Source organism: Panthera tigris, chromosome B2 (genome assembly GCF_018350195.1).
Source record: "Panthera tigris isolate Pti1 chromosome B2, P.tigris_Pti1_mat1.1, whole genome shotgun sequence".
NCBI lineage: Eukaryota > Metazoa > Chordata > Mammalia > Carnivora > Felidae > Panthera > Panthera tigris.
In genome coordinates this window covers 81,270,726-81,414,904 of record NC_056664.1, presented here as the reverse complement: position 1 = coordinate 81,414,904, position 144,179 = coordinate 81,270,726, and positions in this window count along the sequence as shown.

The following is a 144,179-nucleotide window of genomic DNA, read 5'->3' as shown; positions in this document are numbered from 1 at the left end:
ACTCCTAAGACATTGCCTCCTTGTCAGCTCTACTTCAATGTTCCGTATCAGTAGTATGAAACCTGAAGTTGGATTAATTTCCTCCATCACTTATGTGAATAATTGACTTAAAATCAGACATCCTACAAGGACCATGGAAAGACTTTTCACCCCCAGTGGACTAGAGTTTTTGATAACATTTGCCATAAATACGTTTCATCCTGAAGTCATCTTGTCTCTGCAATGAAGCACTGAACACAGAGGTTCAGCCCAAATACGCTTTGAAACGCTTTACAAAATAAAACACTCTTTTTCCTGAAAAAGATTGGCACCACTTTTAGGTAACCCTATTCCTACAACTGAAGATGAATCGAGTTGACCTTCTGTCTAGGCAAGAATATAAGTTTCTCTCTTAAACTTTCTCAATTCAGTAACCACTTTTCCTTCTTAACTATAAGTTTTTAACTTTAGCACACAACACAGACTACCTGCACTGCAGGAACCTCTGAGAATTCAGTCATGAGTTAACTGTCACCCAATGCAGACCAAAGGCTCTCATAAGATATATGATGTTGGAGGCAGTATAATAGGCATGTTAACTATCCCTTCTCCTAGTCTCGAGGTGCTATCCTCACTATCAAGTTTAATCATCAGAAAGTGGAATACCTTAGCCATTTCCTCTTATCCCCTGCAGAAAGGCTTTCACTGAGTACAATTTAATGTTATGTTTTCAGCCTGTAAAGTGAATCAATACCAAAACTGTCCATTTGAACAGTATTTTTGTTTCTTGCAGACATTGTCTATTATGTTATTCAGCACCTCTTACACAAGGAACAACATGATAAATTTCTCCTAAAATTTAGTCCCAGGAAAAAGTTCGTTTCTACAGACAAATGTTTATTTTCTTCTGTCAGACAAGAAAAAGAAAATGTGTAAACCAATGTGTTTATCTTCTTGCCTTTCCTGCTAGAAAACTTATAGTCATTTTGAGGGTCTAACTATAGTAATTCACTTATGCGAACGGCCTCTTGACATCTATTCAGTTTTCTTCCTCCTTTTGGAAAATTTCTGGTCATCTTACATTTTTATTTGCATTAATTTTTTAGAATTAAAAATTATTTTAAAGAGTAAATCACAAAGGATGCGTAATGAAAAAAAAATGAAGATAAAATTATTTAAAACATCTCCCAAGACTTAATAATTTCTCACCTCAGTATTTCGTAAATTTTCTCTCAATAAACGTTGCAGCAACAGGATTTTCTGATTAGTTCTAGAATGCAGGTTTTGGAAACCCAGAAAGTCTTTTTTATTGAAAATTACCCCTTTCATCTCTTATCAACACATTAGGGAAATCATGTCATTGTCAAGTGTTGCTGTCAATCACTTGTCAGTTGCCAAGATGATGGTAAATAGTGTAGTCATGTCACATCTAGACCACTTTTAACCTCTTTATTTCTGTTACCCAGATCACTGTGGCTTTAAATTAAAGATTATACCTCTCTCCAAATGTCTACAAAAGGATTCTGAGTAACACTGTATGAATAGTGTCTAAACCTAGATCTCCATAATGTATTGAGGCAGGACCAGTACTGCTTTACAGATTGTTAACCTAAACAAACACAAATTTTAGTGAGAAGAGGAGCATGGAATTTAGTGGGTAAAGTGGAAACCAGAAAATATGAAAAATTACACTGAAATTTATCTTCTGTATGCTAAAACTACAAATGAATCTGTTCCTATTCTCTCCAAATTTGTGACAGTATTATTCTAATTAATACTTTGGCTGCTTGGTCAGAAATTTCTTTTGTAACCAATCATTTTAACTTATCAGGTCCCTTAAATATTACAAATGTTTAGAAAGGTTGTGATTTTCTCAACTGGGTCACTTGAAAGTACTTTTCTGGTCAAATATGTCTTATAAACATTTTCATATAATTTGCTGGAATTAAACATAATAAAGGATTGTTTGTCTTGTTTTTAGATTGGAAAGTCAAAAGAAAGGAAAATCTTTATGGAAAAGTTTTCAGCTTCACGAATTCATTGACTTTACAGGATCAAAAGCTCTAATTTTCAGAGTATATGACTCACCCCCACCTCCTCCACACAAACATACACACAAACATACATATTTTCAGAGAGAATTCTCCCTCTGATTACGGTGCTGAAATGAAAATTTGGTCCATCTCCCACAAATCTGGATATGAACACTGTGGGGAACCAGACTGTGACTTATAAATAAAGACCTTCCCTGGCCTTCTGAGATTCTTTGTAAGGAAAGGTGAACTCTTTACCTGATGCTTACAATTGCTTAACCAAGTGTCACAAAGAAACACTTTTAATAAACAGCCCTGAAATAAATACACACAATACAGATATACACATGCATAGAGTGTATATGGTTTATACTTTTTAAATAAAATATCTCCAGGAGCAGTGTTTGGCCATGGAGCATCTTTGTTTTCTTCTTACCTCCAGAAATATCAGGTGCATTACTTACAGTTGGATGAGGGGCTGTACCTGAATATCAGACAGTTATTACCAATCACAGAATCAAGAACGCTATTTAGTCACAAATTCTCATTAACTGAAAATTCAGGTTGGTAAAAGTGGTGTTTAACATACATTATAATTTCCTTCCTAGTTGCATGCCACTTTCATGCAAACATAAAGAATAAATGACTTGGTGGAAGTTTATTTAAAATTAACCAGTCATTCTCCAAAAAGATGATCAGAGTTCTAAGGTGCTCATTAGACTCCACAAAAATGTTTGATTAACACAGGTAAATAAATAGTGTTATTAATGCTCTGGTTACAAGGCCAACACCACACCGAAAATTCCTTTTTGTAAGAAATTAGACTACACAAAGCCTAACCTAGCATTACTTGTTTACAAAAATGAAAATCTGTATTAAGGGACACTAGAGATATGTTGTAGGGATTTCATGGTAGTAATATTTTATTACAAACACAATAATTTTAAAAAGTTTGGGACATCTGGGTGGCTCCGTCAGTTAAGCGTCTGACTTCAGCTCAGGTCATAATCTCACATTTTGAGGGTTCAATCCCCCCATGCCCAGCTCTGTGCTGACAGCTCAGAGCCTGGAGCCTGCTTTGGATTCTGTTTCCCTTTCTCTCCTCTCACCCACTCATGTTCTGTCTCTCACTCTCTCTCAAAAATAAATAAACATTAAAAATTTTTTAAAAATAATAATTTTTAAAAGTTTTACAAAGTTTATTTTTAAAGTTTATTTTTTAATTTCTTTCTTATTTTATGATGAAAATAAAATGGAGTCAACTTATTTTCATTGTTGAAAACTTAAAAAAATGAACTACCAGAATATATGGGAAGCCTATATCATTTTAAAAAATGTATACCCTTTTCAATTTTACAGCATGTCCTAAGCTACAGACAGTAATGTATCTCTGTTTCATTTCATTCTGGGAAGCAAAATAAATCATGTACATGTTCCTCTTACATGTTCCAGATCAAGTTTTCAGCATCTACCTTCTTATTTTTCACCCCATTCACTGTGATGCTGATGACAGTTGTAAAAATACTTTATACTCATCTCTCTTTAGTTATTAATTGGCTAAGTAGTAGTTTAGGTAGAGTAAATCTTAAATTTAATGAGATAGATTTCTTTTCAAGTGTCTAATTCATGTAGATCCACTCACAGAACTGCCCTGGGGAATACTCCTAACATTTAGAAACTTGCACAATCACTATCTAGCAAAACATGACTTCTGCTCAGGAAGCCTCCGAAATGTAAGGAGAAGTATAAACAAATCCAGGGCAAATATGATGGAATGTATAATGGGAAAAAGGGAGATTTCCTGAATCAAAGTTTAATGGTTAGAATCAAAAGCATAAAATAATTTTTTTCTAGAAATATAAAGCCAGAAAATATAACTATCAATAGACTTCTTAAAGAGAATTTCCCTTAGGTATTAAAACTGGACTGTAAATTAGAAATGACAAAACATTATAAAAATTAGAGATATTAGGAGTAGGAAGAGATCTTAGAAGTCTCTGACAGTAAGGGTTAACAGTGAATGAACACTCATCATGGGCTTGTCATGATGAAAGTGTTTTACACAGATATCTCTTTTAATACTCCTCGGAAGCATGTGAGAAAAATGTTATTATTCCTTTTTTATGAATGATCAAAAGTAAGGCTTAGAGAGGTTAAGAAACTTGCCTAGGGTCACACAGCCCCCATGAGAAGTGCTTGTGCAATAGAGGTAGAGATTCTTAGGCCTCTGTAGTGGAGGCCTTCTCAGAACAAAGGAAGGTGGCCCACTCAACTCCTATACCTGTATGGATAGCTCTAACAGGACTCTGTAATTTGGACTGTGTCCAATCAGACTATATGTGTCACCATATATGGGAGACAAAAAGGTAGAAATTGCATAAAATGCTTCACCCCACTGTGCTCGGGGCTCAGCCTTTTGGGCCTTAGCCCGCTGAGCCCGTGCTAGCACGAATAAAGCTGCTTCCTAGAAAGAAAGGCCTCAGTGTCCCATCCCTCTGTGCAAGAATCCTGCTACACTTGGAATGGCATCCAGAGAACCAAGCTCCAGAGTCCATGTCTTGTCACTCTTCTTGACAGACTCTCTTAGTTAACCCCTTATTTTCTCACTGCAGCAGAGTGAGAAAATAACATATCCCAAGCCACTTTAGCCATTTTGGGGGTACAACCAGAACTAAAATCAAGGTCAGTAAAATTACTTCTTAAAGAAGGAGCAAGGACAGATGTCATTCCTTTTGTGGCACAGAAGTAGAAGTGCCCTGAAGCAGGAGCTTGTGGTTTCAGTGTGCCATGTGGAGCTGCCTGGTCCCCCTACTCTCCATTCTCTCCCCATCCATTTTCCCAGTATCAGTCTTCATAAAATACTCCTGGGTGGATTATGCAGTCCAGCAGGCCAGGCACACCACTGTAAGGTTGGCCTGGTGTGTGTAAATTGCCTCTCAGTGGGTGGCTATTATATTTATATTGGTTTAAACTGTTTCCATTGCCAATCCATTATGCTGGAATTCCCCCTTGCTGAGGGCAGCTGTGTTATTCTTTTCTTTGACTGAAGCCCAAGAACTATCTCTCCAACTCCTTGGGAACCAACCCTTTAAGAGTAAACATCTTGAGTCTAATGGGGCCCCTTCTTATCCCACTGCCACTTGCTAAGTTGGAAGCATTCCCCTCTGGCCCCAACCAGTTCATATTGCTCATTTTTCAAAGAGATGGGAATTGGAGTGGAGTGAGAAAAAGACGCGGTGCACATTTATGCAGAAAGCCAAAGGAATGCAGTGGGAGTAACACTGTACAAGTATCTCTTGCTTCCTTATAAGGCAAAGGATTCGAACATCACCATGAAAGATGGTCCAGAATGCCCCAGTTGCATCCACATGAGCACCCTTCCAAGTAAAATGTCACGTTTGTGAGTGCCCTTTTCTGAACAGAATCTCCTGGCAAATATTTATGGCTTTCTCAGTACTGAACACACATTCTTAAAATGGAAGTTCCATGGTCCAGTTTTGAGTTCGAAACCAGTGACTAAGGGTCGAGAACCAGTGGAACATCAGTAATGTTCATTTCCCCATATAACTGAACATCAATAATATGTATTTCTATTGCTATGACACGATAGAATAAAGAAGCAAGTCTATAAATTTAATTGTTCCCTTGAGTGCCAGGTTTATCACTACAAAGTGTTGACTATTGATAACCCCAGCCACTTGTCCTACAAATATAGACCATTGGTCTTAAGGGAAATCAGGGAAAAAAACTTGGAAATAGCAAACTTAATGATACATGTGCAAAAGCAGTCCAAAAAAGCCTTTATCTGATGATGTACCCGTTTCATCACTCTTAATTAAGAATTCACACTTAGGGGCGATAGTTACTGCAAGGACAAATACAAACTAAAAATAAAACATCTCCCTGTTAAAAAAAAAGGGCAAAGAGATTGCTCTTTCCTCCCTTTTTTGTAGAGCATTTACTTTAGAAAACTTAAAATTGTATTTTCTCCTCTCTTTAAAATTCTTTTTGAAAACTAGATAGGCCCTTTAAGACCATGAATGCCTTCCTCTAGAGGAGGAAGGATCTCTTTGAAAGGTAAACATCAAGGGATATAGCACCCTTATTTGAGTGTGTGGGAGGGAGGAGCCTAACTTCAGTAGGCACCTGGCTCAAGTTGTGAAAACTACCTCCTGACATAAAAATATGAGAAGTTTGTTTTTTCTTTGGGTAAAACCCATTAGCTGATACAGATACTATGTCAATTACCCAGTAAAATTAGGATGAACTATGTGTGTCAAGTCCTCTTACCTCAGAACTAGTTAACTGTTTATCTTGAAAACATATATAGAATAGGTTGTATCTGTTGGGCTGTAGAAGAGGATGCGATTTTTTCTGTCCTTGCAATTTCTTCGTGATTGCCTATGATTTGCATCACATTCTGACTTAATGATTATTCACTGAGAGTGAATTTAAAATACAATCATTAAAATAATAATTAAAAATAAATTTTTAATGAAAATTTTTTGTAATTTTGTAATTTTTGTCTACTACTTTTGTAAAGACAATCTCAAGGTTGAAGGAAGATACTGTTTTCAATAGTATTTCCCCAACATTGCCAAGTTTTGAAGAAAGAAAGGATTTATATGGACTTTGGATGCTATGTGTAATGGAGCAAATTTGTCTTGATTCAAAAGACCTGAGTCTTCCCATCTAATTAATATATCAAGGTTCACTGTGCAAACCAACCTCTATTCAGTCAAGTCTATAGTCAGACACGAAGTGTTTGTTTTGATTCTGTTTGTATGTGTAACCTACTCTAGGTTCATTAAATTGATATTACCTTGTTAAAGTCTGTAAAGCAGAAAGAAAAAAAGTTTTCCAAATATTCATGAGAAAAGCAGATAAATGTAAAGTTGAAAATCATGTCAAAGAAATTTCAAGGAGACAAAAATATTTTTTATGTATGTGAAATTCACATGTATAACAAATTACAATAAAGTATTTGATATCTGAGTAGGATGATTTATTGGAACTGAATTTTAGTTCTTGTATTTAAAGTATATGCCAGTAGTTCTCAAAATTTAATAAGCCTTAGGGTCACCTGGGAAGATTATTTTATTGTAGGTTCTCACCTCTGAGGTCTTGGTTCAATAGATAAGGAGTGTGTCCCTGAAATCTCCATTTTTTCAGAGCACCCCAACTGATTCTGATGCAGGTGGTTCAGAAACTCTAAATTAAAGAAACACTGGTAAATACAATAAATGTATGACATCCCAAATTCCAGGCTAACCTGGAACTAGAACAAATCTAGCCTCACTTTTAAATAAATGAAAAAAATTACATTGTAAATTATTATTCTTTTATTCACAGACTTTTTTGCACTATTTTTATATGCCTAGTCAGAAAAGAAAGATACTTACGATCATGGGAGACAACATAAAATAAAAATGGTTACATTGATGTGCTTCAACATAGCTAAAATAAAGGAAACCTCAAGTTATACTGGAAAGCATTATATTCATTTGCAATACCAGAAACCAGAAAATGAAGTAGGCAAAATTACATTACAATAAAAATGAAAAGAAAATAATAATTTGGTCTTAAAAATCCATGCCAGAAGTCTTATAAAACAATAGAAACTTTATTTAATTAACCCTGTTGGAACAGAGAATTTGGCATCTGAAATGTCAAACGGATGTCAATGAATGGAGAGAGTTTCAGTCGCTGCTGAAGAGGCATGTGTGGTACCTGGATAGCACACAAAGTAAGGATTTCTGGGAGGCAAGTTCAATGGGAATTACTTTGGAAATTTTTCCTTAGGGGCACAAAATTTAAACTTACACCACTATGGAAAGATTAGCACTGTTGAAATTGAACTCCCTGGGCGAGAGTGGTGGCAGAACAGTATCTCCTGTTAAATCTGCTGTCGGAATCCAGCTAACTCCATCTCAATTTCTTTGCTTTTTAAAGCCCCCCGAAGCTTTGTAAAATGCCGCTGATATACTTTCTCTTATGACACAGATCAGTACCGTCATATAGGAAAGTATTCCTTACTCTGTCTCCACAGTATTTCCAATATCAGCATTGCCTGCTTAGAATATTTCAAATTAGTGGAGCCTTTAGTTCTAGAAATCATGTCCTGCACTATTCGACCTTACAAAGTGATAGGTCATCTGACAAAACAAAACAGGAATGAAATCCAGCATAAACCCAGTGTGTTGTACAACTGGATGTCTTTTTTTTTTTTTTTTTTTTCATTCCTTTCCTTCTCTGGAGGTATTTTTACATCATTGTCCCTCATCTGCCTTATTTTTTCTGTGTTAATCTTTTATTCATTCTAATTCATCTTTGTGAAACTATTCTTTTATCCCACTCACTGAACACACTGACATATTTTATTATTTCTTTGTTGACCTCTTTTTCTTCACTTTGTTTCCTATATAATATATTCTAATTATGCAGAATTTCTTTTATACGTTAAGGTCTATACCCCAGCCTTCTTCCCTCCTTAATTCCATTTACCTTTACTCACTTTTACATTTTACCTATGTCCTCTTTTTTTCTCTATTCCAGACTGAGTTGTGTTCCCTCAATATTCGTATGTTGAAGCCCTATACCCTGGTAACTCGGAACATGACTATATTTAGAGATAGGACCTGTAAGAAGTAATTAAAGTAAAGTGAGGGTATATGAGTGGCACTAATCCAATATGATGGGTGTCCTATCCAAACAGGGGATTAGTACACAGACCATACAGACTGAAGGATGCCCAGGTGAAGACACAACTAGAAAGTGGCCATCTATAAGCCAAAGAGAGAGGCATCAAAGACACCAAACGTACCAATGCCCTGATCTCAGACTTCAGCCTCCAGAACTATAAGAAAATAAACGTCTGTTATTTAAGCTACCCAGTCTCTGGTATTTTGTGATGGCAGCTCTGGAAACTAATTCTCTGTTTCTATCCTTTGTCTCATTTATGTTCTATTAGAGCTCATCCTTACTTTTTGAATGCCCTGGATCCTCTTCACTTTTCTTCCTCCTGTTTATTCACATATCTTCCTCTCTATTGATCAACGCATGAAATATTAAAAATATTCAAAATTTCTATTTTGCTCAAAACATTGTTCTGTGAGGGTTTCAACTTCTCTGTATTGTAGTTTCATCATCTATAAAACGGGGATAGTAAAAGTATTAATCTCATATAGGACCATTGCAAAGATTTAATTTATTAACCCAGATAATGCCTAGAACAGTGTGTGGCAAAGAATAAGTCAAAGTAAATATTGAGTGGTTCTATTATTATTACCGCTTTTTCATCCAAAGAGTATCTACTGAGTTTTCATCCTGTGCCAGGAACTATATTCAGAAAGCTCATGGTCAAGTGGGAAAAACAAGACCACATACAAACTCACCAATAAATAAATACTATCAGATTTTGTTACACACTATGCAATCAATTTAAAGGGTGATATGATACATAATGATGCAGCCACTATTTCAAATTGTTTGGTGTTTGTGGAAGTCATTCTAATTCTGACAAGAGAGAAAGAAAGAAAGATGGAGAGAAGGAGGGAGGGAGGGAGGGAGGGAGGGAAGAAGGAAGGAAGGAAAGAAGGAAATCCATCCATGCAAGGCTCAGGTGGCAACGGAAAAAGAAGCAATGAGAATGGTTGGTGCAAAGCCCCTATGGTGGACATGAGTTGGTGATTTGGGGGAACTGATGTCAGCACTGCATGTCATTTTGTAAAAAGAGGATGAGGAGGTAGACTCAAGAGTGCTTGGGACCCAGGGCTCAAAGCTATCAGGAATCAATTTCTCTTCTCTTCTCTCTCTCTCTGTCTCTTGCTGTCTCCCCATAACTTGTTTCAGCATTGCTCTGCATCCTATCTTCATCCTCTTCCTCCAGCCTATTGTGCTCTGAGAGGGACATTTCAAGGAGAATTCTACTTGACCCAGCTTGGGTCTCAAGTCCATTGCTGACACCATCACCACTATGAGTCACACACTATGAGTCCCTGTATCCAGGGGAATGACAGTTCCAACTAGGATCACAAGGTTTGAAGGAGTTTCCCAGAAGAAAGAAGGTGCCAGGATGAAGCAATAAATTTCCTCTATAGTCTAAAAGGAAGCTCCTACTGGGAAGAAAATGTCTAAGAATATGGGCTTGGTGTGGCTCTTGGGATGCAAAAAGAGCTCAGTGGGGGAAGACTGGGAACAATGGAACTGTCTAGCTCTGGGAGAACATTGGTTGCCCAGACTCATTCTTTTGTCTCAGTCTGAGCAGGTATAATACAACTTTGTAATAAGGTATCATAAGTAATCTTTATCCTTATACCCAGAACTTCGTTGTGAATAGATATTATTATTTCATCAGGAGTTCAGAAACCTGGAGCTTTCTCAGACACAAATACTGCATTCTCTGGCTGGTCTTCTCACCCTTAAGACACAGGACATGAGTGTTGGGAAGGTGGCTGGAGCTGATGTATTGCTGAGTGCACACTGCCAAGAGACTGGGGATCCCCCGGAGGGGCAGTGTTCGTCCTCATGTGCTTTACAAAAGCTCCTGTGAGCTTAAAGGCACATCTCTGATTGCAAACAGGTACCAAAATGTAGAACGTGCATTCTCTTTTATTCTAGTCCTAAGAATTTACCATGAGACACTTGACAGGTAGGTCAAAATATATATACAAGGATATTGCTTATAGTAAAAAATAATTTGGAAAAAAAAGAAAGGGACATTTTGGGTATGGAATCTGTTTAATGTATTGTCTGCCATGGAAGGAAGGTCCACTCATGCTTTCAGTAAGCATTTATTTCTTACCTCTAGAGGAGACAGCTACTGGGATGTCTTCTCTCAGCACAAAAAATCCCCCTACTTTTAAGATCCACCTCTGCCGCCCCTAACCCCCCCAATCATACAGATAGGCTGGTAACAGCTATTCAGTCATTCATTCAACAAAGATTTATAGGTTGTCTTTGACTGTTGTAGAAGATAGAGATCCCAAGAAATCACAATCCTAGTTCCTTACTATTTAGTACAGTGCATCTGTGAACATTTTAGGATATGCCTTTGGTTGAACATATGTCAGCACTATTGCATATATATCAAGGAGTGACTGCTGGGCATAAGATATGCCTATGTTCAACTTTAGTATATACTAGAGCAGTGCTACTGGAAAGAAATATGAGGCAAACCTCGAATATAATTTAAAAATTTTAGTAGTTACATTTTAACAAGTAACCTGTTTTAACCAGCTGAAACTGGCAAGCTACTAAGAACTTTGAATGGCCCAGAAATGCCAATCCTTCGGTGGACCAAAATGAAGACTTTTCCTAACCAGTGACCATGCTTCCAGACCTACATATGGTTCAATATGAGTACAAGGTAACACAGGTATAATTGCATGGTACAAGGCAATGCTACATACACAAGCTAGATTTTACAGGATTTTATAAACATTGAGGATGTCATCATTTACATAAGTAATTCTTAAATGTTTCAAGTGCATATGAATCACCTGGGAATCTTGTAAACGCAAATTCCAAATTGTAGATTATACACCATTAACAATTACTGTGATGTAGGAGGCCCAAAGCTCACATTTAGAGACATACTGTTATATTTTGAGGAAACCGAAGAAAACTTTTAAAAGGTGAAGGATTTTATTTATTTATTTATTTATTTATTTACAGCTCTCTTATAGAAACACTTAGCATGGCTTTCACAGGGTGTGACTGGAAGTAGGTTAGAACCAATACAAAGCTGCTTCAATTGTTCAGATAGGAAATTATAAGAGCCTGAAATCAGGCACTTTGGGCTGGAGATAAGAGAGGGTGAATTTATGAGACATTAGGACTGTTTGAACCTAGTGTGATGTAAAAAATGAAGTCAGGAGAGAGGCACGGAGTCTGACTGCAGACTAGATGGACCATTGTGCTATTATTCATCAAGATAAGAACTACTAAGAGGAAGTGGAAAATGAGTATTTGTCCATTCCAATGCAGAACATGAGCATGCTATTTGAATAAACTATATTGTCAGTTTCTCTCAACCCATCTGCCATTGTTGGCTAGCAATGGTCATAATGTGAGCCATTGTAGTATTAGAAATGGAAGGATTAAACAGAAATAGCAAAAGCTATTATTGCCTCGGAGATGTTTAATGCTCTGACCCCTGAAATAGTCTGAAAATCCATGTTTAACTCTCGTTACAAGTTAGAATAGATTTTTCTAATCAAAATGACTATATAACTCTTCCTTTCCTCAAAGTTTCTAAAGAACCAAAAGATATCTGATTCTTCTGACAGAGCATGGCTAATGGAGAGACTTCAAAGAATATTCAAGTTAAGAGTATTCAAGTTAAGTACACAGAATTGCAACATTATATCCCTCCTGGGTTTGACAAGAAAAGCTTTAGACTTATCAGAGATTAATAATAAGGACACCAAAGCCAGAAACAAACCTTGCAGGGTCTCTCAGAGCCCTCAATATCATGGAATGAGGCCTTAGTCTTATTGTAGTCCTCTTTAGGAAGTTCTCAAGGAAAGAACATTTGAGGTTTTGTTAGTTAGTCCACACTTGGATGTATCCTACTGACCTACTTTTTTTTTTTTTTTAATTTTTTAATGTTTGTTTTGTTCTGTTTTGTTTTGACAAAGAGAGAGACAGAACATGCAATGGAGGGGCAGAGAGAAATATGGAGATACAGAATCTGAAGCAGGCTCCAGGCTCTAAGCTGTCAGCACAGAGCCCGATGTGGGGCTCAAAATTGTGAACCAGGAGATCATGACCTGAGCCGAAGTTGCCGCTTAACTGACTGAGCCACCCAGGTGCCCCACCTACTGAACTATTAAGATCCAAGTTCTGACATCCAGAATGAGGAGAATTAGAGAGGGAGTCCTTCTTTAACAAATTATATGTGTGTGCACTGAACATTAGCATGGGATGGATTTCAATAATCAGTTACAAAAATGCAGTAGGCTTTTGTTGAACTAAATTGTTTCCTTTTCTCAACACCTCAAAAGGTACATAACAGAGGCTTCCCTTACACTTAAAGAGAGTAACTGGAAAGGGTATGAACACTGTACTGCCTCCCTCTGTGAGCTTTCTATTTCTTGCTAGGATGGAATCTGAAACCAAACTTCTATAGTGCTATAGCTCAGATTTTTCCATGATTGCAAGAGCTGCCTCCCAGTGTTAAAAAAATTGCTTTAGAATTTGTCTGGTATTTCTGCTTGAATCTAAGCTGTGTTCACTATAGGATTCAGAACCGAAATGTATTTGAAATATATGCATTCAGTTCAAGGACAATGAGCTAGGATATCCATTTACTCTGACTGGCTTCCAGATAGCTGCTCAAATCCTTTCTTAAGGAATCTCCAATAAGCAACATTAAAACCAAAGAGAGGTTTTCCTAATGCCTGCTGGGCATCAAAGAGCTGAAGCTTCCATAGCTTGGTGCCAGCACAGAACTGGCAAGAACAGTGGCAGCAACATCAGCCTTGGAAGTGCCCCAGTCCTTCCTGCGCTAACAGTGATGCCTTTGAAATTTTGGCAATGAGTTACCGTTTTGGGATCAGCAGTGATAGGACACATTGTTCAGTGAGATAGAGCTCAAGAGAAAGAAAATGGTGGAACCCCTCTGGCCACCCCTTCTCAGTCTTCTCCAGCTGTCCTCTGCTTTCTAACCTCTACACAGTAATGTGCAAAGAGGGCTTTTAGTCTCCAAGAACTCCTCTCTTATCTATCCATATTCATTCCATAAGTTATAACGTTTGGTTCATGGCCATACACCAATGATTATCACATTTGTACATCCAGCCTAGATTTCTCCCTAGATCTCTTGATTTGTACATCAAAACAGCTGTTGTGGGTTCCATCTGGATATCTAGTAGGTATTTCAAACTTACCATAACCAAAATTTGATTTTGATTTTCCCTCTAAATTCCCCTCCTTCCATACTTTTTTCCTTCTCCAAATGCCAAATTTGTTCTTCAAATTGTCCACACCAAAAATTTTAATCCCCTTAGATTCCTTTCCTTGTCACACCCCACGTTCAGTCCTCCAGCAAATTCCCAGAGTTTTTATCCTCAAAATATATCCCATTCCATGTCTACTGTTGCTACTTGGCCCAAGGCTCCATTGTGTCTGACCTGGACTATACATATTAGCTTCCTCACTGGTCCTCTGGATTCTAATTTTGCCATCTTAAAAATGTCTCTCAATAAAACAGCCAGAGCAATACATCTAAAGAATGTATCATACTCTGTTGAAAAGCTTGCAGTGGCTCCCCGTATAATCAGGATGGCCAAGTCTAAATATTCATTGTGTCCTACATGCTGGGGACCTTGAACCCCTCAAGCCCCAACTCCCTCCTCTTTCCTGCTCACACTGTCCTTTCCAGGTTGACATGCTTACTCCCAATTCAATAGCCATTGGCCTAGCTGTTCCTTTTATTTGGAACACCCTTCTGAAAAATATCCACATGGCTTTCTTCCCCCATTTTCCTCAATCTCTGCTTGAATGTCACATGATGGAAGTGGCCTTCCTTGAGCAGACTGTGTAAAAAAGCAGCCCTGATCCCACACTTACTTTATCTTGCTTCTCTTCATATCTGTCACCAGCTGATTTGCTATATACACATTTACTTGTTTACTTGTCTATTTTCTGTTTCCCTAATGGAATGGAAGCTCCAAGAGCTCAGAACTTTTGTTTGTTTGGATTTTTTCATTGCTTATCTCCAGGGCCTAGAATAGTGCTTAGACTATAGAGGGCTGGAAATAAATATTGAAAGAATGATCTGTGGAAATAGAATGGGGGTTCACAGGTCAGGTTGACATCAATTGATGTGGGGACATTAATGGCATACATATTTGTGGACTCTGGTAATTCAAATCTTCTGGGAGTGGTGCCTTAAAATCTGATATTTAGATAGCTTGCAGGAGATTATGATAATCACTGAGACTTAAGAACCATGAAACCTAAACAGTAGTTCTCTGAGCTCCTGGAAAACAACCGCTGAGAGCTCCTGAAACTCCTTGGGAAGTATCTGAAAGGGCTAGAATTCCCAATTATGGGTCAGGCCAGAGTCAGACAGAATGGTTTTATGACTGGCATAATGGCCCTGTTCTATCTGCAGATGGCTCCAGAACAGGAAGAAATATGGATTACAATGGAAGGTGAACAACTCAGACATTTTACTTAAAAAATCTCTGTCTAGCCCCTTCTGTCTTCCTGGAGAGACACCAAGACTATTCACAGCCAAAGAGGAAATGTAGAACTGCTCCCAATTTGTACATGCATGGAGGCAGAGGGTGAAGGGGAGCCTTGGCTTCACAGCACTAAAGACAAAAATCTATGCATTGTGCTCCATATGGACTGAGGGTAGGAATAAGACTTATTACTGGGTATGTAATGGACAGAACCCTGGAATGGAAGTCACAACATCCAGGGTCTGGTCAGAGATCTGTCTCTAATTGGATGTGTGACTTCAAGTGCACTATGGAATAACTCAACTCTCTCTTTTGTAAACTGAAGTTCTTCCTTACTCCAAGGGCCTGCTGGGTCCATGGCATGATCTCAGCCCTCCCGTAATGTAAAAGAAATATCCTTGATGTACTATTCTATCCTGAAAATTATAAGAAGCCTGTCAGAGTACTGGAAGAGTAGATGAGGGCAAGAACTAAGGAACAAGAGCTACTTACAGATATTCTAAGTCAACTGATATGGAATGGGATTAAGAATCTAGGAAAAGAAATAAATGCTCACTCATTTATAGTCAATCTTTCTCATCCCAAGAAACAGACAGAGGGGGAAAGGCCCAGGTCCATTAAATGCTTCGTTGTCACTTTGCCATGAATTGGTTAGACCAATTGCATTAGGAGAGGACCTGTCAAGTCTGATGATGTCCTTATCTACAGCAGGAAGAGTAAAAATGATGTTCAGTTTGAGGGTGTCTTAAGTACTGTAATTGTAACACTAGTTTACTTTAATCTTGAAAATATCCGTTCTCCTCCTGAACTCAGACAGCACTGAAAATGACTTGCTTTTCTTTTCCCTGAGCAGGCCAGATGAAGAGAAGTGCATTTTCACAGTGCTCCTCTGGGGTGGTAATGTGGACAAATGTATGCAGCAAGGTTTTTGCAAGTAGATTAAGTGAAAGGAAAAGTTTAACACAGAGGCTCAGCAGTTCTGCTAGGATCTCACTTGCAAACAGCCATGAAAAAAATTACGCAGGAGGGAATGGGTTGATGCTTGCTGTCTGCTGCAGGGCATCTCAGAAGCAGCAAAGGAAACCACAGACCTGGCCAAGGATTGTTGTGTCTTAACTAGCTTCCCTGGGGAACATGGCGCCCGATATTATCTGGGAACTAGATGGAAAATGACAAGCACATAACACTCCTTCACAGCTATATAGTGCTTTTCATATTCAAAGCTCTTTAATGCTTCCCTCAGGAATCTTGTGAGATAAGAGAGGAAGTGATTATATCCCCAGTTTGTGAAAGGGAGAATCAAAGCTGAAGGGTCAAACAATTTGCACAGAAAATAATTGGAGTCAGTGTCCAAGCAACATCAGGCCTCAGGGGTTCCTGGTGTTGAAGCCAGAGCTCAGAAAAATGAGGCCCAGAGCCTGGATCTGGAAAGCTTATATCAAAGGAAAGAAGTACCCAAGGAAGGTCTCATAATTAAAAGTGATTGGACAAAACTCAGTCATGGTGCAGAATAACGCAGGCAGATCCATAACTGAAATGACAAATAAGTGGCACTTTGCTGAAAATTGAATTAATTTCCTAGAGCTTATTTCTGTAGGCATATTGCCATTTGATGGACATCAGCTATGCATTGATAAGAAAGCAGAGATTGGAATCAAGAAAACTCTGGATGCTTGAATTCATCTCTAAAGAATAGTTGCAATATTTCAAAAGGAGCTTAAAGTTAACTTGAATTAACAAAAGCTTAAATATAAACCTCCCTTCCTCTATATCTAGCCCTTTTGTTTCTTTCTTCCATTCAACTCTTTTTTTCTTCAGTGCTATTGGCCAAAAGAAGGAATTACCAGAAGAAAAAAAATAAGTTAGATCATCTTTCACTCAAAGACTACAAGAACTCCTATTTGTAGCTCTGATACAACCTTATCCATAAATAGAGATATCTTCATTCAGACGTCTTTAATGCTTGGTTGAGAAGAACATGCTCTGGTGAGTACTCCTGAATCACACCTGAAGGTCTATATAAACCACGGATACTACTAAACCCTATGTATCCTGTTTTCTTTTTTCTTTCCTATTTGCACATATATGATAAACTTTAGTTTATAAATTAGGCACCGTAAGAGATTAACAATAGCCAATAATAAAATAGGACAATTATAATAATATACTGTAGTAAAAGGTATATGACTGTGATCTCTCTCTCTCTCCCTCTCTCCTCTGTCTGTCTCTTTGTCAAAATATCTTATTGTACAATACTCACCCTTCTTCTTGTGATTATGTGAGATGACACAATGTCTACATGATGAGATGAAATGAGGAGAATGACACAGGCATTGTGGTAGTGTTAGGCTAGTATTGACCTTCTGACAATTTGTCAGAAAGAGGATCATTTGCTTCTGTAACATGGTTGACAGCCAGGTAACTGAAAACACGGATAAGGGGGGAATACTGTATTCATAGCTATTATATGGAGACATCGCTTCAAAAAGTTTGTTGTTTCATTGTTTCCCTGAAAATCACATGAAATAATACATATATAAAAATCTACGTAGTAACTGATGGAAAGGAAATATTGAACAAAAGTTAGCTTTAAAATAGAGCATTTTAGCTTGTACCATCTAGCCAATTACACAAACTTAGTGACTTAAAACAATACAAATTTACTACCTAACAGTTCGACAGGTCTCTCTGGGCTAAAATCAAGGTATCCACAAGGCTGAACTCTTTTCTGGAGGCTGTAAGAGAATCCATTATAATGTTCCATCTCTCTGCCTTTCTTTTATAGTCACATCTCCTCTGACTCTCTCCTGCCTTCCTTTTTCATTTTAAAGTACCTTTGGGATTACATTGGGCCCTCCTGAATAATTCACAATACTGTCTCCATCTCAACTCATCCTACCTCACAGTAATCACCTATGGTGGGCTGAATAATGTCCCCTAAAAGAGATCCATGTCCTAATCCTTGGAACCCATAAATGTTACCTTCTAGGGCAAAAAATAAAATTAAAAAAAGACTTTACAGACATGATTCAATGATGTGTCATGAAATGGGGAGATTGTCCTAGATTATCAGAGTAGCCTTTAAAAGCCATCACAAGTGTCTTTATATAAAGGAGGCAGAAGGAGATGATATGCACAGAAGAGAAGACAACGTGACCACAGAGACAGAGATCTGAGTGATGTAGCCACAAGCCAAGGAATACTAACAGCCACCAGAAGCTGGAAGAGGCAAGGAGAAGATTCTCCCCTAAAGCTTGGAGGGAATTTCAAGACTATCCTCATCTGGATTTCGGCCCAGTGAGGCTGATTTTAGAGTTCTGGCCTTCAGATGTGTGAGATCATCGATTTCTGTTTTCTGAAGCCGCCAAGTATATGGCAACTTACTATAGCAGCCATAAGAAACTAATATAGCAAACATAACTCCACCGCGACCTTAATTCTCCTTTGTCATGTAATATAACATGGTCCCAGGTTTTGAAGATTAGGACATAGACAACACAGAGGGACCATTATTCTGCCCATTACACTCCTTTAGCCCATTAGCTCCATAAGTGTATCCCTATAGCTCCCTCCATTCACTACTACATAACACATTGCACCGTGGCTCCTCTTTTTTCAATTCTGTAGCTTAGTGGTTGAGAGTGTTGGTTCTGGAATATAACCTCTTCAACACTTACTAGCTGTGCGATCCAGGAAAGTTGTTTGATTTAGTTTTCTCACCAATAAAGTGGGAGATAATAGGGGTGCCTGGGTGGCTCAGTCGGTTGAGCGTCCGACTTCAGCTCAGGTCATGGTCTTGCAGTTGGGGAGTTCGAGCCCCGTGTCGGGCTCTGTGCTAACAAACAGCTCAGAGCCTAGAGCCTGCTTTGGATTCTGTGTCTCTCGCTCTCTCTCCCTCCCTTGCTCATGCTCTGCCTCTCTCTGTCTCTCAAAAATAAATGTTTAAATTTTTTTTAAATAAAAAAAAGTGGGAGATAATGTAGTACCACTCATAGGATGGTTAACCTATTAAATGATATAATGCATGTGAAATTCTTAGTGTTGTTTGCACACATAATCTTTCAACAATGTCACATAATATTATGGATATCCTTTTCATCACCGCCATCCTCATCAACATCTAGGTAGTAGAAGGAGCATGAGTATATCAGTTTTCTATTATGTAGTAATCGAAATAATGGCTTCAAACAATCATTTATTACTTTATAATCATATGGGTCATAAATTTTGGCTGAGCTCATATGGGCAATTCTTCTGCTTGTCTTACTTTTGCTCACTCATGTGGCAGCATGCAGCCTACTAGGCTTCATAGTCCAGGTCTAAGACAGGCTCGGTCCCGTGGATGGTTGTTGATACTGATGAGCACAAGCTGTTGCACCCTAATGGAAACTATCTCAGGCTCCTTTCCATGGAAGTCTGAGGAGGAGACCTTTGTCTTGACACCTAGGCTCAAAACTCCCAATTGTTTCTCTGCTACTTTCTGTTGGTCAAAGCAAGTCCCAGGGACAGCCTCAATTCAGAAGAGTGGCAAGAGCACTATTATAACCAGCTTTGGGAAGATAGCTGTGGATCTGAAAATTTGCAAATGCATGACCTTGGGCAAATCTCATAACCTCCAGTATGATAACAGCATTTATTTTTCTTTAAATGTTTATTTTTGAGAGAAAGACAGAGCACAACCCTATGCATGAGCAGGGGGGCAGAGATAGAGGGAGGCAGAGGATCCCAAGTGGGCTCCCCGCTGACAGCAGAGAGTCTGATGCAGGGTACGAACTCACAAACTGCAAGATCATGACCCGAGACAAAGTCGGACACTTAACCAGCCGAGCCACCCAGATGCCCCACAATAGCAACATTTAAAGGGTCATTGTATGCCAAACACTGTGATAAAATCCAGACATACTAAGACAGACTGAGACGTGTTCCCTCCTCTAAAGAAAATATTTATAAAACCAGTGTAATATTTATTGTAAAGGATTAGTGTGAGGACTAAATAGATAATATATATGAAATGTCTAGTATAGTGACTGGTAGTAACTGACATGTAGTAGGCACTCAATAATTAAGAGCAATCATTATTACTGAATTTTCATATGAATGCCCAGATTTCACTTGTAAATGGATTTGAAAGCGATGTCACCTGTATTAGTCTCCTGAGGCTGCCCTAAGAAAATACAATAGACTGGGTGCCTTAACAACAGAAATTTATTTTTCATAGGTGTGGAGGCTGATAAGTACATCAAGGTGTCAGCAAGGCAGGTTTCATTTTGAGGCCTCTTTTCCTGGCTTGTAGAAAGATGCCATCGCACTGTGTGATCACATGACCTCTTCTTTATGTATGGGTGTGAAAAGAAAGAGGCAAGCTTCCTGCTCTCTCTTCTTATAAGGACACTAATCCCATCATGAGGGCCACACCCTCACAAACTCATCTAACCCTAACTACCTGCCAAAGGCATTATATCTCCAAATACAATCACAATAGAGGCTAGGACTTCAATATATATGAATTGGGGTGGAAGCAGGAGGCTGTGCACAAACATTCAGTCCTTAACACCATCCAAAGCTTTTCATCTTTCAGGCCCAGAGGATAAAAAGCCTAGATGTGAGGTCTTTAGTGGACTGGAATTGATTCCACAGCATTGAATTGGAGCCATCTTTTAAGTAAACATTTATAATCAAAACTAAAAGCTTGCATTCAACCTCAGATTTGTTCTATAAAGACAATCATATGCATAGGGTGCAATTATCAGAGCCATAAACACATAATGCACTAATTCACTCTTCAACAAGGACAGGTGTTTAAATGCTTTTCACTGTCCAGGGAGTGGCAAAGCCTGGGTAATAACTTCAGTTTCAGACACAGCTTATTTTTTTGTTCAAAGGCTTATCGCAAATCCTGGGTGTCAGAACGAGGCAGGATGAAAAGAGAACAGAACTGGGCATCGGACCACCTGGTATACAGACCCAGCATTAGCACTAACAAGCTCTGTGACCTAAAGGAAGCTATATAACCTCTCAGAGCCTCGGTCTCTTAATGCACAATAAGTGCAGAAATTGGCTTAGTGTTTTTGTGCTGTGTGCCATGGTGCCCTGGGGTAACATAGACCTGCAGCAGGAATAGGAGGCATGGACAGCTTGAGAGCCTCAACATCTATACCAGCCCAGCTCCCCTCCCTTGTCTAAGCCTCACTTGAATCACTTGAAGAAAGGATCCAGTGGAGGAAATAATGTAAGTGATTGGAGGTCAGTGGGCTATATCAGAGAGTTCAAGCTTTAACGTGCTTACAAAGCAGCTGAGGATCTTGTTGAACTTCAGATTCAGATGCAATAGGTCTGGATTCTTTTTTTAATGTTTATTTATTTATTTTTGAAAGACAAGCAAGAGATCAAGAGCAGGGGAAGGGCAGAGAGAGAGAGAGAGAGAGAGAGAGAGAGAATCCCAAGTAGGCTCCGTACTGTCAGCACAGAGTGGATGGGGTATTTCCAAGAAGCTCCTATGTGATGCTGATACTGCCTGTCCCCTGATCATGCTCTGTATAGTAAGGGACTAGATTACAATTGAATCTTTAAGTCCACATTTTCCTTTACTAAAGAAAAATATTTCTAGTGTGGGAGTATGGGTATCAAATGACAAGAGACCAAAGAAGCTTTGTAATCTTAGGGATATTCCAACCGATCTCATATCCAAAAATCTTTCCTCCAGAAAAAAAGAGGTCTGAAAATACGTTTGGAAGGACAAGTACACCTGAACTGACTTAGCTGAAGTTTGTAGGTGCCTCAACCTTCGTGTGGAATTCAAAGCAAATCTCTTCGAGGGTTCAGTGCAATTCTATTACCTTTCCCATTGTTCTTTTCATTTTCTCACTCCTCTGCCCTGCCTGTTTCCAGGTGAGATGGGAAATAGAAGGGCCAAAATACCAATAATAAGAAAGGATTTTCTCACAGTATTTGCAGTCCAGCTGGAATTGGGAAGTAACAAAAAATCTCACAAGCAAAGCAAATCTTGAGGCCATCCAATTTGGTAGAGCCCTGAGCGACTGACTAAGAATCTAATGGGGAGGCTCCCTAAAGTTTTAGGCCTCTAAAGCCTACCCATTATTCATTTCAATACCAGAAATTTCCATGCTCTGGTTCTCCAACAAGGTGGGTGATTAGCTTCCTATCTGCCTGGTCAGGGAACTAGTCTTAACACTATTATGTTCAGATGCATAAACCTCCCTGATGAACCATATTACTAAGGTTGCAAAGATAATCCAGAGACAAATAGTGTGCAAAAGCACATGAAAACTGCAAAGATGAATTAAATTACATTCCAGAGACTAAAGAATAAATTGGAAATGAGGCAATTTTTTATTCAAGAAGACTTTCTCCCAGTTCTCTCCAAATGTAAACATGCGGCTCTCTGCAGAGGATGGGGTCACCCACTGCCTGGGGAAAGCAGCTTGAATTTTATTACCTTGGTGATCCCTGGCAGCATATGCACTTCAGGAGGCACAAACCCTGCTCCCCTTTACTTTGTCTCATGTGCTGGTTTCCAGCTCTCATAACATTTTAATTAAATTTGGGCTTGTCTTTCTCTCTCACCTTACTCTGCATCAAAGGAGAGGCTTTTCACATGCAGCCTGGCTGGGGTCCCTGAAATTCTTCCATTCCGAGAGCAGGCTGCTTTACCATACAAGGAGAGCGGCAATTAAATCAAAGCAGAGGTAACCTACAGCTTCTTGAAGAGATAGCTGCGCAAAACTTCAATGTGACTTATATATGAAGGTAATGAATTCTATAATGCAAATTTATATACAGGTCAAATAAGAAATGGCTTTGCATTTGATAGTACACTGGGTATTAGGTAGTTGTCACACAATAAATAATTCATCTTGTGTAGTCACTTGCTATGTAAATGATAGTCTATGTATATTAACGCATTTAGCACTTAGAATAAAATGGACAGCTGGGGCCAGATGAATCTCTCTCTGGACATATTACCATTACTGCTCCCCAGTGAGTTTAACTCTTCACTTCTGAGGATGGTAATGAGGATATTAATTGAATAGGGCATGGATTCATTTTGATGAAGTCAGGGTTACACAAAAACAAGTGAATAATTTTAATACATCTTGATGACATTGACTTTGGCACAGTTTGGGTTAACAGTAATGACCCACAAATCAATCTGGTTGGGATTCAATGGAATTCAGGAAAATAACAAAGGTTAGCTATTTTCAAATGACAGACTCTATTTACATTCATTTTCCTTAAATTCCATTTGGCCACAGGAAAAATACACTTAACTCTCTAACCATTCTACCAGGTTTCTTGGTTTCTTCCAAAGCAGCCATTCATGGAACCTCTGTATTACCATTTCCTATCCATTTGGATACCAAATCCATGGAAAACAGAAATCATGTTCTCACTTTGCTTCATAATCGAATCATAAAAAAGAAAATTTCCTGTGATGTCTGAATGTTCAAATCTTTGCGAAATTCCAACCAAAACATGTTTGATACTGGTAGTGTTAGGCAACATCTCCCCACCATATGTCTATTTATGTTGGACTGAGGTGTGTTTTGAGAAGTCTCCTGAACACTGTTCAGCACCAGCATTTAGATGATGGTTTTGTAGGAGTTTGTATCAATCACAGTTCATCCAGAGCAAAAGCAGAAACAGTAGGATGCATATGAATTTATGCAAGAGATGAGCAATTTGGGACTGGCTAATCCAAGACTAAAGTATACAGAATAGCGATTAGGAAAGAATGATCTCAGGCAGTCAGAAACCTGAGGAACACAAGCTGACGCTTGTCAACCATACGTGTCCCTTAGGAAGAAAGATCCAAGGGGAAAGAAGACCCATTACAGATTCAAATGTTATTTGGAGTCTCTGGGCTCAGGGAAGGACTTCCAACTAATTAAAATAGACCCACCAAGGAAAATCTCCCTTTTGATTTGCTGATGACTGATGCATGACAATAACCAGATTCACAGCAGCACCTTCACAGCAGCACCTAGCTTGACTGAATAACAAAGGGATGTGTTATGCCACAAAATGGATATTGTCTCCCTCTGACTATAGCCCATCCTACCCAGAAACATTCTAGGAATGGAGTTCTGGGGACTGTAGTTCAGCTTAGCCAAGTTGCCAACATCTAAAATCCATCACAGAGCTAATATAAAAATGTGTCTAGATCCATCAACCCTGTAAATGTGTGTCTTTTCCTGGGGAGAATTTAGTAATTATATAAATGGAAGAGTTATATAGCCAAATGCTATAGCACTTTGGAACTCAAACAGCTTAGTAGTGGAAATCTCTCTTGGACTTACTTTGTTGAGCATTTCCATAAGAGGGATGTTTCCTTCTAACATTGCAAGACTAATGCCAAGAGATAGAGCCACATGGCTCCAGTTCTGCTGCCACTAACTAGATTCCAGCTCAGACACAAATGATCGTAGCAACAGCAGAAGCAGCAGCAATAGGGAATGATTTGCTTTGGAATGGTTCCTCTGTCCAACTGATGAGATTGAAGAACTCAGCCTCAGGGACAAGGATAATGATGGATTCATGAGTATATGTTAACATACCTGGGATATAAAGGAGACACTTGACAGAGTGGGGGTTCTAAAAGGCTAGACATTCTGGAATCAGTTATGTGGGGAATTAAAACCATTGGAATTTGAATAGTGATACATATGGAACTATAGTTGTCCTCTCCAGCTACTGACACCTCAGGTACTGATATGGCAGCTGCATATTCATTTTTATATGGCATGTGGACATGCAATGTTCTGTGACACTGAGTCACTATTATAGAGTGATGCTAAGGCAGGGCTTAGACTAAGGTCTAGAAGACTTCTAAGACCTCTAGAAGAGCCGATGGACAAGCAGTCAGAATAACAACAAGCAGCTGTCAGGGTGGGGTTGAAAGTAGAATCTGAATCTCAGGAAAGGTAGACAAAGGAAACAAAATGCATGACAGCAACATGGTAATACTATAAAACCAAACTCAGAAATAAATACATAGGAATACAGAAACCTCTCCACAGCCAACAAACTAGTCCCTGAAGGTCACAGAAACCTTGCTATCTCTAGGAATATATCCATTTTTCCATCCAGTTTGGCTACAAAGTAAAACCTGGCTTTCAGGTCCACCTGATTCCCTTGTGGAATTCTTTTCTTTTTTTCTTATAGAGTTCTAATCAACAGCTTACCACTAACCCCACGTGTTCCTCAGGTAAGAAAGAGGTAGAAATATATCCATTTTTCCATCTGAGTTTGGCTACAAAGTAAAACCTGGCTTTCAGGCCCACCTGATTCCCTTGTGGAATTCTTTTCTTCTTTTTCTTATAGAGTTCTAACCAAAAGCTCACCATTAACCCCGGGTCTTCCTTAGATAAGAGGGAAGCAAGCATTCTTAGTGGAAATCTCAGAGACAAACAAGGGATACTATAATAATCCCAATAAGGAAGCAATTAACTCTAACTTGTCATCAATTTAAAAAAATATATCATTTGGCTAAGTTAGTATATTTGAAAACTTAAAAATCAGTATAATGCTGCCCTTCACGCTTCCCATGGGGAAAGTTACAACATGGTAAAACACGAACAATATAAACATACATTAAAGAACAATTTATTACTACATTATGAAAATGGGATGAGAAATTCAGAATCCCTTGAATTTCTTGGAGGAGAGTAGACAGGAGAGATGGAAAACAAAATATATGAAAACATATAAAAGAGGTTTTTATTAAAATGGAGGTCATCAAAATTCCGCCCAGAGTTCAAGAAATTTGTATATGTGGCCTTGGCAGTGAATATACCTATTTCATATCTTTATATATAAATATAGAATATGTATCTTTAACATGGATTTGGTTTTCTTCTGGGGTCGCACAGCTAGAACTGTCAATAGAATGGGAGACAAAGATGTGGCAGGTGTCATCAAAAGATGGAGATAAAGAGAGATGAGGTGGGAGAGAAGAGAAACAGAAGCAGTGAGTAAACGGAGAAGATTGGGACAAAGAAAGAGAATGAGAAGGCAAAACAAAAAGAGGAATCCTGTAGAGGAAGGGTGAAAAAGAGGGCAATAAAGAGATGGAAGAGGAAAATGAAGACAGAAGAGGCAGAACACAGTTTAAAAAATTTCCAGAGAGCTCTCCACTGTATGAATGCATTTTTCTGTATGCCTGAAGCACAAACCATAGTCTAACAGAGAAGAAAGCAAAGATGAATAAGGAAGAGAGAAATAAAATGTATGATGAAGGTTAAAATGCCCTACAATAAGTCTTAATATTAAAGACAAAAAGAATGGGCTTCTCACTGACCTCCTTAGATCTTTAATATAATTAGACAAAAAGCCAGAGAAAGATTTTTAAGCAGCACTGAATAGAGAAAAGGGGATGCACTTTGGAATTAAAAGTTGTACTCCTGCAATCTTTCTTCCCCTTCCTTCTGGTGGCAGAGGAATCACCACATCTAACCTCCAGGAAGGCCTTTCCATTCCTTTTCAGACTTCTCAGTCCACCATGTGTTGCCCATTTCGTGAACCTTCAACCTCCCCTTGACTACCAGATCCCTCCCTTCAAAAGCCAAAACCCAGTGTATCATATTCCATTCCCCATGTCCCCACATCCCCTCTAGCTATTGCCATGCCTATCTACTCTTCAGGAAGAGGCGATCAAAGAGTTCTTTAAAAAGTACATCCCATCATGTTTCTCTTTCAAAACCCTTCCAAGGCTTCCTGTTGTATTCTCAACATCTTTAGCATTTGATCTACAAAGCGGTGCCTGCTCCAGCCCCTACCTACTCTCAGTCACCTACTATGTTGTCGCCACATGGACCTTCTTTACATTCCTGGAACACACCTGGTGCCCAGTTCAGTTCTGCCTGCACCTGTTCTTCCCTCTGCCCGAAAGTTTTGCCTGGACTTTCAAATGCTATCCTTTAACTTAAATGTTACATCCTCAAAGAGGCCATCCTTTTGAATAGAAAATAAATGATGCTACATCACACCCTCTACTTCTATTATGACTCTTTTAGAATGTATATTTTTGTGTGTGGATAGCTCTGGAATGTCTGCCTCTCCCACCAAAGTGTAAGAACAGACACTACATTTTGCTTCAGTATCTACAAAAATAAACTCACTAGTCAGCCTAGGAGCAGATCTTCTGAGTAGAGGAGTAGGTGCTTCTGCCTTTTGTCCAAGGGTTTTTATATTGTGAACCTTAGCAATACCTGGAGAATTCATCATCTAAGTCAAACATTTCCTGTAAAGGGCCAGATAGTAAATATTTGAGGTTTTGCAGGCTATGGATCCTCTGTTGCAACTACTCAGCTCTGCCTGTAGGGTGAGAGCAGTCATAGCTAATACGTAAGCAAATAAGCATAGCTGTTTTCCAACAAAACATTATTTAAGAACGCTGAAATTTGGATTTCACATTATTTTCACATCATGAAATATTATTCTTCTTGGATTCTTTTTCAAATTTAAAAATGTAAAAATTATTCTTAGTTTGGGAGCCATCCAAAAACAGGCAGAAGGCTGGATTTGGCTTGCGGGATATAGTTTGTCAACCCTGATCTATGTTATAACCACTTGTCATCTGGTACTCTACTTCCCCTTTCCAACCTTTACTTCGTTGTAAAAAAACAACAACAAAATGACAATATCAACAATAACAAATACTGCTTCTTAGAGAAAATAATCTGATCACAGGGCATACACACATACTCTGTATATGTTCTTTCTGGAGCTTTCCATTTCTCTTAGACTCATGTCAACCTTCTTTCACGGGCCGTAGAAACCTCCTGGAGGAGTTGGATGAGCCCACACCTGGTCTGTGCACTGGCCATGTTGGATATCTTTTCCATCCTTGCCCTACTCACCCTTGCTCAGTTCTCAGCCTCCACTGGAGGTTGCCCTCATGTTTCTCTGAACCCTCCCCTCCCCTTCAGAAGCTAATGGTCACTACTTTTTTAGGAGAACTTCCTTCCTTCTTTGAAGCTAGTTGACTGTTCTGTGTTTCTGGACACCTGTTCTTACCCCATTTGGCAGACACTCTAGGTTGCTTACCCAGTAGCCATTTAGTCCATAGTGTTGAAAGACACTATGTGTAAGAAAAAAGTTTTAAAAATGTATCTCTGAAACATTCAGATTTGGAGAAATAAGTTATAGTAAGTTAGGGAACCCAAAGAAATTTTTTTTGCATTTAAGAAGGACTTGGCTGATAAGCTAATGAATTTAAAATCAATTGGAAAACTAAAGTTTAGTCTTTGTCTTAATGCAGATATTACTGTGTGGTTGTATGTGAGTTAACATACATGTGAAGGGATGTTACATAGATGCTGGGATACAAAGGCCTAGCCCTCTGTCTAAAATCAAGACAATTTTTAAGGTCATCCAAGCTCCAGAGTTTCCTCTGGAATATTGTCTGAGTCTCAATTGCAGTCACATTGTAGAATGGGGCAGTTCTACCTTCCTCACTCACTTAAAAGAGTATCTCCAGAGAGTACTCTCCAGTAAGCCTTTGGTGTGCAATTCTCCCTCTCAGTGTTTTCCCAGGAAAACCAATCTAAGACAAAGGTGAGTTCTGAAAAAAGTAGAGCATGTATATTTACTTTTTATCTACTTGGTTGAAAATTTTATTTCTCAGGAGATGAATAAAACAATATGAGGGAATTGCTAAACTTAGCTTATTTCTGAATAAATTTTAAAAGAGATAACTTCTTGCTGAAGTAGAAGATATGAAAACAAGGAAAAATACAGTCTTCTATCAGATATTTTAAATAGAATTTTTTGATACAGGAAAAACATAAATGTATTCTTTTTTACTGAAAGCCCAGAATAATAACAATCCCAATTAAGAATAAAATATATTAAATGAAGACAGAAACAAAGTAGGGTCACAAAGAACTGTGATGAAATTATTTTTAAAAAAACATACATTGCATTAGGACAAGAGGAGGATCACACAATAAAGAGACATAAAACTAAACCAGAAAAGGTTAAGCCTAAGATTAGCTAAAACATGCAAAAGAACGATAAAGGAAACTAAATTTTTTTTATGGTTTTAATTTTCCCTCCTAAGCGTTTAAACTTGGAAATAAGCTACAGATCATTCCAGTGTTTCCTTTACCAGCTCCTTCTCCTTCTATATGAATACAGTTCTTGAAACTAATAGGTGCTTAATAAAATAGAGGAAAAAGCAAAGATAGGAAGGAAGGAAGGAAGGAAGGAAGGAAGGAAGGAAGGAAGAAAGAGGGAAAGAAAGAAAAGGAGTAAATACTGTAATTTAAAAAGGCAACAACAACAACAAAATACAACAAAGAGAGAACAATGTTGCTTGATCCTATTATGTTTCTGTATTTTTAATTTAGGAAAATAATAGTTGACATGATAAAATAAATAGTGTTAAAGAGAAATTGGAGTCCAAAAGAGGCAGCATAATGGAAAAAATAATAATGCTTTATTTTTTGAGTCTTTCAGAACTGGGTTCAAATCATAGCTTTATGACTTTGAACAAGTTGTATACAAATATTTCATAAATCTTTTTTAATGACCTGATGATTATAAAAATTATAAAGTACAAAATGGTTGACATTAATGAAGATATTGCTAACTAGATATTTAGCTAGCTATCATCTATCATCTGTTCATCATCCACCCATCCTATTCATTGCTTGAACTATCCTGTCTGGAGTGTACCCTTCCTGGGCCCGCTTTACAATCTGTTGAAATTATGTTTATCCATCAAGACAAACCTTGCCTTTGCTCATGTCTGCTCTGGAATATGTCTTTCTACTTTTACTTGAATTTTCATGTATACCCAGTTTAGAGTATCAATAATTTACTTTGTACCTTAACCCCCAAATCTGCATCTTCTTCTTTTGACACCATCAGATCATCTAGGATATGTTCATATACATACTAGTGTCCCAATAAATATATATTCGTTATATAAACAAGAAAAAATGTAATAAGTATGCCAAGTATACATTCAAAGAGTTAAATTCGTCAAAATTTGTACAAGGAACTCAGCACAGATTGTGATATAATTTATGGACAAGCTAAGGCTTATCTAAAACAAACAAAAAGCAAAAAACAAAAAAAAATTTTAAATATTCTTAAAATAATAATTCCTAAAATTTTTATAGAGCCTGCAAGTAAGAAAGAAATACATTCTTCCTTTGAGAAACACATCAGGTAGCGGTATACCTGAAGGTCAAACTAGGGTTACTGAATATCTATCATACGGGAAGAATAATTGATTATTCTTATTTTTGTTTACACTGGTACTATAAAGTTCTATTTTTTGTTTTATTAAGACTACAAATTGTAATTGGCATTTAAAAGTGTAAGGGGAGGCATTTGCTTTTATTCTATAAGATACGACTTTGAAATTCAAGCAACCTACGAAATGCAAACACATATCAGCTGATCTATGGGCTTTTTATTCAATGATCAACTTTGGAATTAAAAGAAATAACACATTAATAGAATAATTGTTTATTGTTGAGACATCATTAGCCAGTTAGGTCTCTAGTAGACATTTAGGCTTAAAGGTCAAGGCACAGCTTTTAGTCCACTAGAAAAAAAACGATGTTCTAAATGATATCTTGACCTATAAGAGTTCATGCATTTCCTAAGCAAGCACTTTAGACCACTGCTAGTGGTAGAAAAAACCCTAATAATGTATAGCTAGCAGAGCACAAAAATTATAAAGATATGTGTTTTACTTGAAGCACTAAAGGTTAATTCAGTGAATATGTATTTGAACTAGGAGAAGGAAGCTTTCCTTTAAAAACAATATTAAGCACTGAATTGCTAGCATATGATTTCTAAACAATGCCAACACATGACAGAGACCCCAAAACAACTTCCCACTGAAATACCCAGCCTGGAAGAGCACTTCTCAGGCAGTTATGATTCTTTATAACACGATTTATGAGCTAGGGTTAGGTTGAATTATACTCACCAACAACTAGAGCAGACTTCAGGATAATCTAAAGGCAAAGACCCGGGTGTAATAATTACTCTGAACTTTCAAATGTACGGAATCCAAATAAAAAGCATAGAAATGTACATCGTGTAAAGGTAACTGATGCTAGCTAACAAAACCATGCAGTGCAGAATCAGTGAAGCCCAAGTGTGGGAAACTTGACATCATGAAAAGTTACACCATTGTAAAACTTCCGAAGACCAAGGACCTAGTCCATTATGTAGCTAAGCCAATATTTCAGTCCCCTAGCTATTGAATTTAGGTTTGCTCTGTGCTATTAATATGTTTTCCCCATTCATTTCTTGCTTTGCTTGCAATGTGTGACTTTAATTTATGTATTCCTTTTATCTATTTAAGTCCTGGGCTTTAGATAGGTTGTTGTGTGTTTTTTTCTTTTCTTTCTTTCTTTCTTTTTTTTTTCATTTACTGTTTTTTATTAGTTTGGGCAAAATTTTATCTCTACTTTTATGACTCCTGTTTTTATTTTATTATTTCTAGGGTTTGCATTCTCTACCTCAATAGCCCACTCTTCTGAGATCTTCTAAAGGCAATTCTTATCAACATAGTCTCACTGAAGTCTAGTGATAATGTTTTATTAAATGTTACATTGAGGCTGAAATTCCCCACAGCAGGTAGCCTGGAATCATTACCAGTCTGAATATTTTCTGTACCAAGATGATAATGATAAACACAAAGCCTCAGTTGGAGGCTTACCACTTATTACTTAATCTACAAACCCCCTGTGGGTATATTTTGGTGTCTTCAAATGCCCACCCAAGGGCTGTACAAAAAGCCTAAATCTAAAATACATAAATAGTTTTTAAAAGGTCTTATTATGCAACATAAGCTTTTGCTTTAGAGATATTGTTATCTTACTAACAACAAGAAGCTCAAAGTAACCCAAGTATTAGGGGGAAAAAAAATGTGCACACCACTAAGTACCCCTTGTAAGTATTTTGAAAACTCTTCCTAAAATATTTTTCTTATTTCGACTGAGAACCAAGGAAAATACTTCAAACTGTCATTTAATGAAATGTTTAGATAAGGACAACGAAAGAGTTTTAAAAGAACTATCTCCAGACATCATAAATTCTACAAGTCCAGCTGAGCACTCTTCAAGTCATAATGAGGACTGCATGCCAGGCACAAAGGGCCAAAGGGCTTGAACATCACCCTAAGCAAAACAATGGTGAGAACACAAATGTATATGCGAGCAGGGCATTTATATTCTTAGCAGCACTTGGTGTCTCTAAACTGCAAAGTAACGTAAAATCCTTTTCTCATAATATCATGCAGACTTGCCAGACCTGCTTTTGTTAAAGAAAAATATATATCGGATAGGCAGATAGGTTTTAAGATCAAAACAAAGAGGTGAGAGAGTCTAACCCAGATGCTGCAAGGCCCCCGTTCCTCCTCATTGATGCCAAGGAGGGTTTAAGATAGCAATCTCAAAGTGGAAAATTTAATCAACTGAGAGTTGAAAAACAAATGCTCTCTCCATTTAAATTCCATTTTCAGATGACAACAGGAAGGAGGTTTCAAAAACCACCTTTTTACAAGACAAGGCTTTTTAATTTCCAAGTAAAATATTTATGCTGTTTGAGATATGGCTCGCTTTATAATGATAGCTAAGCCACTGCCCTGCTTCTCCACAGGGAGTCACAGGGAGTCCTGGGTGAAGCACTTGATACAAATTGGAGGTGACCTGGGCAAGGATCTGATTGTACACATTCAGTCCTGTGGGACTTGCATTCAAAAGCACCATGATGTGGCTGGACTGTGCTAAAAGTCATACATATCATAAAGAAAAATAAAATGTAGTGCCTATCCCCAAGGAATAGCAATGAGCTAGAAGAATTTCTTGAAAAAAGAAAAAATTAGTGTATAACCATGGTATAAAACAAAAGAAACAAGAGTTTGAAGAGTCATCTCCTTTGACTGGAGAGACCAAGAAAAGCCTAACAAATGGAAGAAATGGCATTTGATCTGGATGGAAAGCATGAGTTTAAGAGGGTTTTGTTTGCTTATTTGTGTGTATGTGTGTATGTGTGTTTTGTTTTGTTTTTAGTTTCTCATAACAACAACAACAACAACAACAACAACAACAACAACAACAAAATACACACTCATGGCAGGAACTTTAAAGAATATAAATAGGCAAAAAAAGAAACAAAACTCTAACATTCAAATATAGCCAGTGTTGACGTTTTGGTGTATGTGCTCAGAATAACTTAGTTACACATTAAAATTTAGTTAACACGGGGAGCCTGGGTGGCTGAGTCGGATAAGTGTCTGACTTTGGCTCAGGTCATGATCTCACGGTTCATGGGTTTGAGCCTGGCGTAGAGCTCTGTGCTGACAGTTCAGAGCCCAGAGCCAGCTTAGGATTCTGTATCTCCCTCTTTCCCTCTGCCCCTCTCGTGCTCTTTCTCTTTCTCTCTCTTGCTCTCAAAAATAAATACACAATTAAAAAAAATATATATATATATATAGTTTAACACATGTAGTTTAAAACATTATACCATTAGAACTGATAGAATGGTTGTTATTGACATGGAAATGTGTTCATGACCTACTGTTAAGTGAACATACATTACTCAATTGGTTATTTATACATATATGCATGTAAACACATAAAACAAATCATGCATGCTGTGGTAGAATAAGATTTGTGATGTATTTTAAAATTAACTACATTTTTCCTCTCTCTCTCTCTGTAGGAGGAGGGCTTTAAAATGCATTTCTAAGTTAATCAAATACTTGACAGTTTTTATGCCCTGGTTGGTTAAATAAAAATCAATAAGATAATATCTGCTTAATTACCACAAAGTTGGTAAGCAAATTCAACCACTTAGGACAAACGTGGTTTACAACTTCAAGTGAAAAGAAGCCTTCTACAACAAACATTCTTACAACTGTGGTTTCATAGAACAAACATATGTTGTCTCAAGGTTATAAGCCAACAATTCTTGAGGAAAAAAAAAAAACTATTAAAGCAGAACTATGAATTTTACACAAAGCCCTTTGTCCTTTTTAGTAAACAGAAAGAAACTCAACTTTATGATGACAAGATACAAGAAAAGTATAGATTTAACTTAATATTTATGGTAATGGAATGCAAATATTCTTTAACCTTCTTCCTTATCTTTCTAAACAAAGGGTAATAGCCAAGTCACTGCTTTGCATTCTCAGAGACTCACAATGTAAACAGATTATTAAAGCCAAAATTTTCCACTAAGCACCATTTGAAAATTACGGCATATGGTTTCAACTTTAATTTTAATCAAGACTGAATCAAGGTATTTGTGCCTTTATAATTTTCTATTTCTATAATGCACACTGTTTTATATATGTGTTTTATTTAACAATATAGCAAACACATCTATTCCTATCAGGGATTAATATAATATTATTTTAATGGCTGCATTATAGTCCATTCTAGTAATAAATCATACTTTAATTAACAATTATCTTATTGTTAAACATTCTAAATGTTTCCGATTTTTCATTAATATTAATAATGTGATTATCCTGTCCATGAAATACTTTCTATATGAAAACATATATATTTTTGCATTTTCTCATAGTTGTTTTAGATAATTACTGAGAAGGGGAAACTTTGGCCCAATGGGTATGTCCACTTTAAAGGCTATTCTTCAGTATTTGCCAAATGCCTTCCTGAAAATTATATCAATTTATTCATGATAAATCTCCCAGAAGGACGCTGCAGTGCCTATTTTGCCACAACATTTTAAATACTGAGTATTACCATTTTTCAAAATTATTTCCCAAATTTTGGGTGAAAAGTGTCATTTAATATTGTCCTTAACTGCATTTTATTTCTAATTAGCCTTTGCTACTTTCCAAGGTATATTTGGATCATATTTTGGGTCATTTTTGGGTCACTGAAGGTCATTTTAATTTGCATGTTTGGGGTCATTTGCATTTACATGTGATTTGCCCATATTAGGAGGTTGGATTTCAGTTTTCCCATATTCAGTGTCAGGTCCTTCTGCCCTGGAGGAGGAAGCACCCCGCCACTGTGAAGTCAGGTATGGCTACACAAATTGCTCTGCCAAAGAAATTGAAGAGAAAGCAACATGCCTCTTCACTGAAATTTTAAGAGTTAGCTCTTCATTTACATGTTTTTCTTCTGCCATGAGATAGATCTTGAAGAACAGCTGTGCCTGGGGAGAGGAGCTGGAGGGGTTGGGGGGAAGCTCTTCCTGAGAACAACAACCATTGTCACACAATGGTCACATAATGTGAGTGAGAACTAAATTTTTATTGCTGTGAGTCAGTGATAGTTTGGGGTGACTTTTTTTCTTCTTTTTTCTTTTTTAATTTTTTAATGTTCATTTTTGAGAGAGAAACAGAATGTGAGCAGAGGAGGGGCAGAGAGAGAGGTCTCAGAATCCAAAGCAGGCTCCAGGCCCTGAGCTGTCAGCACAGAGCCCAACTTGGGGCTCTAGCTCACAAACCCCAAGATTATGACCTGAGCAGTGTTGGATGCTTAACCAACTGAGCCACCCAGGTGCCCCAGGGTGACTTGTTTTCTTAACAGAGTCTAGGCTTTTGTGAATGTCTTTGTAAATTTTTTTTAATGTTTACTTATTTATTGTGAGTCACAGAGAGAGAGAGAGAGAGAGAGCAAGTTGGGGAGGAGCAGGGAGAAAGGGAGAGAGCAGGCTCTGAGCTGTCAGGGCAGAACTTGAGGCAGGGCTCTATCTTACAAACCATGAGATCTTGACCTGAACCAAATCAAGAGTCAGATGCTTAACAGACTGAGCCACCTAGGCACCCCTGTGAATAATTTAAATGCTTAAACCAAAAGTGAGTAGTAATAACAAATAAACAAAAACCAAAATGGCATTCAATTCAGGGCTGACGTGTGATTAGCAAATAAATTATCAGAGCCCAGTGGATGGTGATTTATGTCATGAGTGGTGAAATATTCCTAACTTGGAAGTCAGATTTTGAACCAAAGAAGTGTGTTACTTGGTGAAGAGCCTGGGAAACAAAATGTTAATAGCATACCTTGGTTACTATTTGGTTCATTTAGCAAGATACTTTAAAAAGGAAATGAATTTTTAAAAGAATTTACCTGCTTGCCACAGAGAAAAGACAGTCTAGAAATACTGATATGACAGTGTTGGAAGATGCAACTAATTTTCATCACCAACTAGGGAAAGGCAAAACTGAAAAAGCCTTTGAGTGACAAAGGATAGTTAAAACTCAGCCTCACCGAAAGGTACCAATCAAGAATGTTGAAACTAAACCGGTTGTTAGCACCCAGCAAATTCAGGTAAAAGAAACCAGAAGGGTGTTTTTCCCAAATCCCAACCTGATGAATTCCAGTTGAATTCAAGTGTAGAGTCAAGTCAAAAACACTGTGAATATGGGTCCTGATGATGTTAATGATCATGTGAGCACATAATGTTAATTGAAAACAAATAAGTGAGAAGCTAAATATGTTTTTGAATTGAATGATCAAAATTGCCAATGACTTGGCCTCAATGAGACTATGACTATTTGAAAATTAAATTAACCCTAGTGCAAGATAATAAAATAAAGGAAAATAAAATAAAATAAAATAACCCTAGTGCACCTAATATTTGAGAAAGCTTAAAGAAAATAGGTACTGTACAGAAAAGGAATCAATCAACAGAATGAAAAGAACCCACAGAATTGGAGAAAATATTTGTAAACCATGTATTTGATAAGGGGTTAATCTCTAAAATATGTAAGGAACTCATACAATTCAACAACAACAACAAACTAATAAACCAGTTAGGATTATTAGTACTTGAATAGACATTTCTCCAAAGATGACATGCAAATGGGCAATAAGCATCTGAAAAAATGTACATTGTCACTAACCATCGGGAAAATTCAAACCATAACTACAGTAAGATATCACCTCATACTTATCCAGATAGATAATAGTAAAAAAAAAAGAAAAGAAAAGAAAAAAGAAAACTAGGCAAAAAACAACAACAACAAAAAAACTCCACTAAAGACAAGTATTGCGAGGTGTGGAGAAATTGGAACCCTTTCACACTGTTGGTGGAAATGCAAAATAGCGTAGCTACTATGGAAAACAGTGTGGAGTTTCGTTAACAAATTAAAAATAGAGCCACCATATGATCCAGAAATCCCACTTCTGGATATAAAAGAACTGAAATCAGGATCTCAAAGAGATATCTGCACCCCACATTCTTTGCAGCACTGTTTACAATACCGAAGAAGTGGAAACAAATGTCCATCAACAGATGAATGGATAAGAAAAATGTGATCTAGGGGCACCTGGGTGGTTTAGTCAGTCAAGGGACTGACTCTTGATTTCAGCTTAGGTCATGATCCCAAAGTCATGGGATCAAGCCCCTTGTCGGGCTCTGCCCCAAGCGTGAAACATGCTTGGGATTCTTTGTCCGTCTCCCTCTGCTCCTCTCCCTTGCTTGCGCTCTCTCTCTCTCTACCTCTCCCTCTCAAAAAAAAATGTGATGTATACATACAAGGAAATACTATTCAGCCTTAAAAAAGAGTGGAGGAAGTTATCACATCTACAAATGTGACAACCTGGATTGATCTTAGGGTCATGATGAGTATAATAAACCAGAGACAGAAAGACAAGCACTACATCATTCCACTTAAATTAGATATCTAAAATAGTCAAATAAATAAAATCCAAGACTGGAATTATGGTTACCAGGCCTTTAGGTGGAAGAGAGGGAAATCAGGAATTATTAATCAACTAAACAGGCAAAAGTTTTCAATTAAATAAGATGAACAAGCACTAGAGATCTGCTGTACAGTATAGTATCCATAATCAACAATAATATATTGTACACTTAAATTTTGCTAGGATGATGGGTCTCATGTTAAGAGTTCTTACCACAATAAAACAATAATCATAATACAAAAAAAAAAGGGTTCTCTGTAACCTCTGCTGTCATTTCAGAAATAGTTGAAGAGGAAAAGGGAAAAGGAAGAAATTTGTAGAGAAAAGAGACAAGGGCCACAGAGAAGAATGACCTGGGTAGCTGTTCCCAGGGAAGATAATGAAGGTTTATACAAGGAACATTCCTCATCCACAGAATAGGGGAAATTACAACATCTGTCTTATAGGTTTTCAGCTCTATAGACCAGAGACTGCTGTGTCCTTTTTGTCTCATTTCTCAATGAGAATTGTACTGTGGGGTGATCCATTCCTGCTCCAACAATGTGGGGCATAGATGGTAGGACATTGGGGCACATAATTTGTATTTAGTTTACATGTTTTCAGTTTAAAAGGAACCTTATTCAAACCTGACATAGAGATATTGTGTCAGCTTTCTGAGATCTGACGTTTAAGCTCATTGCTCCAATGAGTTTTGGGTTTTCTTCCTCGATGGGAGTGGCAGATTAAATTACTATTCACTCGTATTTGTACTCCTCCATGCTGTACCCCTCTGCACAGGCAGATTATAAACTCCCAACCTCTGAAATTTAGGGATGGCCGTATGGCTTAGTCTGATCAATGAAATATGAGTGTAAATAATACATGTCACTTCTAAATGGCAATTTTAACTGAGATTATGGTTTAGAATCTCTTTTCCTTGGCCACAACAGCAACAAGATTCCAGAAAAAGATTGCTCCATTAGCATGGATCCCATCAGGAAGATAATGTGGAGAAGGGCTGTAGCTACCTCATGATGGGCATGAAGCATAACTGGGAAATAAGCCTTTATGGTTGTAAGCCAACCAGGTTATGTGATGTTTGTTATTTCAATGTGACCTAGCCTATGTTGATTAATACACATGTAGTACCTTTACTCAATTTATTATATGTTTTTGTTAACTGACATATATATGTATTTTTTTTTAATTTTTTTAACGTTTATTTATTATTGAGAGACAGAGAGAGACACAGAGCATGAGCAGGGGAGGGGCAGAGAGAAGAGGAGACAGAATCCAAAGCAGGCTCCAGGCTCCGAGCTGTCAGCACAGAGCCCAATGCGGGGCTCGAAATCACAAACTGAGAGATCATGACCTGAGCCAAAGTCGGTCGCTCAACCAACTGAGCCACCTAGACGCCCCTATATATGTATTTATATATGAACATATATGTAATGGTTTTCTATGACAAATATTGGTACCATTTTGTTGTCAAATTTTTTATAGATATTGTAGCCTAGAACAATGTTTTATTTTTAGGTCATTCAGTCTCTCCAGTTTTTCCACTCCGTGTGTGTGTGTGTGTGTGTGTGTGAGAGAGAGAGAGAGAGAGAGAGAGAATAGATAAATTTTACCTCACTGCCCAAGTTTAAACAAAAGTTATACATATTACCCTAAAATTTTATAGTCATTTTAAAAAGTGTATTTGTCTTCAACTCTTCTAGGAAATAGTCTAGTGAAAAAATAGAATGTTAATACAGTTATTCAGTTATCAAATTTTAGAATTTTTTCTCCTCCCCACTGATTTGAAAGGCTACCATTATCATATGCTACATCTAGACTTCAGTTCATTTCTAGATTTACTGTTCTATTCCACTTAATCTGTCTTTCAGATACACATTTTAGTAACTATAAAATATATATACATTTTCATATCTTGTAAAGCCAGATCTTTTCAACATGAATATCATTACTCTGGTGTTTCATTATTATAGTGGCCATTCTTATCCATTCACTCTTACAAATTAACTTAATATTAGTTTTGGCAAGTTCTCTCCAAAATTCATTGAGATTCTTGTCAAGCTAGATGGATGTCACTTTACTAACTCAGGTCATCTTTTATTTTCTTCTTTGGTAGAGTTGTCTTTTTTCATGACCATGGAAAGTTATAAAATGTTATAAAGTTATAAAAAGTCATCACATGTTACTACATATGAGATAATTTTGCCCATTTTAAATTATATTTTAATAGCCAGCTTACTAAGATTTTCTATGTTTTAAAATTTTTTCAACTAAATCTTTTTTCAATTAGGTGATATAATAATTATATATATAATTATAATAATAATAATAATTATATATATAATTATATATGGTAATTATATGTAATTATAATATTAATATAATATATATTTATATAATATATAAAATAATTATACATATATACAATATATAATTATATATATAATATAATATATATATAATATAATGATATTATACATTAATATCTAAAACTGATATATTATTTTTCTTCTTTATTTTTTTCAATATATGAAATTTATTGTCAAATTGGTTTCCATACAACACCCAGTGCTCATCCCAAAAGGTGCTCTCCTCAATACCCATCACCCACCCTCCCCTCCCTCCCACCCCCCATCAACCCTCAGTTTGTTCTCAGCTTTTAAGAGTCTCTTATGCTTTGGCTCTCTCCCACTCTAACCTCTTTTTTTTTTCCTTCCCCTCCCCCATGGGTTCCTGTTAAGTTTCTCAGGAGCCACATAAGAGTGAAAACATATGGTATCTGTCTTTCTCTGTATGGCTTATTTCACTTAGCATTACACTCTCCAGTTCCATCCACATGACTACAAAGGGCCATATTTCATTCTTTCTCATTGCCACGTAGTACTCCATTGTGTATATAAACCACAATTTCTTTATCCATTCATCAGTTGATGGACATTTAAGCTCTTTCCATAATTTGGCTATTGTTGAGAGTGCTGCTATAAACATTGGGGTACAAGTGCCCCTATGCATCAGTACTCCTGTATCCCTTGGGTAAATTCCCAGCAGTGCTATTGCTGGGTCATAGGGTAGGTCTATTTTTAATGTTTGAGGAACCTCCACACTGTTTTCCAGAGTGGCTGCACCAGTTTGCATTCCCACCAATAGCGCAAGAGGGTTTCTATTTCTCCGCATCCTCTCCAGCATCTATATAGTCTCCTGCTTTGTTCATTTTGGCTACTTGGACTGGCGTGAGGGAATATCTGAGTGTAGCTTTGATTTGTATTTCCCTGTTGAGGAGCGACGTTGAGCATCTTTTCATTTGCCTGTTGGCCATCCGGATGTCTTCTTTAGAGAAGTGTTTATTCATGTTTTCTGCCCATTTCTTCACTGGGTTATTTGTTTTTCAGGTGTGGAGTTTGGTGAGCTCTTTATAGATTTTGGATACTAGCCTTTTGTCCGATATGTCATTTGCAAATATCTTTTCCCATTCCATTGGTTGCCTTTTAGTTTTGTTGATTGTTTCCTTTGCTGTGCAGAAGCTTTTTATCTTCATAAGGTCCCAGTAGTTCATTTTTGCTTTTAATTCCCTTGCCTTTGGGGATGTGTCAAGTAAGAAAGTGCTGCGGCTGAGGTCAGAGAGGTCTTTTCCTGCTTTCTCTTCTAGGGTTTTGATGGTTTCCTGTCTCACATTCAGATCCTTTATCCATTTTGAGTTTATTTTTGTGAATGGTGTGAGAAAGTGGTCTAGTTTCATTCTTCTGCATGTTGCTGTCCAGTTCTCCCAGCAGCATTTGTTAAAGAGACTGTCTTTTTTCCATTGGATGTTCTTTCCTGCTTTGTCAAAGATTAGTGGGCCATACGTTTGTGGGTCTAGTTCTAGGGTTTCTATTCTTTTCCATTGGTCTATGTGTCTGTTTTTGTGCCAATACCATGCTGTCTTGATGATTACAGCTTTGTAGTAGAGGGTAAAGTCTGGGATTGTGATGCCTCCTGCTTTGGTCTTCTTCTTCACAATCACTTTGGCTATTCGGGGCCTTTTGTGGTCCCATATGAATTTTAGGATTGCTTGTTCTAGTTTCAAGAAGAATGCTGGTGCAATTTTGATTGGGATTGCATTGAATGTGTAGATAGCTTTGGGTGGTATTGACATTTTGACAATATTTGTTCTTCCAACCCATGAGCAGGGAATGTTTTTCCATTTCTTTATATCTTCTTCAGTTTCCTTCATAAGCTTTCTATAGTTTTCAGCATACAGATCTTTTACATCTTTGGTTAGATTTATCCCTAGGTGTTTTATGCTTCTTGGTGCAATTGTGAATGGGATCAGTTTCTTCATTTGTCTTTCTGTTGCTTCATTGTTAGTGTATAAGAATGCAACTGATTTCTATACATCGATTTTGTATCCTGCAACTTTGCTGAATTCATGTATGAGTTCTAGCAGACGTTTGGTGGAGTCTATCGGATTTTCCATGTATAATATCATGTCATCTGCAAAAAGTGAAAGCTTAAATTCATCTTTGCCAATTTTGATGCCTTTGATTTCCTTTTGTTGTCTGATTGCTGATGCTAGAACTTCCAACACTATGTTAAACAACAGTAGTAAGAATGGACTTCCCTGTCGTGTTCCTGATCTCAGGGAAAAAGCTCTCAGTTTTTCCCCATTGAGGAGGATGTTAGCTGTGGGCTTTTCATAAATGGCTTTTATGATCTTTAAGTATGTTCCTTCTATCCCGACTTTCTCGAGGGTTTTTATTAAGAAAGGTTGCTGAATTTTGTCAAATGCCTTTTCTGCATCGATTGACAGGATCATAGAGTTCTTATCTTTTCTTTTATTAATGTAATGTATCACGTTGATTGATTTGCGAATCTTGAATCAGCCCTGCATCCCAGGAATGAATCCCACTTGATCATGGTGAATAATTCTTTTTATATGCTGTTGAATTCGATTTGCTAGTATCTTATTGAGAATTTTTGCATCCATATTCATCAGGGATATTGGCCTGTAGTTCTCTTTTTTTACTGGGTCCCTGTCTGGTTTGGGAATCAAAGTAATACTGGCTTCATAGCATGAGTCTGGAAGTTTTTCCTCCCTTTCTATTTTTTGGAATAGCTTGAGAAGGATAGGTATTATCTCTGCTTTAAATGTCTGGTAGAACTCCCCAGGGAAGCCATCTGGTCCTGGACTCTTATTTGTTGGGAGATTTTTGACGACTGATTCAATTTCTTCACTGTTTACGGGTCTGTTCAAGCTTTCTATTTTCTCCTGATTGAGTTTTGGAAGCGTGTGGGTGTTTAGGAATTTGTCCATTTCTTCCAGGTTGTCCAGTTTGTTGGCATATAATTTTTCATAGTATTCCCTGATAATTGCTTGTATCTCTGAGGGATTGGTTGTAATAATTCCATTTTCATTCATGATTTTATCTATTTGGGTCATCTCCCTTTTCTTTTTGAGAAGCCTGGCTAGAGGTTTATGAATTTTGTTTATTTTTTTCAAAAAACCAACTCTTGGTTTCGTTGATCTGCTCTACAGTTTTTTGAGATTCTCTATTGTTTTTTTCTGCTCTGATCTTTATTATTTCTCTTCTTCTGCTGGGTTTAGGCTGCCTTTGCTGTTCTGCTTCTATTTCCTTTAGGTGTGCTGTTAGATTTTGTATTTGGGATTTTTCTTGTTTCTTGAGATAGGCCTGGATTGCAATGTATTTTCCTCTCAGGACTGCATTCACTGCAGCCCAAAGCATTTGGATTGTTGTATTTTCATTTTCATTTGTTTCCATATATTTTTAAATTTCTTCTCTAATTGCCTGGTTGACCCATTCATTCTTTAGTAGGGTGTTCTTTAACCTCTATGCTTTTGGAGGTTTTCCAGACTTTTTCCTGTGGTTGATTTCAAGCTTCATAGCATTGTGGTCTGAAAGTATGCATGGTATGATTTCAATTCTTGTATACTTCTGAAAGGCTGTTTTGTGACCAAGTATGTGATCTATCTTGGAGAATGTTCCATGTGCACTCAAGAAGAAAATATATTCTGTTGCTTTGGGATGCAGAGTTCTAAATATATCTGTCAAGTCCGTCTGATCCAATGTATCATTCAGGGCCCTTGTTTCTTTATTGACCGTGTGTCTAGATGATCTATCCATTTCTGTAAGTGGAGTGTTAAAGTCCTCTGCAATTACCACATTCTTATCAATAAGGTTGCTTATGTTTGTGAGTAATTGTTTTATATATTTGGGGGCTCCTGTATTCGGCGCATAGACATTTATAATTGTTAGCTCTTCCTGATGGATAGACCCTGTGATTATTATATAATGCCCTTAATTTCTTGTTACAGCCTTTAATTTAAAGTCTAGTTTGTCTGATATAAATATGGCTACTCCAGCTTTCTTTTGATTTCCAGTGGCATGATAAATAGTTCTCCATCCCCTCACTCTCAATCTGAAGGTGTCATCAGGTCTAAAATGAGTCTCTTGTAGACAGCAAATAAATGGGTCCTGTGGTTTTATCCATTCTGATACCCTATGTCTTTTGGTTGGCACATTTAGTCCATTTACATTCAGTGTTATTATAGAAAGATATGGGTTTAGAGTCATTGTGATGTCCGTAGGTTTCATGCTTGTAGCGATGTCTCTGGTACTTTGTCGGGATCACCCTTAGGATCTCTCATAGGGCTGGTTTAGTGGTGACGAATTCCTTCAGTTTTTGTTTGTTTGGGAAGACCTTTATCTCTTCTTCTATTCTAAATGACAGACTTGCTGGATAAAGGATTCTCGGCTGCATATTTTTTTCTGTTCATCACATTGAAGATCTCCTGCCATTCCTTTCTGGCCTGCCAAGTTTCAGTAGAGAGATCGGTCACGAGTCTTATAGGTCTCCCTTTATATGTTAGAGCACGTTTATCCCTAGCTGCTTTCAGAATTTTCTCTTTATCCTTGTATTTTGCAAGTTTCACTATGATATGTCGTGCAGAAGATCGATTCAAGTTACGTCTGAAGGGAGTTCTCTGTGCCTCTTGGATTTCAATGCCTTTTTCCTTCCCCAGATCCAGGAAGTTCTCAGCTATTATTTCTTCAAGTACACCTTCAGCACCTTTCCCTCTCTCTTCCTCCTCTGGAATACCAATTATGCGTAGATTATTTCTCTTTAGTGCATCACTTAGTTCTCTAATTTTCCCCTCATACTCCAGGATTTTTTTATCTCTCTTTTTCTCAGCTTCTTCTTTTTCCATAATTTTATCTTCTAGTTCACCTATTCTCTCCTCTGCCTCTTCAATCTGAGCCGTGGTCATCTCCATTTTATTTTGCAGCTCATTAATAGCATTTTTTAGCTCCTCCTGGCTGTTCCTTAGTCCCTTGATCTCTGTAGCAATAGATTCTCTGCTGTCCTTTATACTGTCTTCAAGCCCAGTGATTAATTTTACGACTATTATCTAAATTCACTTTCTGTTATATTGTTTAAATCGTTTTTGATCAGTACGTTAGCTGTTGTTATTTCCTGGAGGTTTTTTTGAGGGGAATTCTTCCATTTTGTCATTTTGGATAGTTTCTGGAGTGGTGTGGAACTGCAGGGCACTTCCCCTGTGCTGTCTTGAATAACTTGCTTTGGTGGGCGGGGCCGCAGTCAGACTGGTGTGTGCCTTCTCTTTCCCTCTCCTAGGGGCGTGATTCACTGTGGGGTGGCGTGGCCCATCTGAGCTATTTGCACACTGCCAGGCTTGTGGTGCTGATCTGGCGTATTAGCTGGGGTGGATCAGCAAGGTGCACAGGGGTGGGAAGGGCAGGCTCTGCTCGCTTTTCCTTTGGAGATCCGCTTCGGGAGGGGCCCTGCGGCACCGGGAGGGAGTCAGACCCGCTGGAGGGATGGATCCACAGAAGCACAGCATTGGGTGTTTGTGCAGTGCATGCAAGTTCCCTGGCAGGAACTGGTTCCCTTTGGGATTTTGGCTGGGGAATGGGCGAGGTAGATGGTGCTGGCGAGTGCCTTTGTTCCCCGCCAAGCTGCGCTCTGTCATCCAGGGCTCAACAACTGTCCCTCCCGTTGTCTTCCAGCCCTCCCTTCTCTGAGCAGAGCTGTTAGCTTATAACCTTCCAGATGTCCAGTCCCTCTTGCTGTCAGAACGCACTCTGTCCAGCCCCTCCGCTTTTGCAAGCCAGACTCAGGGGCTCTGCTTGGCTGGCAGGCTGCCCCTCTGCCCCGGCTCCCTCCCGCCAGTCCGTGTAGCCTCGCTGCCCCTCCTACCCTCTTCCGTGGGCCTCTCGTCTGCGCTTGGCTCCAGAGACTCCGTTCTGCTAGTCTTCTGGTGGTTTTCTGGGTTATTTAGGCAGGTGTAGGTGGAATCTAAGTGATCAGCAGGACGCGGTGAGCCCAGCGTCCTCCTACGTCACCATCTTCCCCAGGTCCTTATTTTTCTTCTTTAAGTGCATGACTAGAATTTCCTAAACAATGTTGAATAGCATATAGCAGATATCCTTATTGTGTTATTTCACAGGTAATACTTTTTATATTTCAGTTCTTTAAATGACAGAAACTGTTGCTTTCTTAATGAATCTCATTTTGTGTTAAATAACTATCAAGTCTTAGTATACTCTGAATTTGCCTCAGACATATGTATTAAAAGTCTCATCATTTGAAAAGATTATAATATTATCATATTATCAACCATATCAACATTATTCTTTTAATGTCATTAAGGTATAACCTAATATCTTTACATTTCAGGAATATATCCAATTGTCTATAATGTTTTATTTGTTTAATCCCCTGCTGTCTTCAATTTGCTATATTTTTGTGGGGACTTTTTTTCATTTTGTTAGCATATAAGTCCTATGAGGACTAAAATCTTCTATTGTGTCTCTACCACCAATTACTGTAACTTGTAACATTAAATAATAAATTATTATTAATGAATAGATGCTTATATATCTTTAAATAAGATTGCCTTTTCATTGTTTGCTCCCATTGGCAAATGACCTCATTCCAATGTAGGGATTATGAACCTGAATATGGCAGGTGAAACTGACATTGGTGATCCCTCTCCCCTACTCTCTGCTATAAATATTTTTAAAATGATAAATAAAACAGAATTTAAAAAATACCATTTCATTAAAAAAAACCAAAAAACAAAGAACAGGGGTGCCTGGGTGGCTCAGTCGGTTAAGTGTCCAACTTCAGCTCAGGTCATGATCTCATGGTTTGTGAGTTCAAGCTCCACGTCCAACTCTGTGCTGACAGCTCAGAGCCTGGAGTCTGCTTCGAATTGTGTGTCTCCTTCTCTCTCTCTGCCACTCACTCACTCACTCACTCATGTTGTCTCTCTCTCTCAAGAATAAATAAACATTAAGAAAATTTAAAAACAAACAAAGAACAAAGGAAGGAACATCTCTGGTTCTATGATTAAGAAAAGGCAAAGTCCATGTAGTAAACCTGAGAACAGATTACCTGGCCACTTCAGGTCTTTGAATTACAGATAGATATCCAAGAGCCTGGAGATTGGGTCTTATTGACCCATGGAATTAGGATATGTGGCCTCAGTCCAATGCCAGGACAGACAGGAATCCAAAACCAATCCATCTGTATAGGCCAGGAATGTTCAAGAGGTTCCCTTCTGTTCAGAAGTAAGGAAGGGATGAGGAGGTTTGCCTGTATCTACAGCCTTGGGTGAAATGAAAAAAAGTCAAAACCTCAGTCTCACCCAGCTCATCTGTGAGGTCTCAATGTACAACAATTTTGTAATTTGGCTGCAGGTAAAGAAATTAAGATTTTTAAACTGGTCCAGGGCCGCCACATCCTCCTGGAGCAGGCCCAGGCTCAGCACTGCTCTCAAGCACCCTTTCACACCTCAGGACCCACAAGAAAAGCAAATCAACAACATCAAAGTAAAGATCTAAAGATCATGAGCTCACAGAAAAATGCTACAGAGTATATTAGAAACAAATTATAAGGTAAAATCAGCAGATACCACAAACAGAATAATTAGCATAGGGCAAACTTCAGATTACAAAAAAGTCAGAGGAGATTAAAAATAATTACGATAAAATTAGAAAAACAAAAGAATTGAAACTATTAGGAAAAACAGGACACTGTTAAAATAAAAGTGGATTTGTAAATAGCCATATACAGGGGTGCCTGGGTGGCTCAGTCAGCTAAGCAGCCGACTTCAGCTCAGGCCATGATCTCACAGTTTGTGAGTTCAAGCCCCACATCAGGCTCTGTGCTGACAGCTCAGAGCCTGGAGCCTGCTTCAGATTCTCTCTCTCTCTCTCTCTCTCTCTCTCTCTCTGCCCTCTCCCTAATCATGCTCTGTCTCTCTTTCTCTCTCTCTCTAAAAAATAAACATTAAAAAAAAAATAGCCGTGTGTAGTTTCTACAAATGGAAAAGATAGTTATTGACTCTAAAAGCTCAGTGCACTGGTTAAATACCAAAATAGGCATTTCTAAAGAGAAAAAATAAGATATAAATTAATATATTTTAAGATATAAATAATTTGTAAATATATATGTAGCTATTTCCTTATAATTATATTTTTCTCATTATATTTGATTTCTAGATATTCTGTAATTTTTACATTTATTTTATCTTTGACATGTTAATTAATAAACATAGCACAGCATAGCAAGTACTTAGATAATATATGGAAAGTGCCTAACACTTCAACTGTGCTTTATTAATGTTTGCTATCATTATTTACATGATTTACCTAATTGGGTCCTTACAGCAATCTTATAAAATAGGAATTAATATTATTTCCTTTTTACTTGAAGGAAAAAGGTATCTGGAGGCTAAGTAACTTGCCCAAGTTCACACAGCTAGTAAGAAATAGAATCAGATTTTCACCCAGACCCCTTATAGAATAATAACACTTTGATTAGATTCACACTCTACCACTTTGTAGTTACCAAGTAGTTCATGTTTTGTTATCAGTTGCTACTCTGGGGAAATTTTTGATTGTTTAGGAAAAATTCATTTATGTGATTTCTAATTATAGGTTGTACATTCTGATATTCATCTATTTGATTCCATAGGTAATTTTTCAGGAAAAGTTCATGAGTGGTATGACAAATAATTTTTTGTGTATCTAAAAACATGTGTGTGTTTGTGTCAAATGAATGTTAATTGGGCAGGAACTAGAATTACGGGAAATCGGTCTTTCATTGTGCCGCCTGTCACTGACAGAGCTGTGTTTTATCAAAACCCACTTTGGTTCCTCCTGGGCATTGTTTTACAAGCTTTCTGGGAAGTTAACCATGGCTATGTGGGTAATGGAACATTAGGTGGAAGCAATGGATGTCACCTTTATGTTTGTCCCATAAAAACGTCACAAGCTTCCCCACTGTCTCTCTTTCCCCATCTACTGCCTTTAAAGGAGAGGTCTCTGAATGGAGCCCCAAAGAGGAACTCAAGTCTCTAAATGAATCCAAGGAAAGCCACTTGCTCAGAAACACCAGCTGTGTTTTACATAAGCAAGAAGTAATTTCACTGTATTAAGCCACTGAGATATGGGATCTTGAAACAGTATCTTGTGTTATTCACCATAACCAATCTAAGACAGTTTTCTGGATCATAGTGTTTCACAGGTTTTATGCTAATGTTATTCTTTCCTTTTCTGATAACCATCTTTTAAAATCCGATGCTTGTTAAATTTTCTCTTTGTCCCTGTAATTTACATTACATGTAGGTATGAATGTCTTTTTATTAATTCTGCCCTGCACTCAGTGAACTCTTTCCTTATGGATGCACAGGTTGTGGTTGGCAGAATAATGGCCCTCTCAAAATGTTCGCCTCCTAATTCCTGAAACCTGTGAATATGATACCTATTACAGCAAAAGGGACTCTGCATCTGGGACTAAATTAAGAACCTTGAGATGGGGGATTTTCCGAGGGGGTCTAACCTAATCACAAGGGGCCTTTGATAGTGAGGAAATTTTCCCAGCTGTGGTCAGAAGAAATATCACCAAGAGAAGCCTGGCCAGAGAGATGTGAAGTTGCTACCTTTGAAGGCGAAGGAAGGAGCCATAAGCCAAGGAATATGGGTGGCCTCTAGAAGTGGGAGAGTGTAAGGAAACAGATTCTCCCCTAGAGTCTCTAGAAAAAAAATGCAACACTGCTAACACTTTGATTAATCCCAAGGACATCTGTATCAGATTTCTAACATACTGAGCTGTAAGATAATGAATTTGTGTTGTTTTAAGCCACTAAGTTTGTGGTATTTTCTTTTAGCAGCAATAGAAAACTAATACACAGGACTTTGGTCAGCTCAGAAAGTTTGTTGTGTTATTTATTTTATTACTGCTTTTCTTCTGCAAATTCCATTGTCTCCTCTCAAAATTCAAACTTAAACATGTATTGGGTCATACAGATATATCCTTTATTATTCATATTTCTTTCATTCCATTCCATCATTATTTGTCTTCATCTGAGTTCCAGTCTTCGAATGTACTCATTTTGTTTGACTGATACTGAAAATGCTCTTCTTAGGAATAATTAAATTTTTTAGTTCAGCAATTATTTACATTTCCAAAATTGTACCACTATATCAACATCTTTTGTGACTGCAAAATTTCCTTGAGCCCCATTTAGAATCACCATTAGCTCTAAAAAATTATCCCTAACTTCCTGTAATAATTGTGATACTCTGGCAAACATATGTTTTGAATGCTCAAATGGTTTCCCTCTTTTGAACAGGTAATTTTTTAATATACCTGGTTATTTTTCTCTGCTTGATTATCCTTATGAAAGTAGATATAATGATTATTTTGGCATCTAAAATAAATTCTTAAAAAGGAGAAAAATATTTAAGTTATATTGGATTTTTCCTTGCCTGGATAGTAACTGATATTTCCTACATGATAAAGATGGAGTTATTAGCAGTAGGAGGTGTCCGAAGGTTTGGAGTTTCATCCTTGTTTAAAACCAGTTTATTCCTTTATCTCTCTTAGCAGAGTAGAGCCAGCTGCACGTGGAATATCTCCCTAGACGCAATATGACAGGACCTAACCAGGTCTGTCCCTCCTGTTCAATTCCCACACACAGACCACTCTCGTCTCTTTAGTTTTGAAAACCATGAGTGGTACTGGGTGAAATTGCTACCATTTTGATTTGCAGGCACTGGGGAGAGGGCGCTTTAGGTATGGAGAATAGCATTCTTTGCAGTAAGGAGCAGGCAACATATGGAAGGAACAGAAGGGACCCCAGGTTTGATTAATATCAAGGTTTTGTATCACCACTTTGTACCACAATGGACTATTTAAAGAGTCATGAGTTTTCCTTTGGATTTCAGAATGTAATAATCTATGTTGGTTAAAGAGGAAATAACACCAGTTAGTAGTAATGGCATTTTAAGCAATACTTATTTTTCATAATCTAATTATATTATTTGAGACCTGGACATTTCTGGATGGAAGGATAATCACACTTAATGAACAGTACTGTGATAAATGCTTTTACAAACATTATCTTATTCATTCATGTTTAATTCTTTAAAAAAATCTATTGAATAAACTTTGTAATCTATGTATTACAGAGAAGTCAACTGAAATTCAGAGGATTAAGTGTTGTCCAAGGGAAAAAAAAAATACATAGCTATAAATTAGCAGAACCAGGCTCAGGATTTAAACACAGACTGGCCATCTCTAGATTCCATTCTGAAATTGAAGTGCAAATCTATTTAGTGGTAAACAATTCCAGGATGACAGGTGATGTCTGTATATAAAGGAAACTGTATGTCTCAACTGAGACATCAGTGGTAGAAACAGCATCCATGGTCTTGGCTGTCCCAGAACTCTATCAGAGCGTAGTGTGAGGTTACCTGTATCACAGAAGTAATGTGATTGATCAAGAATCTTTTGCACTTTTAATATAAATTACATTTCTGTGATTTTTCACAATGTAATTGCTTCTGTGTGTAGTTCTTTTTCATGCTAAATTTCACATTTCCTTGATGTGGTCAGTTCCTACGAATTCAAATCAGTGGAATTCAAACAGGATTACATTTCTTTCATCTAAATAATTTATCTTAAAAAAATGGGTGTGAAGAGAGTAGCTTAGAAATAGAAAGCATTAGATACACAGAATCTGCTCTTGGCTTCCAGGAGTATGAAGGAAATTGCACAATAAATCAATTTTTATGGATGCTATTGACTTGCAACATTTGCTGCTTTTAAAAATTAATAGCTGAAATAATGAACATTCAAAAAACTCTCTCCACCGTCAGTTTGATTAATTCCTTGATATGAAGTACAGATGACAGATGCAATATTTGAAACTAGATTTTCCCGCAGTCCAATCAGAGGAAATCCAGATAGGGCCCATGATGGCCAATACGGTCTTTTAATTTTTTTTCAGTTAATTTGTGCAAAAGATCCCCTTGTATAGACATGCCCTAGCCAATAAAATGAAAGTTTAATTATTTGTATAAATATTATTGTAAATGCACAATAGTGCCTCCACAGTCCAAGTGTCATCATTTTATATGAATATTGCATTACAGTAAAACCGGTAATAAAGTGCTGCACTGAAGACACTGTGCATGGATTTTTAACATGGTGCTCAGCCAGTAGACGAGTTTATTAAAGTTACTGAATTATGTAGTGGAAAAAATGGAGTTACTAAAACCCTACCCAGGGAAACTGCCACGAAATTGAGACAATGAAATGGTTACAAGAAATTAGAAGCCAAACTTTGTGCTTGTTTGCACCGATGTTAAATCCACGAATAGCTTCAGCTTTCTACAAGCCATACGCATCCAAACAAATTCGTTTCCAGTAAATTCACGCAAGATCATGAAAACAAGTGATAACATAAGGCAGAAAGATACATACTAGAACAGGAAACCCAACTATGACTGTAGAAATAAAATTCCTCCCGGAGTCTTCCTTGAGGATCTTAGAGTCTCACATGCAGAGGAAAAAGACAAAAAAGGATGCAGTTCTCATTTCGATCTTATCAAAAGGGCACTTATTTATCTCCTATTATATAAACTTAATTAGCTAACATACTATTTCTTAAACCCCTGAACTTTCCCTGAAGTTGTTATTTTATGTTGGAAAGTGTTCTTAGATCATCCAGGTGAATGTGTACCTTATTAAAGTTAGGTTAGCATATCATTTGGCCCATGTGAGTATAAAACACGGCGATTGAGAGCATTGCTTTGGAATCAGTCTAGCCTCAGTTTGCTTTGCAACCCTGCCATTTGCTGTGTGAGTCTGCACAAGTTAATTAACTTCTATGAGCTTCTTCCATTCTTAGAGGGCTGATGCAAAACAATAAACAAGGCATTCCCCATAAAGTATTTGGCAGAAGGCCTGGCTTAAGATGTACACAATGAATATTAGTTATTGTCACAATGTTTTAAGTTCTATCTATATAACAAACTGCTGTAAACAGCTTGTATTAATGTGCCAAAGGTCTCCAAGACCACCTTCAGGTTTGGTGAGTTGGTAGAAGTACTCACAGAACTGAGAAAAAACTGTGAGACTCATGGTTATGGTTTATTACAGAGAAAGGATACGGATAAATCAGCAGAGAAAAAAACATGCAGAGTTTGGAGCCCAGGAGAAACCAAGCATGAGCTTCCAGTCACTCCACGTGGACAGCTTTTAATTCTCCCCGCAACAAGGTGGGACATGTGCCAGTTATTATCAATGAGGGAAGTTCGCCTAAACATTGTGTCCAGAGTTTTTATTGCAGGTTAGTTATGCAGGCACAGACTGCCCTTGGCTACTCAGGCTCTAGCCCCTCCAAATATCAAGCTGATAGAGCATGGCCCAGGATCCCAGGTAAACAGAAACAGGCATTCACCGTAAACCACATTCTGAGTATGAACTGTCTCATAAGGCTAAAGTCCCTAGGCAAACAAATACACTCTTCTCAGGCAGGATATTCCAAAGACTTAAAGGTTTCTCCCAGAAGCTGGTTTGTGAAATAAGGGTGCTAGCCACAAAGCGGGGCCATCCCAAGACATATGAAATCTGAAGAAGCCCTGAAATCAGAGGGGAGCACTGCCTTCTCCCTGATTCCCTATGATGAGAAAGTGGTAGCTGTATAGGAATGAAACCCTTCTCAAACTTCTTAGAAACTGGCCCAGAGATAAGCTCTCAAGAATAATCAGAGTTAAGTCAGGATCAGCGTCAAGTTTGAGCGGGATTCTTTTGCTTGAAAACTGACCCCGTTACAGTGGTCATAGCCCCAGATATATGTGAGGCATCCAATATTGTGTTTCATTAAGGCAAGTAGTGCCTTAAGGCCATAAGGCAGCAGTTTGAGATAGTTTGGTGAATTAGGTGCTTAGGAGAGAATTAGCGTTCGATAAAGAATTTGTTAAAACTCTGACTTTGCACCTCTTCCTCTTCTGTCTTTCTCTTTCTTCTTCTTTTTTAAATTTGCTGAAGAAATTTCCATGTTTATTTGGAGTAGGCAGAATAATGGACACATAAAGATATCAGATCCTAATCCTGAAAACTGTGGATGTTACCTTATTTGAAAAGAAAAGGATATTTACAGATGTGATTAAGGATCTTTTTAAGTTTATTTATTTATTTATTTTGAGAGAGAGAGAGAGAGAGAGAGAGACTGCACGTACGAGATGGGGAGGAGCAAAGAGAAGGAGAGAGACAGAATCCCAAGCAGGGTCTGCATGATCAGCTCAGAGCCCGATGTGGGTCTTGAACTCACAAACCACGAAATCATGACCTGAGCTAAAATCAACAGTCAGATACTTAATGGACTGAGCCACCCAGGCACCCCATGGATCTTAAGATGAGTAGTGTTAGGGGTTGAATTGTGTCCCATCACAATTCATGTGTTGAAGTGTGAACCAATATGGCAGAATGTGATCTTATTTGGAAACGTTGTTGCAGATGTTATTAGTTAAGAAGAGATCATACTGGTGTAGGGTAAGCCCCTAGTCTAACTGGTGTCCTTATAAAAGGGCAAAGTTCGAGACAGACACACACAAAAGGGAAACATGAGAAGATAAAGGCAGAGATCAGGGTGATGGGACCACAAGGCAGTGAATGCCAGAGACTGCCAGCAAACTGCCAGAAGCTGGGAGACAGGCATGGGATGGCTTTTCCCAGACAGCACTCGGAATGAACAAACCCTGCTGGACCTTAATCTCAGACTCTGAACCTCTAGAACCGAGAGACAATAAACTTCTGTTTTTGAAATCACCCAGATTGTGGTATTTTGTTCCTGCAACCCTAGGAACAAACCCTAGGATTATTCTCCCTAGAGCATCTGGAAGAGGCACAGCTCTGCTAACATCTTGGTTTTGCCTCAATAATATTCATTTTAGATTTGGGACTCTAGGACTGTGAGACAGTAAATATCTTTTGTCTTAAGCCACCATGTTTGTGGTAATTTGTTACCGTAGTCATGGAAAATTAATACATTTTATATTCATTTAACATAATATGTATTAATCCCTGTGATGTTAAGAATAGAACATTTGACTATAGTTGTGGCAAAGGCCATTCCAGAGTGCTGAAACATTCATCTACCCTGCCAAGTTTATACTTACATATTTAAGACACTTTATCAAACATATGAAGCAAATTAGAGCAGCTATGAGGTTTAAGAGTTTAAGGATATTTGATCCTATGATACTAGTATATTTTGAATGACCTTAGTGTATTTGGTTACTATAAAGATGCAAACTTTTAGACAAAAAAATAATTATCACTGAAAAACAACATGGGTTGATTAATCAAAAGTTACATCGGACCAAATGTGTTTATTTTCTTCGCCAGTCTTAGTAGACAATAAGTTTTCAGATATATGATGGTTGTAGTATGTCTAGATGAAGACCTTTGAACAAAGGTAGAAAAAGACAGGTTGGATGTAAAATAGTAATATGGTCTATCTATCTATCAATCTATCTATCTATTTATATATCATATATCTATTTATCTATCTGTCAATGTCAGGGTGAAAGGAGGTTTCAGGTAATGTGGGCAAGCATTTATGGAGCACTGTCTATGGGCCAAGCACTAGTCTGAACCCTCCTGGTTTTAGACATTATTTGTTCTCTCCACTTTCTCAGAACTCCTCCTTGGCCAACACTTTCCTTCTGTCATTCTCACTATTTCTCCTTCCCCTTGCTCTTTTCCACTTTCTCTGTAATGCAATATTTCTACTCATTTCTTGGGCAGATTTAAAGATAATTAACTCCAGTTCTGTGCTGTTTTAATATAATAGCTACTGAGCTCTGGAAATGTGGCTAGTTCAAGTTGAGATTGCTGTACAAAATACATACTAAATTTTGAAGACTTAGTATTAAAAAATGTAAAAGACCTCATAAACAATTTTTTACATTGGCTACATGTTGAAATAATAGCATTTTGATATTATTCTGTAAAATAAAATATATTCTTAAGATAATTTTACCCAATTAACATGGCTACTAAAAATTTTAAAAAACAAATGTAGCTCACTTGTGGCTTACATTATAATTCTGTAAGACAGTATTGCTCTAGATTAAGGCTGAGGACCTTGCCTTTGCATCGTAAGCAAGAAATTTTGTTAATTGTTAATTGTTAATTGTTTTTGCTAAACATTTCTGGGGTAGGTAATCTACCTCAGGAAAATTTTTTTGCCACTTTTTTAGAGCCAAAAGTGAACACAAGCAGTTGTAGTTTGAAATGCCAATTATTTTTTCTTTAACCAATGACAAAAGCTACTTCATCAGTTTATTGAACTTGTTGGACACAATTGCATGATTGTTGAGAGTAGCCATCCTCCTCCCTCCCATGTCCTTCCAATAGTGGTTTTTGGAATTGATCTTTCCCACCCCTGATGAAATCTCAAGTGGTTCCCAAAGCTTTTCTGGTCCCTTTCGGAAGGAATAGCAATCTCATTTCAAAAATTTAAAAATCTCATCAAATCTAACATTACAGTTTAATCTATTATACAATTTAAATTATCTTTCCCCAGCTGGGGCCCATCACAGCTGTGCATCCTGCAAAGAGCAAGGAACGTACACTTGGTGTCTAAATTCTTCAGCCTTCCCCTTCCCATTGCTGCTTGTCCCTTCCAAAGTGGTGAAGAGGGGAAGTGTCAGAGAGAAAAAGTCTTAAATGCCGCCTGACTTGTATAGTTAGCACATGGCCACAGGGTTCTAGGGGCAGCAGATAAGCAACTGCTTTTTCTCTCTGGGCCTTTGGTTGGATGCCTTTGAGATCCTCCTGCTATGGACCTCTAACCTCAGATCTTGTGAGGCAGGAGACATGGCATCTAGCTGACCACTGTCTCAGGAGACTGTGTGGTTCCAGCAGTCTATCCAGTGCTGGATCTATCCACCCCTTCATCCCTTTTTGGTATGATTCCCTATCAAGATGGCTGCAGGCTTGCTCCCTTTGGTGGAGTGCACATTTGCTTCTGGAAAAGATGACACATTTCTTTTTCCTCTCTCCCACCCTCTTTCCTCTGTCACAATCTAGTCTGCCCTAGGTTTTAGAGAATTATTAGTGTCTTTATGTGACCATATTCCAGGGAACATAAAGCAAGTGTTTCAAATGATTTGTTTCATACAGCCCCTATTTTTGGCTTGGGATGGTGTACCTTCCCCTAGCTTCATGAGTGGCTGGAAAGGGGAAATGCTGTAGTACCACAGCAACTCTATACAAGAGAATTTAGACTCTCTGTATTAGTTAGGCTGGTCTAGAAAATGACAACAAATGGAACACCATATTTCAACAGCTTAAAAAAGAAGTTTACCTAGCTCTCCCATAATAGTCCTGTGGTGGGGGGATGGGGGGCTGTTAAGTAAGTGGCTAACTCTCTTCAGATGATCATTTGGGGACTTTTTCCATCTTCAGCTACATGAGTTCTTACAGCCTCATCAACATCTGCGCCCAGACTGAGAAAGAAGGGGAACATAGAGTGACACATCCACTCTGTTGAAAGCCCTGTCCTAGCAGTGGCACACATCTCTTCTGCTCACATCCCATTGGCCATACCAACTTGCCTGAGAAACACACTGCAACCATCAGCCATGTGCCCAGCAACAACTCTCTCTCTATGGAAGGAAAGAACAGACTTTGCTCTACAGTTGATGATATTTTCCACAATCTACAAGAACTCTAGGCTCCCCATGAATCTTTTGCCTCCTCCTTATATACCCTGGAAGAAAAACAGTGATTAAGATTGGGAGAAATCATTTCATAGTGCCTTATAGCATGCCCTGAAGAGGGGCTGTGTTCCTCATGTTATTGTACCCATGTTGTTGTTTTTCTCAGCATTGTGAGTCTCAGTAGAAACTGAGACAAAGTGTATCCTTACAACTTTCTATCACCCAATCATTTAATAAGTACCCATTCTGCACCCTGCAGTTTATAGTTGTCATCTCATTTATTCTTGCAATAGTTCTTTGACATAGGTATTAGGCTCAGAAAAGTTATGTGGTTTATTTTAACTTAATTAAAACAGTACAAAGAGAAGCTGAAATCAAAACTCAAGTTTTCAGGCTCTTATGATAAACTGCCTGTTGGCTACCCCCTTTAAATATTTACTTTTTTCTCTTTTAGCCACTTTTAATTTGCCTTTTAAAATGTGACATCAATGACACAAATAAATGCATTGTATATATATGTACGGTATTTATTTCCAATATATGTAGTACATGTGCATATTTATATACTGATTAAATTTGAAGGAATACAGAAACAATCACTGTGAAAAGTAAATAAGAGGATTTTTTTGATAAGGACAATTGTTTCTTCAAATTATTTGCTGTCTTTGGAATATACCTTAAAATTTATTATTGAAAGACAAACATGCAAAATGGAAAGCATTATTCAGAACATAATAATTTGACAAAGTAAAGCCAACCACATCTGTATAAAAAAAAGCTTGACTATACAATTTCTAATATATTTAATCATTTACAAAGTCTTTAGGGGCTAAGGTATTCTAGCATGATTTTTGGCTTTCAATGGAGTATTAGTCAGGGTTCAATGACAAACTAATTGGAAATGTTAGGGGGCCAGATTCTATACTGGGCTTCAGGAAACAACTCCTAAAACACAGAAGAACTGTTGCCTCTGCCATGATTCCGACACAGAGGGGCTCATGAGAATCCACCACAGCCCAGATCACATCCCTCTGGGTGCTCAGAGCCAGGCAAGTGATTGCCAGAGTCCTCACCACCTGACACCCCTGGATTTAGAGGGTGGGCATTTCAGACCTCCCCTGAGACTGGTACCAAAAACCTCCACAGAGACACTTTGTGAGCAGAAGCAGCAGAAGTGTGGCCTCTGTCTCATGACATGGATATCTCCCTCTCGCGTGTCATCACGGCTCCTCTGTTGAGTGAAAGCTCGATTGTATTCGGAAGAGTCTTGCTTTATTTAGCCTTTGGCCTGCACAGAATCATGCTGCAAGGGGTGGGGACGAGGCTGGTGAATCAATCCACTGCATCCATCACAGGTGGGAGGGCAAGTAAGGGAAACAATTAGGTTGTAAAAATAAAAATTGGTTTGAGTATCTTTTTCACGTGCAAAAAGGAAAAATTCATGCTAGATCATTTGCAAGCAGGCACCGGTTTTCTGATTGTGTGTTTTAAATGTGCAGCCATTCTCCAGATGGAAATATTACTCCTATTTGGAAAAGTCTTGACATGACAAATAAGGAGCTATCCGATGACTTCAATTACAGCTGTTTTTACAAGGACCCTTGAATGGGTCATGCTACGACTCATTATTTTTTCCATTTCAAACAAAATAATTAATTGTATTCATTTGGGAATAGTTTTGTCTGGATGAAGAATATAATTTTATTCAGAAAGTCTATTCGCCTTCGTTTAAATATGTATCAGCATGAGCTATCTTTTGATCCTTACAACAACTTTTAAAGGTAGGAAAGATTAGCCCTATTTTATAGGTAGGAAATTGAATCTCAGAAAGGTTAAGTAATTTGTCTAGAGTCATATCACTAGGAAAAAGGTCCAAGGTAGGATGTGACCCTGGTTCAACTGACTCCTCCTTAGTATTGGGAGATGGCCATACAGTTGGTGCTATCCCATGTGTTTAATAACTGCTCACACATTTTCTTTAGGCCTGTGTACTCTGCCAGACTTCCACATTAGAGGTTGTATGTCATCTTCATGGCATGACATCCTGGCTGCCTCTGCTAGCTATCGAGAAAGAAAGGCAGGGCTCTGCCATTTCATTAAGATGACAGTTAGAGAGGATGGTGACAGTGAAGTAGCTGAGAGGGAGTATGCCTAATGGCAGTATAATCACATAGACAGCTGGGATCCAGGAAAACCAAAGCTGCCTATATAAGAGGTGGGAGAGGGGTGAAGGAGGAGTGGAAGAGAAGCCAATTCCCACGGAGCTGCTACAGTTGACATCAAAAAAATTCTGCCACTGTGGCTAAGAAAGGAAGAATTGAAATGGAGTGAGGAGGAAGAGCCACTGTGTAGATGAGGGCTGCCATTCATACCTAAGTAGATGCATAAGCCAGTCATATGGGTCATTTTGGTTATGGTGAACTTGTCAACCAGTAAAGAAAGTCAAGAGTGGAAAATATTAAATTATAAGTTTTGAATCCTTAGAGACTAATAATAATTAGCAACCAAAATCTATAATCATGTCTCAAGTAGCACATATAATTATAATTTTAATAAAACTATGTGTTTATGTAAATTCATGGAGAAATCACTTTGTATTAAGATAGAGTGAATGATCATGCCCTAAATGAAGTATAATTCAGCTGACTTTTAAGCTTCTTGGATAGAATTCAGAGCAAAAGTAATAAATGTCATTAAACACAGATATTTTAAAGCATTTTGTAATCATGATATAAAATATAGACATAATTTTGGTGAAATTATGGGTATAATATTTCCATGTTGACATCTTGGCACTGTGACAATTATGGGTAATATAAACAAGGGGAACTCTTTACCCAGTATGGTCAATATATTTGAATTAACATCCAGTGTTTTTTTTTTCCTGGTTATCTTGCTCACTTATTCAAAGAATGTTTATTGAGCATATTCCTATGTGAAACAATTTCCAGGAACTCTTAATTTTGCAATACACTCAGTATCTATATGTAATAATAATTTTTAAAAAAGCAGACGTGAATTTTATACCAGTGTAACAGTATAAACTTTTCTATCCATAGGGGAGTCTCTTCACATTCACCACTCCAAATGCTCTCCCCAAGTAGGGAGATTCTTGTGCTTGCATTTTTATTCAGTATTATTAACATAAATAAAATTATATTACCACAACTAAACCATTCTACCTACCTTTAAAGCTCAAGAATACTACCTTAGGCTATATTCACTTACAAATAGTGAAATATCCTAGTGGAGGTTAACTCTTGACCTAGTGCACTGTGAATTCGTTTTTTAAAAATTGAAGGGCTGTCCATTTTTATCATGAACCAATAAATCATTTAAAAGTTTTTTTTAGGGGCGCCTGGGTGGCTCAGTCGGTTGAGCGTCCGACTTCGGCTCAGGTCACGATCTCGCGGTCCGTGAGTTCGAGCCCCGTGTCGGGCTCTGGGCTGATGGCCCAGAGCCTGGAGCCTGCTTCCGATTCTGTGTCTCCCTCTCTCTCTGCCCCTCCTCCGTTCATGCTTTGTCTCTCTCTGTCTCAAAAATAAATAAACGTTAAAAAAAATAAAAAAAAAAAATAAAAGTTTTTTTTATGGCACTGATCAGGCATTTTTCAGAACAGTTGAAAAAACCTTTCTATTTAAAATATTTTTTTTAATTTTAAGTAATTTATAATCACAAGTAATAATCATTTTTTTCAAAAGTATTTCAAATTTAGCATCACCTCTGATATCAAGATAATAAAATTTATTTTCTGATGACATCTTTCTTAGGAAGTGCCTAACTTTATTGGTTTACAACTATTTGATAACTTTAGTCACCTATTCTAAGAGGAAAATAGTGAGTCCAAATAGCTATATATCTACACAGGAGTTTCTGGTTATGAACTGAAAACTAACCAAGACATAAACTGAGAAATTATGGATAGTGAATCTATCTGCAGGGTGTTATTACTGCATCCCTAAAGGTCTCATCTGTATGAATGCAAACATCTTCCCGAACCATAATGAGACTCAGTGTAAATCTCTTCGGGGTCATGTTTAACAGTCTATGCCTATGGAAATCATAAGATTATCTGCAACACTGCTCAGTTTCTTTCTGTTTCTAGCTGAATTAATTCTGCTCTATTGCACAGTTGAGCATCTGAGTGATTTCTAAAACAATAAATAACAGGCTCCAAGAGGCTGACTTTAACTTTCCTGAAACTTCGAAAAATAGTGTATATTAATCATAAGGGTAAAAATTCACTAGATATTTATTGAAAAAAACCCAGCTTAACATCTTTACAAATCCTACTGTCTAGTCTGCTGACTCAGGGCCTGGGCCATCAACATTCGATAAATATGAAGACAAAAAAGCTACCCATCTACAAAGCTTTCCTGGGCCTTTGCTCTTAGGTATTATAATGCTAATAAATGAGAATGTGGAAACTATGTTTATACCAATAATGAGGTAGTGAAAGGAAGTAAATAAGAGAGGAAAGAGTTATACTTTCTTCTGGATATAAAATACAAACAGATGTGAAGATAGAGAAATATTGAAACAAGAAAGCTCTAAGTCTGCTTTTTTTACTTATTACAAGAAACATTCAGGCAGCCATAGTGGATAGTATGTAGAGGGAACCAAATATTTTTCATTAAAAGTGATTAAGCAATAGAACATGCATCAGGAAATATATATATACACACACACACACACACACACACACACACACGTGTGTGTGTGTGTGTGTGTGTGTGTTTTCACACAGAGAGACTATATCTGTTTTAATAGTTAAATGTAATTCCATGCTGTATCAGTTTTTGAATGAGTAAAACTATTAATGGGACTACCATAGAATAAGAAATATATGTTAGAATAAGTTTTATAGTCATGGATAAAATACTTAAATGAAAAATTACAAATAAGAAAAATAACTTTCATGACAAGTGAGAAGAATTTGATTAGTATTTCATGTCACTTAATTGGATATATTATTCATGAAAGACCCCAGATGGACAGAAGTGAAGACTGAAGTAATTTACCCAGAAATAAGGTACATTTTATGAGGTAACACATTCTCATGGCCTGTGACTCAGGTTATACTCTGGCTTCTTCATGCAATGTATACTTTCCTAATATCTATTTCCTCACCACGAGATTCAAAGTAATACTGCCAGCCTTATCCCAGCAGATGATCTAAGCTTGAACAGATGAAAAGTTCTCTAAATAACTTCTTAAGAGGTTGAACCTACAGTAATGTAATTGTCCTATATAAGCTCACAGCTACAGTCAAATTAGAAAAAACTAGTAGTGTTATTTATGGATTTAGTATTCACTTTTAACATAAGGTCTAAGTTCTTGCAGAAAACTATTTCAAAATGTTTTAACTTTGCATTGATCACTTATCCCATTTTTTACTCCAACCTAATAATATTTCTGGGCATGCTGAGCTTACAGGGACAGTTTTAGTGATTAATGACCTCGATTTGAAAGGTCAGAGAAATACAGAGGAAGAGGACTGGATTCAGAGCCCTCATTTCACAGTCACACTCTGACATCATTTGTATTATTATAAGCAAGTTTTAAAAACTGTCACAGTCTTCTTGTCTATAAAATGGGAGTGACAATAGCTAGTTCATACAGTTGCCAGGAAGGAACTAGTCCAAGTCTCCAAAAATCTCTTGCTGCATCCTATAGAGTCGTTGAATTTGACAATGAGCCAGCATAGTTATGGTATTAGCCACTGTCAGTGAACACAGTCAGGGGTTTGAATTTTCTGTCCTAAAGGGTACTGTGTTAATAGTTTGTGAGCAGCTTGAAAAACATTTCTCCGGGCTCATCCTCCCTTCTCTATTGAATCTGTGATAAGATTTTAATTTAAAAAGTCTATAATAGGGGCACCTGGGTGGCTCAGTCGGTTAAGCGTCTGACTTCAGCTCAGGTCATGATCTCACAGTCTGTGAGTTTGAGCCCCGCGTCGGGCTCTGTGCTGACAGCTCAGAGCCTGGAGCCCGTTTCGGATTCTGTGTCTCCCTCTCTCTCTGCCCCTCCCCTGTTCTTACTCTGTCTCTCTCTGTCTCAAAAATAAATAAATGTTAAAAAAAAGTCTATGATAAATATAGTAAATACAAACAAAAATGTAAATACATGTTAACTATTGTTTCAGAGATGGCTTCACATTTATATTAGACTCACATCTGGCAAAGAATCTAGTTTAGATAGCTATGTGGTCCAGTAGCTTTCATGTTTGCTTATCAAAGAGTTTATTCAGAATTGAATCACTTTTCATCAGCATGAACTCTGGTCAGTCCTAGTCTCAAGCTAATTTGTAAACATTTTAATTTGTATTGAAATGTTGTCACTATGAAAATTGATATAAAATTATTAATTTTATGTGCAAAGTGTGAAACTCTTGGCATGGATTGTATCTTGTGTGTGTAAGTGTACGAATATTTTACCCCCACTCCTTTTCCATGACAAAACAAGTAGGAAGATATAGATCCATTTATTTTTTATTTTTTGGGGGGGAGGTCAATAAGTGAAGAATGACAGATAATGTCTCAAAAGGAAATCTTCTGCACCAAACCCACATTCTTTTACCTGGACCATAAGAGCCTCTCAAGTAATGTGTTTACTTCCTATCTCCATGGAGAGTCCACCCCACTCCCAGTATCTGCCACCTCCTATACACACACACACACACATACACACACACACACACACACACTGATTTCAGGAAATCATTCAAACTCATCCACAGAGCAAAACGCCCTCTGTAGCCACCACTTGGGCTGTGAGCCTGCCAAGGCAAAGGCAAGGGCTTTTTAGTCATTGTTTGTCTTATTATTCTAATGTTGACTGAAGGTACACTCAAATTTAAGTCATCCCTAAATGTGCCACGTGTCCACATGCTCCTTGCTGTTCTCTCAGCCTGAAATAACTTTAATTTCTTTTCCAACTGACAAATTCTTACATGCCTCTTAAGGCCAATTACTATACCTTCTCTTTCATGAAACTTTCTCAAAACACTTGTACACTTAATGGCAGACTCGACCCCTACTCCCTTCTTTGGGGACACATTGCACTTTCTACTTATCCCCTTTACTGTTTCTCCTTGTGTATGTAATAATATTTCAAATTATTTCAGCACTTCTCATGAACCAGTCACTGTGCTATGTACAATTGGTGAGACATGAAAAAGAATCACCCAACCAGACAATAAGTGGGCTACAAAGGCTACTTTATGTTAACAGACTTTTGAAATCAGAGTGAAAACAAAATTCACCTTAAACTATACATTTGTCTCTCTTCTCTATTTGTATATAAATATAAATATATGTATATTTATACATACACATGTTTTTGTCTGCTTGGATGGGCCTGAACAGGGCCTTCTAGAAACTGAAACCCCTTCTTTTGTGATTTACGTTGTGTTAAATTATTAGAGCAGGCAAAGCTCACTTTTCCTAGATAGCAGTCTAATTTATTGATGTTAAACATTAGGGAGGATACATGGCTCCAGTAAATGTCTTTGATGCCAAGATACCAGGAGATGCGATTGAAGACTCTCCCAGGGGAACGGCTAAGTACTCTGTGATATACCAAAATACATCAAGAGTGCATACAAAGGCAAGATCACCAGATTAGGCCTTCAAACTAAATGCAAGTTTTCTACTTTTAGGCTCACTTCTATTTCCAACCATAACATTCTAGTTTTATGATGGACTGTGGGTTGCCATGGTAGTAGAAGATTGATATGGAAATGTATCTGGGAAAATGGGTCATTGGAGAAGTGTTTTAACCCATAAAATTATTTCTCACAATTACTCATTTGGACTTTGCCTGAGACATCATATTGCTTAGCCCTATGTTGCTGGCAAATATCCTACAGAATCTAAAACATTCTAAGGTTATCTAAACCAAAGACAACTCCAGGGGACAGAGTTCTAAAGGGTGCTCATCTTTACAATCATTCCGTTAAGTGTGTATAATATTATCTCCATTTTATAGATGGAACAGTCTGAGATGATCAGAGATTTGTATGGATTACTCAATTCATTTAGTAATAGAACCAAAATTTCAACTCGCGTCTGTTCAGCTCAAAGCCTATCTTTTCCAGTTTTTGATCACTCACTCAACAAATGTATACTGGGTTCTGCCATGTGTTAAACATGGGTAGACTCTGAGAATGCAATGGGGAACACGCATTCACAGTTCCTACCCTTATAAAAAGTTTATAATCTAGTGTGAGAAATATATAATAAACAGGTAAAAAATGTCAATTAAAAACTGTGCTGTGAAGGGAAAATTTAAAACCAATTGCTAAGGTAGGAAATCACTGTGCAGATCCTAATTCACATGAACTATACAGGGAAAGACTCTATAAGGTGTTATTTAAACGGAGACTCAAAGGATAGAAAGGACCTGGGCATGCGCAGGGCAGGGGAAACATAGCAGGCAGAGGAAACTATAGGCCTTGAGCAAGGGAAGAACTTGACAGGCTGTAGGGCCAGAGAAATATCGGTAAGACTGGGCACAGCTACTGCCATGAGAAGCCACAAGAAAGAATCCCAGAGAAGAGAGGAGACAGATCACAGGTGACCTTGTAGGCTGCAAATAACAGACTCCTCTAGAACCCCAGCTAACACCCTTCGGGCCAGCGCTTCTCAAACTTTTATATGCATATTAAATCACCTGGAGATCTTGTTAAATTTGTTTTAAGTTTATTTATTTATTTTGAGATAGAGAGCAGGGTGGGCAGAGAGAGGGAGAGAGAATCTCAAGTAGGCTCTGCACTGTCAGCACAGAGCCTGACGTGGGGCTCAAACGTGAGATCATGACCTGAGTGGAAATCAAGAATTGGATGCTTAACCGACTAAGCCACCCAGGTGCCTGAGAGCTCATTAAAAAGTAAATTCTGGTTCACTCTATAGGAGGTGGGGCTGAGATTCTGCATTCTAACAAGCTCCTGAGTGACACAAATGCTGCAGGACTCTGGACCACACACTGAGTATCAAGGTTCCAGGGCCCACTTTTGTACTCTACCATTGGAACTTGTGGACCCTGTTAGCCTTTCTGATGCACAACCAAACCTGGAAGTGTGAGGGCACTGACACTCCGTGGGACAAATCTTAGCCAATGGGAACAAAAGTCAATGTCTTAAATTCTCTCCCCTGCCAACCCTCAAGAGTGTTCTCTACATGACTCCTCAGAGTGTCCCAGTGGGATGGAGCTTCAGTTGCCCACAGTGGTGACCAGCTCAGAGGTATACCCTTGTTTTACCCACCCTTACTTGTCTGATTTACCTTGTTAGTTAGAAGTTTAAAGATGTTCTAATTTATTAATTTGCCTATTATTTAGTTTTGACCAGTCTACATTGTCTTTGTTTATATAATAAGTGGGGATAAGAGAATGATGGGGACCTGGGTAAATTCAGGTTTAAGATTGGAGACCCTCCCTCCGTCCACACACACACACACAGTCAACCAGCTCTAGGAGTCAGGGTAAAGCAGCTACTTAGCTCAAGATCAAGAGATGGATTCACCATCACCAACTGACAGACATTTATGATATGGGAGGTGAGCTCCTGGGAATTTGCTATTTTTATTTCTGAGTTCTTTGTTAATTTTCACAATCAGATTCTCACTCTTAGAAGTACAATGGTTGTCCTGTACAAGTTATGTGCATTTGTCTCCTGAATATGCCACTCTTTAACTTACACCATTAAAAATTCACACATCAGAGTATTACATTCACATTATGCATAAAAATGAATGTTTACACCATAAAGCACCTGGAGATTAATAGACAAGATTAAGAAGTGAGAATAACATTCTACTCAGAACTTTAAAATAGTAATTGTTTTCAAGTAAAAAATTTACAGTAAATGAAGGAAATATGCTTACTTTTAAACTTGTCCTGCATGTGTGTTTCCTTCCACCATGAAAATATAAGAGCATTTTATCTGTTCTACAAGGACACTTTGATAAGAATACCAAGTCTTCCTACTGGTCTGGGACAATCATGCCCTCTTACCAAGTGCAGGAATGATTTTATTTTTGGCATTTTGAACACCTTGTGGGCAGCAGCAGAAAAAGAAGCAGTTGTTCATCTCCTCAAAACAAAATAAAATAAAAAGTCTTAGAAGCAGGCTCACTAAAATCTAATGACTGGAAAAGCAAGCAGGCTGAATCTAATCTTTTCATTAAATTGCCTAGCTTCAATTACTCTAACTGGGTTAAAGTGCCCCAAATATATTTGAATAGGTGACTGCCAGTTTCTCACAATCCTCTTCTTTCAAGGTGGTGTAGCTATTCCCAAGCTTCATCACTATGTGAGGGCTCTATCCTGGCTGAGCAGATGGGCAGACAGGAGAACCAAGAAGAGCCTGGGCTCGGCCTCTCTCAAGTAGGTGAAGTTTCATTCGGAAGAAAGGGAAACAATATTGAAAACAACGGCAGCAGAGATGTGCCTAAAAAGGATTAATAAAATAACATTTATGCTGGATGATGAAATTCACTAAAACTCTGAAGGCTCTGCACACAATTGTTTCGAACCTGATATTCCTTATGAGGTTTTCCTACTTTGTACCAATGATTATTCTGTATCTACCTCAGAGTTGTGGTAAGTGATGTGTTGATGGAGTAAAGCACTCTGCTCTTCTTTGTGAAAAAGATTGTTTTTATCTATTAAAAACATGGTTCTTGTATTTTTATGTAAAATAAGGCCATGCACTGTCACTATAAACTTGATTCACATGGGCTTTTTTATAGGTCTACGTGTTCATAGTCAAGGAGCAAAACCTATTTGGTGGGAGGCACTGACATTTTGATTGTAGGAAGAAGGAAATGGCAATAATTTCTCAGAAGCTGGGCAGATTATAAAAGAGATATAGAAAATGCGACCCAGGCTGATACTGTAACACCTCTAAAACACAGATGGTTGGCAGAACTCTGATAAGATGTCCCCCCACTGAATAAAAGTACAAAGATTGAATAAATCAAATGCCCACCATTGTGAACCAGCAAGCACATGGAACCATTTTCCCTCCATTCCATTCCTTGTTCTATACGGACACAAATTACATGACCTCAGGCAAAATGAAGAAGCTGTGTGTGATAACCCCCCAAAACTCCCTAACCTTTTCAAATTCAGTAAGGTATTTCATGATAACAGCTCTCCAGTTAGATATATACAAATTGCCTGCAGCACAAATAATTGTTCTGACTAGCTGCACACTTGCTCTATCCTCACAACTGACTTTTTAAAAATGTAGGATATGTGGATTCTAGATAATAAACATAACAACTACTAAATGTCCCCAAAGTCATCATTGAAGGTGTTATCAAAGAAAGTTTATAGCACATGTAAAAAAATGATGGACATATTTATTCTTTTTTTGAAATGAGAGACCAAATAGCTAACACTAATTATACGTTGAAGTTGTTTCAAGACAAAGATAGAACGGTGCCATCCACTGAAATATTCTGAAAAAAAAATCTGTTTTATATATTCTTTTAAGTGTCTTCAGAACACGTTATTATCTGTAGTCCTCACTTTGTCTGGTAGCCCAAATACCAAAGAAAAATGTAGTCAGCATATCATAGAATATATTATAAGAATGTTATTAGCTGGTTGAGATATATATAAACTATATTTCCTTTGTTACAAATTATGTATATTAGAATACCAGAAAATTTTCCCTACTAAAGTCAGAATTATGCAGTTAATTTTCATAACCTAGTCTTAGTGAGGAAAAGAGGGAGCCTCTCTTTGAAGTAGGCTTGGGCTCCAGGCCTGCAGAAACCACTAGAAAAATTTTAAATAATAAGAAGATAAAAATATTAGACAATAAGCCTCTTACTCTATATTCCTTACTGCTAAAAAATTACACTACAGTCGAAAACCAATTCTATTGGGACAAGGCCACCAGAATTTCTGACAGTACAAAATCAGGCAGCATTCCTGTTTCCAGGCACATACTCTTTCCTGTTTACCATATCCATCCCCCAGGTCAAATGAGATGGTATAATAAATAATTTGTCTGGTCTTTGTCCTGAGTCCTGATAGGGAGCATCAATAGCCCTTAGAATTTCTTGAATGATGAGTGTCCTTGTTATGCTAATGAGGTGACTCACTGTAAGGCTAGTTAGCTTCAGGATAGGGGCTAGTCACCAGAAAAACCAACAAACAACCTGCTTAGAGGGCCTGAACTTTCAGCTGCCTGATCTGTGGGAAGGTGAGAGGGGCCACAGATTGATTCAATCATGCTTACATAATAAAATCCCAAAAACTCTGGAGGAGGAGGCTCGGTATAGCTTCCTGGTTGGTGAGCACATCAGTGTGCAGGAGAGGGAGGGTGGGGGGTGGGGGAGACATGACCTGATTCCACAAGAAGAGGGCACAGAAGTTCTGTGATCCTTTCCAGGTCATGCACTATGTGCATCCTTTATAATTAAATTGTAATCATAAATATAGTACTTTCCTGAGTTCTGTGAGTCACACTGGCAAATTATAGAAACTGAGAGGGTCATAAGAATCCCCAAATTTGCATCCAGTCATTCAGACATGTGGGTGAGATAGGGATACCCTGAAAGCTGTAGATGATGTCTGAAGTAAAAAAGGGGTAGGGGGTTTAACCTATGGAGTCTGTGCTAACTTCAGGTAGTTAGTGTCAGAATTGAATTGCAGTGTATCTAGTAGGTGTTAGACCAATTAGGGCTGAAACAGTAAGTGCAAATATTTTAATAAGATTAAGTTTCTAAAGAAAGATCATTTGAATAAAGAAAACTATGGAAATCTCTAAGTATTTGTGAAAGCAAAGAAAAAAAAAGTTAAAAGTTCCCATCACATTTATCCTTCCTGAAAACCAAAGTGCACAAATAATTAATCCAAGAGTAGGTAAAATATATTGTATATAGGTTGTATGACTAGAACTTGGAAAATTTTCAAACTGAAAGATGTATATCTCTTCTATCAATATAAAAAGAAAGAATCAGAAACTCTGTAAATGAAAAGACATAATAAATAAGAGAATAAATATAACTCATAACATATTATGGCCAGACTGTACATAACTGATGTTTAACAGAAGAGAAGGCATTTGAACTTGAACTTGACGCTATTATCAAGTGTGCCACATTGGATTTATGCCACATGAGATTACTAAAATAGGAATATGTCTCCTGTTCTAGGGTATAATCACACACACACACACACACACACACACACACACACACACACACACACACATTTGGTATTCTACTTAATAATATTTGTATAATTATAATATTATCAATGCTGTTTATTGGTTTTCAATTTTTATACTAACTGATATATATGCAGTACTTAATGTTGGTGGCACATTAAAATTGCTTAAGTATCTTATGAAAAATAGTAATTCATAGGCTCAACACCAGAGATCATGATCTAATTGGTCTGGGATGAGACTTGGCATCAACATTTTTTTTTTAACATTCATAGATGATTAATATACAGCTAAGGTTTAGAACCATTGAAATAATAGCATGGGAGACTTAGTTATACAGAATGAAATGTAAAGGTTACAAACCTTGATGAGGTAAAAGAAAAGAATGGTGTGGCTGACAGAGGTTTGGGAGCAGGGTAGACAAAAATGATGGACAGAGGATAAGTTTAGCAATGTACTCAACATGGCAAAACCCAGTGATGTCTACTTAATGTAAATAAAGAAACAGAAATTGAAGTACATTATTTAAAGTTATGAAGATAACCACCAGAAGCCTTTAAAAAACTGCAATGGGCTAATTAGGAAAATCTAAGTGATTAGTTAGTAAAGGTGGTAAAAGATAGATAAAGAATCTAAAATTGATTAATCAAGAAACAGAGGCAAGATATCTGCACCCCCATGTTCATAGCAGCATTATTTACAGTAGCCAAGACATGGAAACAACTTAAGAGTCTATTAATGGATAAACAGAAAATGTGATACACACACACATACACACAGTCTTCCTCCTTCCATCCCTCCCTCCCTCCCTCCCTCTCTCTCTCTCTCTCTCTCTCTGCAATATTTTCAGCCATGAGAAAGGAAATCCTGCCATTTTTGACAACATGAAAGGAACTTTAGGCATTATGCTAAGTGAAGTAAGCCACACAGAGAAAGACAAATACTGTATGATCTCACTTATATGTGGAAACTAAACAAACAAAAACAATGATCTCATATAGATACAGAGCAAACTGGTGGCCTCCAAAGGCAGGAATGGGGGATGGGTGAAGTGGGTGAATGTAGTCAAAAGAAACAAACTTCCAATTATAAGATACATAAGTTTTGGGGATATGATATACAGCATGGTGACTATAACTAACAATAATTTTCTGCATTGAAACTTGCTAGGTTGGTATATCTTAAAAGTTCTCATCACAAGAAAAAAAATGTGTAACTATGTCAGGTGATGGATGTGAACTAAACTTACTGTGGTAATTATTTCCCAATATATGCATATATCAAATCATTCATTTTACTGTACAAGACTAATACGATGCTATATGTCAATTATATGTCAATCAAAAAAAAAAGAAATAGAAGCATAAGCACTTCAGAATTATGTTTGTTTTCAACAGAAGAGCTAAATACATAATTAAAACATGGTCACCCCTGGAAAATGATCCTTGGAAGGGGTAATGGAGCTAAATTTTTGCTTTTAATTTTGCACATTTGGTGAGGTGTAATTACTTTTAAACTATGGTCATGTGCTGCATTTAAAATTATTTTATTAAAACAGTATTTCTCAAAGCTGCTATCTAACTTTGTGATTAAAAGTCATGAGCAATTCTGTAAAATAAAGTAGCAAAAAGGATGTAAAGTCATGCACAATATTATATCAATCTTTTCTTTTGAAAGCAAAGGCCAGAATTTAACCATCATACCTTCTCTTTGTTAACTCATCAAGTTAATATGACACTGTTATTCAACTTGAACCAAAAAACATACACTACAATTATTTTATAGTACTTGCTGCAACCCATTCTAGACAAGCTTTTTAAATACTTTATATATTCAGCATGTAAAACAGACACACATTTTACCAAAGCCATCAGATTCTTATAAAGGATTTTTAAAGAAATCAATATTACTATTGCCTATTCATGATATACAATTTCTATAGCTCAAGTACAAATAAGTGAACATTTTTTTTCTAGACTAGGCTATTGCCCATTGTTCATTCTTCCCCTTTTGGTTATTATGGTCTAAAAATAATATTCCTCTATAGAGGAAAAAGAATATTTTTTGTGGCTGAGTTGGCAAATACTTCAGCGTATTAAGACATAGTAGATCCTCAATCAAAATGGATTGAAGTCCCTTCAAAACAGACAATTCCCAAGGTTTTGTAGCTCACATGTAAGTGACATAATTCCTAAATTTTTTCTTTAAGTATTTTACCCTTCCTGGTCATTACTTTTATTATTAATAATAGCAACCTATGGCTGCATAGTGCATTATAAAATGTTCACAAAAAACTTTGAAATATATTATTTTAGGTAATTCCACATATAGCACATAGAATTGATAGTATATCCTCACTTTAAAAATGATGAAATTGAGATTGAGTGTAACACTTTTCTAGAAATCTACAGATTTTAATGAGAAAACAGAATTTTAAACTAGTTCTGCCCTTCGCTCCCAGCTCATGCTTCTTTTCTCACTTCATGGGCTTGAAAGGAATAACTTGTTTTGCAACTCTCATGCTCTCATGTATCAGCCATTGGGTATTTGTTTTTGTTTTTGTTTTTTTAATTTGTTTTGAGTTGTTACTTATTTGAGAGAGACAAAGACAGCATGAATGGGGAGGGGCAGAGAGAGAAGAAGAGAGAGAATCCTAAGCAGGTTCTGAGCTGCCAGCAGAGACCAATGCAGGGTTCAAACTCATGAAACCATGAGATCATGACCTGAGCTGAAACCAAGAGTCGGACACTCAACCAACTGAGCCACCCCACCACTCTGACCATTGGGTAGGTTATCCAAAAGAAGGTAAAACCATGTTACCTGTCCTCATTAAACACTTATATTCCAGTAGAGAGTTATATCCTTGCAAATTTTCCATCTCAGAATGATGTGGAGGTGCAAAATGATAATCTAACCTATTTTTACCAGAATATTCAATGTTCTTAGATTAAATGTAAGGTCATTTGCCTTACAGCATTTAGAAATATATTTCAGTGCAATGAAGATGAATTATTAAGTACTGACAATAAACAAAGCATTCAGCTAAAAATTTATGGACAATTGGTTATGTTTTTCCCTGCTGCTTCATAGGCCTCCACCCATTGAGGTTGATGCACTCAGTGGCTGGGTGACTGCAATTTCAGAGTTAAACGGCAAAGTGTACATTAAAAATTACATTACTTCAGCTTCAATAGTTGTGAGTACCAAGACTTTCATTGGCATGAGATAAATTTAAAAGACACAAATTCCCAAAACTTCCCTTTAAATATCAAAAACAGAGGCTGTCACCCCAACAGAACAAGGATTTCCTAATAACATAAATTAGAGAAGGTACTAGATACAAAATGCTTATAATTTCATCTGTCCCATGAGGAGGTAAAAAATCCTTTCTGGGATGGATGGGATACAAAATTGGCAAAAGAAGATGGTAGGAAAAATAAAAGAAGGTAGTGGGAGAACGAAGGAAGCAAGAAAGTTGTGATTTGTGATCTGAGTATGTGGCCTCACCCTACTCCTCCTTCTGGAATTTGAAACTCCAGGATGGTGGTGGGGTGGAAAATAAAACCCAAATCCTGGGAGAGAGGTGGCTTCTTTCCAACTGCTCCTCAATGGGGAGCACCTTCAATAAGAGCCAACATGGAGGCCTGGTCAGCATCAGGAGATAAACAAGGCTCTGTAGAATAGATAAGTGGCCACAGGATAAACCAGCAGTGGTGACAACAGTACTAGATATGGGGAGGACAGAGACAATATGTTAGTCTCACCTGCCATTTGGGAGAAAGAAGAGAGGGAAGAAGCCTGGATTCAAATATTTACAGAAAAAATATTAAAGGTTCAAGATTATGGTGTTTTTAAAAATTTTATCTTTTTTACAGCCATCAGGAATAATAATAATAATAATAATAATAATAATAATAATTAGTGATACAACAGCAAATTGAATTGAGTTATAGAAAATAAGATTGCATTTCTACTCATCTGAGAGTGAAAATTACAGCCATGCTACTTTATAAATGGAAGTAAAATGGGTTGTGACAAACAGCTGAGCTAAAGACTATAGAGAGAGAATAAACAATATAAAATTTTTGTTTTGTTATGTTAGAATATTGAATGTCAAATCCAGAATTTAAATATGAAGAAGTCAAAAGTATCTATGTTTATAAACCAACGAAAGGCAATACAGTAAGTTTCAGCTCTTAATTCAACTTTTTGGTAGAATCTTAAAAAGATTATATATTCTCACACCTTTTTGAAATAAGCTGTATCATAACACTGGCTTGGTACTTCTGATTCTTTAAAACTGGTGCTCTAGTTTAACAGTGAAATTTTTAATTTTGAAACTTTTAATTCTTGGAATGTTCCTCTCTGAGAATTAATTCAATAGCTGTTAGATTGATAGGGGTCACAACTGGATGTATCACTAGGATTGTCTCCCATTTCTTTTGCTTTTGCTCATTTGGCAATAGCCACACATACCTTGAGATTCTTTAAAAAGACTCCTGCCTTAAAGCTTCTGTGCTGTCTGTTCCTTTTGCTTGGAATTATCTTCCCAAAAATATCAATATAATTAACCCCCTGCACCTCCTGTAAGCATTTGTTCAGATAGCACCTTGTCCATGAAGTCTATTCTCCCCAGCTTTGAACACAGCAATCTGACCCACAATCTGGTACTACTGATCCCTCTCATCATGCTCTACTTACTTGTTTTCAAAACACCCATTACCTTCTAAATACTATGCAATTTACCTATCCATTACTGTATGCTCCCCACACTCAAACATAAGCCCCAGGTGGGCAGAGATCTTTGTCTTCTTTATTCATTGACAATTCCAAACTAGAACAGCACTCAGAGAAGGTGCTCAATAAATACACAATGAATGAAAGAATGTTAACATTTCACATCTAATCTCAAATATTTCTTATACGTAATTTTATCTTCAGAATATATCCTTTCATGTAATAAATAAGAGCTGTTCTCTCAAGTTCTGAAGATCAAAGGGGCCTGAAGGTTTCAGTGACCATCCTAGTCTCTAAACTGTTTCACACTCACTGAGTCCTTATTTTGGAACGTTGGCTCAAAGAGTCTGTAGTTTCAGTCTCAGTCCACTTTGCATTTTTCCTTAAGAAAGTGTTTTTGTGCATAAGGCCCCATCCTTCTATTGTATCGCTTGCAGAGACTGTGAGAACTGACCATAAATTAACGAAATGCCCCAAGATTCCCAAGACTTAGACCCTTTTGCCCATTTTCATTTCACATCTTTTAAAATTCTCACGACCCCCACCTCCACCTTGTTCTCTTGCTGGTCCAGCCTTCCCCAGTAATCAATCCCCTTTGATTTACACCTTCTAGATGACAGGCTTGTCCCCTTCACCCAACTATTTACACTTCTCTGAGAGGCCCCTTCATCCTTTATTTTATAAGGGAGTAGTTTGCAACATATATCTCCATATTTCCATGCCAATAAGGGTCATCCGCAACCCCTTTTTGTCCCTAAGAACTCTAAAATCAATCGTCTTTCCTCATCCCTAACACTGACAGCTAATAATAGAGACTTTCATGACGGAAGGGATTAATTCTGTTCATCTTACAAGCATGAGGCAAGATTCTAAAGTAATTTAAACAAAGAAATTTTCTTCAAGACATCATTAATTACATTTAAAATTTCAATGCCTTAAATCTTGACCTATAGGAAATCTTGACCTATAGGAAATCTTGACCTATAGGAAAAATTTTATATCAGTCTAAGAACTCCATGCTCATTTTCCTTGTCTGTACCCAATGAAGACTGTGAACTTTAAAAAAAAATCAGAATCCTAACTTTTCAGACACTCAAATACCATCTCCATTCCAACTTCTCTACTCTGCCCTCAATAATCTCACTTCTGGGACCTTTCCCCTTCAGTCTGGTTTTTCAGCTGTTTAATAATCCTTCTTACTTCCCTTGACCCTGCTCCTCAGAGTTTCATCATGATCATTTCAATTTTGCAGCTACTCTTCAGCCACTTCTGCTGGCAGAAAAGTAATTTTTTTTACAAGAATGCAATATATCAGATATCTACATTAAGGTGCAGCGCATATCAAAAGTCTTTTTTTGTCTTTTTCTTTTTTTTATAAAGAAAAATGTCTGGGATGGCCTTGATGATAAGAACAGAAATGATATCAAGCATCTCACTTTATAGAATCTTAAATGTGAAAAGCATTAAATAAAAAAATAAATCACATCATACATATTCTACATGAAGTACATACACACACAAACACGCATACACTCATGTACATATATTAAGAGAGAATGAGGAAAGAAAAAATAAAGGGAGCTAGGTTGAATTCTTCACTAAAACGTAATATCCTCATGCTATCCATGGTGTGGATTTTTTTTTTTAATGAATGAGTGGGATGAAGAAAGAGCAGGGCTTTGGAGTTGTAATTTATTTCTGAGACAGAAGGATAATTGTGCTCTCTAGTTCAGTAAATCTCAGTCTTAGTCGAGTTACAGGCAAGTACTGACAGGACAAACTGAATAGTTGAATTCAGGCGGTATAAATGATAAGGAAGACATTTGAATAAGACACTATTAAGTTCAAAGATTTGAGAAAACTAACATGGCAGTGTGCTGGCTCAAACATACAATCAAACCCATGAGCTTCCACAAAACACAATTTCTTGGTTGTTACTTGACTATTTTTCATACTGATAGATGTTTTGCCCTTGGGGTGCACTGCTTTGCACATAAAGAATGATTCTGCTTTGTTCCCATTAGTTTGAAAGACAAGACAGTGACACTGTGCAGAACAGAGTCCAGTATGAACACTGTATTCAGAACAAACCCACTTTCAAAAGCCCTATTCCGATGATAAAGAAACAGATGCTATTTTTTTTTGTGTCTGAATTTGTGATCCCTGCAGTATGAGGGGAAAGACATCGAATGTGTTCCCTGAATAGCAATGAAGTATTGGAAAGCAATGACATTCTAATCACTGCTTCAAATGTCAGTGCAAGGATGCCGTGGGTAGCAGCCCCAGTACATAAGTTAACGGCTTTACTGTAAAGCCACAAGGGAGCAATTAATGGGAAGCTGTTACTAACCTTCATGCATTCCATTGCTCAAGTGTCTAGAGAAAAGGTCTAATTATAGATCTAACCTTTCCCAATGGGCCATGAATGACTCTCCAAATATAGGATGTTGTGTAAGAAAAACTATGATGAAGACATAGAATTGACATATAATTGAATTTTCTAACACAGTGTACCCATAGTAGAGCAACAAATCATGTTGGTAACTTGATTTTCACCAGTTTTTCATTAGAACAAAAATATTAAACTCTGTGAAAAGATATATGATTAAGAAAAATCGAATAGTTAAACATATGAAACTTCCCATGAAAGATATAGTAGACATAGTATCAGAATATTACATTATATCTTAACTAAAAGCATAACTATTTAAAAGACAAGTATTTTATTTGAAGGAAGAACTAAGACCAATATAGAATGTAAGACTTAGCAGCCCATTAAGCAATGTGATTAAAGGGAATCTGGTTAGCAAAGGATTTTCATTCCCCCCAAATTTCAATAATTAGAAACAACATGAAAAAACATTTGCTTATAACAGAAAAAAAAAACTAAAAACGCACTATCACTTTTTAGGGGGCATGCATTTCAAGATGATGGAACATTTGTTGTCTATTCTAGGTAAGATGCCTCTTGAAGAGTGCGGAAATTGACATTTCCATGAAGTCCAGAGACCCTATTCATTTACAAAACAGTCATTGAATTCTTTGTGGAAGGAAGCTATACTGAGAAGGATAACAAACTCACTACTTTCAAGAAATATATAATGTATGTAGAGATTGAAGAAAATACTGAATAAATATATGAAGCAAAGATGTAGTGGGAACCCTGTAAGTGCCTAGCAAATACAGTGATACCTGGTACCCAGAAGAAATGCTGAGTCCAGAGGATTGGAGTGATCAGAGATGCTTCCTAATGAAGTTGGGGCAGATGACCTTGCTGAGCATCCAGTCAGGGAGAGGTCATTCCCTAGGTGATCCTTACTTATTCCTCTCCTTGAATACAAAAGGAAGAATTGTTTCCTCCCATTTCATCAAAGAAAAAGCTATAGATCTTTGATAGCCTAAAAAGTCCTACAAGATCAACTCCTCCCCTCCTCCTTTTAAACCCCCTCCTTCTCCCTTTTCCCCCACTTCATTTTTTACTACTTGCTCCTTTGTTCATACTGCTCCAGCGACACTGGCCTCATCCACAAACACTCCAAAAACTCAGGCATATGCTGCCTTAGGACATTTGCACAGCTCTTTGCTCTACCTAGGCCATTTCACTCCGCCTGGACCACTATTCCACTAGACATAGGCATGGCCACTTTCTGCACCTTCTCAATCCATGTCTCCTAACCAGGACTCCTGGCACTCCTTACACACATGTTCCCTTCAGCCTTCTAACATGTATATGTATGTACACATACATACTTACATATACATATACACACTTAGCTACACACACACACACACACACACACACACACACACACTTTAATTATTGTTAATTTTGGCTCTCTCTTGCTAGGATGTAAGCTTCCAACATACTGGAATCTTTGTTTTCTTCACTGATGTATCTCAAATCTCTGGAACAATTCCAGGTACAGGACAGATGCTCTGTAAATCTTTGTTGAATTGAATCAAATACTCCAAAGTTTCCAATAAGTAAATGTTAACTATGGATCCATTTTGTGATAAATTGATGAATAGTATACTTCCCCAATTTATAAAAAAAATCATTTTACTTTTTCATATGTATAATCTGGAGTCACAAGCATCTATTTTTAAATTGGTTTTCAAATACATTTAATGTCAATCTCTGTCTTTTTCTTGCAAAACACGTAAATGTAATTGTGGTCATTTTAAAATGCATTAGTTGGATAAAATTATTAGGAAATGAAAATTGGGTAAATACTTACAAATGCTTCCTTTGTTTTACTTTAAATTCCTCAAGTCACTTTTGTAAATATAAACCATATCTGATAATTTGGGGATAAGAATGTTTTAAGAATAATTTGAAAAATATGATAACATATATTTTATCCAACTTCTCATTAACTTTTAACAATGCAATTACATTTTAAAAGCAGTATTATATTGGTATCATTGATATAGATTTAGCAAATTTTATTTACATTTTATTTGTTTTATTTTTTAAATTGTATTTGAGAGAGAGAGAGAGAGAGAGAGAGAGAGAGCACACGAGCAGTGTAGGAGGCAGAGGGAGAGAGAGAATGTTAAGTAGGCTTCACACTCAGCTTGGAGCCTGACATGAAACTAGATCCCACACACTGGGACCATGACATGATCTAAGCCAGAATCAAGAGTCGGAGGCTCTACCGACTGAGCCACCCAGGTGCCCCCAACTTTTCTTTAATTTTTGATTTTTAAAATTGTTTTATTTTATTTTAGAAAGAGAGAGAGAGAAGCAAATTGTATTTACATTTTAGTCACAGGTCTACAGTAACTTTAGTTTGTAAAATTTTTACACATAAATAAACTTTTGTTTTTTTTCTCTTCTAGGTTATACATACATACATACGTGTGTGTGTGTGTGTGTGTTTATATATATACATATACTTATTTGTTTGTGGATTTCGTGGATGTTTGCTGTGCTTAACTCCAAAGGGGACCCACATGATGAGTAATATAATAATCATGGGCATATATCCATTAAATCATGTGGTATAATGTTTAAACACTAAGAAAACAAAGTTAATGTAAAACCAGTGATTGGATTATTTCAGCAATGTAAGACAACAATGAGAAGTGTTGCAATGATTTTGCCCCAACTATTCAAAACATTGTCTAGATAAAAATAAATTCTTGTTAGGTAAGAATGCTATGTAGTTCATATGTTTTTTTTAAAGAATATGGCTAGTTCATGTGCCTTTTACATAAGAAAGTGTAAATAAACTATGCCAAAAAATTAGACTCAATTTTTATTATTCATTTATTATTTTAAAAATATTTACTGATCTCCTATTATGTTTCAGATGTTATGCTGTTAACAAAGAAAAAACGGTAGAGATAAAATTAGCTGAGCATATATTAGAATACTGGAAAGGAGTTTGAACAGAATTTTTGGGACAGAATTTTTAATGGTGAAGCATGAGATTGTACGTAAATATAAGAAACATAAAATAATATCCTATCTCTTTCATGTTATCACAATCCACTTAAGGATATAAAATATTTATAGAAATAACTATAGTGAAAGGCAATGATGATTAATGATACATTAAGAAGAAATGAAGAATTTCAGTGAAAGTAAACCATAAACTTACCTTCGGTAGTTCTGTACCTGATTCTCCCTCTTCTGTTCCATTGATCTATATGTCTACCTTATACTAATAGCACATTGTTTTGATGAGTTTCCCAACTTTGTTTACCTTTTTCAAAAGTATTTTGACTATTAGAGGTCCTTTGTATTTCCACAAAAATTTTAGAATCACCTTGCCAATTTCTGCAAAAAAACTCCCCAAACCAAACCAAAACAAAAAGACACTGAGATCTTGATTGAGATTATGATAGACCAATTTTGAGAAAATTGACAACTAATAATATTGAGTTCCAATTCATGAACTCTTCATTTACTTAAGTCTTCTTTAATTTCTTTCAACAGTATTTTGTAATTTTCAGCATACAGGCTTTGTACAAACTGTGCTAAATTTATCCCTAAGTAATTTATATTTTTTAAATAAAAATTTTTAATGTTTATTTATATTTGAGAGAAGAGAGAGACAGAGTGTGAGCAAGGGAGGGGCAGAGAGACACAGAGACAGAATCTGAAGAAGGCTCCAGTCTCTGAGCTGCCAGCAGAGAGCCCGACGCAGGGCTCAAACTCATGAGTCATGAGATCATGACATGAGTTGAAGTCGGACACTTCACTGACTGAGCCACCAAGGTGCCCCTAAGTACTTTATATTTTTAATGCTATTGGATATGGTGTCTTTTTTTTTTTAATTTTAATTTGAAATTGTTTTTTCCAGTTAGAAATTTAGCATACAGAAATATTATTGATTTGTTTAGTATATACTACCCTTGTATCCTTCAACTTTGTAAATTCCTTTCTTTGTTCTGGTAGCTTTTTCATAGATTCTTTGGAATTGTCTATATATTTTGTGTAGAATTGGTATTATTTCTTTCTTAAAATTTTGGTAGAATTCTCTAATGATTTTATTTGGACCTGAAGTTTGTTCGCAGGAAAGCTTTTGACTACAAATTCCATTTTCTTTACAGGTATAAGGATATTCAGTTTATCTATTTCTTTCAGAGCAAGCTTTTAATAGCTTGTATTTTTCAATAATTGTCTCCATCATATATAATTTGTCAAATTTCTGGGCATAATTTTTATCAAAATATGAATTTATTATCAGTTTTTAGTATCTATAAGATCTATAGTGATAACCTTTTATTATTCCTAATATTAGTGATTTGTGTCTTTAATTTTTCTTAGTCTCTCTTCAAATAACATGTTACTTTAAATAAGAACTCTACAATATCTCTCCATTTTGATCCTTTTGTCCTTTGATCTCATACATTTTATTTCTACATATGTTTAAACTCCACTATTTTCATCAGCCTTTGAGTCTTTTAAATAGATTTTAAAAAATTAAAAAATTCCATGTGCTTTTGCCATCCTACGTGCTCTTTATTTTTTGTATGGATCTAAATTTTTGTCTATATCATTTTCCCTCACCTGAAGAAATTTCCTTGAATATACCTTAAAGTATATGTCTGCTGATCATGAATTATCTCAACTTTTGGGTTTTGTTTTAAATGTTTGCTTTAGCTTTTGAAAGATTTTTGCTGAATACAGAATTCTGGAAGGATAGGGTTTTTGTTCATTTGCTTAGTACTTTACAGATGTTGCACCATTGCTTTCCATCATGCAAAATTCTAATGACCAATCTACTCTCATTCTTCTATTTCTTTTACATGATTTATCTTGTTTCCTCTTGCCGCATTCAGGATTATCTCTATCTTTGTTTTTCAGCACTGTTTAGTTTTCTAGGACTACCATAGCAAAGAAACACAGACTGGGTGACTTAAACAGCAGAAATTTATTTTCTCACAGTTTTGGAGGCTGAAGTCCAAGATCAAGGTTTCAGCAGGGCTGGGTTCCTTCTGAGGGCCTTGAGAGAAGTATCTTTTTCAGGCCTCTCTTCTTGGCTTGTAGATGGCTGTCTTCCCTCTGTGTCTTCACGCTGAGTTTCCTCTGTACATTTTTGTGTCCAGATATCCTTTTCTTAAAAAGACATGAGTCATATTGGATTAGTGCCCACTCTAATGACCTCATTTTAACTTAATTACCTCTGTAAAGACCCTATCCCTCAAAAGGGTCACATTCTGACGTACTGAGCTTAGGACTTCAACATATAAATTTGGGAGTGGGACATAATTTAGCTCATTACAAGAATTCTGACTAGGATTTGCCTACATACATTTTTCTCTAAGCTCTTTGAATCTGTGATTCTTTGGCTTTCATTAATTTGGACGAATGATTGGCTCTTGTCTCTTTCTAATATTTCTTCTGTCCTGATTTCTCTCGTCTCTCTTTCTGTGACTCTAATTTCCTTTTTACTATATCATTTTGTGTTTCCAACAGCTTTTGGATGCTCTTTACTTACTCCTTATTTCCCCTTTTGTTTCACTTTGGATAATTTCTAATAATATGTCTTAAGATTTACTGATTATTCCTTCTTTTATGTTCAGTCAGCTAAGCCCATGGAAAGGATTCTTCATCCCCAACATTGCATTTTTCATTTTTAGCATTTCTACTTGACATTGCATTATAGTTTGCATGTACCTGCAAAATTTTCCCGTTTCTTCATGCATATGTTTTCTACTAGATACTTTAAAATATTGATCATAATTGTTTTAAATTCTCTCAATATTATAATATCTGAGCTTTGAGTCCGATCCTGTTGATTGCTGTATTTCTTGACAATGGCTTATTTATTTATTTTTATTTTTATATGCTTCAAATTTAGCATTGGATGCCATATAAAAGAACACTATAGCCTGAAGTAAGTAATATTTACACCCACAAAGGTGTATGTCTTTCTCCTGTCAGGTTGTGAATTTGGTGGTGAGGGTAGGGAGTGGGAAGGGGCGAACTGTTGAATAGTGGCATTAAGCTTGGATTTTGTTGTTGCCATAGTTACATTTTGTGCAACTCATATGTCAAATTCCTCCACACATGGATTGTTGCTGTCTTGGAGTTAGACTAAGCAGAGAGTCTCTGAGTGTTGTTCTACTTTTTGCAATCTCTGCACACCGGCACAACAAAAAGGGTATCTTTTCATGTTCTTGCCTCTTCTCTAGCCATCAACTGCTTTTCTTCTTTTTTCAGTTCAAATGCTATAATGTGGGCAGAGAGCATTTTTCAATTCTACTGCATTAGCTTCAGTCATAAACATGTCGTGTACACCTGAGGGATAGAACTTTCTCAGCATTCCTGGCCCTCCTCATTTATGCCAAAATGCTTTCAGTTGGTGAGGATCTTTGTCATGAGTAGCTTTCCTTTTCCTCTCCCAGAGGCAGTGGAACAATAGTTTCTCTCTGTGTAAGACCCCAGGCATGAATGGGTCTCCTTCCCCACCTTCAGTGACAGATGCTTTTACTTTTATCTTTCCCCTGGCAGCACCCAGTCTTTTCTGGGTGTTACTGGGGGAAGCAAAAGAGTCTCCTACCTTGCACCCAGCAGCAGACAGCTTTTGCTCACCTAAGGAGAAGAGTCCACTATATAGGTGGATCTCACACATGTGCACCAGTGCTAGACCACTAGCAGGTGGTATTATCACATGCATTACCAGAGAGGCCTCTCTGATATTCACTGCTCTGTCCCCAGTTCTTCTCAGGTATCCAGTGAAGGTCCATGGAAAATAGTGGTAAAGAAGCATAAATTCTATGTCTGGGACTCCCACAGATTCAAATTGTCATGCTACCCCACACCCAACCTTTTAAAATTAATTTTAAATACATTTACAGGGGTGCCTGGGTGACTCAGTTGGTTAAGCATCTGACTCTTGATTTTGGCTCAGGTCGTGATCTCATGCTTCATGAGTTCAAGCCCCGCATTGGGCTGCGGAACTTGCTTGGGATTCTCAGTCTCCCTTTCTCTCTGCCCCTCCCCTGCTCATTCTCTCCTCTCTCTCTCTCTCTCTCTCTCTCTCCCTCTCTCTCTCTCTCAAAATAAATAAAACAAACTTTAAAAAAATTCATTTACATTTCAGTTGTTTCCTCTGAACTTCACACCTGGATGGCTGCCACCTCTTCCTCCTGTAATCTGCCAAAGCCTAAATTTGACTGTCCTACTCTCCTCCAAGGGATTTTGTGGTTCTATTCACATTTTAGAATTCTTTGTTCTAGTTCTTTGACAAATGCTGTTGGTATCTTGATAGGGATTGTGTTAAGTGTGTTGATTGCTTTGAGTAGTATGGATATTTTAACAATACTTGTTCTTCCTTGGGGAGCCTGGGTGACTCAGTTGGTTGAGCCTCTGACATCAGCTCAGGTCATGATCTCACGGTTCGTGAGTTCTAGTCCTGCATTGGGCTCTGTGCTGACAGCTCAAAGCCCAGAGCCTGCCTCAGATTCTGTCTCCCTCTCTCTCTGCCCCTTCCCTGCTTGTGCTGTGTCTCTCTCTCAAAAGTAAATAAACACTAAATATATATATATATATATATATATATAAAAATATAAATAAATGATATATATAAACTATATAAATATATAACTATATATAACTATATATATAACTATATATATATAGTTATATAATATAACTATATATAACTATATATAGTTATATAATATAACTAATATAACTATAATATATAATATTATATATAACTATATATAGTTACTAATATAACTATAACTAATAATACAATATATATAACTATATATATAACTATATATATAACTATATATATAACTATATATATAATATATAGTTATATAACCATATAACTATATATACATATATATAGTATGTATATATATGTATATATATGTATAACTATAGTTATATATATACAGTTTCTTCCAATCCATGAGCATGGAATGTCTTTTCATTTCTTTGTATTGTTTTCAATTTCTTTCATCAGTGTGTTGTAGGTTTCAGAGTACAGGTTTTTCACCTTTTTGGTCAGGTTTATTCCTCAATATCTTGTTATTTTGGTGTAAATGTAAATGGGACTGTTTTCTTAAGTTCTCTTTCTGCTGCTTCATTATTGGTGTGTAGAAATGTAACAGATTTCTGTATACTGATTTTGTATCCTGTGACTGCTGAATTCATTTATCAGTTCTACTAGTTTTTTTTTTTGGTGGAGTCTTTTGGGTTTTTTACATACAGTTATCATGTCATCTACAAATAGTAAAAGATGTACTTCTTCCTTACTGATTTGGATGCCTTTTATTATTGCTTTCTGTTGTCTGATTGCTGTGGCTTCAACTTCCAGTACTATGTTGAATAAAAGTGGTGAGAGTGGATATCCTTTTCTTGTTCCTGACCTTAGGAGAAAAGATCTCGGGTTTTCCCCATTGAGGATGATGTTAGCTGTAGGTTATTTATATATGGTCTTTTTTATGTTGAGGTATGTTCCCCCTAAACCTACTTTGTTGACGGTTTTTTATCATGAATGGATGCTGTACTTTATCAAATGTTCCTTTTGCATCCATTGAAATGATCATAATATGATTCTTACCCTTTCTTTTACTGGTGTGAGGTATCATGTTGACTGATTTGCTCCTCCAAGGGTCTTATGAAATTCCAGTCACCTGGTGGTCTTGAAAACTCAACACTCTGATGAGTTTAAAAGTGGTAATTTTGCACATTATATAGCTTTTTCTCACTGTTGGAGAGGAAGTGGCATTCCCTGTGGTTTTTTACATCCTAAATAGAAGTCAAACTTGTACTAGAAAAAACACTGACAAAATATAACCATCCAGATGAAGTGAAGGTAGGACAATAGCCTTTCTTCTGCTTCTCTGTAGTTCCACTGCAATCCCCAAGTCAACCCATGAAAAATGGCCTCCATATTGATCTGCAATTCCCACTTCTACTCCTTAATTTAATCTGCAAAGAGTAGTCAGAATAATCTTTTAAAAAAGCATACATCAAATCATGCCCTTGCACTGCTTTAAATTCCTCAGTAGATAAAATGTGAAATCCTTATGATGGTCTATCTAAACTTGCCTCATCTGTTCATGACCCATATCTCAAGCTCCCCTTTTTTCACTTTCCATTGATGCTTTGCTTTTTCTCTGAAAAACTACAACCAAACGCCTACACATTTACCCTCAACACACTCACCCATCCAACCCCTCACTCCCCACCATGACTTTATATGTCTGGTTCCTTCTTATCTGGTTCTTCACATCTCAGCTGAAAAACAGAGATGCCTTTCTAACCACCTTTTCTCTCTACCAACATTATTCTCCATCTCTGCATATTGTTTGTGAGACTCACCAAAATGTATTTGTGTTGTACTTTGCTTGTTTGCTTTTTCATTCATTTATGGCCTTTCCTCTCCACTGAACTCTTCATGAGGACACAGACTATTTAGGTCTTGTTAACCAGAGCCTATGCTGCACTTAAGACAATGCTCAGCATACCACTCATTCAATAAATATTTTTAATATATTTTTAAATGTTTATTCATCTGTGAGAGAGTGCAAGGAGGGGAGGGGCAGAGAGAGGGGGAAAGAGGATACCTAGAGGGCTCTGCACTGACAGCAGTGAGACCGTTGCAGGGCTTGAACTCACAAACCCGCGAACCTATGAGATCGTGACCTGAGTTGAAGTCAGACACTTAACTGACTGAGCTACCCAGGAGCCTCTCAAGAAATATTTTAGAAAGGAGTATATCTAATCACTATATATTACTATAGATTAAATTATATACTAAGTACATCCATATAAATAATTTTATTATATTACATATTTACTATAAAATATTCAGACTAATTTAACAATGTATATATGAGCAGAGAAGGGAATTCGTGACAAATGACAGAATTCAACCAAATAGTGGAATAGAATCTAAAAGTTAATCTCTTAGAATCTAGGTGGATTGGCACTTAAATTACCCTAGGTGAGTTTCTAGCCATTTCTTAAAAATAGAAAATATTTGTATAAAGAAATATTCAGGTGAATGTAATTTTCTTGGAAAAAATATCCAGGGATATAAATGAAAGTCAGTTTGCAACCTTCTATTTCATAAGAGTCTGTTCTTCAGGGATTTTTCAGCTTCATTTTGCAGAATCAAGTACCTCAGTTATTTTGAGTAAGCATATGTACTTTTAAGTGGTTATTCAAACTGAATTGCCTGAGTCTTTTAGGGTTTAGTGCTCACTAAATGTTATATAGAACCAGGAAGAAATGGATAGTAAAATTGCAGGGACTCACCAAATTATTAACATTTTATTCTACTGTGAGCAAGAAAATAGCATCAAGTATATTTATATAAAGTAGAATGGTGTCTTAGAATATGTAAATCATCCGCATGTTTGTTGTATGCTCAGGGATACATTGAAAACTTGGTTTAGTTCCTGTTAACATATCATAAAATAGAAGATTAAAATAAAGTTTACTAATACATCTAAACAAGGCTGTTGATTAAAAGTGACCCAGTGGCCTAAAGGATTTTGTGTCTGCAATTTATTCCAAGTCTTCCAATAAATAGGAAAAAAAAAAACCCTTTTAATCCACCTTCAAAACATTTCAGAACTTTATTTTTCATTAATGCAATGAGTAAGCATGTGAAATTTTATCTCCAGAGGATGTATTTCTTTACAAAAAGCTGAGAAAGTGAAAATGGAATGGTTCGGAAGGCCTCTTTCTGAAGAGATAACTTCTGGGACCAGATAATGTAATATGAGGCAAATCCCACTGATGGCCTAGTTTTGACTTAACTATTGAAATCATATTACTAAAAATAAAAGAAAATATGTAAAAAATAGGTGGAATTTCTCTGGAATATAATGTTTCTATGATCATTAGAAAGTTTAAGACAACAGCAAATAAAAGGCACTTTTAGCCTTAAAAAATATATCAACATCACAACTCAACAATAACAACAAAATCCCAGCCCTATGAAAAAAAATAGGCAAAGGACAAGGACTTGAATACATTTTTCCCTAAGGAAGATGTACGAATGGTGACTAAGCACATGAAAAGATGTTCACCATTACTAATCATGAGGCAAATGCAAACCTAAATTGCAATCAGATGTCCTCTCACACTTATTAGGGTGACTATAAAAGAATTAAAAATTAAATTAAATTAAAAATAAGATGAGATAAGATAAAATAAAATAAATATAAAGTAAATATAAAATAAAATAAATAAAATTAAAAATTTTGGCAAAGATATGGAGAAATTGGAATCCATATGCATGGTTAGAAGGAATGTAAACTAGGGCTGCAGCTAAGGAAAAGAGTTTGTCATTTTCTTTAATTAAAAGTAGAATAAACATATTTAAGCATTACTACTTCTGTGTATATACCCAAAAGTATTGAAAGCAGGGTGTGTAAAAGGTATCTGCATATCCATGTTCATGGAAGAATTATTCGCAACAACTAAAAGGTGGCAGCAACCCAACTATTCATCAGTGGATGCATGAATAAATAAAATGTGGTTTATATGTGCAATTGAATATTATTCAACTTTAAAAACTAAAGAAATTATGACACATGCCACAACATGGATGAATTTTGAAGACATCATGCTAAGAGAAATAAGCAAATCTCTAAAGGACAAATATGGTATGATTTCACTTATGTGAGGCTTCTAAAATAATCATTTACAATTAAAAATATTTTTAATTAAAAATTTTAAAAGCACAAAAAGATATATACCAACATTATTTTTTGGTATAAATCCTTCAGGCTTATCTAAACTTTAAGATTGTGTCCATTTTACTCATCATCTTATCTCTGAGTTTTAGCACACATTAGCAGTCAATAAATAATCATGATTTAATTTGATAACTGAATGGGTCTCCATATAACCCTCCTCTGAGTTATACCATGTGCTATCATTGGTACTTAAATACAAAATGTTGGTTTACTATCATACCCAGTAGTTCACTATCATCAAGTCCTTTCAGAAACACAGTGGTAGAACTTTCTGGCTGTTTATTGCTGCTTCCCTACTTCAGGCAATTATGCACAGATAAAGACAGATAAGTAAAGACTAGAGTGATTCTATAGTAACCCACATTTAGAACTACAATGATGTCCATCACGTGAACTGTTTCCAAGTGAAAGATCCAGAGATCCAAAGTTCTCTATAGTGTCAAACAGAAGCCTGCCGGTTTAAGCTTATCAGGACCTTCAGATATTAAGCTATAAGTTAAAATGCTGTGGGTAGGGGGTGAAGTGTAGAGAACTAAGAAGAGACAACAAAGGGAAGAATAAGATAATTCTAATAGAGACGGAGAATATCAGCAAAGCAGAAAGGTAAAAGCGTATAAAACTCACATGTAGAGAGCATCTAAATCCTGGGATTATGCTAGGCATTTTTCTATGTGTCCTCTCATTTAATTCTTGCAGGAACCCCACCAATTATAAAACCACCATCTTTACAGATGAAAAACATCAAGATTTATCTTTGAAGATTTCAAGATCCCATGGAAGAGGAATTTTAAATTATGTAGCAGTAAGTACCTTCCATGAGAACCTGTGTTAAACGATCATAACAATAAAAAGTAATTGTGCCAAATACAAATGTTTATACATGTATGTATATAAAGAAAAGCACTCCAGTCAGGCAGGCATTTGTATTTCCTGCCTGTGTACAAGGACAGCTTGTAGCATAGCTTTTTTGTAGAAACAAAAATTCGTTGTTTGTTATGGTTGTTAGGAGGTAACTTAGTCCTTAAACATGTTAACATTAAAAATCTTACTTAAGGGGCGCCTGGGTGGCGCAGTCGGTTAAGCGTCCGACTTCAGCCAGGTCACGATCTCGCGGTCCGTGAGTTCGAGCCCCGCGTCAGGCTCTGGGCTGATGGCTCGGAGCCTGGAGCCTGTTTCCGATTCTGTGTCTCCCTCTCTCTCTGCCCCTCCCCCGTTCATGCTCTGTCTCTCTCTGTCCCAAAAATAAATAAAAAAAAAAAAAAAAAAAAAAAAAACGTTGAAAAAAAAAATTAAAAAAAAAAAAATCTTACTTAAAAATTTGTTGTTTGTTATGGTTGTTATAAGGTAGCTCAGTCCTTAAACATGTTAAAGTGTGGGTGCCTAAAATCTATAAGGTTACATGATGATTCCTCTTGTGGTAAGCTTTCAGTTCTTTTCCCATCTTGCATTCATTCCAACTTTACTTTCTCTCCTCTTCCTATTTCCCTTCCTACTCCGTAATTGGTACTTCTCGTTTACAAAAGTAACAACTTCTATACCTTTACAGATCTCTAGCACTTTTCCCTATACAGAGACAGCAGCAGGCGGCTTTACCACCAAGTGACGTGGAAATTTTATACGTCAAACAGGCTGGTGGGAGAGGCCCCTGGAGCCAGAAGAAGATGAACGATGTGTCTCTGTGTGTATTGCCTTGCTTCACAGCAGCTCACAAAGTAAGCATTCATTTTCTTCAGGGGCATTGCTACAAAGCACACTTCTGGAACATTCTTAAGTGTTAAGTCAAACCTCAGTCTTCCAGCAAGTCTGTCTCAGGAGTGGAGAGATGAGTGTAGGCCATGACAAGCAGAAAACTGACTTTGAAGTATTTCTCACTTACGTTTCCTTCATGTCCTTATTTGTCTTTTTTGAAGTGGAAAGTAAAAGGGAAGGGACAACAGTCAGACTGTTACATGAGAGCTTGGAGAAAGAATGCATTTCACAGAAGAAACACTGCAGTTAAAGCAGAAAATGTGAGCCTGAGAGCTTGCAGACACAGGCTCGCCTTCCATCCTATCCAGCCTTCTACAATGATCTGGAACAATATACACAGTCCTGATCCTGCTCTGTTGCCCTTTCAATGGGAGAGGGGTACATTGACTTTTCTAAAATACTTGCCATCGACTTGGAGAGTTGTCAGAATGATTAGTGAAATGATGTAATTGTCATAAAACACTATCTGCCTCCCTCATAATGATAGGAGTACATATGAGACAGTATTCTGGGCTTTCATGAAATCTTGTAGAGTTTTAAAACTTAAAAAATTTAATATCTTAGACTATAGGTGTGGTAGATACAAACAGAAAATGGCTTTTAAAAGTAAATTGATACTGTTATCCCCACATCTAAAAAACATGAACATCATTTGTCCTCGTCAAATGCAGTTGTCATTTTTCAGTTGTCATAGCATCGAAAATAAAATTCTTTGCATACAGTAATGTAATGGCAATGCCCTGAATTTTTGCATTTGCTTTGAAATCTCCTTTAAAATTTTCTACAGTATCTCAATCTGTTATGTTTGATTTAATGAAAACCTTATCTATGAAGCGTGGAATTTTGGAAGAAATTTATTAAATAAAATGATAGGCACAGTGTTTACCAAGATATTCACTTGGTACATATTTTTAAAGTTATTATCGTGTTGTAAGTAGTTTACTTACCCAATAAATTACTATAGCAATTTAGATACATGGCATATGTATTGGTTTTCCATAGTTCCAATAACAAACAAGCACAAACATAGTGGTTTAAAACAATGAAAATGTTTTGTTCTACAGTTCTGTAGGTTAGAAGTGCAAGACTGATCTCATTGGGCTAAGATCAAGGTGCTGGCAGTGTTGTGTTCCTTTTGGGAGGCTCTAGGGAAGAATATATTTTATTGCCTTTTCCAGTTTCTAGAATCCCTCCGTATTCTTGGACTCACAGAAGATCATTTTGAAAGTTAGCAACAGAGGGCCAGTCCCTTTCACATGATCATTTCTCTGGTTCTCTTTTTTCCACTTTTATTTTATTTTGTTTTACTTTACTATTTTATTTTAATTTTATTTAATTTTATTTAATTTTATTTAATTTTATTTAATTTAGTTTAGTTTAATTTTATTTAATTTTATTTAATTTTATTTTATTTTATTTTATTTTATTTTATTTTATTTTATTTTATATAGAGAGAGCATGTGAGCAGGGAGAAGGGCAGAGGGAGAGAAAGAGAGAGAATCTTAAGCAGGCTCCACACTCTGCTTGGAGCTCAATGTGGGGCTCGACCTCACCACCCTGAGATCATAACCTGAGCCCAAATCAAGAGTCAGATGCTCAACCAACTGAGCCACCCAAGTGCCCTGTTTTTCCTGTTTTTCCCATAGTCTTGACCTGAAAATAGCAGATATTCTCCTGGTTATTAAAAAATGAGCCTATCGTTGTTTCCCCGGTTGGCTTAGTCTCTGTATATACCACTTTATCAGCAAGGCCCCAGAGGGGAAAAAGAGGAAGTGATGGAGTTTGGGGAAAACCTCACACTAACAATAGTCACTCCTCATCTTCTCCTTCAAGCACAGGTAGAGAGTTAATTTATGTGTACCAGATATCCACAGTTTAAACAATAAACAATAAACTAGAAGTGTTTTCAAGAAGCTTATGGAGTGTATGTACCGTTTTCATTTCTAAGGATATTACAACATTTATTTCTGAATGGTTAAGAAATTTACAAAATAACAGATACCAATTTAAGTCCTCAAGAATGACCTCTTTTTATTTTATTTTTCTCTCTTTTCCACTTTTAAGAGGTCATGGGACCAGATTAGGCCCACCCAGCTAACCCATCTAAATAATAATCTCCCCATCTAAAGGTCAGCTGACTGGCATCTTAATTGAATCAGCAACCTAGCTCTCTTTTGCCATATACAGTAATATTCACAAGTCCCAGAGACTAGGATGTGAACATCTTCTGGGGATCATTATTTTGCTGACCACCGTATATAATTATTTTTAGAAGGATGTGATAGCTTATTATTATTATCCTAGGTCTATTATACTGTTTATGTATCTAAAATATGGGTTATATAACATATAGGATTATGTATTCCATGCTTTATGATATAATCTATATTAATTTGAAAAATACAACATTATATGTTCCTTTATTTCATGTATCCAAGCCAAAATAATTTCTCCCCATTCTATATTTAACAGTGGAATATAAAGGAGGATAAGAGAAAAAGATATAAGTAGGAGCAGCAAATTATCAATTTCAAAGGGCTGAATGCTCCCTGACTGAAATCGCTGTCAGGGATTGAACCAGCTGTCATGCAATTTGGGACAAATAACAACTTTACTATACTTGCCAAATCTGAGCTCCATGACAATCTCACCAAGACCAACTGAGACCAAAGACTAGTATTGGCCTCAGGCTTTTGCAGGAACTCAGATCCAAAATTTGTGTTGTGTGAATCCTGAGATTTCCCAATCAGATTTCGCCTCCAGAATGTAGCGATGCTTCGGTGTCACTCATTATACAATGAGCACTAAGGAGAGTGATGACCTTTGCCAAACAGCTACCATGTGTCTGGTACTTCTCATAGGGGTTACTCCATCTATCACTATTCATACAAATATTACACTTTGCATATTTTTGTGTGCATCGGTTGTGTCTTCCTCATTGCACTCAAGACAGACATCTTTATCCCCATTGTAAAAATAAGGAAACAGAGGCTCACTGAGTCATGACATTGGGATTTGAATACTGGCCTTTTTGATCCCAAAGGTCATATTCTTTCCCTTATATCACATCGAGTCTCTGGTCCAAAATTATGACACATCATTAAAGACAGGAAACTAAAGCAGAAGTTACTTATAAATTTATATTGCACTGAACATAGATTTTGAATAACAGTTAACTTCAAATAATATGGTTCTCAGGTTCATGTAACTGGAAATTTCCATAGTAATCTCATCTCTCTTTTCCTTTAGGCTTCTAAGAGGGTGGGTGTGGTAGACTGAACAATGGCCTTCCCAAACATCCACAACATAATTCTCAGAACCTGTAAATATGTTTTTGGCAAGGAAGAGTTAAGGTTATGGATGGAATTACGTTTGCTAATCAGCTAGCCATATTTAGATTATACTGAATTATGTGAGTGTGCACAATCACAAGTGGCCTTAAATGGGTAAAACAGAGGCAGAAATGTCAGAGTAAGATAAAGACTTGACTGGCTATTGCTGGCTTTGAAAGTGAAAGGGGTTTATGAATCAAAGAAGGTGAACAGTCTCTAGAAGTTAAAACAAGGCAAGGAAACAGATTCTCCCCTAGAGACTCCAAAAATGAATGCAGCCCTTTTGACACTTGGGTTCTAGCTCAGGGAGAAAAAAATCCTCACTGGACTTTTACACTCTAGATCTGTAAGATAGTATGTGTTAAGAATCTATAAGTTTGTGGTAATTTGTTACAGCAGCAATAGAAAACTAATACAGTGAGTATTAAGTAAACCCACTCAGGGACAAAAGAACCAGACACTGTAAAGGGGCTGTGAGACTTGTTCACTCTTTCCATGACCCAGAAGTTCGTCTGTGAAGGAGAGAATGGCATACATGTGGCGGTTCTAGACCTCATGTAGGGAAGAAGATAGAAGTGAAAAGACATTATTAGGGCTTCTTGGGAGTTAAAAACATATGTTTTTTCTTTTGGAGATTATAATTTAATAATTTGTTTAGCCTTTTCTTATTTAGATCATAATCAATATAAAGAAAATATCATTTTCATTGCATTCTGAATAATCAAATAGGAAGAGATAGATATTTGGAAGTTACTAAGATACAGTAATTTTTAAAGTTGGTTGTTTTGCATGTAGCATCTTTAGTTCATCAGAAATAACTTAGACTGAAAAAACAAAAGAGATAACTTGGACTGGTGGTTAAGAGTACAATGCTGGACTGTATTGCCCCAAAAACTTAAAAGTGAAAATGCACCTTAGGTCTTCCTCCCCCATAATTGTCTCCTTAGGAATATTATTTTTTAAAAAATTATCTTAAAGGGGCTCCTGGGTGGCTCAGTCAGTTGAGCGTTCGACTTCGGCTCAGGTCATGATCTCACTGTTCGTGAGTTCGAGTCCCACATTAGGCTCTGTGCTGACAGCTCAGAGCCTGGAGCCTGCCCCTGATTCTGTGTCGCCCTCTCTCTCTGCCCCTCTTCCACTCACACTTTGTCTCTCTCTCTCTCTCAAAAATAAACATTTAAAAAAATGAAATAAAAATTATCTTAAAGAGAAATTATTACAGGAAAAATTTTCCCTCTAAATAGAAAAATAATAACTGAATAATGCCTATGGCTAAAATATTAGAAAGTCAGAGACACTGTGGGATTAACTAATTGTGAGTAATTATAACACATCAAAGCCTAAATACTACTGCTCAACGCTTAAGATGGGGTTCACTTTGTGGCAAATCATTGGTGAAAAGAACTGAGGATGGAAAAGGGTGGGCAGTTTTGAAACAAAAGAAGAGTTAATAAAAATGGAGGGGGGAAATAACATCTCTGTGGAAATGTATCTAGCAGTGCTAACAAATACCTCCACAGACCCGATATCCCTTGTGGTGATCTCGGAGCGCTAGGGCTGGGCAGCAGAACCAAAATGGATGGCAATAATTAGATTCTGATGAGTGAAGGACCCACATGAGGGCCAATGTTTCTGGAGGAGTTAATGAAAGGAGAGGAAATCAACAGCTTTCACAAGGATATAAAATGGATGCAGAGCCTCCAAGAGTTTTTTAAATGACTGGCTTCTTCCCACTCACCTAACAGCACATTTAGAGGGGGAAATATCTTGCACACTGAAAACTGATCACAACTGGAGAATTTTAATATGTGCACACTTCCAGTTGTAAGATTCAGGGTCACCCAAGAGCTATTATTCAAAGTCAGCATCAGACCATTTAATTTTCTGCTTCAGTTCCTTTCTGCTTCTCCCCCTCCAACTCCAGCCTAATGGCCATACCGCATCTTCTCTTTTTGCTGTCCTTCCGCTGTTTTTAAGCACTGTTTGTACTCTGAATGGAGTTTTATGACTGACGTTTCCAGGTACTGTATCTGTTTTCCTTAATGAAACCCTAGTTGTAGCAGGTGCTAATAGCTCAACACGCGTTTTATTGTCCATATAAAGAAAATCTGTAGAGTAGACATGGACCTACTTAGCACTCAGGTTGGTAAATAGAAAATGGGACATAGGCAGTACAGTTACAGCTGTGAGTGATTTGTGATGACTTTCATGTCAACTGTTTTGGGTTTTTTTCTTTCCTCTTTTGTCCCTTACTGGAAGCCCCAGAATCCACTTTAAGTTCCAAAAGGTAGGTGTGAAACAAATTGTACAGTGACAGGTGAAGAATGTAGGTGGAAAGAATGCTGCCAGGGGCTATCGTATGCCAATGCGTTAATCCACTTGGACAAAAGGCACTGTAAGATGTCTGAAAACATTCCTGTTTGCCTTCAACTGGTATTTTTCTCTTTGCTTCTCTTGATAATCATATCCTGATTCATTTGATATTACAATTGCTTTCTGAACTTCACCATTTCCTCTTACCCACATCCATTTCCAAGTGGAGAGACTTCATTTTTCCTTTCACTTCTTTTGCTTTTCCACTGATTCAGTTTCTGATTTAGCATTTGTGTCTAAGGATCAAATTTGTTGGGTTGTAGGTGAATAGATACAGGTACACGCAGTAACTGAAGAAATAATACAGCCAGCTGTTCCTCCTATTAGTCCAGCAGCTGTCTCCTGCTCAGTTCATCCTGGTGGGAAAACTAATAAACCTTACAAGTTATTAAAAAAAAATAAAATAAAGAAGTCAAAAAGAGAAGAATGAACGTGCTTTTGGAGCTACTGTTCTGGGCAGAGATTGAATAGAGAATGGTAGGGTATCAAAGAATCATGCATTTATACTGTGAAATCTGGTAGTGCTCCATTTCAAGGACAATGTGACACCTGAAAGGGAACTGGTTGTGTGCCCCTCAGATGCATAGGCACTTTCAGAATTCTAAACTTTTGGGGAGCTTTTCAGTCCTGTGAGTAGTTCATCAGCTTTTTAACTGCAAACAATTGATTCATTTCAACACACAAATCACGAAAGAACATGACTTTGAAGTAAGTAGCTAATCCCATGATATATTATTTCGTATCAAATAAAACTCAGTTAAGGACAAGCATTCAAGTACAGGTGTCAATTAATAAAGGATGCATTGAGATTGTGAGTCCCACAGTCAAGATTACATTGAAACGATGACATTAATAGTAATTAAATTAAGACAGCTTAGGTTACTTGGATTTTTTTTTATGAGATAGCAGGATCATTCCTTAACCCTATAATATTTCCATAGCAAGAGTATTGTAATGTACACTTGGATCATAACAATTATTTGTTGTGAGATGTATCATAATTATTTTGAGTAACAATTATCTGAGTAATAGCTATCAAGTGCTTAATAATTGCCCAACATTTCATAAAAATCCTTATAAAAATCTAATATGATTGGTGTCCCTACCATGATTTTACAAAAGAAGAAACTGTGGCTCAGAGAGTCAAAACACCTAGGATTCAGTAACAAAGAAAGTGAGTGACAGGGCTGGGATTCCAAACTGATTCCATGAGATTCATGCTCCCTCCCTTCTGCTGTCAGATCTTGTAGCATAATATTGTTATGGGTTGAATTGTATCTCCCCAAAGAACATACATTGGAATACTAACCCTTAGTTAACTTAGAGTCTGAAGACAGAGTCTTTATGGAGGTAATCAAGTTAGGATGAAATCAAGTTAGCACAGGTCCTAATCCAGGATGACTGGCGTCTTTATAAAATGGAGGAATTTGAACATAGAGAAATTCACACAAGGAGAACACCATGTGAAGATGAAGACAAAGACTGTGGTGATGGACCTGTAAGCCAAGGAATGCCAAAGATTGTCAGGAAAGCCCTGAAAGCAGAGAGAAATGAAACAGATTCTCTCCATGGCCCTCAGAAGGAAGCAACCATGCTGAAAGCTTCATCTCAGACGTCTAGCCTCTAAAACTATAAGATGATAAAACTGCTACTTAAATCACCCAGTTTGTAGTTCTTAATTATGGAAGCCCTAGGAAACTAATACATGAATATAAACAAATAAATATGTAAGATATAAATACATATAAAATAATAAAATGTAATGTAATATATTCTTTGCATTAGGTGTTTTTATTTTTATTTTTTGAGACAGAGAGAGGCAGAGCGTGAGCAGGGAAGGGGCAGAGAGGGGAGAAAGACACAGAAAGACACAGGACCCAGGCTCTGAGCCATCAGCACAGAGCCCGATGCTGGTCTGGAACTCATGGACTGTGATATCATGACCTAAACCAAAGTCAGATGTCACCCTAGGTGTTTTTATTTACAAATACTTTTACAACACTTTCAATTATTTTTTATTTCAATAATTTTTTAAAGCTCATTTATTTATTTTGAAGGGGGAGGGGCAGAGAGAGAGGGAGAGAGAGAGAATACCAAGTAGGCTCTGCACTGACATGGTGGAACCCATCATGGGGCTTGAACCCACAAACCATGAGATCATGACCTGAGCTGAAATCAAGAGTTGGACGCTTAACCAACTGCACCACCATCTTTCAATAAATGTTTGAGATAGTTTTAAAAATTAATTTGTCAGTAAGGAATCTAAAGAAAAGAAGAAATTAAAAACCAGTGAATAAAACATGGAAGCACAGTGAAAGAATCAACTGTAATAAAGATCAATTAGCTTTTCCTTATCTAGCTGCTCTAGGACATGAACCTCCCTACTCCCAGCTGCCACTCACCCCCAAAATATATAATGTCACAAGCACAGCAAAAGTTGGTTTTTTTTCCTCATGTAATAATACTGGTTAAGTGAACAGGTCAGTGGTTCAAGCCTGCCCCCCTTTTAGGTTCCAGGCTGACAAAGAAAGGTTTTCCTCTCTTTAATCTGTAGCCTTCTAAGGTCATCCTGGGGTTTATCTCCATTCTGCTAACCAGAGGGGAAAATAGAATGTAGTGCTCATGGGAGGCCTGTTGAAGTTGGGCCTGGAAGTAGAACACATCCCTTCCACTCACATTCTAGCCATCAAACCACACTTAATTTTAAGGGAGCTTGGGAAATGTCATTTGTGTGACCTGGAAGGAGAGAACATAGATTTTGGTAAACAGGTAGCTATTGATATGAATTAGCAGGCCCTCAGTGCTGCCTAGAAATCCTAAATCATTTCCCTAGCCCATTCTACCTCACTCCCTCCTAGATGACAGAGGTTCCCCTCCCCACCTTAATCTCCAGCACTTCCCTCTCAGGTCTTATTTGGTGCTGATAACCTGGTTTCCAATCTAATAACTGCCCACTGTCATATCTGCCAATGGACCAGCCTCTGTACCCACACAGTCTTCTCTCCTGTTATTGTGGATGATTTCCCAACACTCTGTCTAAGGCAAACCCTCAGGTTCCTCTTTCATGGTGCAATCATCACTTCTTGCCTACTCAAGTACATTACTCCAACAATTCTCTTTGTACTCCTGATTCATTGATGTTCCTCTCTCTGTGGGATCATTTGCATCATTAATCAAACATACAATAATCACTCCCACTAAAAATATCCATTTGCTGTCTCATTTTTCTGCTTCACTCTATAGAAGTTTGCTCAAAAGAGTTCTTATACTCCCCATCTCTAATACCATTCCTTCCATTCACTGTGAAATTCACTCCAATCATTCTTACCACTCTACAAGAGTAGTTCTTGTCAAAGTCAAAAATTAATCCTACTAATCCCCAATGATCAATACTCAGTTCTCATCCTACTCAACAATACTTGACACATGTGATTACCACTGCCTTCTTGAAACACTTTCTTCACTTGACTTCCAGAATCTCACCCCCCCCCGACTGTTCCTCTTTGCCTTCCCTCTAACCATTAAAGAAAGCCATGTTGAAATTTTCATTCTTTTATCTCTCTTCAATCAACTGGTCACTCCTCAATAATCTGCTCTAGTTTTGTGCCTTTAAGTCCATCTACATGATGGTATCTCTCAAATGTATACTTCCAGCTCAGATCTCCCCTCTAGACTCCAAATCCATATATTTAATTGCTTGCTTGACATTTCCAACTGGAAATCTAATTGGAATCTCAAGCTTAACATGTCCAAAAATGAGTGCCTGATTCTTATCATCCCCACAAACAAACAGGCAAACAAGTCTTTCCTCTTCCCTAATCTTCTCAGTAAATGGCAAGCCCACTCTTCCAATTTCTTAGGCCAAAGAGGAGTCTGAGTTTTCTCATCTTCTGTTTATCAGTGTATGATCGTACCTTCAAAATGTATGTAGAGTATTTCTTACAACTTCTACTTCCCCCACCTTGATCTGAACCACTGTCATCTCTCACTCAGCAGTATTGTTGAAATAGCTTAGTTTCTTTCCCTACGGCCATCCTTGCTCCCCAGCAATCCATTCTGAAAGAAGCAGGCAGCACAACCCATTTAAAACGTGAGTAAGATCATGGCACGTCTCTGCTCATACTCAGGGACCATGACAAAAAGTCAGTCATTACATAAGTCAATCAAACCCTACATGTTCTGGCCACGTGGCTCACCTTTGCTAACCTCATCTCGCATTCTCCCACTCAGTGCACTCCAGCTGTACACCCAAATCTGTGAACAAGAACATTCCAAGTATGCTCCTGCATGAAGGCATTTGCTCTTATTAATCCCTCAGTATGGAACTCTTTTCCCCAGATGCCTACATGGTTTGCTCCTTCATTTCTTTAAGGTTTCTGCTCAAATATCACCTTATCAGTGAGGTTTTTTGACCTCCCTATACAAATATCAATCCTCAACCTCACCAGCAAGCTCCATAACTTTTATCCTGCTTTCCAGTTCACTGCAGCACTTATTTTTACCACCTGACATTTTTTTTAAGTTATTCCCTCAAGAAGCAAGGACTATGTCTTTTTTCCTTAATTTCTAGTTTCCATGTCAACTATGTGAGACAATGACAATCACTATATTCAAAAAACCTTTGATGGAAGCTCTATGATGAAATTCACAATTTATACCTTTTCATCTTAGGCCACAATTCTGAAAAGAGGGCATATTGGGAAGAGACACCAAGAAATTGCAATAGTAGATAGTAGCAGGCAGAGAACTGACCAGAAGACAGAATGAATGGATCAAAAATTAACCAAAATATTAAAATTCAGCTTTTAAAAATAGTGTTGATTGTATACAAAATGGTTTTTTCATAATTAATAATATCAGCAAAATAAAATAATTTCAAATAGAATCTAATTTTGCCAGATATAGAGTCTTCTTCTGGAATAAATTATAATCGATGAAAACGTAAATTTGCTTCACAGATAAATAAAAATGTTCATTACTAATATTACAAAATATCCTACAAGTTTTCTTTCCCAGAATTAAAAAATGTTCTCAGTTACATTAAAATGATTTTATTTGTAAAAATATTTTAACACAGAAATACACCTATTGTATAACATTAAATTTGTTGTAATCATTACCACCAAAAGAATATAATTCACATTAATAAAATATTGCACACAACTTCAAAATGAAGTCCTTCTTAAACAGGTAAAATATCCAAATTTGAATATCAGATCTGACCTGAAGCTGAAAACATAATTAAATAAAAATCTATAAATCTGCCAACTGACAATTACTGAGATTCACTCTAGATCCTTCTGTGTGCTGCATTATCTCCTAATATCCAGTCAACCATCAAGTCTTTCAAATTCTACTTACTAATTACCTCTTAAAGCAAAACAAAAGCCTTGCAATTTCCTTACAACAAAATAGAATCTCTCCTTTGTTAGAAAATTGAGAGCATATACATTAACACTTTTTGTGTTTCTGTAGACAAACAAACAAACAAAAAGCAAGAAAAGTCCAAACACCCAAAGAAAATGTTCTTCTTATTTTACTTTTCTAGGCATGTGTAGCAACAATGCTTGACTGGTTGTACTGATTCTGATAATGCTCTTCTAAAGGTTAGCTTCATCCCAGCCATTCACCCAAATATACTTTTTGGTTTTTGGGGGGTTTTTTTGGCATGCATTGATAGTCGTGAGGGCAAAAATTACTAAGGGAAAAAGGGAGGTTTATGAGGTAATTAGCTAAATTGTCTTTACATTTTTAAGAGAAACAAAACAGATAACAACGAGAGAATATTTTCCAGTTCTAAGAAGCACACAGATTATGAGACATTTTACATTTTAATTGTATTCAAATGAGGCATATTCACAAGAAATTGGTTTTGAGGGTTATTCAACAATCAGACGATATACTCATTCATTCCACAGACATTTATTGTCTTCTACTTGTCAGGCACTTTGTGAGGCTATGTGTGTATAGCAATAAAAGACATCCAGGAACCCCTTGACTAGTAGATGCACTGGAAAACCAACAAGGAGGTTCAATGCCATCTGATAAGCAATATGACAAAGGTATCTGCAGACAGCTAAGGATGCACATACCCAGGTTTGAAGGAGTAAGGAAGGGTTCTTAGACAACGTTGCAGGAATCCTGTTCCAACAGAACTATCCTTAGTTTGAGAGACAAGAGGCAAAATAGAATGCCACCTTTTGTATGGTTAATAGACTATTATGACCCATAATAATAGTTGTGTAATAGTTATGTCTAAGGTCTGTTATAGGTCTCTGTGATCTACAAGTTCTGTAGGAGAGATAAAACCAATGTGGGAAAAGGTTTCAGAGAAGAGAGAGAAATAGAGAAGATAATATCCAAATTTGGGATATGCTTGGAGGAATGATGTAGGGTTTCAACAGGTAGCAATAGGATAGGCTACTTCTTGAAAAGGAACAGTCTGAGTAAAGACTCAATGACATGTAGTAGTGGAGCATAGTATTTGAGCAGTATGCAGTCTTCTCTGTAGGATAGGTTTATCAGAACTGTAGAACAAGAATGTGTGAACGACCACTATGGATCCATATCCCAGATGGTCTTCAGTTGGGTTTGTACTCAGTTTCACGAGCAGTGGAGAGTTATTAAAGAGGAATAAAGGTTTCAAGATTTTCTTTAGAAAATAGTCTAAAACCTGTGTCCAAGGCACATATTTTTACCTTTATATTCCCAGCAGAAACAATGAATGAGTTTGCTCGTAAACCAGGCACTCATTACAAGAGAATAGTAGAAGAAAACCCTGACCTCAAGTAGCTTATAATTTAGGTATGGAACAAGCTATAAATACATGATTGATTAAAGAACATGAGTTAAAAATAAAAAGCGGATACAAATCACTATACAACTGATGTGACAATCAGTTGACAAGAACATCAAACACGCCTAAATATTACTTTTAGGAGAAGCATTCTAGAACGTCTTTAAATAATGAATAATCCCAATCATGCTGTATATCTTCCACTATTCCAGGAATTTATTCCTAATGGGAAATATGCAAAGATCACTTTAGAAGATTTAACTTCCATATTAATTTACTTTCCTAAGTAAATTGATCAAAAGCAAAGAAAAACTAATATTTTTATTTTCAGATTTCTACTGTTTGCCTGGAGTGTCATTTAAGTTTTATAACTTAATCCTCCTGACAACAAGGCCGTTGTACAATACCCATTTTTCATTTCAAACAATTAAGGTTCAGAGAGGTTAAGTGATGTGTCACTGCTGATATAGCTGGAAAGTAGAAGGGGAAAGTTTCAAAACCAGGCCCATTTCCCAAGCCCTTCTCTTTCTGTGACACTGGTCTCTGCAGTGGCGGGTAAATGGAGATTTTATTTCTGCTGATATAATATAACCCCTCTAGAAACCTCAGCAACTTGGCTCTAAAGTCTCCTCTTTTATGGTAAATAATATTTACATGTGTACAATGCTAACTACATTTTCCAACCCTTAGGAAAAGCAAATTTTATAGTATTAAACAACTCACATTAGAAATAATTTAATTTATGGTGTATTAAAAACATAGCAAGGCCCACATTTGTTCTTCATATGTTATAATTGCCACTTTTGGGGTTTAGATATCTGCCAAAGGATTTATTTTGAATTCCCAAATGTAATTTAACTGCAGTATTTCAACATTTGTGAGTTTCATATCTTTTAAAGTTGCTTAGTTTGATGCTATCTGTGGAATATCCTCCCATTTTACACATAACAATCTGTCTTCAATTTATCATGTGGCTACTTATCAATGCTATTTTAAGAATGTTATTATTTAACCCCTTATATACATTTTATTCTAAGCAACGTCCACCAAGTTTCTCTTCTACTTGCCAGTTTCCTCCCATTTAGGAAAAAAAAAAATCAAAATTTAGTGAAAGCCAATACCCTTTAAGTAGGGTATATTGTTGCATATAAAAATTAAACTGGATGGGAATGCGGCACTGGGATTTAACTTTTTCACTTTGTAGACATTAAGATGCATGAAATATAAATATCAAACTTTAATATGGAGAGGAAGTAAACTAGATTTTCTTTGAAGTTTGTTTCATATCTACAAAACATCTCAGGCAGCTTGCTCTCTGACTTTCAGACAATTATAACAATGGCATTATGCTTCCAGAAGCAAAGGTAAAAACAACAAACATCCACTAAAATTGCTGCTTTTCCCAAATTTTCCTTTTTGGTAAAACTGACTGCACTATAAAAAAACAAAAACAGTTCCACAAGGCCAAAATAGGCTGGAAACTCCATTCTGAGGCTCTCTGGTGTTTTCAGTCTAAAAATCCTACTCTCTTCACCTAGAGATAGTAGTACTTAGATTTCCAGGTTACAGTGAGGATTAGAGATAAAACCTGTAAAGCATCTGGCACAAAGGCTAGCTCATGGAAGGTATTCAGGTAGCATATGCTATTACTCATTCTGTTTGCATCCTGTATATGATTATGGAATGACAGGTCTTGATGCATCCACTTGGGTCCACGGTAAAGAGGCATTTTTTTCTACGGATCGATTTTATGATTCCTTGACTGGCCTATCCAGATCAGCAGGAAAGGCCACTTTCCCGATGTCTTCACTCACTGCAAGCACAAGCGCAGGTGTACGTAGCACCGCCTTTACCCAGAGGCACACAGGGTAGATCAGTCGTCCAAGTGGTTGGCCCTGGACTACTCATCATCCAGAGGATGCTAGTTAGTCATGCTAGTTTACGAATAGGTGCATTTCCCCATTGGCTGCTGCTCTTGCCAGCACACAGCAGTACCATGTTCCAGGACGGCTGAGCACCTGCAACAGCTGCCCTGCGGTGAAGAATGGGGGCGAGGCCAGAATGAGCCTTCCGTCTGAATGTATTTCAGCCAAGGGGAATGCTAAGGCAAAAAAGTTGTTTGGGGTCTCAAACGGCACACGCTATGTGATAAGCAGTGAAAGAGGGGCTGTATAATTCCACCTCCAACGGTGCCAAACCAAAGATAACACATATTTGATAAAATAAATGCCAGTCACTGTGTCTCCTTGTATTGCAGCTTATTAAATAATAATGCTCAAAAAACAATATAGACTTGCTTATTAGTGGAGGTGGTGGAACGAACAAGGACTCTGGAGTCAGCCCCAGCTGGAACCTAGCACAGGTCTTGGATGAAAAGCTTGCCCTCTTCAAACCTCATTCTGTTCGTGTGCAAAATTGGCATAATACATATTTTTAGATATAATACGTATAATGCCTCTCAGATTGTAAGTATGCCATAAAGAGCAGTTGTTATGATGTACAGTTACTCTTTGGAAGCAGCAGTTTTTTCCTCTGAAAAATCAGTGCAATACCTGTGTGAAGCTTGTTATGAGAATTAGAAATAGCATTTATAAAATACCCTGGCAAACAGTTGATTCCCAAAAACATGGTAAAAACAAATCATACTTTGGAGATGGAAGAAGGAAGATTTTAAAGAGTGATCAAACGAAATTGAATGCTCTATCTGATTTTCTGTGGCTCAGTCCTCTAAAATACAGGGCAGTTCTGTCCAGCAGAAATATAAGGCAAGGTACACGTGTACTTTTAAATGTTCTAGTGGCCACATTAAAAAAGAAACGGGTGAAATTATTTTAATTATATATTTAACCCAATAAATCTAAAATATGCACTTTGACATATAATCGATATAAAATATTATTAATGATATATATAACATTTTTGTTTCAAAAAATCATTAGATCTGGTGTGTATTTTTTATACACAGCACAACTCAAATCAAACTAGCTACATTTCCCTCCATAATCCTCAAAGATGTTGTGAGGAATATTTTCTAAAGATGTGCAAGCTGTGGGTTTGAGTGTATTCTATTTAAATATTAAATACCCAGGTTTCTTGAGTAGATTAGAGACTCAGGCAAATGATCCCTAGGTTATGTGCAAACTGTTTGACTAACCATACTCTGGTTGACCATTAGCCATAGAAACTTAATCACTATTTGCGGAATAAATGGATCATAGCCTGGACTAGCAATTGACTCCTAAACTTGGCTGCTTATCAGAATTACCTATAAAACATATTAAAAATTTGTTCTCTGGCCTCAACCATGGAGATCCTGACAATTTAGGTGTGAACTGAAGTGCCAACATTTGTACTTTTAACAAGAGTTCCAAAGTATTTCTAATGGTTCCACTTGGCAACAGGTACATTTCAAATATCTTCCATCCCTGAAATGTATGTCTCTGTTCATAAATTAGACCACTGCAGGCAGCAAGGAGAGTCCTTAGTGTAACCTCCAGTGCTCCAAAGACAGCCTGGGAGAATTAACTGCTCAAGTCCATTTTCAGAGATCACTAAAGAATCTTCGCTCAGTTGTTGGTATATCAATGAGGAGAACCTAAGAATTTTTTTCTACCTGGCTCCTGGAGTAGAAGTCTGATGACATCCAAAGTCAACCTCCTAAACACTGAGTAAAAAATATACGGTTACTTAATAAAATATTTCCATTGTCAATGTTTACTGATTAATAATGGAAAACCCCATTTTTTGTATATGTCTACATATTACAGAGCAAAAGTAGTAGGAGTGTCACATCCTCTTATGTTTTCCTTTTCCCTGCTTCTCAAGAACAGTAAAAGCCAAATATAATAGGAAAAAAATTCTCAACTATTTTTACAACTTTGTGGAATGAGAGATGGAAAAATACATTTTTATTTATGTCTATTTATCCCTCTGAGCTTAAACTAATCCTGAAGGGTTTGAGCAAAGAGCCAGCGATGCTAATGCATTGGACCAACAGGTGATTTTAATTTACTGGCTATAAATTGTTGAGGGGGACCTATGCTAAGTCCGTTCTCATTAATTCATCTACAATCTCCTTTCCTGGAGTGAAAGTTGCTGATTGCACAGATAGGATTCAGAATGAAAAGCTGAACTGAGAAGAATAAGGAGTGGCAGCTTTTTGTTGACACTACTGGGATGCTCTCCCATTGGATTCAATACATTCAAAATCCTTTAGGCTACAGAAACCATAAAATAATGCTGGGAGAAATTAATGTAGTTTCCAACATTGTGTCCAACTAAAGAAACATAAAGTTTATTAGTTCTTCTTTGAATGTCTATAAAGATCTATACTTTATTTTGCAATCTTCAAAACTTAGAGCATAAGGAAACTGCCTGATATCACAAAATAGCTGTCAACAGCACTATGTTCTTATCAAGCTGTCCAGCTCCAGTCTCTATTACATTTTATTTATTTTTGAGAGACAGAGAGAGACACAGCACAAGCAGTGGAAGGGCAGAGAGAGAATGAGACACAGAATCCAAAGCAGGCTCCAGGCTCTGAGCTGTCAGCACAGAGCCCGAAGTGGGGCTCAAACTCACAAACCATGAATCATAACCTGAGCCAAAGTCAGATGCTTAACCAACTGAGCCACCCAGGTGCCCCGGACTCCAGTCTCTATTAGCAGGAATTTGTTCCATAAAAAATTATTTATTTATTTTTATACTCAAGGCACTGTATTGTTTAATACTAGGAGCAAGAATGAGTAGGATCTGGTTCTTGTCAGGTTCAAGAAGTCAAAAAGAGGTAACATCCTGAAGAATACCCAGAGAAAATCTCAAGACTTTAAAGTATTCTATCTCCACTTGATCTCCCATTGTGTGGTTTAATCTGTCTTCTCTTTGATCTTCTGTGGTTTCATACAGTGAATACTCTTAGGTGTATTTGCTGCCTCAGTTAGGGTATAGAACCCATCCTGAGAGACAACAGAACTGTAAGAACAGAAAGAGGTGACACTTCAGAGCTTATTAGGAAAAACCCAAGTGCTCCTAAGTGTAAGATCAAAATTAGCCACTGTATACCATTGGTAAAATGGCATGCATTGAAAATCATGCTAAATCCTGTCCCAGTTCCAACTCCAGGATCTAGCTCACTTAACTTTAATTTCTCACCACTTCTGTTTGCCCCAGTTGAAGAGGCAGTGTCACAGAGTGGGTTATGAATAAGGACGAGGGTGTTAGAGATACAGAGTTCAAATCATGGCTTTGCTTGTTACTAATTATATGATGTTAGTCAAGGGCTTACACTTTCTAAGCTTTAGTCCTTCACCTGTAAAATAGAGGTAATAGTAACTACTTAAAAATTTAAGGATTAAAAAAAATAATAATGATTTTAAAGTGTCTTCACAGGTCCTGATTCTTAATCAGTGGTTAATGCACGGTAACTAGTCTTTTTAGTATAGGGGCCTCTACCATGTTTATACCAAACTATTCCGGCTAAGCCCCATGGTAAGACCTCAGCTTCAATCAACATTTCACACTAGCCTTGAACCAGGAGTTTTGGCCTCTATCCTTTGGCCTTTATCCTTGGCCATGATCTTAACCATTTCTCCAGAGATATTCTGATCCCGAACCTTGTTATTAGGATCCTAGACTGTCATGTCTAATGAGAGTAGTCTGTGCCCTCATGAGAATTGTAATCTAGAAGGATATGTAAGAGAGTTACAACCAGAGAAGAAAGAGTTGGCAAGCTCAGCTGGGGTGGTCTGCTTGGGGGCAGTGGCATTTAAACTTGACTTTCATATGGCTGAGTTAAGAGAACTGTGCATTCAGAATGCAGGTAGTAATATTAGCAAATGTGCTGAAGCACAAACACACGAAACAGTCTGAAGTAGTAGGTGGTACCATCTGTTTTGTTCAGAAATAGTCTTTCGACTATTTCTTTTGAAAACACAGCCCGTAATCCTTTATCAGAAACCCTTGGGGTCAGATATGTTTTGGAATTTGGATTTTTTATCAGATTGTAAAAGGGGAATGCAGTTCACATACTATATATTAAAACATACCCTGTAGGCTCTGGGCAACACCTAGTAATCAAACAAAGTAGTATTTCTACATCAAACATGCAAATATTCACACAAAGTGACATACATAAGACATAAATAGGCTCATGTGAGTTCAGAGCAGGGTTTGCCACCAAATGAATAACAGAAGAACATCCAGTGTTTGGAATTTTTAAAATGTCTGAATTGTGGATAAATTGTGCATGGGGGTACGTAGAGGGAGATGCGGCCTGAAAAGTTGGTTGGGAGCATATTATAAGAGGTTTGAATGCCTAGCTGGGGAGTCAGCTTTCATCAGAAGCTGATGGGGCATCCTTATAAATAACTTCACATGTTCAATTTTTAGTCATTTTCAATGTCTTTTTTGAAAATATAATTGTTGTTTCTACTATATCTTATTACATGATCTTTTTTTCTCTCAGCTTTTATATTAATGTGTTAATCCATCAATCAAGTCCCTCTCCTTATTCTTCTATGACACACAGCAGAACTAGTCTAAACTGTCACTTCACTGTAACTCTTTCTAGTGCTATTTTAAAAGTTGCACGGAGTAGAACTGATTCCTTTTGCTTTACAATTCTATGTGTTTTAGCACATGTAGAAATTGGTACAACCATGACCACAATGAAGATATAGAACATCCCCCCCCCCATCTCCGCCATGCAGTGATTATTTTTAGCTAAGCATCACCAGGAATCCATTACCTTCTTGCCTCCGTCGATCCCTCCACAGCGTAACAGAACTGGCTGTGGATTCCAACTAGAATCAATAACTATTGTCGGTCAAGATGCATGTGATCACTACTCCTTTGTTGTAGTGGGTCCCATTTTCTGAAGGTTGCTGTCCACCATGCCATTAGTTTTTCAAAGGCTGAACGTGAACTGATTTTTTTCAAAAAGTTACTCCAAGTATTGATCCCCACTGACTTATTTGAAATACAAATGCAATTCTATTCAAGTGTAATATCTTGTGTGATTCTTTTCACTCCCGGGTTTGTTTACACACAACTTCCCCCATCAGACCTCCCTAAGTATGTATTGTTTGGCTTCAGAAACAGCCTCTGCATTGGAACAGTTTATTTAGATTCAACCTATACTATCGAAAAAAGCACCACATTCCTTTAGGATGAGTGGATGCTTAATCTACACCTTAAGTTGTCAGGTAAGTAGGGTAAGAGGTATCTGTAACTGTAGCTACAGCACCGATCTCTGCAGGTACAAGAGAAAAGCTCAGATATGAGCACACTGAGCTGCCTGATGATGTGTTAGTGACTCAAGGTTCCATATTGCATAGAAATCAAAGACCCTTATTTGTGTCACCCCAACTTATTATGCTCTGGTCTCAGACGTTTCGGTTCCAAATTGCTCTTTACCAGACTGGTTCATCTTCATGGCTCTTTTCATCACCTTATGTAGCACACATCTTAGAAAATTACTTAAATGTAAACTTTAGAAATGAAGGTGCCCAGCTCAACCTTGCGAAGTTTTGAGAAACAACTCAAATGAACCAAACAAAAACATAACTTAGAACCTCCAGTCAAAAAAAGTGTGAGATTTGGGGAAGATAAAACACTTTTTTTTTCTTTTTTATAAATATGTTCAAGCTTCAGAGTCTTCTTCTTTTTTTTTTTTTTCTTTTCTGATATAGTTAAAAATAACTCAAGGAAGAAAACATTCAGTGAATTTTTGAATTTTTGTAGGAGGGTATGTGAAGGAGCCCTTTCAAGGAAGGACAGCTGAAAGGTAGGCACAGAGTTTGAATGAACTTATCTCCTGGTAAATTGACAAGGTTTTATTTCCCTAGAGCAGGACAAAATGACACTAGAACTGTATGTTCTCTACCAATAGAGTTCTTGTCAGAGATTTTATATTAACAAAAAGAACACATATTTTATAGGCTGTGAAATTATCCAGTTTTACTTCTACAAGGCAACTGGGAGAGAAGTTTACAGGTGGAGAGGATATCATAAATGAACACTGGACTGGAAACATCACAATTAATTCAATAATTGTTTTTTATGAAGTGCTTGCTGAAATGACTGCTAGATTAAATGAGCCCCAGTGGTGCAGTAGCGTTAGCAATGTCATCTCTAACAGGGGGAAGAATGTAAATCTTATACCAGTTTACAGATGTTTTTATTGAATATCTCTAATCCAAAAGTTCTGACGAAATGAGGCCACCCTGGAATTACACAGTGACAGTCTCTGCACAGCAATACTTCCGTACAAGTAGCAAATCCTCATTAATCCCTTTGGAGTTTGTTGTAATGACACTAATCATGTCAAACTTGTTGTGTATTAATAGAAATGTTGTATGTAACTCCACGGGAATCCGGAACAAAATTCCTCAAATATCCTGTATCCATTCCCCTGAACAATAACAACAACAACAACAAAAATAGGCTGTAGCCTCCTCGTTATCCAGTTACTGTGAATAAATCTGCTACTCATTATAAAACATCACTGATTGAATACAATTCATTTATATCAAAGTACGTGCCACATGTGAGCAAGAAACTATTAGTAATTCACTGTTTTTCAGTAAGAGCTAACAGACTTAAGAGAACAAAATAATTCAACACTAATTCTATGTCAAGTCCCTTGTTATTATGCCCTCATTTCTAAGGCACCAAGAATAATACTTCTGGCAACGATGAGTAAGCAGCAAAGGTTCCTTCAGTGAAAATCCTGAGCGTGGAACAAGAGAGATGGCTTGCTTCTTCGGTGATCAAACTTACCTTGACTCCTAGAAATGTTCCTGACCGCGTGTGACCTCTTTCCAGAGGAGCTAGAACAATGGTTCTCTTATAGCTTGAAAAATGGCATTTCTCTTGCTTGGGTGCCATGAGCTTGCCCAGCATGGTGGAGTTGCTCAGGTCAACTTGAGATAAAAGTGTTGAAGAAATGGAGAAACACCACGGAGAGAAATATGGAGGCAGAAAGCAATTTTCACATATGTGTGTTCAGGAGGAGCAGTATCTCAGAAAAGCCATAATCGGCCGAATCTCTTTTGAGACAGCTTGATTTTGAAAATTACAATTATGTTATGGTCTCCAACCCTATTTGCATAGCAATCCCAATTAACAGGAACATTATCCCAGCCATCCTCTGTGGGGGAAAAAACACAATCGACTGCCCACTACACTGCATTAAGGGATATGAAGTGAGTGACAGTCAACACTGCTGAACAGAATTCTGTGAATTCCTTGATTGAACTTAAATGTTGACTGGCATGAGAGATCTATTCCACACTAAGCGTCTTGACCAATGCACGACTCAAAGCTACAGATTTATCCTATCTCGGCAAGGAAGGGGAGAAGTGTTATATAAGAGCTCTGACAGGAACATGTACACTGGAAGCATCCACCAGTCACAGAAGACAGGCCGAAAGCACTCTATTAGATTGATAAAATGAACTGAAATCTCTGGGTGGACACTTTTGCACTGCACCCGCAATATTATTCTTGATTTGCTAGGAAGAAAGCAATTTATTCTGTCACTTTCTGGGGACTTAGAACTAATTGGCCTTTCATAGTTATGTGATTCTGCAAATGAGCATAAAAGTGAAAGCTGACAAAGATTCAAACAGGAAATCTGAATCTGCCTATTTTCATAAGTATCTTATAATGGTTTGTAGAAAGGGACGAGATTTTGATTAGAATAGCAAATTTCTTCATGCAAAGGGAAGTGCTCCAAATTACCCATCACTGTAACAAACAAAAAGATTGCTCTTCATTCAGGCTCCTGGATGAAACAAAACAAATGTTCTTTTCGGAATCGCACCCCCACCAGCTCCGCCAGACCATCCATTGCGGTCGGTCAGCATTGTCATCAGTGGGCGTTCCTCAGGGTATATGACCTCTCAGAGCTCCCCATCCCTTTGTTGCTCTTCCCACGCCAATCCCACTAGAAAGGGCATGCATAATACATCACATCATAGAGACCATCGAGACAATGTGTCTACAAATGCAGCAGCAGGAGAAAAGAAATAGAAAGAAAAATAATGAAACCTCCTACAACCTTAATAGAAATGAAGCTGGAAAAGATTAAGCTCAACACATTAAAAAAAAAAAAAAAAAAAGTCTTCAAAGCCTGAAAAGAATGCTAAGGTATTTTCACAGAGTCTGGCACAGACAACAGAATGAACACTGTGAAAGGGAAACTGACGAGAAACAAACCAGGGCAAACATGAAGGACCATTTCTCACTGCACAAAATATACAGGGTGAATTTGCTGAGGGAGGCAAACAGATAAGGGTCATTAATGAAATTTGAGTCCAACATAGCCAGAAGTAAGTTTCAGACTTTCCAGTTTGGAGTAAATTTTTCCTCCCCTCCCCTCCCCTCCCCTCTCCTCTCTTCTCCTTCCTTTCCTCCCTTCCTTTCCTTTCCTTCTCTCTCTTAATGACCAACGAGCCATCTCTCCTCTCCCTAGGTATCCATGTGACAAAATTCACAGGAAAACTACAGGTCAAGGAGACCAATCTGGGATTTACACTACGTGGTTGTGCATTTTGTAGAACTTTGCAGACATTGGGTAAAACATATTTCAAAAAGGCAACTCTCCTGGCTACCAGTCCTTTTGCCATATTGAGGCACTAAAGCTCCTTTTATTTCCCCCTGAGCTTGAGTTTTCAAAGTTATTTTCCACTCTGATGATTACAGACAGGTGGACAGACAAAGAAAAAGGGGATTTAAAATAGGTAGTCACTACTAATATGTACTTTGCTCTTTTTAACCAGGGAAAAGAATCCTAGGTGTCATTGCCATTTCTTAATCATCAACGTCAAAGACAAACAAAAACAAAACAAAACAAAACACAAAGCCAATAAGACAACCTTCTGGAAATGCAGACATAAAAATGCATTTGTGCTGAAGAGGCCAGGAAAAAAGGAACAAATCTTGCTGACAGTGTCCTGTGATCTTATAGGAAAATGGGGGTTAGAACGAAAGAGAGGGTTTGTGATTGTGAAATTTTGAATTTGCGATAAGAATAACCTAAAAATATAAATAAGAAACATGTTTAGAATAAGTTTGCTGTTACAGCATATGCATTCTGAGAAATGATTCTACCGTCAATACCTTCCCTTGTCCCTCTCAGTGCCTCTGTGTTCTAAGAAATCTACTTCTCTGGGGTGCCTGGGTGGCTCAGTAGGTTACACTTCCCACTTCGTCTCAGGTCATGATCTCACGGTTCATGAGTTCGAGCCCCGTATCAGGCTCTGTTCTGTCAGCTCAGAACCTGGAGCCCGCTTTGGATTCTGTGTCTCATTCTCTCTCTGCCCCTGCCCCACTTGTACTGTGTCTCTCTCTGTCTCTCAAAAATAAATAAATGTAAAAAAAATTTTAAAAAAAGGAAATCTACTTTTCCTTTGGTTTCCAGTGTTATATTTCAAATTGCTAGTCTGTTAGTTCTCTTTCTTCTTTCACTTTACATCAGTCTTGTCATATTCAAACATCTAAATATTCCAAAAAAAACACAAAAGTAAAATGCATTCTATATTATCTTACTTCAGAATATTGCAGGAACTGTTGACCTAGGGCAAGATGAAGTCCCATCAGTATTAAATCCCAGGGGCAAAAAAGGAAAATAATAGAGGTTACTCTGGCTTATATTTGGTGAACTACTTTCAATATTACTCACCTTTCTCAGAATTGTATTGTGTACCTTTTAGCTGTGTTATTAAAGAATAATGTCTTTAAGTATGACTTTAAAATACTAATAGCTATCTATTGAATGACTGCTTTGTGCTAAACAGTATGCTGTGGGCTTTACAAAAATAATTTCTCTTGTTTATAAGTGTTTTTGCAGTCTTTGTATCTGTTTTCTGCTTACACAAAGGGAAACAGGCTCATGGAGACTGTATCTTGGCTAAGCCCACCCCACTAGTGGATGGTGGCTGGCATTCAAACCAAAGGTTCTCTGGGTCCTAAATTGACACTCTTTTTTCCCCCTATATCATGTCATCCTCTGAACTACCAGTTAGCTTCTTAAGGAAACTATTCTGCAAAATAAGATACAGTTAATGTATTTATTTCTAACAGGACAAACCACAGAAAATTTCAGTGACTGTCCTGAGATGTCCCATAAATGACTCAGCAAAGAACCAGAAGGCAGGACAGATGTGCTGGACCATGGTCTAGAAACAATCATAAAAGATTTATTGAAGACCTACAGCATTGGCTTCAGAGATGTAAGGGAGTAGGAGATGAGTTATCTGACAACAAGGAACTTAAATTCTAAAAGGTAAAACTACCCTAACACGGATCTGAAAAAGTAGCATAGACTACAATAATGCCTACTATAGTTGGTCTTGTCAGAGAATAAGAAGATTCATATACTTATAAACTAACACATCTTTAAGCACCAAAAACCTTGTTTCTAATATTCAGTGTTTGATGGCATTCTAAACTCTATTACACACTTCTTTGACTTCATAAACAAAGCTTATTGCACATAATTTTTCCATTCCTTGATGACTTGGGATCATAACTCTGCATTTCAATCACTGTACTGTGGTGTGGGAGCACAGTGCTTCCAGAAGTTACTGAGTCCTAGAAAGCCATCTGCCTGGACACCAAGTGGCCCCAGGCTTTAGGACCTCTAAGGATTTTCTACCTACGCATCCTTCCTCCCTGGAAGACGTAATTCCTTGCTACTTTCACTGTGACTTTCTTCATTCTAATCTGCTGTTCGCTGGCATAACCAAGGCCTTTCATCTCTGCCTTGTTTATTCAGCGTTATTTCCTAGTTCCCCTGATTAATGCCATTCTTTATGGAAGTCCGTTTAGTTTCTAAACATAAATATATGCTGTCTCACACTTCCATGGTTATGCTTTCAATGCCTTTTCCTTTACTTGTCCACTTAAAAAAAATAAACAACAGCAACAACAAATACCCTTGTTATTCTTTGAACCCAACCCAGAAATAAGAATCTCTAGGGGGACTTCTTAGTACCATTTCCTGAGTCCAGTGTAATAAATCATCTGACTTGTTTCTGGATAACTCCAGCACTGGGTATATTTTTAGCTATATTACATTGAATAGCAGGCAATTTCTTTATTTATAAATCTGTTCTCTCTACTAAACTGTAACACCTTGAAGTTTTTAGCCATTTTTGCATGCCCAGCACTGAACTTATGGTGTGGTATATAGTAGGTGCTCAATAAATGTCTGCACACTAATAAATGCTGCCTGGATTTTTACACAAATATGTATTTCTCCTCTGGAATCACATAATAAAGTGCTGGGAGATTTGCCTTAGCTCTTCGAGGCAAACCTCTGAATGGAGAATACATAGTTATTTATAACTAATTGTGTGTTACAGAAAACAAAGACATCACAATAGACTTTCAGTACGGGGAAAAGCCTCATGAAACGGATCAGCCACCAGGGAAGGCTTCTGGAAAGAAGTAAAACTTGAATCACCCCACCCCACTTCAGTTGATGTACACAGATACCTGGTGCAGCACTGATGGCAAATGGCTTGTTTGTAAGGTTTATGTAAAGTAAATAGCTATGTATCTCTGTAAAGAAGTTATATTGCCTTGTTGGTCTATTAAAAAGCAAATGTCTACCATGATTAAAGATTTTTGACTTTAGCAGAGTCTCTCAGATTTACTGAGAGTCAGGAGCAGGGCCACAAAGTTCACTCAGAGATAAGCTGAAGCAGAAGAATAAATAAAATTAGCCATGGAAGAAAAAAAAAAATATGTCAGGGTCATTTGCAAAAAGCTGGGAACTTCCACCCCTAATGCCCAGTGGTGGAGAAGGAAAGGGCTCTGATTCTTTTTTCCACGTAGCTCTCATACCTCTTGTGGTAAGACTGTGACACTGAACTATGACTCCGTTTGGCCACATTACTCCTAAAAAGTGCCTAACAGATAACGTTGGATGTGGTTCTCTGACCCTGGCCTTGACACCTCGCCAATCTCTCACCTCTAGTCAATGTAAATCTCTTAGTAAACGGCATTACTTTTTAGAAGTTGAAAATTCCCATTTACTTTTCGCAGTACGTTTTCCTTTGGCCCCAAATTCTGCAATATTACAAGATAAACCAGTGCCCGTTAAGGCAGTGCCAAAAGGTTTAAGAAACAGAGGAGGAAGAAGTAGAAAGATTTTGGGTTTGTTTTTGGGTTTTTGTTTTTTTTTCATCTAACCTCGACTCCAGCTTTCTTACTTGACGCGATTTTCTGTTATAATATGCAGCGTTTGAAGAAGTGTTTCATGACACAGAAACCTCAAAAAAAAAAAAAAGTCACATACTGAAAAGCCGTTCATCAAAAAAGACAGTCAAAAAGTCCACTGCAGCAGGTTGTAAATGAATTTCCATCAGTAAAGGCACAAACATAGAAACCACTTACGTAAAACACAAACCCGAAGCAGGAGACCTTGGAATTGCATGTTACAATACTCAGAGCAATTTGTTTTATGTATGTATGCCAATGTGTCATATGGAATGAAGCCACAAACCATACTTCTAAGTGATACATTTCGTAAAGCCATGCTATTTAGGATCTTAATGCTTTTTTCTTTTAATCTTTTTATAAGATAATTTCCCCAGTATTGAAGAGCAGGACTTGATCTAACATTCTGTTTACTTTATCCCATTTTAGTGATGCATTAGCCCTGTGTTGTCGACTTGCGGGGGCTTTCATTTGGAACAAACTGCAAAACGTTCTTATTTTAAGCCTCTCACCTTCAAATTCCTTTTCTACATTTCCTTTGCTTTGCTTTTCCAAGGGAACGACTCTCCACGCCTTCCTGATCAAGACAGACAACCTAATGGCTGAGTGGGCTTTAATTTCTACGTTCCTGGCATTCAAACTTGATTTGCATTGTCGTATGGAATTATTTGGTATTCAGTAGAAAACACTATTTCTTTCTCTTTTTTTCCCTTCCCTTTTCTAGACAACCAACCACTGGGAAATTATTGTCAAAGTCTTAAAATGATTTCCCAATGATTCCTTGTTAGTACAATACAATGTCTTTCTCAGTCCTGGTCCCTCCTCAGCTCTCTTCTGGGGCCCAGTGAATCCCTCTGTGTCTGCAGCACATACACAGCAGACATATTCCAAATGTGTGGGTCTCTACTACTCTTCTCTGCAGTACCTCAGTGAGTGTAGAGGAAATGAGGAGGCTGGTATAAAAAGATAAAGTGAGGAAGGCTGTGAATTTAAAAGAAAAGGAAGATGATTCTTCACAGATTTTTAAGGGTTTATTTACTGATAAGGATTAACCACACTCCATCCAATCTCTTTTGAGTGCCTACTCTGTGCGAGAGCGTATGACATTGGGGAATAGAAGAAAGCGAATGGTACCCTTGCCTTCAAGATGCGCAAAGTGCAGTCATAGGGATGGATATGTAAGCAACTAACTGTTATTCAAGGCAGATAGCTAAGGGCTGTGCATAAAAATGGGCTGAAATGAGCCCAATGGTATCACAGGCTAGTGGTAATTCATTCTATTCAGAGGACAAAGATGGAAGGAGAATGTCAATGCTTGTCCCATTTCCATTGGTGGAAGTTCAGGAAGAGAAAGAGAAGGTGGACAGATCATGAAGAGAGAGAAGGAAATGATCTGGAGGTGAAGAGAGAAATGGGAATAGGAAAAAAAAAAAAGGAACAAAATGGCGAGAAATAGGGCCAGATTTAATTTCCAGAGAATTAACCTGGGAAATTCTTATAACTCAGGAGGCTATGAATCTAAGGACTTTCTTTAAATGCCAAAGGCATAAACTAATCTATTTAATTAGAAAAATATGCTTGTATTGCACTCTGAGTAATTTCCCAGAGGAAAACTTGTTTCTTTTACAGTTAAAGTTTTTGTTTAAAGCCTCCCCTTGCCCCCTTCCCCTTGCTCTACCGCAGAGCCTACACCTCTTCAGCAGGTGCTCACTCCTAAGCAATTATTGTCAACCGGGATGTGAATATGACCCTTCCAAGATCTCACATTTGTTTTTTGGGTACTGAAATAGAAACACATTAACCTAGATATACCTGAGCCCTCCAGCAGGCACTTTATAATATGAAAGAAAAAAAATAAAAACTCAAAAGGCATTTCTTCCGTGACTCACCAAATCTTTACAATAGCAAATAATTCAATAGAATAATACAATAGATCTTAATATCTTACAAACTAATGAAAATATTCAAAATAAAGCCGTACATCCCCAGCCAATTCACCATCCTCTTTCAATAAGTTTGTAGAGTCTAAGAATATTCTCTCCTATAGCAGTAAGGTAAGGTGCTTAGTCTTTCTTGAACCTGTATTAAGAGGAAAATAAATTCTGGTGGCCTACAAATTGAAACAAGATAAGCTCTTCTTTGCATGTCACACATTCAGAAATGCAACTAAAAAGTTTAAATGCTTTATCATACTTTTCCTGAGTAAAGGAATTTGAACATATTAATTGAACCAACACAGCAGTTTGTTCAAATAAGATTAAAATGCTCCATGGGGCTCCTGGGTGACCCAGACGGTTGAGTATCTGGCTCTTGATTTCAGCTCAGGTCACAATCCTAGGGTCATGGGATCAAGCCCCCATTGGGCTCCACACTGAGCCTGGAACCTGCTTAAGATTCTCTCTCATTCTCCCTCTGCCCCTCTCCCCCACTTAAATGCTCTCTCTTTCTCTAAAGTCAAAAAATTAAAAATAAAAATAGAAAAGAAGAAAAGAAAAGGAAAAATTAGTTTAAAAATAATAAATAAAACACGATTATCCAAGTGTACTTTTTGCATTTAATGAAAAGATTAAAAGGATACATGCTCAGTTCTAATCCAGTCCCACCTACTTTTATACTATTAGTTCTTCCTAAATTGACATACATGGAAGAGTCCCCAATAATAAACCCCAAACTGAGGACGATAAACTCAAAATAAAGACCCTTACATAAAAAGGAGTCAAAAGTAAGCTGAAGATGTAATGGACGAAGAAGGAAAGGAGAGATACTGCTGAAATCTTGGAAATACTAACACCTTGTAGTTGAGAGAACATGTTTCTAAAATCTTTGTAGTGGTACTAAACAAAAGTAATAAAAATTTTCAAAACCAGCTTTACTCATATTTTCCCTTCCTTTAATTCTAAAAACAGAAATGGATAACCTTGGGACACAGTGTAATGTGATCTAAAATGTGATGTGCTTTTGGGCCCAAGGAACTTTATTACCTGGAGACTCTGTTTCCAGAGTCAACCCAGTAACATTATTAAACACTGTGACCAACAATTCATTTCAGGGACTTTCCTCACATCTAAGTGACCAGAATCTGAACCTGTGTTTTGGTGGCTAAAGGCAATGTATCTCATTATAAATAAAGAATGGAGTTTAAATCTCAAGGAAAGCTTTCTTAATATCTATGTTTGCACTGAATATTAAATACACTTCAGCATACTTTTATGAACACCTATGACTTATGGTTTCAGAAACATGTGTGTGTAATTGTTCTGTTTTATAGGTTATTTGAGTGCACGCACCATAATTCTTTACACATTCTGTATACATATGTGTAAGTAACTCAAAAACTCAATGAATGTATTTCTAAAGGTTAACAAAGGTGTGATGAAAGCTTTATTTTTATTTGCCCTTACTATTATTTACTGCTTCGTGCAAACCATAAAACCGTTCTTAAAACTAACAATCAGATCTGTTAAAATGATCTTACCCTAGGAATTATATACAAACACAGCTTGCAAGTTATTTTTATATCAAATCAGCTCTGGTCTGACATGGTTTCTTCAATTACTAAAAGGCATGCTATGCTCACATAAAAGGACTGATATCCCACAAACGTGCTGCCGTGTGTTTTTTCCTGGAAAACTCAGAATAGGATCTGTCAGGTATATCCGCTGGCGTAACAAACATGTCACCCAGATTTGCATTGGGAATTAAAACATTCTGTAGCCTGACAAAAGGCTGTGTGTTTCTAGCAACCGTGACGGAAAGAAGGCATTGCAATACCTAGATGTTGTGAGTTAAAAGTCTCTCATCAGACAGCTTGAAAAAACACTATAATCCCATGATGGAGCTTCCCTGAGTGGCAAGCCAAGCTCCAGAAAGCCGCGCTGCATCCCCAGGCCAGTCATCCAGGCAAGTCTAATTCTGTCGCCGCACACCCGACATTGTCTTTTATTCCTAGATTCACACACCAGTTATATCGGAACCACAAAGGTAGGAAAATGTACGTGTAGAAGGTGAGAAATGACATGGATATTAAAAACCCAACCCCATTTTCTCTCATGTCAAATGCGAAACGATACTATGGTATTTCTAAAATGATATTAGAATCACCGTGCAGTAAGCAAACAATGATGTTAACGAGCGTACAGGACAAAACCATAAAATGTATCCCCATTATCTAATTTTAAAAAAAATTGCATTGCTAGTTTAAGTGAGGAGCAGAGCTGGGAATTTTGCCATTTATAGAACACATTCTTCATAATCTGCCTTAAATAATTTCACTATATTATTATTCCATCTCTTAGTTTCAAAAGAATGCCTGGAAGATATTTCTAACGATATTTTGTATGCCTCAAAATGGATCTGCACATATTTTAATCAAGATGCGCGATAACTGGAAAAAACTCTTTTCTGCATAACATAGAAGAAGCTCTGTAATCAACACAGTTTTGCCTGAAATGCCACAAGCTTCACTTGTTTTTCAGGTCATTAATGAAAAACAGGCATCAACTTATTAGCAGATTCATAAGGGCAGTATTTTAGAAATATTTCCTATCACTTAAGTCCATGCGTAATTCAGTTGTGTCATTAGCTCCATAAGTAAAGCTTTTCTGGAAGAAAGATGTGACAGAAACCAAATAAAGTGCTCATCACAAATGGATAGAATTTAGCTTGTACAAATAAAAAACAGATTGGACAAATAAAAAGCATTCCAATAACTTTGCATTTTAAAAGGCGATGTCCATTAAAGTTATTTATTAGAAGTGTTCTTTTTATTGAGTAAGTATTACTGACAGGCTAGATTCAACTCTGATACGTGAAATTCATTTTTTACCTAAATATCTCTACTTCAGCATGATGAAGGGCAATGAACCACATTCATCATAAAGAAATATTAGTGCTCATATTCTTCAGTTTGTATGAGATAAAAAAAAATTAATACAAATCAGGAAGTGACATAGGCTACCACTTTGAAACTACAATTTAGCACTCTTTTTGGCCATCTTATTATATACACTACTCCTTTTTTCATTTATTCATTTATTTTAATAGCACTAATTGATATGCTAAGAACGTAAGCATATCTTTAAAAATCAAAAGCAGGGCATATTGAGATCCTACATCAACAAACAAAAACTGAATGCATTGTTCATACCAGAAACTTACCTTCCTGTATTTAACCCTGCCCTCCAACACTCGGGGTTGAACTTTATTCTCTCATTTCCCAGTGAGTAAAATGAGACCAGAGAAGTTAAGTAATGTATTCAAGTCACATAGCAAATAGTGTCGCAGACAGGATTCGAATACAGGTCTGACTGATGCCAAACTATATTGCTAATGCTCATTAGCAATGCTATAACTAATTTGATTCATTATCTTTCTCCAAAATATAAGTAATGTGAAAGGTAGCTTCACTAATTAACATTCTTTGGTCTCCTATGAAAATGTTTACTTCTGTAGTCTTCTTACTTAATATGTAAAAGATAAAAATGTCTTCAAAGCCACCCCTCCCCCCAACCCCCAGAGCACTCACCAAGGCACCTGTAACTCAGTACTGAGCCTTCTGTGGGGCAAAGGGAGGGGTCAAAACACACCAGGGCCTCCTCCTGCCTGAGGAAGCTCCATTTTGCAATTAGCCTGACCACAGGAGGCACCTTTTTGCAATCCACACTAAAGTCACCATTTGTAAACGCCATTGCCCCAAGGGCCATCAATACATTTTTATTATCTTCTGTAACAGGATGTAGGAATTTATCAAACATTTTCTTTTCTTTCTGATAACCAGTTTTCTCCCGGGCAGAACAGATAAGAAATATAGGACATGGTGAAGTCTGCTGCTAGACTAGGGTCTGGAGAGATGTGATTCAGTTTAGTAAATTTAATTCAACACTCACTTATTGATGGGAGTTACCAAACTGATGGCCTCTGAAGGAGGAGGGGTTCTCAGGATCGTTATGGAAAAAGATGACTGGAAAGATGAATAGTGAATTGTCATGCCAGAGCAGAGAATGAACTGAGATGTGTTAAGAGCTGCTACACCTAGTCTTGGGAGATCATTCTTTTTTCCTCAGGGAGACATGATGCGTAAGGAAGGTGAGAAAGAAGTTCGAGCAAGTTTGGAAGGAGGATAGGAAAGTGAAATACGAAGGTGCACACTGATACTCCTGTTAGCTTTTGCTTCTATAATGAGTTTTTTTTTTAAGTAGTAGAATGCTGGTGTTGAAAATATACATTCAGTATTCAATAATACAAGTAGAAAATTAATTTTGTAAAGAAAGAAAATTAATTCTGAAAGTCCTTGACTTGCTTTTCAGCTCCGTCTGTTTGGTCCAGTAATTACCCTCTTTGAGTTTTGCTTTTCTTTTCCACCTCTTGCATAGAAATCATACCTATAATAGGATTTCTATAAGGATTAAATGAGGTAATGTATATAAAACCCTTAGCGAGAGGTCTGGCATTTTACGAGCTCTTAATAATTGGTGGACATGACTAATTGCTTTGGTTTATTGGCTGGTCTGCTTGTTCTGTGACAAACACAATATGTCTAAAATGCCTGCAAGAAATCTGACTATACAGTATTTTAAAATCAGCAAACTTGGTTTGACTTCTAGTTTCCTTTCCTCAAGTAAACTTTCTTGTCATTTACATGGCAATCTTATTTTTAACAAATGCAAGGCGAAAGCTGCCATCCAAAGCTCTTAGAGCTGATAGCTGATGAATGGAACGAAACAAAGTACATTTTCGGAATGTTAGTACATAATTGCTCTTGCTTAAAATTGATCCCCTCAGTTTCAAACTTTGTCTGAGAAGCATCAAAGGCTATCATGTTAAGCCAAGGTTATGTACTCATCATGCATTTCATTCTTTAAAAAGCCCTACTATGAGAGGGAAATCTAGGATTTTTATAAAACAATTACAACAGATTTCATTCTGCTTTCTTCCTTTCTCAGGGAAAAGGAGAAAACAGTATTATTAGAGGAATACAAGAGACAGGATTCATAGATAGATGGGGTCTGAAGAACAAAAGATATCTAACAGTTCAAGATAATTCAAACAGTGGGCTTTGATGTTCTTCTTTAGCTATGCTATCAAATCCTTTTTCTTTTTTTCACATTCCAATTGTACCAAATAGGAGAAGCCCATATACAAAAGAAACAATAACATGCTTGTTAATCTAATAACAGAATGTCAAGAACAGAAAACCTACCCTCCACAAAGTGTAATTGAGATTGCCTACACCACAGACAGTTTATGATCAGAAACCTTAGGGGAAAAAAAAGCCATCAATAGAAATAATGTTTCTACTGTGAGCTCATGGTCACAGCAAGGCTACAAGACCAGGGACATAAAGCCCTATTAATTGTACTTCCCAGGAGTCACCAAACATCTCTGTTTGCCTGCAAGAGTCCCGATTTCTACCTTTTATCCAGTGTAATTATTAATAGAGTACCTTTAACTCTAAAAGTGTCCCAGTTTGGACAATAAATTATATAGTTGCCCTGGGTTTACCCCTACTCCCTTTTACTTCCTTCTCCTCCAAAAAAAAAAAAAAAAAAAAAAAACCTTTAACTCTTCAGGTTATGTGAAAGGGAAGAAAAAAGTTATCTGTTTTTCTAAGCTCAGCTATTCATTTGACTACCCTTCATTTTCCTACAGCAGGAAAGATTTCTAGTCTGAATTGAATTTGACACGGTCCCATTCACCCATGAAATATTTTGGGCAGAATTACCCCTATCTTTCCCCACCACCCTCTCTCTCTACAAATTTCTGCCTAACTCTATGGTATGATGTTGAGTCTGCTTATTGAATTCTATTTGAAATTTTCAAGGAATTATATCTCACATGAGGACCCCTTAATATAATTGCTGTTTCTTTAAAAAAAAATCAAATGTTCAACTTAGGTTATATAGCCAAGAATAGCAGTTCATATCAGCTGCAAGAAAGACTGAGCACCTTACAGCAAGAGCCCCTTAATCAAAAAGCAATCTTTTGGGATAAGTTAGTAGTACTTTGCCTCCAGCACTAACCAGATCCCCTACTTTCATTGTATATTTCCACAGGAGTCTAATGATGAAATACATTAGATCTTCTAACAGGTGAAGTAGAAACACACTTAAAGTATTGCCTTCTGAGGGTTGCATGGTGTTTCTAAAAACAGGGGGCGGGGAGGTCCGCAGCAATAACAGCATCCAAACCAACAATGTATTCTATAAGCAAAAGCCTTGACAAAGAAGGGGGGAACTTCCCCCTTTCATAGAAATATTCAAATGAATTCCTTATGTATATCGCAAAGAAGAGAAACACAAAACAGTTTAGTTTTGTTAATGGGTGGGCCTGGTGGTGCAAATATTCATTTAAAAACAAAAGTCTTACCTTTTAGTCATGAGGTTGTCCCTGAACTTTATCCAGAAAAGCTCCACAGCTGCAAGGAAAAAAACAGAATCCATTTGGGGAAAAATATTCTGATATTGGAGAATAAAGATTTACATTTATCCCGTGGGCTTTATCTGCTCTAGACCTACAAAAACCCAAGCTTCCAATAGCGGATAGGAATAGAGGATGTAGATCTTCATCGTTTGTACACAGAGGGCACAGATTTAATTGAATTATTTTATTTATTTATATTCTATTTATTTTCACATATGCGTATACATTTACATATAATGCACGCATACAGACAGACAAAAATGCTTGCTCTCTTTTAATCTATATCCTTACATACACACACATACACAGAAGCACCTTTCAGACACATCAAGGTTGTGTAGCACATGTGATAAGCACAGTATCTCTCTTCCCCAAATCATGGTCTTATGAACCACCCCCTCCCCAATATGGTCGGGCCCTAAGAACAGAACAGGAGGTAATATCTGAAATTTTTGCTGTACCTTCAAAACAGCTGCAGCTTCCTTTCTGTTCTGCAAGTAGCCTAAAGTCAAACAGATAAAAACAAATCATGAATCAGGGTGAAAGGCTATAAATATGCTATATTTGTTTTCTTCTGTTGGTTTTGTTTTTCTTTTGTTTTGTTTTTAACCTTCACTGATTTGGGGGAAGTAATTAAGTGTTTTGGCATAAAAGATCTCCTGCTGGGTGATAGGCTACATGGGGAAGGGAAATTAGACAAAAGGTATTGAGTAATAACCACAAATGACTTTATAGCCTATTCTGTTTGAATGTCAATAGAATTTGAAAGCAAGATTTGCAGAAGATAATCAGCAATGACTCCCCCAAGTATCATCAGGAAGTGACTATAATCAGCCATTTGCAAACTCTTACCTGCCACGATGATTTCTTATCTTAGTGGGAAAAAATGGCATAGTGACCTAAAAGCTCAAAATTATGAACGGCAGAAGTTCCCAAATATAAAAAGCATTTACTATCTGTCCAAAATTCATCAGCATTGAATTAATTTGGCAGATTCTTAATGGCTTTGCCAAGTGATGAAGTATGCATCACATAACATCGTATGCATTGCTGTAACTGCTTTGAGGCTTTTAAGGGTGCAAAGGGTGAGATGAAGGTGATAAAATAAATAAATATAACTATACATTTTTCAAATGAGGGTTGCATAAATAAAAATTATATTGTAAATAAAGAATCAAAAATAGAGAATCTAAAATATATAGTCTGTAATGCTGCACACTGCCCAAACAGATGGAAACTGTGGATTTGCTTCCTTAACAGTGAGATATTCACTTAGGTGAACAAACTGAAAGAGAAGCTGCTAAGAAACAATAACTGTTTTAGACAATATTAATTTCGTTATGATGACGTTCACCCATATATCCAGGCTAATGAACTTCATCATCAAGGAACTACTGAAAACTGACTGATGGTCTTAATATTTTGAAACTCTGCCTTCCAAATTTAGGTATGGATTTCTTTAAAGGGTCTTATTTTCTTATGCCAAGTTATAATCCATAAGAAAAGATTTTCCCATCTATCAGAAATCATATTTCTCAATGGAGACGGACTATATATATCATCAATGTGTCTAAATAACAGGTAAAAGAAATTCAGCTAGTGATAGATTTTTTTAAATGCAGTCACTTTGCCCACATGATATTTACCACATTACAATTCCTGGTCATGATGAGCATTAGGAAACCCTGAGTAAGCCACCTCGATGGTTATTAAGATACTATGCTAAAGAAAAATATTTCCCAATAGGAGGTACTAATAAGGTAGCCAACAACATACAGAAAGCAACAAAATGAGAAATAATAAAAAGACAGCAACTGTGTGCAAGCTGGATGTTCCTACTTGGCAGCTAAAACATCCCTGAGATACTATGATCTGTTCCTTAAATGTCCAAGCGTTTCAGCTGTTAACAGATATCATTCCAAATTTTATTCAGTATAATTTGACAAATACCTATCGTGCATCTAAACTGTGTGTTCCAGAGGAACCTAAAAGGGACAAGTTCTAAAATGAGAGGAGTCACCCAAGCCAGGGGTTCTAGATATTTGGAAACAGAAACCATTGGGAACAAAAATAGATCAATAAATATTCTATTAAAAGGCAATCATTGATATTTAATTGCAAGCCATCTTTCAGCACCAAATTAAAAATTATTCATAAATATTGGTATTTTCTAAATGTCACACTAGCAAAAAAGTTAAACCTCCTGAGGAAAAATCCCCATATCCAGCCATACTTGTTGTTTCTTATCACCCTGAAGGGTGCACAGTTTGCCAGATCTCATGTGCCCTTTTTTTGTTGTTGTTCATATGGTTAAGGGCAGCCTCACATCAGTTTTCACAGTGACCCAAGGGGCAAAAAGACCCACAGCCTTTGGGTGTCCTCCAGACATTCCCCTGAGTATCCATTCGCTTTGGGCAAAGAGTTGTCTGGAAGCTGAGTCAGGGAAGCTGGAATGTTAGGTGTGTGAGGGTTAAGTTAGGTAGGGATGATCCTCTGTTCCCCATGTCAATGTTTTGTACCCCATGGTCCTGCACTTTTTCTTTTCCGTCCGCCCCCCCTTACACCTTGATTCTAAAGTGTGTTCTCTGGAAGATTCCCATGTGTCTGTGCAGATGTGGAGGACTAGCTCACAAAGCTGTTAGAGTTTTATTTGTAGGAAAGACTAAGACACAGTGTTGAGAATGAATTCATCTTTGGAAAGGGAGCATCAAACCACACAAATTATGTCCAAAGACAATGCTTCACAATCAGAAGGGAGGCTTTCCTTTCTTCGTTTTTCTCCTGACTACAAGGAGAGGGAGATCCCACTGGCGAGACCCCATTAGATTCCAAAGAGAAAACAGCTAACTGGAAAAGTTGGAGGGCAATTTTCCTTGAGGAGAAGTACCAACACGCAGCTTCTCTGATGGTGGCATGGGCAACAGACCGCAGTGTGAGCAGGGGTGGGAGTCCTCATTCAAGGTCAACGTTGCAGCCAGGTTTAAGCATGGAATAGAATGACAGGAACTCAGGAACAGCAATTGGTTTAATTCAGCAGTCTTTATTCAGTGCCCAGGCCTGTGCTGGATCAGTATCGGTGAGTTGCCAGACCAGAGATGGTGGCTTCTGTCTGTCCCTGAAGTAAAAGCACTAGTATAGGAGACACGGCCAAAGTGACAGCTCCTTCTACCGACTTGGGCAGTGACAGTTCAGGGGCTTTGCTGCTCTGCTCGCAGAACCAGAGGGCACCACAGACAGCAGAAGGCAGGGCAGAAGAGAAACAGCACTTGAGCCCCCCACTGGGAAGCCCCAGAGTGACGGGAGATAAGCAGTTAGAAGGTCCTCATTAATAGTATATGCCTTTCCCTCCTTCTCCCTACTCTCCTTTGTCTGGGTTAGATTTGCCTCCCATATTGTTTAATAATGCCGAGCACATCTCTCATCATACTCTATCTTAGTTGTTTAACATATCTCCATTGTTTAACATAGCCATCCGGGCTGCAATTTGCTTGTTCAACTTAGGGGTGGTACGTGGGGTGGGTAGACTCACCTGCTCTTAGCACAGCTACTATGTCTAATAGATGTTTGTTGAGTGAATTGATGACTTAACACACAAAACCTCAACTTGCTTCAGAAAATATCTCCACTTTCACAGGAATGTAGGTCATCTAATTTCATATCTTTACCAGCCACGAGTCTTTGGGCTTTTCAGCGGAGAAAGTGGAATTCAGGATGTGGGAATGGAACAGAAGATTGGGGGTGGGGGGAACCTACATTGCATCTTTCCTGGATACGATTTGACACTTTTGTTTTAATTTTTATCTTCTTTGTATAAGCCTGTAAAGGGGACAGAAGAGAGCCTGCAGGATATTAACATGTATCAGCAGAGATACAAGAAGGTACACAGAGGCACCTGGGTGGCTCAGTCGGTTGAGTGTCCAACTTCAGCTCAGGTCACGATCTCACAGTTTGTGAGTTTGAGTCCCACATTGGGCTCACTGCTTTCAGCTTGTCAGTGGAGAACCCTCTTTGGCTCCTCTGTCCCCTTCTCTCTCTGAAATATTTCTCTGGCTTATGAAACAGTTGCCTTAATGTTTGGAGACTTTTCTCTATGTAAATATTTATTCTAAGTTTGGAAAGCAGTTAAGCATCACCACATTCTCATGAACACGTTTTCCCTTTTTCAAAAATAAACATTCTTCCACGAGGCTATAGGGTAGCCCATCCTGACAGGGCTGCAATCAGATTCACTTTGGTTTCCCTCACAGACCACTAAGCAGATGTATGATCCATGCCATTTTTTAAACTGAACTAACGTTAAATTATTTGGCAGATTAACATCAAACATGAAATTTGCATCTTTGTCTCATTAGGGATGATAATAATTATACATCTGCCCATAATGATAAATTATTACATCAAATGCAAAGGGTAGGTCTGCCTAATACGATAGAAGACATTGGCTTTGCTAAACATTTTGATATTCAGAAACTTTAAACCACATGCACGTCATTTAAGCTCTTGGGAAAGAGAAGCATAAGGCAGCAAGTACAAAATATTGGTCCAGTTTTTCACATTTTGGGGGCAAGGGTAACAGAGACATTGTGGGGTACTGAGATGAGGTTCTCAACAAAAGGCTCTGCAAATAACAGCAACCCATCAAAGACTCTGACTTATACTGCTTAGTTTCTCTAACCACACTCACGTAGGGAGCTTAGTACAATTTCGTACAACCAGAAGCATGTCTGATTTAGATGCACTGAAATCTCAGTCCCTGCCTAGACTTACTGCCACCTGAAATGGAGCAGGTCCCCTCACACCTTCACCCTCAGCCACCACACCTATACAATGGAATTGATGTTAATACTATGCTGCATAGTTATGAAATTTTAGTAAAACACAGCATGTGAAAAATCTTAGAAATATGAAGACCTCCACTAATGTTAGAGTTAATACATTTATGTCACTACCTTAATTCTAGATAGCTTTTCATGTAAGTTTTAAGGCAGCTAAATCAGTAAATATAAGATGCTTGTCACTTAGAAGACAGAATATCGGGAAACTGACTTCATTTTTCATGTTTCAGGTTTCATCCAGATGTTTTGGCACTTTGGAGCCAGAATCATTTTTTTTTTTACTTCCAGAAGCATTTCATTTCAGCTGGGAGTGCCAGAATTCTGGATGACTGTAATAAGCCACATTAATTCTTATCTTTTTCAGTTCAATTAATGTTGCCATTGAAAAACCAAGATGCAATTATGATTTCTCTTTCAAGGAATTCTATCTGTGTATGAGGTGGTGGTAATGATGGTGCGGGGGTTTTGATAGGGTGTTACTTCAGAGTAGCTGTCCTGGAAATAATGAATACATCAAGCATAGCGGAAAAAGCAATGAATCAACTACAGATGGAAAGAGGTATTTGTGAAAAATATAAAAATCTCAGGAGGAACAGGATAAGATTTGAGTCCATGCTCATCGCCAAATATGCATGCAAAGCATAACTGTCCTTCTTCCTGGAAGATGAAGCTGCTGGTATCTGTTTCTGTGGCTGAAACCCCCATGTGCACCCTTGGAAGCTATGCGTTGGTGGGTGGCTTTGAGTTGCTGTTTACATTCTGCTGTCACTCAGGGCTCCGCCTCTTCCTCTTCTAAGGTGCATGCCATACTTGCTCACAGGGCAAACCCAGAAGCCAGGTCATCTGTTGGCGGCCGTTGGCCAACCTTCTCTAGCTGCTCCACTCCGACTCTGGAATGCCTTCCTTCTGGGAGTTTTCAAGATTTCATCCACACCCCCCATGATTGGCACCTTCCCCCATTTTAAGGATCCTCATGGACCCTCCACACAGTAGGCACTGAATAGCTGAACCAATTAGTGAATAAACGAGTAAAAGGATTCTGCTGATACCAAGCAAAACTCGGCAGTTGTGTTGCACTTAGTATGACTTCCGAATGAGTAGATCTCAATTTGTGGTTACCCTCTCTTGCCTTTCAATGGTATTTGATGTGCTTTATTACCTAAAAACAACTCAATGTGTTTAAAATTTACAAGATTAAGGCTTTTAGAAATGCCATCTTTTTGTCATGCTCTTTTCTGACCATCCAACAGTGTCTAGCAGTGTGTCAATGGGGTTATAATGCTCATGCAGTGGGAGCCTGCCCCCACCCCACCCCAGCCCAGCCCCCAGGTTAGGAAGATTCCTACTTGAAATCTATTCTACAATAGGGATATAGAGATCATCTAACTACTGGCTCCAGGCCAAATCCAGCCCACATATTCTATTTTTGTATGGCCCTCAACCTAAGAATGGTTTTTACATTTTTAAATGGTGACATATGACAATTACATGACATTTAAACTTCAGCATCCATAAATAAAGTTTTATTGGAACAAAGCCATACTCATTCATTTACGTTTGTCTATGGTTGTTTTGCTGCTATGACAGCAGAGTTGCAGTCATGAGAGGCACCTTGTGGCCTACAAATCCTAAAACGTTTAATGTCTGACACTTTACAAAAATGTCAACCCCCATTCTAGATCATGGCTGCAGTTCAATGTTGGCATTTCATACAATCAATGCAAATGTTTGTTTAATAATTGTGTGTATAGGAAAAGCCAGCTTCTGTCTACATGAGGTTATTTCAGGACCCCTAGTATTCAAATAATGTCTATGACAACAAAAAGGCTATAATGACACATTCATTTCTTTTTTTCTTTGGGAGAAATAATATGGGGCCCCTGTCCAACGTATGAGGCATTTTTGGACACATTAGCCACAGTTACCCTCTGTGGGCCATGAATTATAGAAAGTCACCCATTCCTCCAGGATAATCCAAACCTATCCAAGATGCAGGGCTGGGTAAATTGAGTGATGCCATATTTCATTCTCCATTCACCCCTTGGCTTGATGTTTGGGGGCAGTTCACAAAGAGCATAATGATAAGCAGTGGCCTTGGGCATCACATAAAACCGTATCAGACAGTCTTAATACTTCTTTTTTAACAAATTCTTTTTAAAATTTTTTTTTAACGTTTATTTATTTTTGAGACAGAGAGAGACAGAGCGTGAACAGGGGAGGGGCAGAGAGAGAGGGAGACAGAGAATCCGAAACAGGCTCCAGGCTCTGAGCTGTCAGCACAGAGCCCAACGCGGGGCTCGAACTCACAGACCACGAGATCATGACCTGAGCCGAAGTCGGACACCTAACCGACCGAGCCACCCAGGTGCCCCCAGACAGTCTTAATACTTCTAATGTGACTAAGTTGCCACTTCTTTGTAAACTTCTTTGTTACATACTTTCTTTAAAGGATTTCGATGGAGAATTTGTAGAGACAACATGAATATGGAAGGGACTTTCAGATTTTAGGGTCAAGGCAGGTTTGCGGATGAAATTCAGAAGGAAAACTTGTCACCCAAAACCTTGTCCATCATTTCATCAAGGGCCAACCAATGCTGAATGTCCAGGTATACTGAGTCTATCCTTAGGAACACCTTAGACTTTTACTATGTTTTTTGAGAATGGGACCTTTCAGAAATCAACACTAGGGCAAGGTGTTGTGAATATATGAATTGATCTTTCAGCTCAGCCAAATGGCTTATCAGGCAAATAACTACTATCCAGACCTTTGCAGCAGAACCTGGTGAGAATTGTCATTTCAGTCTATTATAGGGGACCAGGACTCACCCTCCCACTATTGAATGAAAACAAGAAAGTTGGCAGGTCAAAAGATTATCCTAATATAGAGCCTTTCAAGTCACAGTGGAGATTACAGATGTGGCCACTTGCTTTCCACCCAATCAATAATAAACCAGGTCTCATTTTCCAAAGTGGGATTGGGTTTCTGTGTTAGCTTCAAAACAAAAACATGCTGCTTAGCGGGATGCCCAAGATAGCACCTCACAGTCTGGCCCTGGGCAGCACACTGTCACCAGGTTTAGCCAAGTTCTCATAAACTTGTTTATTTCATAAACAAACAGCTTATTGCAGTTAATGAAAAGAATGCCCGACCAGAGCGAAATAAAGCAATTTAGGTCCCTCACGTAACTTCTGGTTGCTGGGCTGCTGTTCATATCTCCTTTTTTCCCCTTAGTGCCAGATAAACCTCTGTTGGTTACAACTGGCAAAGCACAGAAAAAAAGTGGTTATAATACACAAGTGGTCAATGAGGCAGCCTTTAAGGAAAAACACTGCTGATAAGATAAACAGCTTGTGATGTCCTTAATTATAATATTTCATACTCATTTAGCCATCTCCACATCACAGAGCTAACAAAGTGGATTTCAAACAGGAAATAAGACTCCTTCCCACCAGCCCAGAGGCCTAATTATAAAATAGCAACCTACTTTTTCTGTAGTGAATACAGGGCTTTTTTTTTTTTTTCCTCCTCCAACAGAATTTATTGAGCTCATTACCAGGCTGCTTATGAAGTGATTTGAAATGAGGCAACATTAAAGCATTCCACAAATCCCTTGTACTTAGTCATCCTGACACTTTATTTGAACTCAGAGCATTGATATGGAATAACTGCAGCAGCCCTACACTTCTGACTCTATTATCTGACAGGAGGTCTGGAATCTAAAAAATGATATATCATCAAACTTTCTTAATCATCACAATAATTTGTCGGAAAGAACCAGGTATAATTCGGGCAACACCAGAGGGGCTGTGCTGCTAGAAACAAGGCAAGTGCAGCATGTGTTAGCCTTAGAGGAACAGAGCCACATTAATCAGGCAGCGAAAGGACCGAAGGCAGTGTATGTACGTGTGTATTTTAAGAAAAATTGACAGATAGGCTTCAAAGCCGAAAGCACTGAACTCCCTGCATGCTATTAGTACAACTCTAACTTCTGTTCTCTTGTAATCCAAGAGGCAGTTGTAGACTGACCCTCACTGGGTTATCACTGAGGCTAATACAGCACAGTTAAAAAACTGTATCTCCAAAAGTTTCAAAGAGGAAAAAAAAATCTCTGAGGAAGGACACAAACGTCTATGGAAGTTGACTGTTATGTGAAAATATGGCTCATTTTTTTTTTGCCTTTTATTGTCTCTTTCCCTAACTTACTGAACCAGTAATGAATCAGAACCTAAAGAAATGTCCCCTGTTAGAGAGGAGTTATGTTTTATCTCTCAGTGGGTCCTATATGTATCCCGATGTGCAGTCTGCCTTTGAAAAATGTCAATTTTTAAGGAGAAATTTCATCGAGGAAAGGTTATGTAGGTACATGTGTGCAGATGTGTGTATTTGAAAGGGGAAACGTCCAGCCTGTGAGAACAATGAATCTCAAATGCAGTTCCCTCCTTAGAGTGAGGCTATGTCTTTTCAGTTTCAGCTACTACTAATCCTTACTACATCTCTTACCACAGTTCAAATTCCAATGGCCATAATTATAGGTTAAACGGGGTTGTTTCATTAAGGAAACATTGAAAGAAACTTCAGAGCAATACAAAGGACTTCTCTTTTTTCTAGCTTAGGCCTTGAAGTAGTGCTGTTGCATGATAATAAGCTCGAGGGGAGTCCTATTTTGAATAGAGTACCAGAACATATGGTGTCTTCTGTTACCCATGAGATCTTCAACCTTGACAGTTAAAATTCCAAACCAAATCCATTCCAGCTCAGCTGAAAATATGTCCCTCAAATGACTTCCCTTAAGAAAATCATTCCTCAACATCCCTTAAGAAAGGATGAATGAATGGAGGGTACGTGATATAATGTTTTTCTCAGAATAGAGGGGAGCCTTCGCTCTAGGCACAATCTCCATTATGCGTACGTATACTGAATATTGACCACATGCAAGTTTGGGGACCAAGTTTTGTAGATTTTTTAAAAATAAAATGCTATGAATTCCCATCTAGAAATTCTTTCAACTCACAGCTGTAGAATTGGAAGAAGTAAACATAGGATTAACATCCATAGATAAATTCCAAGAGGAGCATACTCTATCATTGATACGTAATGTACATATCATAATTCTGAGACACCATGCCTGGAAAAGATGTCTCGTTCGCCTAGATTTGTTTCATGAAGTTCTTCTCACTTGCCCTCTTAGCCTTAGTCCCATAAGTCTTCAAATAATCAATGTTAGTGATCTCCATTTCCACTTATCTTCACTCACCCACTAGTACAACCCACACCAGATCTCAGCATCACTCAGAACCACTGTTCCTCCAAGAACGTGGATAATCTACCACTGCTCTCCCTCTGTCAATCCCTACTAGACTTACTATTCATAATGAAATGCTTTTATTCTTTGTTCCATTCTCTCCCAATTTATCAGCTTTTATTCTGATTCTTGTTAATGCCCCATCTAGGCTCGATGTCTCATGTCTAGGACTCATGTCAAATATAGTCATTTGAGATGGTGTTATACAATGAATAGGATCAGGGGATCTGGATCAGGGTGCCTGGATTTAAACTGTCTCCACCACTAATGTGTGTGATCTTGGGCAAATGACTTGATTTCTGTGTTTTGGCCTCTCCATCAGTAGAAAGGTAATTTATACTTCAGTGTGCCACACACTGTGGCAGATGCTAATGATCCAACATGTAAGCTATCAAAGAATTTTAAGTAGAGAAGTGATATAATCAGATGTAGCCTAGCTTCTTCCACGACCAGCTTTGTGACCTTCAGCTTAACATTAATCTCTTGATGCCTCAGTTTCCTCTACTTTAGAATGGAGATAAAAATAATGCCTCCCTAAGAAAGATTGCTAAGAAGGAGTAAGCTACAAATAAATATTGACTATCAGTAGTAACCTGTGCCCATGATACAATCTTTTGCACCATTGCAATTATCTTAGAAAAGCAGTCTGTATTTTCTAATTTTTTAAATTCTCTGTTACCAGTTCCCTTATTAAGCTCTCAAAATCTGCTTTTCATCTTTCATTCATTCACAGAAATATTTATTAAATTGTTCATAAATACGAGGTCTCTACCAGGTGAGGGTGATAACACTGAAGATGACAAACACAATTCCAACCCCCCTAATCCTTGCCAAGTATCTTCTCAAAATTTCCATTCCTAATTATTCACAGTCCCTTCCTTATTGGTCTCTAATAAAATATTTTAAAATATAGGACAGCATATTTTTATGAAAATTTCAACTTCTCCCATTCACTGGCATCCATGTTGCCATATTCTTTTAGTTGTTTTTTTTTGTTTGTTTTTTGTTTTTGTTTTCCTTTTTTTTTTTTAATTTTTCTTACCCTGCCTTCTACCCTCTTTCTGGAGCCTCAGTTTCTCACCGTCTTTTATTACGAGACTATATAGCCCTCTGAACCTATAGTATCTTTCTCATCAAAGTTCTTTATTCTCAGGGCTCTTATTATTACTTCTTTGCAAATGACTCCTTACTTTGTGACCACTTTCCTCTGACTGCTTTCCTGATTTCATTAACGCTTCTTAGCACCCAACGTGATGCTCTGACAAGTCCTCAAAGTCAACATACACTGAAATTGGTATTCCATCTTTTACAGATACCCAGCCCCATCTTCTAAATTCCTTAATTTTTGTCTCCTATAGCTGAGATTCAACCCTTAACGCCATGTTATTCTTTCTTAACCCACCTCTTCATTCTTTAGCTGATTCCATAGATTCTATCTGTACATGTTTTTTATTCTTATTCTTCTTATTCTTATTCTTATTCTTATTCTTGTCATTATGCTGGTTCGACTCTTACTTACCTCTCACTTGAACTAGTGTTCTAACCACCCCACCCCACGCTCCTCATTTGGTCTTTTCATCTCTTGATTCATCACAAAGGCTACTGCTATATCCATGTTCCTCAAGCTCTCCTTGGGCTTTGTACTGCCTTTTCTAAAAACTTTAAAGGTTCCCCACTGCCCAAAAAGTAAATCAACACTTGTAAACCTAATGTTTAAAGCCCCCTATACTCTGGCCACAGAGTACCTTCATAAATAAGGTCTTCAATTTATAAAACTCTTTGGAGTTTGAAATGCATTTTTACATCTATTACCTTATTTAATCTAATACTCATAAAATGTCTTATGATGTAGATATTATTATAACATAAAAGCTCTGTGTTATTCGTAAGTCATAAAAGTGCTCAGATGGGGAAACCAAGGATCAAAGAGATTTGAATTTTTCATAAGTTACATAAGCATTTCTGAAGCAGAAGTAGACAGATATGATGAGAGGATTTTGACCTAACAGTGCAATAAACACACCTTACTTTTGCAAAAATGTATTCTCATTATTCTCCTTTGTGAAGCACAAAATAAGGAATATCAGAAATTGTGGAAAGAAGTTAATGAAAGGAATTAAAACTCAGCAAACCTGGGTTTATGTTTGGGCTTCTTATTAATTTCCCAAGTCCATTAACAACTCTATGCTTTATTATATTTGTCTGCAAGACAGCCACATACTTCCTGAAACACATTTATTTCACAAAGAAATAATGAAGAGTAATGGAATTATATCCATTTTAAATATTTAATTCTAAAGCATGTAGCTATCTTCTTTCATGTGAGCCATCAAAGCTTTTTTATAATCATTAGGCATCTGTATTATCCCTACTTATACAGATAAGCAAATGTAAAGTTAAATACCTTCTTTAAGTACCTTCATTGTCAGATGAAAACTCAGCACCCTCAGCTTTTTCACTCAGGTAGCATTTTTATTTCGGAGTAATCTATCAAATATTTTTAGTTGAGAAAAAAAGGCGAGTTCCATAATATCAACTCATAGTTTATGTTTCTAAATAAAGTAACCAGGTATTTTATATGGTAAAGAAGACACAGAGTTAACAGCTCAAAACATTAGCATATAATTTTAAGAGAAATTATAATAAATCTTTGGGCTTTCTATTGAAATTAGGTCTTTGAGCACCCAAATCTGTATTTCTCACAATTTGTTATTTTCCAAAAAAGAGAAGAAAAAGTGAAAAAGGAAGGCAGGAAGGCAGGAAGGCAGGAAGAAAGGAAGGAAGGAAAGAGAAAGAAAGAAAGAAAGAAAGAAAGAAAGAAAGAAAGAAGAAAGAAAGAGAAAAAAAGGGAGAAGGAATGAGAGAGACAAGAAGAAGAAGGAAGGAGGGAAAAAAGGAAGGAAGGGGAAAACAGCCTTATGAACTAATTGCCATGGTAACACAATGTGCCATCATCACCTGCTCATTACTGGAATGGAGAGGGGGGTTGCATTCTCAGCTTTGTGGTCAACAGAGCCAAGCAAAGGAATTTTGAAGAAGCAATGAAAGGCACTACAGCTACTATATTCAGGATCAACTGATCATGGTCTAGTTAAACACTCTATAAAATCTTTTTCAACTTAGAAAAAGGGCTGAGGAAAATAACTCCCAAGCTGTTCTCTGCTGATAACTCAGGAACAGTAGAAGAAAACTATACCTGTGTCCTCCGGGAATTCTTGATTACTAGCCGACACAGCACAAAATATGGAGTTTAAAAAGTTATTTTAGGTTCAAAAGTATTTTGAAAATTTTTATTTCTTTGAGTAGAAAAGAATATCCTTTATAAAAACTCAAATTGGCATGCTGTTAGTCACAACTAAAAAACAAAACAAAACCAGGGGTGCCTGAGTGGCTCAGATGGTTGGGCATCTTGGTTTCACCTTAGGTCATGATCTCAAAGTTTGTGGGATTGAGACTCCCAGCAGGCCCTATGCTGACAGTGCAGAGCCTGCTTGGGATTCTCTTTCTCTCTCTCAAAATAAATAAACATTTTTAAAAAAGAAATCAAGGAAACCAACCCAGAACTAGAAGGAAAACCAAACTTAATGATCAATTTCACACAAAATTAATACAACAAAAAATTTAGGTTTGGCAAGAGGGCTAATGGTGACTTATTGAGATATGTGCTTGCATTTGGTTTGTCACCAACATGTATGTCTGTGTTTGATGACAACATATAGATCAATCACATGATACTTTATTTATTAAGAGAAAAATCATACTCATGACTTTGGCTTACAGAACGTCTCATGGTACTTCGTAAATAATTAACAAGTCCAAGTTTTCTTCTCCTTATGTATCTTCTTCCAACATTTCAAGTAGAAATCAGTTCATAACTCTCACTTTTGGTCTTTATATCAGAGTTTAATCTAATGAATTTCTAATAGCTACATATGGAGCTAGTGGCAGAATAAATAATTCTTATTTCCCACCTTTTGTCACATACTTTACTTCTCACCTATTAGGTCATCCATCATCAATTTGAGCCAGATATGTGTCAAAGTATTTGTTTTTCTCAGTGAATTGAAAAATAGGAATATTAACTAAACAAACAGCCCAAACCATTAAAAGAACTCATGGGAACTTTATTTTACCTGATCTAGAAACTAAAGTAAATAATTTTGCTTCTAAAGAATCCTATAATTCTTTAGATGTGAAAACTAGTATGTTGCTCAGTTTAAGATAGGAGTCTGCCAACATTTACAGTTAACACACATATTTTTAAAAATGAGACATGTTCTGAAGAAACATTATTTCTGTATGACACAAGAGCTAACAAGACTTCAGCCCAGCTGTGACACTGTTTACCACAACTGAAAGGAAATGTGATTGCATTCAAAATAGTCTCTTTGTTGTTCACACTTACAACATAGACTCAGAATGCATTTTCTATTACTATTATTTATTCCTCAAAGCTTCTCACTAAGAGAAGTCAAAGTCACGTTATAGATTTTGGCTTTGGGTACATGGGTTTCTTCTGTCTAGTAATGTAGAATCATACACCGGACATAGGCAATATCCATCAAACAGACATAGTTAGGAGTAAACGTTTCATAATGTCTGACGGTTACAGTGTACTGCTAAATTGTAATCTTATTTGATAAGGCATAAGCTTGTTTCAGCAGTTAATCTGAGCATTTCATGGATCTAAATACTTATCATGAACACTTTGTTAAACTCAAACACTTTTATTGTTGAATTCATATGTTTGGATCTTGAAAGTTGTTAACACATATATGAGTTTTCTTAATTTATAGAATTATTATTAGGAACCTAGATATATTGGAAAATATACTAAACAATATTAGAATTGTTTTCTAGTTTTAGTTGATCTTAAAGAATGTGAACTATGTTGCTAAGACTAGGAAATATGGAATTATATAATGGCTATCAATAGAGCTATTTGGTCATTTTTGGTTTTTGTTTTGTCTTTTTTAAATCAATGGATTAAAAATCCATCTACACAGACAGGTCATCAGTGGGATTAATGTGGTGGAATGTCCTTCTGGCAAGAAATCAACAGCTGGGTGAACAAAGACAGGTCCTTTGGTAGCTCAATGTCATCACAAAGATGCTGAGATATGCAGATGTTGCTAGCATTATGGAATTGTGTGTTTTTCTATCCCAACTGCCATGTATATTCTCAACTTACTGGGGGTTAGCATAGAGAAAATTGCTTAGCCACTACAGTTTTTATAAAGCAGGAGTGGGAAGTATTAAAAAAAGGTTGTGAATTTCCGATGTAATAGAATAAGGAGGTAGAATGATAAATGCAAAGGCAATTTTTTATTTCTGACAGTGATAAATCACACATTGGGTAAGTTCTGTCCGGAATTACTGCCTTGCCTGAACCAGTGACCTATTCACTGTCTACCTATAGGAATAAAGATCACTTTCTATTGCTTCTTCTTCTTCTCTCAGGTTATCTTTCTGAAAGTTGTAAACTCAGTACAACCACTCATGGGCTATTGAATTCCCTTATTCTTCCCAAGTCTAAGTCATTCTACAACTGGTCCAAGAAGTGGTTGGAAGCATCAGTGGAACTCATTCAGACGGCCTTTTGATTACAGTTGGCCCGGGTCTCTAAAGGCTGTGCTCACACAGTCTGCAATGAGCCCACAAGCCAAAGGTTCTCTATCAGCAACCAGAGCTCTGCAGCAACGTCTTCAATATACCACAAGCCTCCCCAAACTTACTGTCAAAAAGGGGAGGGGGAGTAAGAAACAGGCAAGGGAAAGGAAAGAGGGCTCTTCTCACATGTCAGTATATTTTCTGTGACATCAAGCTCTTGAGCACTAGGAGTCAAAAACCTCAGGTTTTTGATGGAAACCACAATGACAGCATCACTACAGTAAAGACATTGCCTAAGGCACTGAAGCATCTGCCTTTCATTCTTGTTCACCACCCTCCCCCAAGAATGGAATCACTATTTAACCAAACTCACTTTTCCAGTTTTCAGAGTCGGAAAAAAAAAAAAGAAAGAAAGAAAAGAAACAAAAAAAAACACCCTCTTACTGTGGGAGGAAGGGGAAATTCGAGAGCAGGGCTCATTCTTGCACTCATCTGGTATCGACAACTTTTTAGCACACTGAGTGAGGAGGGGTACTTTTCAAGGAACATATAGAGAGCTTGTCTTTTTTTTTTTTTTTTTTTTGCCTACTATGTAGAAACTTCAGCACAATTTTAAATATGGTGGAGAAAAGAGCAAGTGGCATTTCAGAAGAGAGGCACTATTGCACAGCGGTTGGTTTGGTCTCTAATTTTACCTACGGCATTTAACGGCTGTGTGTGCTCTTGGGTACGTCACCTAACTTACTCTATACAATTAAAAAAATGGAATCAAACTCATTGAAGGACTTCATTACGTGAATATATAAAGTTTGAAGTTTTATTTCTGATAGCTATTATTAATCACAGGAGATCAGGAAGAAGCATCGTGCTATAGTGAGGGTTCAACAAAAGTAATGTCATTGGAAATGCATGTTGAGTGAGTTATCATTAATTAGCCAGGCATTTCTTCCCTGAAGTATGCATATCCTTGCTGAGTATACGGAATAGGGGCTTAGTCAAATCAGATCAGACCATGTAATTCAGGTCCTCTGAATTTCGCTGCCTGTCATTTCCAATCACGCTTCATGGTAGCTGTTGTGAGAAGAGCCTCCTCCTTAGGCTGTGTACAACTCAGAATACTGAGCCACCAGACCCTGCCACCTTGTTCACGTAGCCTGACACTGCCTTAGAGACAGATTACTTGATACTCGTTGAGCTGTTGCCCTGGATTTAATGTTAACCCAAAACACAAGAATGTTTTTTTCCTCCATCAACTAAATTTATGTGCTCTGTCCCTTTGCCTCATAATGTTTTAAAAAAATGGGAGAGTGTAGCTAAGAAAAGGAGATCAGACTAAATTTAAACCCTAATCATGGTCTCCGCATAGTCTACTCTTGTATCTACTGTTAGCTTTTATATTTGTTCTCTGATGCAAGAATATAATTTTTCTCCTTTCTTTCCATCTTTGAAAGAATTATGGAAACAAAGACTCATTCACTTCTCTGTACTACAAACTCCCTTCACATGT